Below are 107806 nucleotides of genomic sequence, written 5' to 3'. Positions count from 1 at the left end.
CAGACCCATGATCTCTCAGCCCATGAAGACACACCTGAGTGGCTGCGTCTGCAAACCAAGTGGCAACCCACCGTGACGTCACCCATTGGTTTGCTTTTTTTTTTTTCAATAAAACTTTATTGACAGAACATATTCAATACAAAGGCAGATATTATTAATGTATCTTCAAACAAACATTTGAACAACAGCCAGGGGGGTTGGCTAATAAATGAATACAGAGAATAAAGAGCACAAATTATATGTCTTTACAGCTTTCTTGTTATCACAGATACTTTGCATGTATTGTTCTGTTTCCCTTTGGACAGCCACAAAGCATGGCTGAGAGTGACTGAATTCATCTTTGTGTATGTGATATTTCCCTAATATTATTATCAAGTTTATGACATACAGTTCTTTCTGTTTCTTACTTTTGATATCATGGACACCAAAAAGTATACTGTTCCAGTCTAAAGGAAAGTCAATCTTCAGTGTGATGTAATGCATTACTTCTTTCCAGAAGGTGGCAGGAGAGTGACAGCTCCAAAACAGGTATATCACAGTTTCAGGCTCAGTCACACAGAACAGTTCACACATAAATCTTCCTTAAATTTCAACAAATAATGTTTGGCAGGGTAATATCTATGAATTAGTTTGTAAGACACTTCTCTCACTTTATTTGTAATTAAGTATTTGTAAGGGAGGTTCCATATATGTGCCCAGTTCAGATCATTAACAATATCAGACCAGTACTGAACAGCAGATGGGGTAGAAGTGACATCAGTTTGAAACAGAGATCTGATGAGATAATTTCTTTTGGAAGCCAGAAACTTTTTTGGCGCATGCGCCAGGCGAGCAACTGGTATTGAACTGAATGGCGCCATTTTTAGATCTGTCACCCAGGTCTTATAATACACCCAGGTCTTATAATACACCCAGGTCTTATAATACATCCATGGTCTCATAATACACCCAGGTCTTCTAATACACCCATGGTCTTATAATACATCCAGGTCTTATAATACACCCATGGTCTTATAATACACCCATGGTCTTATAATACACCCAGGTCTTATAATACACCCAGGTCTTATAATACACCCAGGTCTTCTAATACACCCATGGTCTTATAATACATCCAGGTCTTATAATACACCCATGGTCTTATAATACACCCAGGTCTTATAATACACCCAGGTCTTATAATACACCCATGGTCTTATAATACACCCATGGTCTTATAATACACCCAGGTCTTATAATACACCCATGGTCTTATAATACATCCAGGTCTTATAATACACCCATGGTCTTATAATACATCCATGGTCTTATAATACATCCATGGTCTTATAATACACCCAGGTCTTCTAATACATCCAGGTCTTCTAATACATCCATGGTCTTATAATACATCCATGGTCTTATAATACACCCATGGTCTTATAATACACCCAGGTTTTCTAATACATCCATGGTCTTATAATACATCCATGGTCTTATAATACACCCATGGTCTTATAATACACCCAGGTTTTCTAATACATCCATGGTCTTATAATACACCCAGGTCTTATAATACACCCAGGTCTTATAATACATCCAGGTCTTATAATACACCCAGGTCTTATAATACACCCATGGTCTTATAATACACCCATGGTCTTATAATACACCCATGGTCTTATAATACACCCAGGTCTTATAATACATCCAGGTCTTATAATACACACATGGTCTTATAATACATCCATGGTCTTATAATACACACATGGTCTTATAATACATCCATGGTCTTATAATACACACATGGTCTTATAATACATCCATGGTCTTATAATACACACATGGTCTTATAATACATCCATGGTCTTATAATACACCCAGGTTTTATAATACACCCAGGTCTTATAATACATCCAGGTCTTATAATACACCCATGATCTTATAATACACCCAGGTCTTATAATACATCCAGGTCTTATAATACACCCAGGTCTTATAATACATCCATGGTCTTATAATACACCCATGGTCTTATAATACATCCATGGTCTTATAATACATCCATGGTCTTATAATACACCCAGGTGTTCTAATACATCCATGGTCTTATAATACACCCAGGTTTTCTAATACATCCATGGTCTTATAATACACCCAGGTCTTATAATACATCCATGGTCTTATAATACACCCATGGTCTTATAATACATCCATGGTCTTATAATACATCCATGGTCTTATAATACACCCAGGTCTTATAATACATCCAGGTCTTATAATACACCCATGATCTTATAATACACCCAGGTCTTATAATACATCCAGGTCTTATAATACACCCAGGTCTTATAATACATCCAGGTCTTATAATACATCCATGGTCTTATAATACACCCATGGTCTTATAATACATCCATGGTCTTATAATACATCCATGGTCTTATAATACACCCAGGTGTTCTAATACATCCATGGTCTTATAATACACCCAGGTGTTCTAATACACCCAGGTCTTATAATACACCCAGGTCTTATAATACATCCATGGTCTTATAATACACCCATGGTCTTATAATACATCCATGGTCTTATAATACATCCATGGTCTTATAATACACCCAGGTCTTATAATACATCCAGGTCTTATAATACACCCAGGTTTTCTAATACATCCATGGTCTTATAATACACCCAGGTCTTCTAATACATCCAGGTCTTATAATACACCCATGGTCTTATAATACACCCATGGGCCATTTTTATATACAGTCTCTACTTCCCGCCTAGTTGTGACGTGTTCTGCTAGAAGTTTGGGAAACCCCGCCCATGTTCGCTCTGTCCTTTCCGTCTGAAAACTCTATTATAGACTGATACAAAAATAAACTCCAGGCTTATCATATGAAAAGACTTCAAACTGATTATTCCAAGTTTACCACCAGTTTCTAATCGGCTGTAGAGCTTTTGTTTCTGTTTAACCAGGGCCGGCTTTAGGCGTGGGCCTCTACTCAGGCCCATAGTTACTCATAAATGGTCACAATTTTATAAATGTCCTTGGTATGTTTTTTAAGGACTTTTAATATTATGCTGTTTATGTTTAATATGTATCTCTGTGTGGGGTGGGGGTGAGGGTGGGGGGTTATTGTATTTTTTTAAACACTTATAAAGTGATGTAACTAATGGTTACTGGACATGTTTCAATAAATGGGTCTTTTAAAAGTTTCTTTTCTTCTCTTGATGTCTTTTTTCTCTGTGAAAGCATGTGTACATATTTTTATTTGTTGGCTTTCTAGGAGAAATGTTTGAGTATTTTAGGTATATTGAAAATATTTAGCTCAGCAGAGGATGTATTTCCTGAGGCAATTGAAGAAGTTCAACCTGCCAAGGACTATGATGGTGAACTTCTACACCTCCATCATTGAGTCCATCCTCACCTCCTCCATCACCATCTGGTTTGCTGCTGCCACGGAGAGGGACAATAACAGACTGCAGCGTATCATCCACTCTGCTGAGAAGGTGATTGGCTGCAATCTTCCGTCCCTCCAGGACCTGTACGCCTCAAGGACTCTGAGGCGTGCAGGGAAGATTGTAGCTGACTCCTCCCACCCTGGACACAAACTCTTTGAGACACTCCCCTCTGGCAGGAGGCTGCGGTCCTTCAGGACCAAAACCTCTCGCCACAAAAATAGCTTCTTCCCATCTGCTATTAGCCTCATCAACAAGGCTAGAGAGCCCCACTGTTGCTGATCAATTGCACCAATCACCAGAAAAAATTCCTTGTATGTGAAAACATACAACAAATACTTGGCAATAAAACTGATTCTGATTCTGATTCTGATTCTGATGTTTTTTTTTTTTTCAAATAAATTAATTGTTCTCATCCCTCTTCAGATATAAGTGTAATACACAACTATGTCCATAGATGATAGTGTTGGACAACACTGGGACTGTCATAAAACTGTCACAATTTTCTAAAGATATATGAATTCATTTATGTTTCTAAAAGAATTTATACGATGATTTTTCTCATGTAGTGAGACTCCTCTTCATTTATTTGAATTTCAAACAACTTCCGTTTTTAGAAAAAACAACACACTTATTTTGTGGCTTTAATTTTTCATATAATTCATTAATTGAATTTCAAACCAGAACAACTTCCCGTTTTTAGAAAGAAAACACACTTATTTTGTGGCTTTATGCTTTAAACTTTACGACAACCACTTGAATGCAACATGGGGTCGCATTTACCATTGTAAGTGATGTGAACTCTGAGTTTTCGAGTAGTACGTGAATGCGCCGTGAGATGTGATTGGCTGCTCGTCAGGACCAAACAGAGTCGAGTTCAGAGAAAGACTGTAGAAGAAGAGGCAGCGAAGTGTCGGCTCTGGGACAGAGACTGTCTTCCTCCGCCGGCCCGGCCCGCATGACACTCGTTCTGCTGACGGGAAGCAGTTTTTTAATTTGATTATTGAAAACGGACCAAGTCCATACAGCTACAACAGCTCGTCTCGGCGCTAAAGTGCATCTCCCCCGTTTTCTTCTTCTGCTGCTGGGGTGAGCTAGCTTAGCTTGTTAGCTTAGCGGGACACCCCCTCACCGTGTCCGTGTGTGCAGGACTTTACCTCCAGGAGCGACGGGATTCATCCGGAGCTGCACCACAACTGGCCCGGACTTCACTTAGCACACGCAGCCGCACGCTTTGGCGCAAACCGCGGCTTTTGCACGCGAAGTTTGACCCAAAAAAGCAACAAAAATCACTCCGCAAAACAAGGAAGTCTGAATGAACTTTGCTGTTAGCATCCTGCTAGCCCCTTAGCTGCATTGATTCATAGTGCTGCTCACAGGGGGAAGGGGGGTTGTGCCTCCTCGCCCGTGTTCCGATACTGATATCGGTTATCTGTGAGAGCATCTGGCCGTGTGATAGACGGACCCGGTCAGGTAGTGAAGTGAGCTCCGACACAAAACGTTTCAGAGATGATTCCCGACAAAGCCCCGAAGGAAGACGTCTTCCACGGGTCTGAGGACCTGAAGAAACAAGCTCACATCCCCAGCTTTGAGAAATACAAAGAGCTCTACGTGAAATCTGTGGAGAATCCAGATGGTAAGTCACAGTGCAAGTGTCGGTCAGTGGAGAACACCTGCCCCCAGCGGTGGAAACCAACATAGGTAGATTTGGTCAAGTGCAAACTTTAGGTATTTGAACTTTACTTGAGTATTTGCTCTTCATCCCACCTCATACCTCTGCTGCACTTCATTTACACAGATTTGCAGGCTGGTAACAAAACAAACGAAGAAGTTTGAAAATGCTGCTTTACATTAAAGTTTCAGTAATAATTTATAATGTTACTACACCCACAAGAAACTTCCCACTGTTATACAGTGTTAAATCTCATGCATTTGATTAAAAGAGACAGAAATGATGTACGTGTGTTTGCATGCAGAGCAGGAAGTGAGATCCCGATTACAAATGGTCTCTAGAGACATGCCAGGTGTGAACAGGGCCAGTGGAATTTAACTCTGTTATCTACAGACTCACTGTACTGAATGAGTTCATGGTAATAAGGAAGCAGTTCTGCAGTGGCCTTTGGTTGGGGCTGGGTACTGGGTACTGTATCTACTTTAGAGCTATTGTTAGTCAAAGAGGCGGCTCAGGCCGTGTAAAGTACCTCAGAAGCAATCAAACAGGTTTGTGCTGCAGGTGGATACAGGCCCAGTGGATCTGTGTGATTGGCTCAGTGCTGGAGTTTATTAATGACCTTTACATCCAGTAGAGTTGCATTATAGTGAAATAATAAAGTTGGGCTACTTTATGCTGAGCCAGAATTAACAAAAAAATTACTTGACAGCAATTTTGATAATTAATAAAATATAATCCTTTAAATATTTTCAAAGGCAGAGGGAATGTTTTTTTTCTTTGTTCAAAAGGTTCAGTGATTAAGAACAAAAGAAATCGTTAATGAAACACTGTGTGGAAACTGTTTGTCCTTTTGGTCTGTTTCACCAGCTTCATCTTGCAACATGAAAACTGGTTTGCAACATAAGTTAATTTCCTCTCCTGTTGATTTTGACACCAACCATGAGTCAAATCAGAGTCCATGCATGTGCTAAAAGACGACACTCACAAATTGATCTGCAGATTGTCTGTCGATCGATCATTGGTGAACGCAGCCATGTACCATTTATGTGTAAGCAGCTCTTGCAGGTCGTTTTTGTGAAATGACTCTGTGTGATATAACAACTGATTCGTCGCTTTCTGTCCTGCAGAGTTCTGGGGAGACATCGCCAAAGATTTCTTCTGGAAGACCAAACACACGGGTCAGCTCCTCGACTACAACTTTGACGTGACCAAAGGCAAAATCTTCATCAAGTGCATGGAGGGAGCTTCCACCAACATCAGCTACAACCTCCTGGACCGCAACGTCCACGAGAAGAAGCTTGGAGATAAAGTGGCCTTCTACTGGTTAGTGTGTGTGTGTGTGTGTTAGTGTGGTTTCATGCCTGATGATGATTTGATCGCACGTCTTCAGTTATGATCATGATTTTCACAGTTAAACTCAATAGAACATGAATCCTGATGAAGTTCTTTAGTGTTTCTGAGCAGTGACAGGTTCTTTTTCTTCTTTCTCATCCCTTTATTCAACTGGGTTGAAAACAGTGAGATTAAACTCGTTGCAGCACAGAAACAGTTAGAACAGTAAAAACAACACAAACAACATAAATAGGCCGATGAAGTTGTCACATGCTACAAGGAAGAGCACAGTGATCATCCAGAGAGTTTCTGTGTAAACATACAACAGTCTCAGTTTACATTCAGTGTAACTCAGCTAAACACAGTGTGAGGTTTAACATGGAATTCCAGCAGTTTTCTTCTGCAGGTGCGACACAGAGAAGCATCAGATCCTGACTTTCTGCAAACACAAACACAGTCAGTGCTAAAATGATCAGGTGATCGATAAAAGAATTGCAACAATTTTAACAAGTGATTTAATTGTTAACATCAGTTATGAGGACAAAACGAAATGATTTGCTGCCTTTTCTCTTGTTTTGTTTTTCTGTTAGTCACTTAAATGATTTAGATTAAATAAAAATAAACTTAAATTTATATGAGACAAAAGAAGCAGTTTGAAAGTGAGAAAATAAAAAAGGCCAACTCCTACAACAAGGTGACATCTTCAAAGACTTTTTAAAGGATTATAAAATTAATCAACGCCACAAAAAAAGTTTTTTGCAGCCTTAAACACAAGAAACTCTCCTGCTCCCAGTGATGGATGAATACATGTGATGGTCATGATCTTAATTAGCTCTGAAACCAACAGTTAGTTTCTATGATTAATGAAAAATGTCCAAGAGAACAAAAGCCCAAAGATGTTGAATTTACTATAATTTATGACAAAGCAAAACGGCACAAATCCTCACATTTGAGAAGCTGCAACCATCAAATTTTTGGAGTTTTATTTTGAAAAATGCCTGAATTGATAAATCGATGATCAAATTAGATGTGATCAGTTTTATAATTTGATTTAATCGCTCTAATCTTAATATTGTGCGCCTGTTGTGTGTGACGGAGTGTGTTGGGTTTGTACCTGCATTCCAAGAGTGTGTGTGTGTGTGTGTGTGTGTACTTGTACTTGTACTTGTACTTGTACTTGTACTTGTACTTGTACTTGTAAGGACCAAAAAAAGTATTTTACTAACAGAGTGAGGACATTTTGGGAAAGTGAGGACATTTTGGCCGGTCCTCACTTTTTGGGACACCTTCAAATCACATGTTGAGGGTTAAGACTTGGTTTCAGAGTTATGGTTAGAATTAGGTTTAGGTTAAGGTTAGGGTCAGGGTTAGGGTTAGGCTCTCAGTTGTGATGGTTAAGGTTAGGGTAAGGGGCTAGGGAATGCATTATGTCAGTGAGAGTCCTCACAAAGATAGAAGTACAAGTATGTGTGTGTGTGTGTGTGTGTGTGTGCGTGCGTGCGTGTGTGTGTGTGTGCGTGTGCGTGTGGGCTCTTGGTAGGGGGTAGGGGTCACTCTGTGAACACAATAACAGGATTGAATGGAATGATCGTATGAATGGAGCTGCAGTCATCTTCTCTCCTTTGTCTCTCTCTTTCTCACACACTTCCTCTCTTCGTCTTTTCTTTTGTCTCCATCTCCCACCATCTTCTGTCTCTAATATCTCTTATTTATTGATTTATTGCAGCTGGTTTTGTCTGTGCTGTGTGTTAAATGTGTATGTGGAAGATTAATGACTCTTTTTACAGCAAACCAAATTTACCTATGGGAACAAATTCAGTAACATAACCTAGTTTCTTCTTCAGTCTCTGCTCATTTTCCATTTCCATTTCATATAAATATCAATGCAAGCAGCTTGTTATTAAGAGGATGGATCGGTGCTCTGTAGTTTGTCCAAACATCTGCAGCATCACCTTCTTTCTGTTTTTCTTTACAGACACATTTCTGCTCATATGTCATTTCCCTCTCTTTTTATTTCCTCTTCTATTGGCTCGGACGTTCTCTAATGAAAACACCACACTCGTTCCTGTTTGTCCTGAAAGCCTCTCTTCTCTTCTCCTGAGTTGTTTCTCTGAAGCCTCTCTGTCTCTTTGGCTCTCTTCTATCTCTTTGTGTCAGTCGCCTCCGGTCACTGACGTGTCCTCATCTGTCCTGAGTGGTGAAGCCACAGAGACGAACGCAGTCTGACGACACTGGGCTTTTAAACCAGGGTCATTCAGGGAGAGGACAAGGGAAGTGGGAACGAGTGATTGAGCCTAACTGTGGTATCAGAGAGTGGGTCCGTCGCTATGATTATGGAAACAGATGAGATGACTCTGATAAGTTTAGTCCAGAGTTAGAAGGGATCATTCAAATGGTAATTATTTTCATTATTGATTAATTTGCAGATTAAATTCTCTGTTAATCGATTGTTTAGTTTATAAAATGTAAGAAAAAGTTCCCAGAGCTCGCGGTGACGCCTCAACAGAATTTTTTTTAATCCAATCAACTGTGTGAAACCTCCAATGGGTTCGTTGATAAGAAGAAGCAGAAAATCTGTTCATGAGTCCACAAATCATTTTAGGCCGAAGTAACAATAATATTAATAATAATGCTGGCGACAGGTAGAAGAACACGGCTCAGAATCAGGGAGACACATTAGAGCTGCAACAAAAGGTCCATTTATTAATTAGTTGAAAGACAGAAAATTAGTTGGCATCTATTTTGATGATCAGTTACTTCTTAAAAGGGATTTTTCACGCAAAAACGTCAAATATTTGCTCGTTTGAGTCTCTCACATTTATTATGCCATGCTATTATTGATTTATAAATTGGTAAAAGGAAACAAGGAAACATAAAAGACATAAAAACATTTGGTTCTTTTTGATTGTTAAAAATTTTGAAAAGTAATTTTTATTGAGATTTTTGGAATTAAGGATTATTGTCATTATTAGAATCTGAGTATTTTCTCAGTTTAACGGATTTGTCTTTTGGTTTTTTAAGATGTAAGAAAGAGTCCAAGGTGATGTCTTTAAATTTGTTTTTGTTTTGTTAAAAAGTCCAAAACTCAGAGTTTCTCAGTTATTTATCAAAGACGACAAAGAAAATCAGCAAATATTCACATCTGAGAAACGTGAATCAGTAAATGTTTGGGAATTTTTGCTTGAAATGACTTGAAATATTTATGAATAATCAAAATCGCTGTATATTAAAGCTCCACCCAGTCTAAAGGTAGATGTCCATGTGTTTGTGATTATAAAGCAGGTCTAGGTTCTATATTAACACTGTGAAAGTATCAAAGCCTCAGTCCACAGAGAAATGCACACAGCCTGAATTCATTCTTAAAACCACAGACACATCTTCTCATGGAGATCAGCACTTCAAATAAAACCCTGGAGAAGTGTGAAATATGGACCTTTAATTCTCTGTTGACCAACTAATTGGTCTGTTGTTTTAGGAAGTGACGTTTTAAGAATAAATAACCTTTATTTCACTTCATATTATAATTTTCTTCATGTTGTGCTGTCACTGAACAGTGATCCTCCATCTGGAGGTTTCTTACCATTTGAAGACACAAAGATCAGAGAATAAATCTGCAGATAAATCACAAATACAAATTCTGTTATCTAATTTCCTCGCCCACATGTAGTAAGAAACAAAGTGTTTTCGTATGAGTAGATTACTCTGAGGAGGGATATCTCTGACTTTTAGCAGTACAAAGTCTCTCTTTCAGATGGAGGGAAAAGAAGTTCTCTCATAGCTGCTCTTTTATTTATTCTCTTCTTTTTGTTCCTCGTTTGCTCGTCCTTTCTTATTTTCATGATGTCCTCAGACTCTGTCTTGTGTTAAGAAAGTGTTGCTGTGACTGAGAGTTCTCCTCACTGGTCCCTGACATTTAAACCCACCGTGTTGAAAATGGGTTTTAGTTTTGTGTATTTATAGGTGTGCGTGCCGTTATCACTGTGGGCTGGGCACAGAAACAAACCCTGTGACCTTTGTTGAAGCAGTTTGTTTCCAACATGTGTTAAAGTCAGTAATAGAACAGTAAATAAAGCATTTAGTCTAATTTAATTATGAAAAGTGCTGTGTTGAAAGGGTTAGGGTTAGGGTTAACACAGAAGTGCACAGAAGTGGAGCTGCAGCTAACAATTGTTTTCATTATCAATTAATCTAGGAAATTATTTTCTGTCAATCAATCAATCATTTGGTCTATAAAATAGTTAAAGCTCCATATTTTACTCTTCTTCAGTGTTTTATCTGAAGTGTTGATCTCCATCAGAAGATATATTTGTGGTTTTAAGAACCAAAAACCATCTCAGTGTAGTTTTACATCTCCTCTCTCAGGCTTCTCTCTGGAGCTCTAGTAACAACAGGTCAGTCGGCCAATCAGAGGAGAGGATCTGAGCCTCTTTTTTGATTGGCTGACTGTTTTCTAAGTGATTAAATAAAAAATTAAAAAATGGCAGATTTCAGGTAAACATTCAGAGAAACCAAATCCTACAAGGTTGGATGGTGGGTCCAGGTGGGCGGGGCTTGGGGCGTGGCTGAGGGCGGTGACTGCTTTGTTGTGACATCACAAAGTTCCAGAAGTCCTGACGGCTGGTTTTAAGGCTCAGTTTCTGAATACAGGCTGTGTGCATTTCTCTGTGGACTGAGGCTTTGATACTTTCACAGTATTAATATAGAACCTAGACCTGCTTTATAATCACAAACACATGGTTATCTACCTTTATACAATATAGAACCTTTAATGAAACAGTGTAAAAGTGCCTTTCACAGATATGGCAGATATTAAAAGATTTTCAGTTCACTGTCATATACAAAGAAAGAAGCAAAAACTCACATTTTAGAAGCTGAAACCAGAAAATATTTAACATTTTTGCTTGAAAAACAACTGAAACGATTAATTGATTTATAAAAATACTGCCCAGTTAATTTCTGCTCTTTAACTTATCAATTAATTGTTTCGGATTTATCAGAAGCATGAAACCAAATCTGTGTACAAACAATAAATAGTTTGAGATTTGTGGCGGCAAAGCTGCTGAAAATATCATAAAATCTCATTGATTAAATGTATTAAAATGTTTTAATCTAGTCATCAGGGGTCTTGTGGTTTTGTTTGATCCACAGAAGAAATTCTTTTTATCTGAATGAAGTGTATCTCCTGATTGTTGTGCTTCAGTCTGTTAAGCCAGAGTTCAGCTGTTTTGGCAAATTTTGGGACAAATTTTGTTTAAAAATTGGTCCTAAATTTGAACTTTTAGTGTGTAAGTTTGTAGTATTGAATGACTGTGAGTTAAAAGTGACTGTTTGTTCTTATCTGAGCTGGTTTGTTTGCAGACTGTGGGCGTGACCTGATAGAAGAGGTCACTGTTTTCATCCAGTTTATTTTCAGGTGATGTTTAATGTCGCTCTGCACCACAATGAAAACTAATGACAGGAAGGAGGAAAGAGAGATTTAATGATCAGATCTCCTCCGGAAACACGGAGTCACAGGTCTGTGTGAGCTCAGTGTCGTCTTCCTAACTGAGACACTGAACATGTTGGGCTCAGTCCAACAGCTGTGAGTTGTGAAGTAGCATAACATGAAAATCCATTCCTGCTATTTTGAGGCCACGTGTGGGCGTACAGTGCTTCAATTTCCAACAAGACTAAAATATATAATCTATAGCCACCATGTGAAGCTGTAATGATCATTACGCACCAGATAAAGTCTTTTATTTGTTGATGGATTAAAACCAGAGAGACAGTTTTTAATTCTTTGATCTTTACCACCTATAACACCAGGAGAAAAGTCATTTTATAATTAAATCAAAAGATTTATTCTCTCTACAGTCTCTGCTCGTTTGGCTCCAGGCCACAGGGTCCTCAGTCCACGTCCGGCCGGGGACCTTAGTTATTCGTCACTGCCCTGGGTCTAATAAAGGAAAACAATACCCAGAGAGGATTAATTACTCAGAGACAAATCGTACAAGAAAAAAGCCAGAGTGAGATGTGGGCTGAAGAGCTGCAGGTGACAGTAAACAGAGACCTTTATGTTGTCATGTTGTCCAGTGGAAAAACATTTCCACCAATGGCAGCATGGCTTCAGTTTGTGCTTTCTTGCAGCTCAATTGGAAGAGAGGCATAAAGCTGCACAGCTGTTCTACAAAAACACAAAATGACTCCAAAGAGACAAAAAATGATTAAAATAAGATGCAAAAGTGCCAAAAAGAGATTCAACATGACCTGAAATGGACACAAAATGAGTAAAAATAGATGCAAAACAATCAAAAAGAGATACAAAATTAGTAATAATCGATGGAAAAGTACCACAAAGAAACAAACCTGCATGATTTGACATAAAATTACCACAAAGAGACACAAAACAACAACAGATATAAAATAGAAAAAACAACCTAAAAGAGAAACAAAATGACTAAAAAAAGATTTAAAATGACAACATTCAGAATATAAAGACGCACAAAATGACAACATTCAGTATGGGGGGCAGGGGACGAAGGCTGGAGGTCCGGGGCCTTTTACATGTCTGTGCCCAGGGGCCCATCGTCTTACAGTCTGTCCGTGGTTAACCTGCTCTGTCCACTCTGGCTTCAGACCAGCCCTCACAGCTGGCGGCTCGTCCGTGGCGCCAACACGTTACTGTCACTCTGAGTTGTGCGACAGTCGAAGTGTTTCCACTCAGGACTGAAGCCAGACTGGAAAAGTGCAGAGCTGACGGTGAACACACAAACACAGCAGCTCAGATGTCACCCTGGAAATAATTATGAAGGTCAGAGCTTTATCGTAGTGTTAGTTATTCTGTGAACACAGCTCCCATCAGCCATCAGTGCTGGACGGGGCACACAGAGCTTCCAGCTACGTTGGCTTCCCCACGACCAACAACACAAAAAAAAAAAAAAAAAATCTCCCCTCTGTTACTGAAAGAGATATTTTGCAATCTTCATTTCTGTTGTAGTTTTTTGTTTTGGGCTTGAAGCCGTGTGTGTGTGTGTGTGTGTGTGTGTGTGTGTGTGTGTGTGTGTGTGTGTGCGCGTGTGCGTGCGTGCGTGCGTGCGTGTGCGTGCGTGTGCGTGTGTTCCTGTAATGCCATTTTTGCATTGCAGTTACCAGCTGCAGGGCCAACTTTCTTCCCATTTGGGGATTTTTCCCTTTTTACTGACCTATCTCCAACTTGTTGCTGGTATCTGCCTCAAAAATCCACCGAAGTAAAAACAGTTTGACAGATTCATCAATAGTGAGACTGACAGTCAGTTTATGTTCTGATGGTTTGCAGAACAGAACTGTGACTCAGCTTCGGAGCCTCCCTCCTGCCTCTCTCCTCCTGTCAGTTGTGTTTTCAGTGTGATGATGAGAGACGAGCAGGACGACACTCGCTAAAGACCACGGCTGAATTTAATAATGTGGAGAGGCAGAGCTGTCACAGCTCATCCACTGTTCTCAAGACAGTGTTATTAATGTAAAGCTCTTACTCCTACAGATTAAGCCTGTGTGTGTGTGTGTGTGTGTGTGTGTGTGTGTGTGTGTGTGTGTGCATGTGTGACCTTGAATGATGCTTTTGCAAGCACAGTTCCTTAAACGCTTGGTCTATTGTGAAAAAGGGGAAAGTTGAGACGAGTCGAGTTTCACAACTGAGCTGAAGTTGTGCTCATCAGAGGAGGCTGCAGCAGATTTTTAGGAATGTTGTGTTGTAACGTAAGAGACTGAACCTGCTTCGTCGTCCTGGGCTCCTTTTTAACCTCTGTTGATTTGCAGTGTGTGTGCGTTTTGTCTGTGCAGGATTAGTAGTAATTTAATTAGATGCATAAAATAATGAAAATCATGGTCGACACGATGAATCTGTCAGATACACAGAGGTTGGTGCTGCGTGGCCTCATGGATCTGAAGTTCTGCTCCGTTGATTCCCACGATGGTAGCGTCGTTCCTCTTTATTCACGTCCCAGTAACTTGTTAAAGACGCTTTGTTGAAAATCAAGAAACTGGAAAATCAGCCTTTTCTCCATTTGGTTTAAAGTTTCTTCCAGCGTCACTTCCAGCGTTCCAGGTAATGTAGTGTAGCTCGATGCTTTTTGAATCTGTTGGATATTCATTAGATATGAATGAATATCAGCTGTGAACAGGCCAAATACAGAGGATGTTACGGTTCAGCTCCAGTCTCAGGATCAGGTGACTCAGTAGGACACGTGTTAAAGGCTCAGCTGATGCTTCAGTGGCGCTTGTTTCCTGTTTGATCTTGTTGTTAATCAAGGGTTAAGCCCAGTGTGTGAATCAGTGTTTACAGCTGGTTTGTTCATTTTTCATGTCTTGGTGTAATTTCAGGGAAGGTAATGAGCCCGGTGATGAGCTGACCGTGACCTACAGGGAGCTGCTGCAGAGGGTCTGTCAGTTTGCCAACGTCCTGAAGTCTCAGGGTGGGTGACGACCACCTGACACACACCTGATTAAATCCACATTATTGGTTTATTACTTACTGTCTGTCCACCACTGTTTTTGGCTCCACCCCTCCCCCCTCTGACCGGGCCTGTAGGCGTGAAGAAGGGAGACCGCGTGTCCATTTACATGCCCATGGTGGTCGAACTGGTGGTAGCCATGTTGGCCAGCGTCCGCATTGGAGCTGTTCACTCCATAGTGGTGAGTTAGGAGTGTGTGTGTGTGTGTGTGTGTCTGTCCTGGTCTCAGGTGTTAACACTGTATGTGCTGCTGTTTCCAGTTTGCAGGTTTCTCTGCTGAGTCTCTGTGTGAGAGGATCATGGACTCCCAGTGTTCACTGCTCGTCACAGCAGGTCAGAAAATAAATCCACACACGCACTTGGTGACATCAGCATGTGTTTTTTTTAATTTTTTTTTTTTTTTATTAGTGATTATTGTAATGGTGTAAAGTCTCTCTGAACGTTATTTTGTCTCCTCAGCTTATTACAGTCAAGGCAATTAGTTTAATGAGCAGCAGTGAGTGGATCTTTGACTTGTTTCGTCCTGGGGCCAAAAGTCTTAAGGATGGAGGCTGAGCACAGTTTATTTATTTCATTTATACTGAAACTGATTTGTGCGGTCAGATGGCGGAGTGGTTAGGGCGCGTACCACATGAGCGGATGCTCTCGGCAGGCAAGCGCCGGTTTGACTCCCGACCGGCCCGACTCCCGACCGGCCCGACTCTTTCCTACGTGTCATTCCCCCCCTCTCTCTGCCCCTTTCCTGTCACTCTCCACTGTCCTGTCAATAAAGGCAAAAAATGCCCAAAAAATATCTTTAAAAAAAAATAAATAATGAAACTGATTTAACTTTAAATAAATACACAGGCAGTTTATTCCTCCGTATCATGTAGGTTATGAAGATTTACCAGCCTTCTGTAAACGTTCTCCTGCAACAGAAGCAGCTTCACAAGTTATTGATCAGTTCTGTAGCTTATTAATCACAAAACTTTATTTTACTACTTTTTAAAAAAAATTTATTTCTTAAACCAGCACAACCTATGAACCCACACTGTCACACAGCAGGTTAAAATACCACCGGCCACAGATCAGTGGCTGTAGTGAGCACGGTCACGACGTCTCAGTGAGTCGAGCTGAAGGGTTGAAACGAGTAAGTGAAGGAGCTGCAGGCTGAGAGGAGGCGCTGAGCTGTGACCAGTAATCAAAGTCTTATTATCTGGATTAAAGTCTGGGGATATAAACCTGTTAATCCACTGTGTTAGTGGCCTCTGGTTGGAGCACACACACACACACACACACACATTTTTCTCATTCATAGAAGTCCTGTAAGCGGATCATAGAGTCTGTAGCTCGGGGTGTTTTTATCCAAACCGACAGTGAACTGTTGAGTTTTTTACCTTGTAAAGAAAATAATTAGAGCATCAACACTGAAACTGGTTCTTATTCAGTTTCACTACAGTAGATAAAGTTTGGTGAACTGTGGAGCTTCACATCCACAGACTTGTTAGCCATGAATAATACCTGTGTTTGAAATTTAACTGACACTCTCACCCAACTTGAAGTGAACTGAAGATGTAAGTTTCCATCATCTCTTTAAAGCAGCTACAATTTATTATTATTACACACTAACGCTGCATCAAATAACAAAGTGAAAGGAGTTGCTGTTAGTGATGAAACCACAGACTATAAATAAAGATGGTCGTAGCCTCTGTGACAGCACCCACAGGTTTCTGAAGAGCAGTTTTGAAGCTCAGAGTGAGCTGCTGCTCTGTTGTTATCTTGGCAGTGTCTGACTCCGCCCACCTCCCTGCTAATCCAGAAATGGTCAGAGTTGTGGTGTGTGTGGAGCTGAGACTTTGGTGAATGGTTTGTGGTAGATATATGCTCGCCCACCTGTCACTCAAAGAGGCCACGCCCTCAATTATGCAGAGCTTTAAGCCTTAATAAAATGTAAACAGGTGAGTTGTATAAATTCAGCCGTACAGGTGTCATGAAGGAGGAAATAATCTCTAGAGACCAGAACAGTTTCTGTACCAGGCTGTAAACATGTTTCTTTCTGCTGTAAAGCTGGACATTTGAACATGGGAGTCTATGGGGACATGGAGTCAATGTGAAAACTAGCTTCAGGTGTCAAATTCTGCTTGTATATCATCCTGCACAGTGAAGGTCAAACATCCAAGTCAGGGAACAATAAGCAGAACACATTTCAGACTGGAGGAGGATTTAAAAACATGAGTTAAAGTTTATTAAGCTGTCTCTGATGTCTCTGATAAACTAAAAGTCCTTATTCTCATTTCAGCAAAGAGCCAAGATGCTTCTGCACAAACGTCCTCCCAGTTTGTGAGAAGTTGAGATTGACCTCTCCTTTGGAGACTGATTATTGCCTTTTTTATTTTCTTAAATATCAGCTATAAAGAAGCGACCCCTCTCTCTCTCTCTCTCTCTCTCTCTCTCTCTCTCTCTCTCTCTCTCTCTCTCTCTCTCTCTCTCTCTCTCTCTCTCTCTCTCTCTCTCTCTCTCTCTCTCTCTCTCTCTCTCTCTCTCTCTCTCTCTCTCTCTCTCTCTCTCTCTCCTCTCTCTCCCTCTCTCATGGTTTCTATCGAGGAGATAAGCTGATCAACCTGAAGCTCTTAGCTGACGAAGCACTGCAGAAATGCAGAGACAAGTAAGCTGTCCACACACACACTTGTTCTACCATCAGTGACATATAAATCTGAGTATAAGACAAGTGAAACACTACAGAAACATTATTTTTTACAAACACTAAAACTAAGGTCACAGCACAAATATGTATCGACACCAAACATATAACAAAATGTTAAATATGATATAATCAGAGAAACACATGTTCAAAACCAGATAATAGAAATAAATCAAATCTTATTTCCCTTTTCCTGTGGTTTACGACCTTTTTCAACTCACGGCAGACGACATCATAAAATTTCCTGTCGTTGACTAATCACAGTGTTGGGCCTTAATATGAGAAAAAAAATATCAAAAGTGTTTTAATGTTTTTAATGATCATTTACTTTTAAAACATTTAAAAAACATTATTTATATATCTTTTTATAATTACAAAATTTAACCAAAGTTGTACTATTTTGCCAATGATCTGTGGCCCAACACACACACACACACACATACACAACCATGACTTCCTTGATGTTGATGAGAAGTGAACAGTGCAGCCTCTGTGAAATCTCCACACCTGCATCTGTACACGACTGACAGGTGAACAGGTAAGACAGGTAAACCTGGCGTGGGTCAGGACTGATGGATGGTCCAGTGACAGTGAGAGTCAGACCAACTTACATAAGTTATGTCTCAAACATTTTCCAGTGCAGCTCCACACTTCAGTGAAGTTTTATGAAACTGAAGAATCACTGGAGAGTATCTGAGGGGGAAACTATGATATGAAGCTTCCTGGGTCTGAGCTTGTGATCACGTCTCTGTCTGTGCAGGGGTTTCCCAGTCCAGAAGTGTATAATGCTGAAGCATTTGTCCTTGTCCAAAGATGCAGAGGAGACTTCTCTGGGCTCTCAGTCTCCTCCAGCCAAACGACCCTGTCCTGATCTGCAGGTAAACCCCAAACTACAAACCCCAGCTGGACCAGGTTAAAACTGTGGTTTCATCTGTCGTCCGTCATAGTTTATCCTGTTTAAGTTCAGTTCATTTAAGTTCACGTTCTCCTGAAGAAAACATCATTGCTTTGCTTGTCAGGTGAAACACGATGGGGTCAGTTTTACCAACGTGTGAACGACAGTTTAAAACTAAAGACAACAAAGTCAACAAATCCCATGAAAGCACCAAAACCAGCAGTGAATGTGTCCATCAACAGTAATGTCTGTGTGTGTGCTGTGTTGTTTTCATCCGCTGCTGAAAATAGTCCCCAACTACTGCACTGTTTCATCCTGTTTGTGCTTTTCTGAGCTTTTTGCTTTTTTAAAAAAAACAAAACTATATATTTGTGAGGTGTTTTTAAAGGCTGTCCACACTTCTGTGTTCTAGTTTTAAATCTCATCTCTTTTTAATGTGATTAGTCCTGTTGTCCACACGACTCCAGCGCCTGAAACTGAGACTTGTTTTAGTCTAAAACTCCAGGGTTGTGTCTGGACGAACAGAAACTGAGACCATTAAAAACAATGACGTAGACACCCACGCTCACTCCTGATTGGCTCTTATCAGCCTCGACCACCTGTGGTGAAAGCAACATGGACAATGAACTACAACTGTTAGTGACCTTGTTGTCTAGCAGCTAGCAGCTTTGTGGTTCCTCGTTTGTAGTATTTTGTGCAACTAATCAACCACAGTAGACAAATTGCTTCCTGTTTACCTCATCATGTGCACGCCCAGTGTTTGTGGACCGTCATGTATGTGTGTGTTAGTGTGGACGGAGATGGTTTCTAATATTAAACTAAAAACTAAAGTTTTTCAAATGAAAACATCTCAGTGTGGATGTAGCCTGAGATTTAGATCTTTGTTGGAACCAATGGGCTCAGAGACACAGACAGAGGGGAGGAGTCGCTGTAACATGCTGTTGGTTTGGGTCTGTTCATGGGATTTATTAACAAAATGTAGAATAAAATGTAGGTCGTTTTCAGGCTGATTCTTCCCTACTCTTCTGGAACTGTTTGTATGATTTGTTTTGAAATTCAGAAGCACTGTGGATCTTTTTCTGTGAAACTGGCCTCGTTCAAAAATCAATCAACCTTTTTTTTTTTTTTTTAACATAATCAATCCTGAAAAGCTCCTTAAACTTCTCTCTCAGCTTGATTTGACATTGTGGGCCCTGTTTGTTTTTGTTTTTTTTTTAACTTTGTGTTCTTCAGTTAAAATAACCCCTCTCCCTCCTTAACTTCTCCTTCCTCCTCCTCCTCCTGCTCCTCTCTTCCCTCCTGTCCAGCAGGAGAAACAGACAGGGAGAGTAAAGAAAACACGTCCTGTTCCACAGGTATTTTCATTCCCTCCTCCCTCCACTAAATCCCCCATAATGTCTCTGTTTTGCCTTTTTTGAGGGGAATTTCACCCACGAGCAGAATTTACATTTTACTGCTGTGAACACGGTAAAAAGAATGAACTTTAATCCAAACTGAAGTTAACGGCATTAATTCATTTTACTTTGCTTAACGCCTTGAAAGCTTTTATTGCTGATTTATTGTTTTTACTCAGCGACAGTAGTTTGTCGTTCCTGTGATTGATTACTAACGGTTCAGGCGACACTTGTGAACATGAAAACTGATTTTTTTTCTGATTTAGCAACATATGAATGTAAATTTAGTGAACATATTTTCCATTTCACTATCTGCTGACATTAAAATCTGCTGCTGCAAAACAAAACAGACTCAATTAAATTAAAAACATTTTAAATCATCCTTAATGACTAAAAATGACGTTTCAAATTGACTGATTTGTGAAATTTGTGCAACAATCTGCAGCAGAATCAAAATTCAGGCCTAAATTGAAGCGTTGCTCGGGTTCTCAGAGGTTTGCTGGAGTGTCTGAACTCATGGGAATAAAATGTAAATTCTGTGTAAGCGTGGAGTTGCATTAACACAGTTTTCTCTCTTGATATCTGCTTTGAACACCGTCCCTGTCGTGGTTGAACACTGTGCACGCTCTCGGCAGAGTTGAGCCTCTGTAGATTTTGTACACAGCTCGAAACCACCTACTGCCTCTGAAGTGTGTTGTGTGTTTCTCACTAATATAACAGCTGTTAACACTTCTCACCCTCACTGATGCACCACAGCTCAGAGAGAATCAGGGCTCTGCTGACGTGGTTTAGATAAACAGTTTTCTGAAGACCCCACTTCTCTGCAGGAAGAACTGCAGTTGGTGTTTTCTGTGTTAATTATATCCGTTGTTAAAAGTTTTATTATTATTTTAATTTTTATGTCAGTGTAAGTGATTATTTTTTTTAATTTGTGTGAAGCCCAACTCATCACCTTCATCAGTCTGGTCTCGTGTAAACCCGTCACTCTCACTGTGGACTGTTTGTATTTAATACAGTTTTATTTCTGGTCTTGACTGAGACATGTGGGTCTAACACTACGTTTGGCTGCTAAACACAACGAAGTGTCATCTTCCCTTAAACATTCTACAGGATAACACAACGTTTCACTGTGAAAATGTCCTCTCCATCGCCGTCCTCAAACTATTAGCTGACTGAACATGTTGTGATAAATACGTTAACCTCCCCTCCACGAGAGAGGAGGAGCAAAATATATAATATGATATTACATTTTTAAGTTTCCTCTGTTTGTATTTGTTCTGTCTTTCTGTCATACTTAGTTTAAAAACCGTAGACAGACCCTGATTCTCTCTGATGACCCTGGTTGTACATGAATGAAGACTTTGTCTCAGGGAGCAGAGGTCGAGCCCCGTGTTTTCTCCTCTGGTCTCATCTGATCTGGTTTCAGCTGATTTAAAGATTTAAATTACCTGAAACTGAACGAAAATCACAGCAGCTTAAATGCTCAGTTATTTAAAAAAAAAAAGAATCCGAACATGCAGGAAAGCCGTTGGTCGGGACTGAAAACACGAGTCTCTGTCAGTATGACGTCATCTTTAAGGTCACCGGTCAGATCTGTCTGAATTTAACCACGAGAGCAGCCCTGAAGCAGACGCTTCTCTGTGTGAAAGCTGCTGAGTGGACATCAGACCTGGGTCTGTTCACTGCTTCTCTCACTGGTTGATTGATTGGTCCAGTTTGCCTTCATGAGCCAAAAACACTGTGATTGGAAAGATTTTGCAGAGTCATGATTTATTTTATGACTAAATCTTTATGTCTGTGGTTTTCCCTGTTTGTCTGCATCCAGAAGCTTCTCTTTGTGCTAATTTTAAATGGATAACATTGTCATTTTTTCCATCAGTCTAACCTCAATAACTCGTAATTTTAAAGTGAAAACATTTTTGCCAATTTATTTAAAATAAAAACCTGAAATCTCTCATTTGTAAAAGCGTACTTTAACTCGGTACTTTAGAGAAGCTTAGTTACAGCTTTGAGGGTTTTTTTTGGTAAAATCTCTTTAAACTTTCACACCTGGATTTGGTCAGTCAGGCTGCGTCTGATTGGTTGGGAAGTTTCCGTATTGGCTGTGTTCACCAGTCGTCCTGTCCCTGCTCCTGAGAAGCCCCTCCCTCACGGTGACCTCACAAAACACGTTTTTTTGGTTTTGTGAATATCTTCAGTATCTTACTCTCAAAGAGAATCTCTTCACATGTGGCACAAATGTCCACTGGAGGGTGGTGGTGAAAGGTCAAAGGTCAATGTGACCACACTAAACACTTTTAAGCTGTTTATATATATTTATATGAATCTGGATGAACAGGGACGTAACCTGACACTAGTCTGAGTGGTGGAGGGACACAACCCTGAGGCTGTAACTCATGATGTCACATTGTCATCATTGATTATTGAATATTGATTGATGGGCAAACATGTCAAAGTTATCAGTCTACAACACAGTTAAGTGAGGAAGCAGTGAATCGTTTCTGCAGCCACTTTATCTTCATCTGTAAATCTCTCTCTCGTTTTTCCCTTTGTCTTCTTCTAACCAGTTTTATTCTACAAAGATAAATCTCTCTCTCTCTCTCTCTCTCTCTCTCTCTCTCTCTCTCTCTCTCTCTCTCTCTCTCTCTCTCTCTCTATTTTGTGCTGTTTCCGTCTGACTGTAGATCAGATGGTTAGTGACCCAGCTCTGATGAACACACACAGAATAAGTTACAACAGAACTCAGGGTTGTAACTTTTCCTCCAGCTCTTTGTTGCTTTATTCACTGTGACTCTACAGCAGCTTCACCTGCTTCTCTCCGCTCCGTCCGCTCTCTCTCCTGATTCGTTAACGAGCATGTTGTTCGTTAAACTAACTTTCTTTCACCTTTTGTGTTTTAGATTGTAGAGACATTCGTTAGTGAGCATTGATTCTTTCTCAGGGATTTTATTGATGGCTTTGCATGTTCACTCGTCCTCTCTGTTTGTGTCTGTGTACATCTGTCTGTCTGTTCATGTCCATGTTTGTGTCTCTTTTGTGTGTGTGTGTTTTAAATTTCACACCAGGTCCCGTGGAACCCTGAGGTGGATTTGTGTTGGCACAGTCTGCTGCGAGAAGCTTCAGACGAGTGTGAACCAGAGTGGTGCGACTCTGAGGATCCGCTCTTCATCCTCTACACGAGCGGCTCAACCGGCAAACCGAAGGTAGAACACACACACACACACACACACACACACACGTTTGGTTTATCTGAAGTGTTGATCTCCATCAGAAGATATATTTGTAGTTTTAAGAACCAAAAACCATCTCAGTGTAGTTTTACATCTCCTCTCTCAGGCTTCTCTCTGGAGCTCCAGTAACAACATTTCATGAGCCAATCAGAAGAGAGGATCTGAGCCTCTCTTCTGATTGGCTGACTGTTTTCTGAGTGATCAAATAAAAATATATCAAATTTCAGGTAAACACTTAGAGTTGCAGAAGTCCTGGCGGCTGGTTTTAAGGCTCAGTGTCTGAATACAGGCTGTGTGCATTTCTCTGTGGACTGAGGCTTTGATACTTTCACAGTATTAATATAGAACCTAGACCTGCTTTATAATCACAAACACATGGACATCCACCTTTAGACTAGCTTTAAATGGAAGCGTTAGCTCACTTATTTGAAGTAAAGTCAGTCTCTCTCCTCTCCTCTCCTCTCCTCTCTCCTCTCCACTGCAGGGAGTCCTTCACACCGTCAGCGGCTACATGCTCTACACCGCCACCACCTTCAAGCTGGTGTTTGACCACCAGCCCAACGACATCTACTGGTGCACAGCAGACATCGGCTGGATCACCGGACACTCCTACATCACCTACGGCCCTCTGGCTAACGGGGCCACCAGCGTTCTGGTGAGTGCCGGCTTTTGGATTCGTGAACTTCCTGTTTTTTACAACATGGCAAAGTGACAATTTCTCCAGTGTGTTTTACCTTTATCTTTGTTTATCTTGTAAATTGAAGTTGGTGGGTGTTGTGTTGATCTCTGTCTCATGGGGAAAATATTGCTATCTGTTGATCCTGTTTTAACTGTACTCTGTTTGTGTGTGTGTGTGTGTGTGTGTGTGTGTGTGTGTGTGTGTCAGTTTGAGGGCTTGCCTACCTACCCAGACGTGAGCCGCATGTGGGAGATTGTGGACAAATATCATGTGACCAAGTTCTACACGGCTCCGACCGCCATCAGACTGCTGATGAAGTACGGCAGCGAGCCGGTGAAGAAGTGAGTCCGTCTCTTGTACACGACCTCGTGTGTTTGTGTTTCCACGTAAACAGATTATAGATTTGTGTTCAAGATAAAAACCCTTACGTTACGTTTTGCAGAGAATATGTTTGTAATAATTTGTTGTTTTTTTTGCCTTTTTAATGATATTTATCTGTTGCACTTAGATTTGCTTCCAATGTAAGGTGCGTTATAAATAAAATTTATTATTATTATTATTATTATTGTTGTTGTTGTTCTATGTTTTCAGTGTCAGTTAAAGATGAGAAATTATATAAAACCACATCGGACACTCACAACTGAGACTTTTACCTTGATTTCTTTTATTCACTCCTCCAACAGTAAAAAACTTTTTACAGCTCAAACAAATGTGAAAACACATCTGTCTCTGTCTTCAGGTACAAGCGAGAGTCTCTGAAGGTTTTGGGGACGGTGGGGGAGCCCATCAACCCTGAGGCCTGGCAGTGGTACTACACCGAGGTGGGAGAGAGGAGGTGTCCCATAGTCGACACCTTCTGGCAGACGGAGACGGTGAGTTCGAGTCGGAGAAGCTTTCTGTGGTTGTAACACTGAGGAATAAACTCCCTTTAATCTAGATTTATTCAAACAGGAAGAAAACATTTATCTTTTCAACTTGTTTTGGTATGAAAATGAGGAATGTTTATCCTCCAGTGGCTGTTTTAACTACGTCCCTCAGAGGCAGTGTTCAGACTGAGCTGGGCCTCCCCCTGCTGGACAGACAGTGTACTCACACCATGTGTCTTTCAGGGTGGACACGTGTTGACGCCTCTTCCTGCAGCCACGCCCATGAAACCTGGATCTGCTGTGAGTAAATAACAAAACTTTATTTAGAGCTTTTCAAAGTGTTTGACAGACATTTAATCTCAACAAGGTACAAACTTAAAAATATTGCATTAAAGAAAGTGTGAACATTTACGCAAACTTGGAGCCAATAGTGATGTAAAAATGAAGATAAAGACACAACAAGTGATAAACACAACTTAAAAAAATAATAGCAGGGTTTAAATTCACTCAGTTTAAGCCTGACTTATTATTTCTTTTCATCAGTGAAACCTTATCTGTACAGCACCTTTCAAACAGGTTAGTACAGGTCAAAGTTCATCTCAGACGACTGAGGAGCTGAAGAAAAAAACATGACAAATAAAAATTCTGACAATGAAATAAAGTGATGTAGATTTTAAAAGAGTGAAGTAGATGACGACAATAATAAAATACAGTTTGATAAAAGCTGAACTCATAATGGATGATATAATGATAATAATAATAATAATAATAATTATTATTATTATTATTATTATTATTATTATTATTATTATTATCATTATTATTACTTTATTACCATTACAACAAAGAGGTCACGGTGCAACAGGACAGACACAAAAACATTCAACACAACACAAGAACGCTTTAAATACACAAAGTACCATAGATGTAAATGATGAGCTACAAAAGTGCAGGAAGTTCACCTCCATGACACCATGCTCTTCCTCTTCTGTCCTGCAGACGTTCCCGTTCTTCGGGGTGGTGCCGGCCGTCCTGAACGAGTCCGGGGAGGAGCTGGAGGGGCCAAGCGAAGGATACCTGGTCAGGATTATCGTTACTGTTGAGTTGTAACTCGAACGTGTATCTTCAGAGTCATGTCTCAGTCTCTGACCTGGTCCTGGGTCTCTGCCTTCAAACAGGTGTTCAAACAGCCGTGGCCCGGTGTGATGAGAACCGTGTACGGAAACCACCAGAGGTTCGAAACCACCTACTTCAAGAAGTTCCCTGGATACTACGTGACAGGAGACGGTGAGAGAGGAACAGAGAACAGCAGATACTCCACGCTGATGACGTTAGAGGTTTATTCACATCCTGTTGTTTTTATCTTGTTTTATCCTCCAGGTTGCCGCAGAGACAAGGACGGCTACTACTGGGTCACAGGGAGGATAGACGACATGCTGAATGTCTCAGGTTAGACGTCTGACGGGTCAGCTGTGACGGGACCACGATGACTGTCTGCGGTCGAGCAGAATTAAATGAATCTGTATAATGAGAGGAAACTTCCTCCACTAGGACACTCGGGCATCTGTTAAACTCTTTCTCTCTCTCTCTCGTCCCTCCAGGTCACTTGTTGAGTACAGCGGAGGTGGAGTCGGCTCTGGTGGAGCACGAGGCTGTTGCGGAGGCTGCTGTGGTTGGCAGACCACATCCTGTCAAAGGAGAGAGCCTCTACTGCTTCGTAACTCTCACCGATGGCGTGACGTACAACCGCACGCTGGAGGCCGAGCTCAAAAAACAAGGTGGGTAAACGTCACCTGAGACCTGAAATCTTGTTGGAGAGGAGTTTTCAGAAACGGCGTTTAGATCAAGTCTCCACTCAGACCCCAGCACCACTCTGGGTTACATAAGTATTAAAATACGCAGAGAAATGTGCTTCACACAGTTTCTGCTGACGTGTTTGTAGCTGTGTCTCAGATTCATTATGTGTGTCATGAAAGCTAGTTTCACTGTGGGGTCGTCAGAGTCTGATGTGGTTTGTTGTTTGGTGTTTGCAGTAAGGGAGAAGATCGGGGCCATCGCTACACCGGACTACATCCAGAACGCTCCGGGACTCCCCAAAACCAGATCTGGTAAATCTGCAGTAAATATTTGTTGATTCAGTTCAGGCAGCCGAAAGCTGCAGCTCGTCACACAATAAGAAAAAGAGCCAAACCTGCCTGAGACACAGCAGCGTCGTCGAGTATTTAAAGTCACAATTAATCCTAGTTCCATTCTTGTTTGAAGGGTCAGTTCATCCTAATTACAACAAAATGCTTCTTCCACTCAGCAGAGTTTTGGTTTTGAAGTGGGATGTTTTTAAAGTCGCTGTTCACGACCTGCTCAGCAGCAAACAGCAGACAGACTCAGCAGCTGCTGAACACAGCAAAGCTTTCAGCAGCTGAAGAGACAGGTGTTTCCTTCAGGAGCTGGTGGGGACCAAACATTGAGCTAAAAGAGCGGGAAAACTGGACACCAACACCACCACACATGGCACATCATGTTGCTGTGTAACAGCTGGATACCTCTGTGAATAAACAGCTGATAAGTTCAACATGCAAGGCTCTAATTTAAAGCGTGTCCGCATCACTTCTGCTTTTTTATCGGCAGGAAAATAAGAGAAGTGTGAATAAACTTCGGTTCATTAAACAACGTGGGTGCGGGGCGGGAAAATGAAAACTGTGTTGGTCTGAAACTAGAAAGTCACTTGTGTTCTGCTTTGCACTCAGTGTAAGATGTGATGAGACGTTTACTGTCGTGTTCACATCTTGTTTCTGCTGCACCCAAGTGGCCAAAAAGTCAGTTATTGCAAGTTCAAGTTAATAATTTGAACATTTGTACTTTTTATATTATCTGTTGATCCTGGTCTTAGTCTGTAGTGGTTATTCCAACTTTAGTTTTCCAGAGAAAACAAAGTATCGCTGCCCTTGAGGAAAAAAAATCTGAAAACTTTATGACGTTGCATTAAAGTCCCAGAGAAAACAGGAAGGTAAGTGGCTCCTTGAAGCTCTTAAAGTGAGCTTTTTTTTGTCACCCCAGCACGTTCCTCACCTCCTCCGCCCTCCACTGTCTCTCTGCAGGTAAGATCATGAGACGGGTGCTTCGCAAAATCGCCTGTAACGAACGGGACCTGGGCGACATCTCCACGCTGGCCGACTCCTCGGTTGTCGAGCAGCTCTTCCAGAACAGATGCTGCACCGCCGTGTGATGGCCTCCGGGATCCTCGCAGGGAGGCTCCGACTGCAGCCGCGCTCCAGCGGCCACAAACCCAACCAGGGAGGAAGAAGAAGAGGAAGAAAAAGAGGAGAAATTCCACAAACTCGGTCTTGTCCAGCAAACAACCTCTGGCTCCCGATGAGGACGTGCGGTGTGCTGCACATCCTGTATTTAAACTGACGCCACTGCAGCAGGCAGCGACTCACCGGTCTGTCTGGTCTGTGGCAGATGTTTCTCACCTCTGCAGCAGCCACCACATCATCTCTGGGTCGGTGTAGACGTCAGCCTGCAGACTTCAGGGGTTTCCAGAAGTCGGCGGAGGTGGTGCGTCTGAGAGCGGGAAGCCAGAGGTTGTTTTTGGGTAAGACCGTCCTGCAGTGGAAGAGGTGGGACTGGGTAACACTTCATCTGGTTTTTATCCTCGTGTTTTAGCCAATAATTCACAGCAGAATCTAACATGTCAGTGAAAGTAGCAACACAGAATCTGCAGAGTCCCATAGTTTCCCTGAGGTTAAAGGACGAGTTCCTACACTGGAGTAAGGCTCATGTGAAGTGCTACCTGTAGTTACTACAACTCCTCCCCTGCTCGATGCCATAGTACTGTTATGTACACTGATGATTAGCTACCATTGAGAACGCTCAACATTTCTACTAGTTTTAATTTCTATTGTAATTTTTTTAAAGGGTTTGTAGATTTGTGTTTTTTTTTTGTTTTGTTTTGTTTTTGTTTTTATTTCGATGAGGATTTATTGCGTATTTCTCTTTGTGTGTCTGCATGCTCGTATGCTCTGTTTTTTTTTTTTTTGTTGTTTTTTTTCTCCTTCCTGTCAGTCTGGAGCTGAGCGTTTGGTATCTGAGCCACATGAGGCCAAACACACTGTCACCAGCTGCAGGTCTGATGGTGAAAAAGGAAAATGATGCGATGTGTGTTTCTAAGCCAGAATGAACTGTGGGAGGGAAGTGGATCAAGTCTGGATCATGATGTGCGCGCCACCCTGAAAATAATAAATGTGAAATTCTTTAAATCAAAGATGAGGCTCAGTGAAGAGTAAGACATCATTGCTTCTCTCCATCTTGGATCATCTAAAAGGATAAAACTGATGTTATCACCATTTTTTATTGACAAAGAAACAGAACCAACACTCTGTTACTTTGTCTCTCAACACTTCCTGTCTCAGCTCTCAGCTCCGAGCTCATTGGTTCCTACTGAGGACGTGGTGACTTTGTCAGGGACTCTTTTCACTGATTTCCACACGTTAACGTCAGTTTATCAGACAGTTGTACAACATGAAGAGCTGAAATGATTCTGCCAAAAAAAATCCCCCACGATTTTAGTAACTGGTGAATTGTTTCAGCCGTTTTTCACTTTTTTGGCCTGTTGGTCAAACAAAACAAAACAACAACAATTTTTCCATGTTTCATTGACGAAATTATTAAAGTAATGTATAAAAATAAGCCATAGATTAATTGATAATGACAATAATAATTAGTTGCAGCTCTGTCATCTGTGGATGTGGCAGAGCTTCATCCTTATTCAAGTGTCTTGGTTTGAGCTTTATAACCGAAAACCTGTACTTTACTGTATTTTGTACTTTATTGTACTTGTACAGTAACTACTGTACTTTTTGGGATACTAGTACTTTCCTAGAGTATCAGACTTTTGAACCCCACTGTAGTTAATCAGTATATAAAATATGATTATAGGTTAAAGTACAAAAACAGTTCAAATCAGTTGGACCAACTACATCATCAAACATCATCATATATTAAAAGATTCATTATAATGATTCAGTAAAATAATAATATCACAGTCCACCTTTCACTTCAGTAAATGATTAAAATTATTTTTGCAAACTGTTTGGAAGTTTGGAAGGTGATTGATTTACCAGACAAGCAGCGTCTAATCAAAGACGTGATTGGTTGCATCATGGGAAGTGCAGGATCCAGCACTTTTGACCCATTTTAAAAGCAAACTCTCAGGATGTCTTGGCCTCTGCTTCGTCCATTTTGACTTCTGATCATTTTCAATCTCTCACAAGTGCCACAACTGTACACAGGAGGAAAACACAAATTTATCGGCGTCCTCCTTTAATCCACATTAGATAGATTATAGATTATGACCAGATTTATCCTGAAACAGAGAAACTGTCTTGTCTGACTTCAAGATTCTGCCTCTGCTGAGAGAAATCCAGTCAGTCGCCTGAACCTGAGCTCGGAGCTGATTCTGAGTTTTAGTTTCCTCTGTAAACACCTGTGATTGTGCTTTGAGCGAAGCAGGACCTCGTTTAGATTCATCATTATTTTATCTTTTTTAAAAATGTTTTTGCTGTTTGTGTCTCAATGTGCCAACCAACAGTGGAGCTGGATGTATAAAGCTAATAATTGTACCTAATGTTTAAAAAAATAAAAATAAAAAAGTGCAGCTGCTTATTTGACTCAGAGGCGTTTTTGTGTGTATAATGCGGGCGAGGGAAAGAGAATTTGTGCTGTTTTGTTTAGTTTTGTTTCCTCTGTTCATGCTCAGGTTTGTGTTGTTTTCATTTCCTTGTTGTATCAAAGTGTATGCAATGACAGTAAATGGACAAGACTACTGCCTCTCATCCTCTGTGTCTGGCTGTTCTTTGAAAAAAACAGTTGAATTACTGAGTATATGATGTGTTTTTGGATTTATATAATTTATCCTGAAAGGTCGAAATCGCATCTCTGAACTTTTTCAAAACCCAAGAGCAAAAATGAAAAGCGAAGGAATTGATTATTGTACATAGTAATCAGCTCTTATCAAAACAGAAGCTCCTTCACAGGAAGAAGAAAGAGGAAAGGGGAATAAAGTGACAGACACAAGCCAACGAACCATGAGATAAAATGTACAAACCACACAGTTTCCCCTGGAGCCACCGTGTGTTTGAAATTAGACAAAAGAGAATATATAATATGAAATAATAAGTAATTTAACTGTAATATGAGATTTATTTTGTAGAGGATCTGAGGATGAATTTATGTAGTTGAATTAATATATAACATGAAAAGATTAAAAAGTAAAGAACTAGCACATCAGTTAATGGCTTAAGTGTTTTTAGAGAACACAGTGATGTCACAGTGAAGTTGACCTTTGACCATTTGGATATAAAATGTCATCACTTCATCATTTTTTCTTGTTAGACCTTTGACCTTTGAGTCCAAGTGGACATGAGTTCAGGCAGTTAACATCATAAAGTTTTGCTCTCCAGAGTAAAGTTTAACACAGTGACACATAAAACAGTGAGTTCTTAAACATCAGAGCTCTTTATTTCAATCTCAGAGCAAACCAAGTTTCACCATCCTGACTTCTGTCTGAATAAAATCCTTGCTCCTCTTTCCAGCTCCAGATTCTCCTCCGTCCTGCTCAGGAACCCGCTGACCTTCAGACTTCCACAGCATGGCAGCTAGTCACTGAGCTCCGGGCATCAGCCTCAAATCCAGTTTTCATTAATACGACACACAAACGAACAAATTACATCTCGCTTCGACGATGAATGGGGACAAAGTCAAGAAAGGAGGGTATGAACTACGCAGTAACTTTGAAAGAGAATCCGAGACGGAGGCTGAAGCTAGCGAAGCTCCAAAACAAGATGGCGGCCGCAGAGATGGAAACGTGTGGATTGGAATCAGAAGTAAACCGGAAAATACCAGATGTGACAGGTCAAACTGAAGGAGGAGGAAAACATGCTCGACATGGAAAGATGGGACCTCGGAGTCAAAGATGCTGTGACCCCGCTGCTCACTAACCAGCGGCCGCTACAGGGAAAAGGGACCGATCTGGAGGGGCGCTCCAGGCGCAACAACATCTGGATCTGTGGCATCTCCGAGGACGCCGGGGGCACGTCGGCAGTGACCTTTATTGAAAACTTCATCAAGACGGAGCTGGGGAATGAACCCGGCCGAGGACTGGGGATGGAGCGCGCACACCGCGCCATGGCGCCGAGGGCCCCGCCACGCTCTGTGGTGGTCTGCGTCCTCCAGCTCTCTGTCTAAGGAAAGAAAAGACCCTTCACGCCGCCTGGAAAAAAGAGCTCCGTGTCCAAAACAAACAGGTGTATTTTGACCATGATTATGCAACCGAGGTGCAGAACTAAAGGAGGGAATATAAACCCATCAAGAAAATACTACGAGATAATGGCGTACGTTTCCAGACCCACTAACAAGGATGCTGCTTTTTTGAAACGGACCCTGTAATGTACACCAGGACACACGGTGGGCGAGGTCCCCGGCCAAGGGCAAAGACATCTCGGAGACGCTGGCTCGGCTTCTACCCTGGAAGACAACGGAGGCCTGACCCGGTGGAGAAAAGCACCGGTTCCAGGAGCAGATCCGGGAGAGGTTGAAGGAGTACCGCAGGACGGAACCAGGAGCCACAGCAAGGGATGAGTGAGACATTTAGCCTAATCATAATTTCCCCATTATCTCATTATAATGATGTCTAATTAAAACATAGGCTGATGCCCATGGGCAAAAGACAGAGCCACCAAACTTTTTCTTTTTTTTTCCACTACTGAGGGCCCCACCTTGTGGCCAGCCCCCTCACTGTCTAAAGCAACATGACAGCTTTTCTGTTGGAAGTTCAGTTCACTGTTCTATACTGTTTATTACCACTTGTCCGGGGCGATACAAGAATGTCACAAATGTAAGACTGACGCATTATCAACACTATAATATACTGTCTCTGAATGTAAATGGGCTGAATAACCCGGTCAAAAGAAGCAAAATGATAGCTAAAATAAAAAGGGAAAAGATAAATGTGGCATTTTGGCAGGAGACGCACCTTTCAGGAGCTGAACATGAAAAACTTAAAAAGATGGGGTTTAGAAACACCTTCTTTTCATCATATAAGAAAGGAAAAAGAAGGGGAGTAGCTATATTGATTTCAAATGCTGTCAAATTCGAATTAATATCTCAAATTAGATATTTGGCTTATTGAGCGGATCACAGTGAACGATCTAAACAACAGGATCTGCAGCACTTATCAGTCAGATACAACAATACAACAGCTACACTAACTGTGTCTCTGCCCAGACATCAGCCTCTTACTGTGAGCGGCTCCGGTCCTCCGGAGTCAGGACAGAGAGTCTCTGGGTCTCCACAGCTCGGTCCTCGGCTGGAGCTCGGCGGGTCGTGTCTCTCTCCTGGCGGTGACAGTGATGAGTTCCTCGGCGGCAGCGGGAAGATCACAGATGAGAGACGGTGAACTTTGTCTTTAACAAAGTCGGCTCGTCCTCACAGGACGTGAAATCAGCTGATTGCACAGAGATCCATGTTGGATCCTAAAGAAGAGAAACAGCATCTGTGCTCGGCCCGCGGGTTGGAGACTGTGACCTGGGCCTGAAGAAGTTCTGGAAAAGGTCAGATGTTGGCAGGTTGCTCCCTTTCAGCAGGAGAGAGCTGGAGGAGCTCTCTACTGTACCTGGTGCCCAGGAATAAGCGCAGGAGGAGGGTTATCACCTGAGTGACGTCACCGGGGACCCCTGCTGGGAATGCCTGGCCTCAGCCAATGCCGGTGCGGAGTTTTCTTTCAAACTCCAATTTACACATAGGTGTGAATTGTGGGGGTGGTTTTGGCTCCATAGCCTGGAGGGAAATGTAGTCCTCTCCTTTGTTCTTACCACAAGGCCTGGCTCGAGACTCAGGCTTCTGGAGGGCATGCAGGCCCCTCCTTTGTTCTTCTCAGAACCCATGGCTTGAGATCCCGACACCAGGTTATACTTTTTATTCTGCAAGACACACAGCCCACTCAAGGATTGACTATTTTTTCATGTATAACAAAGATCTACATAGGCTGAAATATTGCAGAATAGGTCAGAGGGATCTTTCAGACCACTCAGGGATTTTTCTAACTTTACATTTAGATGGTAGACAGCGAAAAACTTTATGGCGACTTAACACCGGTTTGCTAAATGACCATACCTTTAGAAATTCAATAGAGAAGGACTTAGCATTATACATGCAGGACAATAATAATGGTGAAGTAAACCCCAGTATATTATGGGACTCGGCTAAAGCGGTTCTTAGGGGGAAGATTATAGCCAGGACAGCTGCACTTAAAAAGGTGAAAACCCAAAAATTAATTGGTTTACAGGAAAAACTGAGAGACCTGGAACAAATACACAACAAATAAAGAACCCTCGATTATACAACAAATTAGACATACTAAACAGGAAATAGATAAAATACTAGGTGAGGAGGTGGAGAAAAATATAAGATTCATGAAACAAAGATATTACGAGGCTGGCCCTAGGGCTGCAAAATTGTTGGCTTGGAAGCTCAAAAAACAACAGGCAGAAAACACCATCCACAAGATTAGAGACCCTACCACAAATAAAATTACTAACAGTTTGGACAGCATACGAAAAGCATTTGAAAGATATTATAAATCTTTATACTCTCAATCAAAACAGGTTGATAACCACGCAGCTGCTGAATTTTTGAGCTCCTTAGACCTTCCCATTCTAGGTAAAGAAGCTAATGATAAACTCATCTCACCAATAACAAAGGAGGAAATAAGTAAAGCTATCTCAAGTTTGAACACTAACAAATCACCTGGCACGGATGGCTTTCCTCCAGAATGGTATAAGTCAATGAAAGATCACCTGCTCCCTTATTTGGAGTCCAGTTTTAATTACATTCTATAAACTGTATGCCACCATTTTAGCAAAAATAATGGAACCTGTAATGCCCTTGTGAATAGACGAGGACCAAACGGGATTCATAAAGATTAGGCAGACACAGGACAACATAAGAAGAGCCTTACATACCATCGAACAGATTAACAAAGACCAAATTAGTGCCATCATTCTCAGTTTAGACGCAGAAAAAGCTTTTGATTCTGTTGAGTGGGAATTTCTGTATTTAGTTATGAAGAGGTTTAATTTTAGTAAGGATTTTATACACTGTATCCAGGCACTTTATGCCTCCCCCACTGCGAGAATTAAAGTTAATGGCAGTCTGTCTGATTCTATAACTTTACAACATGGTTACAGGCAGGGCTGCCCTCTCAGCCCCAACTTATTTAATTTGTTCATCGAACCCTCAGCCCAAGCAATACGTCAGCGGACAGAATTAGAAGGTATATTCATGGGAGGAGAGGAATATAAAATAATTCTGTACGCAGACAATGTATTGATCACAATAAAAAATCCTAATTCAGGCCTGCCTCTATTAATGAAAATTCTAAAAACATATGGGGAATATTCAGGATATCCCCTAAATATACATAAAACACAGGTTATGATATTTAATTACACACCTACAGAAGAACTCAACGCAATGTATAGTTTTAATTCAATTCAATTCAGTTCAAGTCAATTCTATTTGTATAGCGCCAAATCAGAATATACATTATCTCAAAGCACTTTACAGGGTCAGGTCAAGACCTTACTTTGTTACAGAGAAAAACCCAACAGTTCCCACAACGAGCAGCGCTTGGCAACAGGGGGGAGGAAAAACTCCCTTTAACAGGAAGAAACCTCCAACAGAACCGGGCTCAGGGTGGGGGGCTGTCTGCCTCGACCAGTTGGGTTTAGGAGGAGATAAAAAGGGGGGGGTGGTGGGGAGGAGAGAGGAGAGAAGAGAGAGAGAGACCAGGAACAGCTGTGTAGGTAATGGTGTTATCAATAATAATGACAGGTAACAGTGGTTAATAGTAATGATGAGTAGTGGTGGATCTGGGTCCTGCCGCTCCAGAGGCAGAGATACCTGCAGAATGAGAACAGAGAGAGGGAGAGAGAGGAGACGCACAAACTACAGGAGAGAAAAAAATACAAAGTTAATGGCATGAAGTCATCGAGAGAGAGAGGGGGAGAGAGACAGAGAGAGAGAGAGAGCCCAGTGCATCATGGGAATCCCCCAGCAGTCTAGCTCTATAGCAGCATAACTAAGGGATGGGTCAGGACATACCCGAGCCAGCCCTAACTATAAGCTTTACTAAACAAGACAGTTTTAAGCCTGATCTTAAAGGTAGAGAGGGTGTCTGCCTCCCGAACCCACACTGGGAGCTGGTTCCACAGGAGAGGGGCCTGATAGCTGAAGGCTCTGCCCCCCATTCTACTCTTACAAACTCTGGGAACCACAAGTTGACCTGCATTTAGAGAGCGAAGTGTCCTATTGGGAAAACAGGGAACTATAAGCTCTCCAAGGTACGATGGTGCCTGACCACGAATGGCTTTGTAGGTGAGGAGGAGGATTTTAAATTCTGTCCTGGATTTTACAGGGAGCCAATGCAGAGAAGCTAACACAGGAGAGATGTGATCTTGTTTCCTAGTTCCTGTCAGTACTCGTGCTGCAGCATTTTGGATCAGTTGGAGGCTTTTTACTGAATTTTTGGGACATCCTGACAATAAAGAGTTACAGTAGTCCAGTCTTGAGGTAACAAATGCATGAACTAGCTTTTCAGCATCCTTTAGACATAGAATGGGTCTGATTTTAGCAATATTGCGCAGGTGGAAGAAGGCTGTCCTAGAGACTTGCTTTATATGTGAAGTAAAGGACAAGTCCTGGTCAAAAATGACACCAAGGTTTCTGACTGTAGCACTGGAGGCCAAGGTGATGTCATCCAGAGTCAGTATATTATCACATAGTGTATCTCTGAGGTGTTTTGGGCCAATTACAATAACTTCAGTTTGTCTGAATTTAAGAGTAAGAAATTACTGCTCATCCAGGTTTTTATGTCCTTAAGACACACCTGAAGCTTGGCTACCTGGTTAGTCTCACCTGGCTTCATGGATAAGTACAGCTGGGTGTCATCTGCGTAACAATGGAAATTCATCTGGTGCCTCCTAATAATGTTTCCCAGAGGAAGCATATATAGACTGAAGAGTATTGGTCCTAGCACAGAACCTTGTGGAACTCCATGACTGACCTTAGTGATGATAGAGGAGTCATTATTAACATGAACAAACTGGAGTCTATCTGACAGATATGACTTAAACCAGCTTAGTGTGGTTCCTTTGATGCCGACCATATGTTCTAGTCTCTGTAATAAAATCTTATGATCGATGGTGTCAAATGCAGCACTAAGATCTCGTAGGACAAGTACAGAGACAAGTCCATTGTCTGAAGCTATGAGGAGATCATTGGTAACCTTAACCAGAGCTGTTTCTGTGCTATGATGGACTCTAAAACCTGACTGAAAATCTTCAAACAAACCATTCCTGTGCAGATAATCACATAACTGGTTTACAACGACCTTCTCAAGGATTTTGGAGATAAAGGGGAGGTTGGATATAGGTCTATAATTGGCTAAAACATCTGGATCAAGAGTAGGCTTTTTAAGTAGAGGTTTAATTACTGCAACTTTAAAAGCCTGCGGTACATAACCAGTTGATAAAGATAAGTTCATCAGACTTGATATAGAGGTGTCAAGTAAAGGAAAAACTTCTTTGAACAACCTTGTTGGAACGGGGTCTAGAAGACAAGTCGATGGTCTAGATGAAGAAACTGTTGAAGCGAGCTCAGAGAGATGTACAGGAGAGAAACAGTCCAAATATAAACCAGTTACAGTGGACTCTGAGGCTGCTGAACTGGACAGTACATCTGAGCCAGCTGTGGGGAGGAGATGGTGAATTTTTTCTCTAACAGAGACAATTTTATTTGTAAAGAAGCTCATAAAGTCATTACAGCTGAGGGCTAAAGGTATAGATGGATCAACAGAGCTGTGGCTGTCTGTCAGCCTGGCTACAGTGCTGAACAGAAACCTGGGATTGTTCTTGTTTTCTTCTATCAATGATGGATAATAGGATGTTCTGGCTTTACGGAGGCTTTTTTTATACGCCAACAGGCTGTCTTTCCAAGCCTTTAGAGATTCATCCAGGTTAGTAGAACGCCACCTTCTTTCTAGCTTCCTTGAATTTTGCTTTAAAGCTCGTGTTTCTGAGTTGTACCATGGAGCTAGCCTTCTCTGACTCACTACCTTCCTCCTCAGAGGGGCCACAGTGTCTAGAGTTGCACGCAGTGAGGCTACAGTCCTGTCAACAAGGTCATCAACCTGTGTGGATGTGAAGTTAAGAGAGCTGTTCCCTACTGCATTGATACATGGCAGTGGGCTAAGTACTGATGGGATCCTTTCTTTAAATTTGCTGATGGTATTGTCAGAGAGACACCTGCTGTAATGGATTTTTTCCCAGATGCTCTGTAGTCCATGACTGAAAACTCAAATGGTAACAGAAAATGGTCGGATAAGAGAGGGTTTCTGGGAGAAACTGTTAGATATTCAATGTCAAGCCAATTGAGTCTAATAATGAATTAAATGCAATACTCAGGCTGTCACATTCAACATCTACATGAATGTTAAAATCACCCACCATGATAACTTTATCTGTGCTGAGAACTAACCCAGATAAAACTCTGAGAACTCAGATAAGAACTCAGAGTAAGGGGCAGGTGGACGATATACAGTAACTAGTAGGACTGGTTTTTGTGTTTTCCAGTTTGGGTGAGACAAATTGGAACACACCTTGTATTAAATATTGTAAAACAACTACATGTATTAGAGCAAATGACTTACTCAGTCAGACTCCAAAAAGATCTAGGGGAAAAACGATGGCAGAAATGGCAAACCTATTTGGCTAATGAGTGAGACTGTATGCAGGTACTGGGTATGATACTTTGTCTTTTGGATTTGTTGATCACCCGCGGACCTTGAATATGGGTAATTGTTCAATGTTTTGTATTTGTCTTTTTGTTTTACCTTCCTGTACTAAAAGATGAAAATGATCTATAAATAAAGAGTTAAAAAAAAAAAAAAAGAACCAGTTGACCTTCATTAGTCAAGGTCAGGCGGATTCTGCCGGACGGGCCAGAGGCCCACACAGCCTGATCTTCTTTGGTGTACATCGCCAGGTTGTTATCCGGTTGCAGAAGGATTCGGAATGGGTTTTTGCCGTATGTGTTTGTTGCCTAGATGGGAGACCAGTTGTAGATGACAAAGTTTCCGTCATGCTGTGAGGGGAGAATACATTCTCTTGCTAGTTTTTTTTTCTTTTCATTTATGGATTTTAAAATAATACAAAAAGGCAAAAATCACACAAAAAATATTTATCCCTGTCACTTGGATATCATTAGTCACACCATCACAAAATCTCATCTCTTGTGTATTTACATTATACAGGAAGTTCTTTAATACTATCAAGAACTTGAAACTGGATCATGTAATAATTAACTGGCACAGACCAAGATAAGAATATTTGCTGGCTTTGTAGTTTCCGTCTTCACTGGTGAGGTACTCGCCCTGACGCAGCTCCTGGTCAGTGCTGATCGAGTTCCTGTTCATGATTCTGGTGACAAAAGGGTTAAAACTGGTTTAGTGAGTCAAGCCTCCACCAGATGATGCTCTTTTCAGAGGACTCCTCTGATGAGCTATTAACCCAGAGAGGGATATGAAAGTTAATCTGGATCCCCAGCTGTAATTCAAGGGGCACATGCTTATTGTACTGTTCCATATGTAGTGTATGTCTCTCAGTGCTTGTCTATGTGCGTACATGAATGTGTGTGTCTGTACATGCTTGTGTATACATATAGGTGTGTAAGTGTTTACAGCATGAACAAGGAGGAGATTTTCATTGTTTCTACGACATCACAGGAACTGGAGTAAAGGGAGAAAAACACTGTGGGAGAGGCAGGATGAAGGTTTCATTTATCAAAACATAATGTTAGAGACAGAAACAACAACTCACATGTCTGTTCTATCAATACCAGCTATTTTATAAAAAAAAACAACATCCATTGAATTTCCATATATGTACACATAAAACAAAAACACATATGTAATAATAATAATATATAAAAACAATTAGAAATTAGGAGCAATTTCATGTATTTACATATGTGTCCAGCCATACAAATATATATGTTTATGTATGTATGCTTATATTGCAGTCAGATGTTACATAAATATATATACATCCCAAAATATGTTGATATTATATACACTATGGCCCAAAAGTCTGAGACCACTTTCCCAAAATGGGAAGACAGACATGTATAAAATTAGAGAAATTAATAAGAAAAACATATGTAAATAGAATTTTTATATGTAGGCTATGTTGTTTTAATAAACTTGCATATATGAATTAAATAGCTTTATAATTGCAATATGTTATACCATATAAAAATTAATCATATAGATATTTTCAATATATGTACACACATATACATACAGATTTTACAATGAGTGTTTTGTATATGTTATAAACTTATATATCTTCATATGTCCAGAGTATGTGTATATTGGATAACAAAAGGTCTTTATCCCACTCTGTCATATATCACATTTCTATATAAAAAATAAAATCGGTATATTGTAAATTTTGAACAAAAGTTGTAAATTGTTAATTTCCAGGGTCAAATTAGTCTGACATTGTCCATGTTAATGTTACTATAAACATATTAGGTCCTTGATATCGATAAGGAATATTAAATTTTCTGTAATAATCAGTGATGTGTATTTGGATCAGCTCATTAACAAAGTTCCTTCAGTTTCTGCTCCTAATAATATTGAGAGATTTACAGTGAAATATATTTTAAGATGAGGTCAGTGAATACCTGGTCCCCACTGAGGCCCCACTGACATTTACTCACTACTGTGACTCACAGAAGGAAGGCGGAAGGTTGAACTGTAAGAGGTAACAGATTACTAGTTACAGATTACTAGTTACAGATTACTAGTGACAGATTACTACTGACAGATTACTAGTGACAGATTACTAGTGACAGATTACTACTGACAGATTACTAGTTACAGATTACTAGTGACAGATTACTACTGACAGATTACTAGTTACAGATTACTAGTGACAGATTACTAGTGACAGATTACTACTGACAGATTACTAGTTACAGATTACTACTGACAGATTACTAGTGACAGATTACTAGTGACAGATTACTACTGACAGATTACTAGTTACAGATTACTAGTGACAGATTACTAGTTACAGATTACTACTGACAGATTACTAGTGACAGATTACTACTGACAGATTACTAGTTACAGATTACTACTGACAGATTACTACTGACAGATTACTAGTTACAGATTACTAGTGACAGATTACTAGTTACAAATTACTACTGACAGATTACTACTGACAGATTACTAGTGACAGATTACTAGTGACAGATTACTACTGACAGATTACTAGTGACAGATTACTACTGACAGATTACTAGTTACAGATTACTACTGACAGATTACTAGTGACAGATTACTACTGACAGATTACTAGTGACAGATTACTAGTTACAGATTACTAGTGACAGATTACTACTGACAGATTACTACTGACAGATTACTACTGACAGATTACTAGTGACAGATTACTACTGACAGATTACTAGTTACAGATTACTAGTGACAGATTACTACTGACAGATTACTACTGACAGATTACTAGTGACAGATTACTACTGACAGATTACTAGTTACAGATTACTAGTGACAGATTACTAGTTACAGATTACTAGTGACAGATTACTACTGACAGATTACTAGTGACAGATTACTAGTGACAGATTACTAGTGACAGATTACTACTGACAGATTACTAGTGACAGATTACTACTGACAGATTACTAGTGACAGATTACTAGTGACAGATTACTACTGACAGATTACTAGTGACAGATTACTACTGACAGATTACTAGTTACAGATTACTAGTGACAGATTACTACTGACAGATTACTACTGACAGATTACTAGTGACAGATTACTACTGACAGATTACTAGTTACAGATTACTAGTGACAGATTACTACTGACAGATTACTACTGACAGATTACTACTGACAGATTACTAGTGACAGATTACTACTGACAGATTACTACTGACAGATTACTAGTTACAGATTACTACTGACAGATTACTACTGACAGATTACTAGTGACAGATTACTAGTTACAGATTACTACTGACAGATTACTAGTGACAGATTACTACTGACAGATTACTAGTTACTCTGTCAAAGACGAATAAGTTATGTAACTGTTTTAATTATTTCATCACAGTAATGTAACTCAAAGCGGCGGGAAGAAAGACGCACCTGTCTCCATCGATGACAGAAACTTCCGGGTGTGTCAGGTGCTGAACAGCCTGTCACATGATCATGGCGGAGACACCGGAAGCAATAAACACAACTTCTGCTGCTGCATCAGACACTTTACCCGCCGCGGCCGAAAACGACTTTAAAACTCCACGCGGGTGAGAAGCAGCCGCGCAGTTTTCCCGCTCTCTGCAGAGCCGTGGAGGAGGAGACCCGCCGTGACGTCAGCCTCACCTGGACCCGGGTCTCCTGCATGAACACACCTACGTTTGGGTTTCTGCTTATGGTCGAGTCTGAGCCTGTAATAATTAATGAGTCATTAAAACATTGATTATAACAGCTTCACTTTGTTTGTCTGCAGGATTGAGAATCTTCTAAAATGAACCAAAAGTTAAGTCAGAGGTTAAAATATTCTCCCAGACAGATGCAGCACATCTGTCTATAAATGAATGGATTCATTCATTTATTCATTCATTCATTCATGTACTGCATCAATACAACACAGCAGGAATGGGACTGGAGTTGTAGCAGGTCTTTGGTCTGAGAAACAGATCAACAGGCTGCAGTTGTTCAGACTTCATCTCTACTGTCCAGTGATGGAAGAAGGTTTCAGATCCTTCGCTTCAGTAAAAATATCACTGCAGCCAATAGGGTTACACGACAAAGGAGAAAGTTTACATCACCTGTTTGTAACAAATCTACCTGAAATTACTTGTGGATCAGGGAATATAAGAGCTGCTTTTAAACTTCTAAGAGAACACTACACCGGCTGTCGAGAGATGTCAGTGACCTGTATTTGTAGATTCAATCACAGCATCACGCATGAAAACCTATGGAAATCACTGACGACCTCCTCAGCACCAACACTCTCCTTCTGCCTTCTTTGGAAACTGTGGCTCAGCAGCGACTGTCTGAAGATCACATCTGCACATGGTGAGGCAGAGCAGGGACATTTGCACAGCTGCTGCTGAATTAAATTTACTGATGAAAAAACCAAAGAACTGTCAGATACAAGCTTTTTCTATTTCCTTGTTCCTTGTTCCTCACATTTGTGTTGCAGACTCAAACAAAGCACAAGGAAATGGGAAAAACGTATCTTATTTACTTTCATTATTACTTACTTAATTCAACATTAAACATACAACCCCGTCTCCAAAAAAATACAAGCTTTTTCTATTTCCTCCTTCCTTGTTCTTTATATTCTCAGGCCACTGCTCCAGCAAAACCCACCTGGAGACACTTCACCAGGTACAGCCTGAGTCACACTTTTCAAGAATCATGCAATAAACAGAGGTTCAGAGTCTGCCACACAAAACAGTTTGTTGAACAGTGAGTGACACACACACAGTGTGTGACGTCACGGTGGGCGGTCCCTTGAGCATCACCTGTGGTACTTAAGCACCGCTGAGAAACTGTGAACCTGCGGTTGCGGAGTTTTACCTGAAATCACGGTGAGTAAATCCACTCGAGCAGGAAGCTGTTGTTTCATGCAGTAACTGGTTAACGGGATTGAGCTGCGTAATTCAATGACAACATAAATGTAATCGTAATATTTTACAGCCTAATACTTATCAAAATGTTGGTGATTACAAAGGGGCTCCATCTGAATATATATTCTTTGCCTTAAAAATCTTCTACAGACGACAGCTGAACAACATGCGCAGGTGTGAGGTCTAACAGTCTTCAGCTTCATTCTGCTTCGTGTGTTTTCATGAAATATTAACCTGGAGGTTGATCATCAGGTTGGGAAATTTCTACACTGACAGACCAAATAAATGGTACTGAAAAGTAATCAGGTGTAATAAGTTACATTACTGTGATGAAATAATTAAAACAACAACAATAATTTATTGATTTTTTAACAGAGTAATTAGTAATCTGTAACCTATTACATTTCCATACATTGGTGTCAGGTTTCAGATGTGTCATTTGACACATCCTGAAGCTTGCCTTGTCAGAGTTTATTCCCATGTTAACACAGTCTCTCTGTGTGTTACAGCATTTATTAAAACATGTCATATTGCATCAGGATATTTAGGGTAATACTGTATGAAGAAGGTAACGCAGTGTTCGTCAGTGTAAAAGTGAGAAGGGAAGTGACTGTGAAGGGATCCAATTACACATCACTGGTTTTAAAGGGTCTATGTTTTAAAAATGAAATTTAGTATTCTTTATTGTAATAAAGGACCTAAAGTTTGTGATTACATATTAACGAGGACATTGTCAGACATTTAAAAAAAAAAAAAAAAGAATAATATAAACAATTCAAGTTAATAAGTTAAATGTGTTACTTTTGAATATGCAGCCCAGGTCATAACCTGCTGCACAGACGACCTATTGTATACAGGAGGACAGTGTTCATGTGGATGTGCACACCAGAGGAGTCCTCTGACAAAAGCAGGAACTGGTGGAGGCTTGACTCACTAAACCAGTTTTAACCCTTTTGGCACCAGAATCATGAACAGGAACTCGATCAGCACTGACCAGGAGCTGCGTCAGGGCGAGTACCTCACCAGTGAAGACGGAAACTACAAAGCCGTCTTCCAGGTGGGAAGCAAATATTCTTATGTAGGTCTATCAAACTATACAGTATACTTTAAATACCTGTCCCTCCTAATGAGTCAGAGGATTTGTTTTATTGTGATTTAATGTGTGATTTTTGCAGCATAACATTTCTTACTTGTATTATTTTTAAATCAATATATTTAAGAAAAAACATATTTCTATTTGAACTTCATAATTTCTTTTCCCCTCACAGCATGACGGAAACTTTGTCATCTACACCTGGTCTCCCATCTGGGCATCGGATACACACGGCAAAAACCCATTCCGAATCCTTCTGCAACAGGATAACAACCTGGTGATGTACACCAAAGAAGATCAGGCTGTGTGGGCCTCTGGCACCTACTCAAACCAATGCTCCAGCAGAATGCGCCTGACCTTGACTAATGAAGGTCAGCTGGTTCTTGACCAGAATGGAAGGAGAATTTGGAGCACTGGAAAAAAGTAGCAAGGATCATTTCAGACAGAAGTCACGATGATGAAACTTGGTTTGCTCTGAGATTGAAATAAAGAGCTCTGATGTTTAATTACTCACTGTTTTATGTGTGGAATTGTGTTTGCTTTACTCTCTAGAGAAAAACTGTATATTTATAATTAATTGCCCGAACTCATCACAAATATTGATCAATTAAAATAGCGCCCCAACGGTGGTAGGCATACTGGACCTCTGTTGTTATGGTTACAATAATAAACACATTGACTGTACCAACAGCATCATACCTTCATTGCCATGGTTACTATAATAACAGTCATGTTTCTGCACTATGATACTCATGATGCTCCATAAACTAATATTCAAGAATTCTTCAGAATAACAAAAAACTTGATAGCACAACATACAGAGAGGCAGGTAGGTTTGGTTTCAACACACGACCACGCTGGAGGCTCTGTGGTGATCAGGAGAGCAACCACACTCATGTCTTCTGCAGCTGCTCGAAGCTCGCACCTTTCTGGAGAACTGTAAATACAATTATTAATGACATAATGGGTCATAGTATTCGAAATAGCTGTGTGGTGATGTACTTGGGGAACATTGGAGAAACTGTTAAAAAAAGACAGGTATCTGTTAAAAAAGTTTACTCTTGGCGGCTAAAAAAAGCTCTAACTAGAAACTGGTACAAAACTGAACCTCCAGGGAAAGAGCACTGGTTTGAAATCATCCAGGATATTTATTCAATGGAAAAACTGGCATACCAATTAAAAAGTAAAAGACATATCTTCAACAAGAACTGGAGCAAATGGACTCTATAATTGAAAAGTGACGCCATCTAATGGACAATTTGAGAAAAACAACTGAAAAGTACCCTTTCGTCTGCAATGCCCCTGACGTTGTTCATGTTTATGTTTGTTTATGTCTGGAATTGCAGGAGTGATGCACTGCATGGATGTGCTTGTTGTCAACAAAAAGGAAAAGAAAATAGAACAAAGACAACATATCAAATGCTGAAACTGAGAACCTTTATTGTTTTGTGAAAAATATCTGCTCAATTTGAATTTGATGCCAGCAACAGATTTCAACAAAGTTGGGACAGGGTCATGTTTACCACTGTGTTGCATCACCTCTTTTAACAACAATGAAACTTTAGCCATATCTGTATGTGTTAGAACAAAGCTCTGTTATTGACTTCAGGGCCTTGAGGATGTTCCTCCCACCATGTTTTGAAAGCTGTTTACACTTAACTTGTGGTAAAGTCTCATTCACTTATGAATCTCCACCCTGTTGCACTGAAGTTCTTCAGAAATCTACACGCCTTAGTCAGGAAGTGTTTGGACATGTCCTGACAGTATGAAAGTGTCATGAGATGTTTTTTATTTTTATTTGTAATTTTCTATCACAGTTTGCTTTCTTACTACCGCCCAGGTAACTGCAAGTCAGTAACATTCCTGGATCATGTTTAGATCTGGTTTCTTCTTTGCATGGTAGAGTTTCAACCTGCATTTGTGGATGAAGCAACAAACTGTGTTTACAGACAATAGTTTTCAGTGTTCCCAAGCCCATGCAGTGATTTCCACTGTAGAATGGTGTCTGTTTTTAATGCAGCGCCACCTGAGGACCCGAAGCTCACGTCCATCCAATATTGGTTTTGGGCCTTGTCCTTTAGCTTCAAGGTTTCTCTGGATTCTCTGAATCTTTTAATGATATTATGAACCATAAATGCTGAAATTCACAAATTCTTTGCATTCTATGCTTTTTTTATTTCAAATAGATCAGATTATTACTCTTTCTACTGCTCTTCCAAAGCAGTCAATTGAAAGACTTCAGGTTATTAAGAACTTTGCTGCTAGACTCTTAAAACAGGGAAAAGAGAGCATATTACCCCAGTTTTAGCTTCACTCCACCGGCTCCCAGATTCTTTCAGAATAGATCTTAGCAGTCATGGCTTGGTTAAGCTTAGGGAAAGACGGTGATTTGGGTTGAAATAAGTGCTTCCTCAACATTAGATGATCTTTGTTGTCATGGTTACAAAAGTAACAACGTGGGTAACTGCTGACAGATTAACTATAGGCCCGTTTTTTACTGGAGGAAAAAGATTATCAACAAATCAAGTCTGTGGGTTAAGATAATACTTTATTGATTCTGGGAGAAGATTCACAAGCTGTCCAGCAGCATATACACTCATTAAAATCACCCCCACCTTCACCAGCAGCAAGATGGACATGAAATAGTAATGCATCAATTATTATGATCCAGTAATGGAAAACATGTTTGTAATGAATACTTCTACTTTTGGGACTTTAAGTATATTTTGATGCTGATACTTTTATTTTTGTGAGTGCATGACTTCCACTAGTAATAGAATATTTCAATTAGTTACACCTTTTCTTAATATTTTACTTAAAGTTTATATTATTAAAACTTATGATAATGACCAAAAGACAAAATTTAACTAAACCAATCATTGCATTTGATCTCGAAAAATACGTTTTTGTTTTTGCATATTTTCAGAAGGAAAAAAAAATGTCAGTAGAGCTCACACTGTTGTCACTGTAGCCTGACACAACATCAGGGATTCATGAGACATATTTAACAGTCAGCAGCAGAAGGGATCACAAGTCTTTAACACAAACAAAAGGTCTTCGAAAGGAGCACGGGACATTGTTCCAGCGTTTACCTGTAAGAACAGAGAGAGGAAGGAAGCACATAGCACAGATTGCTTTTTACAGTAAAAATATCTCTTGTGTAATTAAGTAGACAAACATTTCTCTTAAACACAGCTCCACATTCCCCTCCTGTCCCATCCACATATTGGGAAGTTACTCAAAGGTTGTGAGTCAAGAAAAACACACAACAATGGCCTGTGAAGGGAATGCCAAATTGTTTATAGAGGACTAACGACTAATAAGTTGTGATAACAATTAAAACTGACCAAGGTTAGAGATAATCTGATACTGGTGATGTCTATGTGTCCATGTTGTTAGGAATATGATGCATCCCTTTTTGAGAGTGTCAGTGATCTTTTTAAAGAAATGAGAACCTGATATCATTGTTTTACACTTTATAGTGATAAAATTTTCTAATCAGTAAAGTTTGGGATCCAGTGAGAGGGTGAATCCTGTAATTATAGTCACAGTGCCACAGACGTCACACCAAAAGGTACTGACTTTTGAACGTGAGCAGGTACAGCCCTCCAACTGTGATACTTCAGAAATTATATTTATGAAGTCTCTTTGGTGTGAAATAGAGTTGGTGAAGAGAACTGCAATGGACTAGTCTGTATCTAGGATTAACAGAAGCTCACAAACTGTCCTAACTCAATGAGTTAGCATTAGCACAACCACTAACACTGTGTCAGCCACTGTCAGTTACAAGCTAACAAACAACATGAACAAATGAAAGATGCTAACTACGCTAACGGTTCTGATCCGTCTGCTAGTCTCTGATTCTGGTCTCAACAGACTCCTCATCTGAGTCTGGGTCTGACTGAGGCTCCAACATGAGGCTGAGTCTTTCTGATGTTTCCTCCTCTAACATCTTCATCCTCTCTGCTCTGTCACCTGGACACCTGGAGCCAGCAGGTGGTGGGCGGGGCCAAGGCCTGATCCAGGTTTCTCAGTCAGGAAGTCAGAGTAGATGTGATTCCAGCCACAGTTTTCCATTCTTTTCACTTTGTATAAGGGCAAACCAAACAAAGTATTAATCATAGCAGAGCATTTTTTACAGAGGTTGAAACATCCAAACATCATTGTCTGGAGGGGAATTTGAAGTCTGATTACCATCTCTGCCCAGATTCATGTTAGTGTGAGAGAATTTGTCTGGTATGTGATTCCACTAGCTATGATTGCCATAACTTTCCATCTATGTATCTGCAAGGATTTAACAGTTTGAAGGACGTGCTCTCTTAAAGGTAGTAGATTTGCAAGTTGCCGAGCAGAGTACTCTGTACAGATATTCTGTATTAGTGTCTGTATATACACCGTATGAATACACATGTGTGTGATTTAGGGTAATGTTAATGAGAAGGGTTTTGAGTGGGTCAATGCACAGATGATAGCAATGTTACATTTCCCAAACTAGCTAGTTAGCCCCTGTGCTAAAATAACTTGCTGTGAAGTGCAGCTGAAAACTTCATTTTTGAAATAGACTGATAAATTTGACAAAACAAAACTCTCCCATATACAAATCACCATCATTAAATCAAGAAATTATATTTGTACCTAGCTTGTTCATCTCTACACAGTGTTCTGCTCCTCCATTGTTGTTGGGCTCGTGAAGACCCCAGGCTTGGTAGTCAAACTTTGAGCCATCAGTCCACATCCACGTTCTCTCCTGGAAGAGACAGCACAGCTTTACTTCTACAAGCACAGGCCACAGTTGCATCAGCTCCTTTGTGTTGCTAAAAGTCTCACCTTTATGCCGTCATAGCATCCGATCCAGGCAGATGAATATGAGCCAGACGTTTTGTGAATTAGTTCCCTAAGAAACATGTGTTCCTCTGCGCTGTGGACCGAGGCCACATTCCCACCAAGAGAGCTGCAGATACGTTGATGAGGGAGACACAGTGAGAAGCCAAGGTAAAGAAATGAGAGGGAAGGAGTGAGTGCATGTAAACAGAGAGAGTGAAAGTAGCAAACACACTGGTATCCTGTCCTATGATACGGACTATATAAACGGACTCAAGTGTTGCACCAACAGCGATGGATTAAGTTTTAGTCCCACATCAGAAGCACCATGTGATTATATTGTTCCAGTACCTCTGCATCACCCATACCTTTGACACGGTTTTGGAAGATGAAACAGCGAGAGCTGAACCGAGTCCAATCAGGAGGACAGCCAGGAACCGCAACGCAATTGTTATGTTAGATAGAAAATAAGATCTTGTTGAGGTAAAGGAAAGGCCACCCTCACATACTCACATTAACACAAACTACAGGTGTGTTCATCAGACAGGTCTTCAGGTATTAGATAGGCCCAGCGAAAGTGGAGAGACACTAAGCAGGAAATGAGGAAGAGGTCCTCAACTGGATTTGAAGTGGAGGTCTGTGAGCCAAATCTGTCCCTCCAGGAATATTTCTCTCCTGTAAGAAGCTGCACTTTTCACTTCCATCGTTTCTCTCAAGGTTTTATTTGGTTATTTGTCACACCCAGTTCCAGTAGATAGAAACATATCTACTCTGGAATAATCTTTCTTCATGTTCATACAAGATACAGTCGTGATGCACTTATGTGCACTGAGGATAATCCTGGGCTCTCTGACAGGTGTGGCTGTGGTCAAACGGTCTGTGTTTCAGTTTCCACCGTTCTGAGGTCAGTTATGATACGGCGCGAATTACACGCATGCGCAGACGTGTGCAGAAACAAAACTTCCGCATTAACACCAAGGTAAAGCTGTAGCAAGTAAACGAACCATTTGTCATCGATTTATCATCCGTGTGGAGGATCTGCTGTAAATGTGACCAGTTTGAGACAGAATATTGTTACAGAGCAGAGCAGCTCCTTTAAGGAATAACTCCGAACGGAGGCTGTGTGCGTGGCGGGAGAGAAAGAGAGAGAAACGGAGAGAGAGCGGTGATGCTGGCGGCCGGAGCAGAACGTTAGCTCGTTAGTTAGCAGTTAGCAGTTAGCAGTGAACGTAGCAGCTCTTTGAATGTTCACTTTAGGCTGTTTGTCAGTAAATAAAAGCTACGACTCCTCAAGACCGAAGTTCCTGCATCTCTGAGCTTCAGCTACAGTCCAGAAGATGAGCCAGGAAGGTTAACAACACTGAGGCGGGAAAATACTGGATTCTACATTGTCGTTGGACTGTGTCAGTGTCATTTAACAGTAAATATTAGATATGTTTCCTCCATACTGCACATTTGATATGTTTACTGTCAGTTTAGAAGAATAATCCTAAAACTTGTTCAGACAGGAAGGAGTAAGGTGAAGATGTCCGGGTAAAGAGCAGCAAGATGGAGGAGAGAGACTCTGAGCTCAGGAGAGACAGACAGCACAAAACCATGAGACAGGACGGGCCCTGAATTATGAGAGATTTGCTGCTACTGCTGTCATGAAAAGGTATGTTTCAGTCTGCTCCATATTTTTGACACTGGTGTAGTAAACAGCTGAATTGCACATATATTTTTTTATTTTTTTGGGAGGGGGAAGGGGGTTGCTTTGGTCTCTCTTTATATATATCTGTAAAAGTCACAGCATACCAATCGCACAGCCTCTAAAATTGCACTCTGACTGAACACCAGCAACACACACACACACACACATACACACACACACACACACTAGAATCAGACTGTGGCAGTTTTAACCAGGGGCAATTTAGCATTAAACAAGCTGTAATTATGCTCAAAGAAATAAAGAAAATAATTGTTGGCAGAGGTTCATCTCAGACACATGTAACACTGAGTGTGGAGTCTTTCATGTTTCAGAAAGCCCTGCCCTTTATGGCACACCTGTCAGCTGTTGGGTCTGACAGGCACCTTGTCTGGCCCAGTGTATTATAGTCTATATATGGTTATATGAGTGAACGTCATTAATCCACATAAGGGGATTAATGACGTTAACTCTCTGGTTGTCAACAGGTTGCAGCAGACAACCTAAGAAGACATACTGCTACTTCAATAGTAAAGTACATTAGTGTAGACATTTAAATAAAACAATGTAAAAACAACTGATAAATTATCTGAGCGAAACACACAAGGTAAAACTCTGCATGAACTTCTGCCATCAAGCTTAACTGTAAATGTAACATCCAAAGAAATTCAAGTATAAATAGGAACACCTAACCTGGCGCATTGACTTCATTTGAGACCGATCTCTGAGGACATAAAGAGCACATAGTTTAAATTGGCTCCCACAGTCACACTGATTTATCTCTGCTATAAAACACATGCAATGGTACAGTAATAGTGATGGGACTAATATTATGTCTTTGTTACTGGTGATAATTTCTGCAGGAGGAGGAACAGTGTACAGCAGTTAAAGTTTCCCTCTAAATGTATTTGATTTGTATGTATGATGATTTGACCATAAGCGGTCCATATACTAGATTTTGAGGAAATATCAGAGAATTTTACCTACTACAATTAACAGCGTACTCATCAGAGAGAGGAGGAAAACAGAGTGAAAACGTGATGCCATCTGTGGAAATACATACAACAAAACAAACTGAATGTGTCGTCTTTTCCAGAACATAGTGACCTGATGTACTGTAAGCCTGAATGACCTAAGAGAACTAACTATTGATATACTGTATATGAGAAATTCAGTTGATAGGTAGAAAACCTATAAACGTTACCTTAGCTGTAGTGATGTCTGACACAGGATGAAGAACAAATAGGCAGGTTGTCAAGAAGCAGAAGATCTGTCCTTATAAACCCTGTCAGGTTTCTTTGATCCTGAGATTTGAACCTCACCAGACATGGGGATTTCCCTCCTGTGATAAAATATGTTTTCTCAGATAAAATATTTTTTGTCTCTCTTTCAGAAAAACAGAACATTTCCTGTGTGTCTCTGTGGATCAGCTACCATCAGGTACACTTACACCGTTATACTTTACATTACATTATGTTTTCAGGTTGTCTGTCTGTCCATCTCATTCCGGTGAACAAGATATCTTATTAACAGTTTAAGGGAACTTCTTCAGATTAGCCACAAACACTTCACTTGGACGAAAGGATGACCTGATTTAGATTTTGTTGGCCAAAGGTCAATGTCACAGTGACCTCACAAAACACCGTTTTGGCCTTGTGAACATGATATCTCTTTACCAACTCAGGGGAATTCATTCAAATTTGGTACAAACATTCACTTGCACTCAAGTGAGCGTTTGTAAACAAGTGTACTAGTAGATTACTACTAGTGTAATCTTTAGCTGTAGTTTGCTAATAGTGGTGCCTGGGGATTGAAAATGTCTTACTTTGGTTTATCTTTCTGCAAAGTTGCAATCTCTTGTGGTGCTTGGATCATAAAAATGGTCATGTCTCAACACTTTGGAAAATGTAATAAATCCCCAGAAAAAATCTTTTTTTAACGGTGGAAATCCTACATGGGGCAAACAGGTAAAGATTATATTTTAAAAAAAATCAGGCCCACCGGACAAACAAGCTCTGCAGGTGCTAATCAAATGAAGATACAAAGAAGCGTCTCACAAAAACTGTTTTGGCACCCAAACTTGGGAGGAACCACATATTTGACATTGTTGATGGCGCTGTCCTCATTTTAAGCATACCACAAAGCTCATCTGGAACAGTGGAAAAAAAAACAACCCAACACTTTTTCCTCTGTTGAGTCATCCTATAGTGGCATGGCATTGTCAGTCAGCCACTTTGGTTCAGACTGAAACATCCCAACAACTATTGTATAAATTGCTGTGATATTTTGTCGAGGTCGTGTCCAGACGATGAAGCCCATTGAGTTAACTGATCCCCTGACTTCTCCTCTTGCACCACCATCTGGTTTTAAGTGAAATTTCTCAACACCTATCACATACTGTAGTAATAATAAGAAATGTTTAAATATCACTGTGGTCTTTCCAATAGACGACTCAACACAATAATCCTGTTGTTAGACAAAGACACATTGCTGCGTTTTTGGCCTCTTCAAGGGTCAATGACAAATAAAGCTTTAAAAAAGTTTTTTTTAAAAGTCTTTTCAAAATGGATATAATGCACATTTTTGAAATTTCAAACACGTCTTATTTGTAAAGCAACATTTCAAAGTTTTTAAATTCATTTTTTGACTTCATCACCTGAAAAATTACATATGGCGCAACCAAATGATTTTAAAACCTTAGGATTGGAACACATAACTACACACAAAAGTTCAGGTTACTGCTTGCTACCCTCTGTGGTGTTGAGGATCCTCTGTGTCGCTAGATCTAAACTGACAATATTCTCTGTATCAGTGTCAGGGGGGTTCGATTGAAGCTGTTCAGCTATGGGGGATTTATCCATTGACTCTGGTGTGAAATTCAAAATTTCCTCCACAGGTCTTTTCCTTCCCCTGTACTTTCTTTGGTCTTGCTTCCACTGTTGCCTCACTTTATTCTGCTCTATTGTGGACAGCTGGCTGATGGGTGGTGTTATAATTTTCCCCTCTCTATTCAACCTATAACTAACTGTAATCACCTCACACATTCTATTCACAATGCATACACATGTTTTTTAAGAGCAAGCCAAGATAAAAGACCTGTGCATGGGAGGTGGTGCTGGTGCCAATCACAATTAACCTAATCTACTGATTTGCATACATCCAGTAAATGATAAATTCCAGCTACAGTTGGGTGGGAGCCAGGTGTACATCTTGACCCGGCAGTATAAATACAGGTATTCCCATTTAATCTACATTCAGTCTAGCTGATAACCTGCTACAGAAACCATGCTCCTCTTCAGACTCAGCAGCACACTGGGTGAGTACACGACCGTCTGTGTTTATATAAGTTCTTCTTTGAATCTTTGAATCTTTGATTGGATAAGATTTCTGCTTTCTTGTTGAAGAGGCTGAGTTATAAATAATAATATTATTATTATATTATTATTATCTTGCTCTCAGGAGGGGTGGGGCTGCCTTTTTCATAACTGTCATCATGACAAAGAAGGTTTCAGCTTGTTTGACATTTTTCCCATTAATTCACTGAACACTGCTGAAGTGGATTTACCCAGAAATTACAAGATAAATGAAATTAACTATGTCTGACAGTTAAATGTTTCTCTTTCAGTGCTGGCAGCAACATGTCTTCTCGCGGGTTTAGGTAAATGATGTTTTTAATTGCTGTATGACAGTGCTTGCACACCTTTTTTCATCATGTGTCTTTATGCTAAGCTTATACTTCCATTTTGATAGATAATTATTACATTATTTGCATCATTTGGTCAAACGTGTAGATAATTCAGCCTCCATGTGAGACGCTTCGGTTTGTGATTGTGTGTTTTTGAAACTTATTTTGGGGACTAACAAACAATTTATAAAACAAACTTTTCATTCCAGGCTTCACCTGCCCCCAGCACTATAAGCCCACTGTGACCCCCCTGTCCACAGAGAGGGTGATCACCTGTGATTCCCTCAACAATGTCCAACGCCTCAGCTGTGGTACGTGGCATTTAAGAAATAAGGCTGTGCATGCAAATGGAGTTCATTAATACACACCCACACACCCAGAGGTGCATCTTGTGAACTGGCAACTGTGTGAGGCCCCAGGCTGTTCGGGGCCCCTCAATGTGCATCTAAATCGAGCAGTTTAATGGTAAAAACATGTTGTATGTAGGCTGTTTCTTAGACTATGTAACTGAAGCATCATGAATAGAGCACTGGAATGAATTTACTATTGTTAACTTTGTCTGTTCTGACAAAAGCAAATCATTCTGTAAGTTTTCCTCTTTTTTTTTTTTTTTTGCTCTCTGACTGTATTAAAATTTTTCCTCTCTGTCCTTGTTTAATTTCTCCCTCTGTGGTGTGTAGAAGACGGAGTGATCAGTGTGGTGACAGCTCTGTATGGACGTGCAGACAGGGAGACCTGCAGCGAGGGCAGACCTCCAAACCAGCTGACCAATACAGCGTGTTCTCAGGAGGGCACTCTGGGTGTCCTCAAGACAAGGTACACCCCCACTACTTCACTGAAATTACAAAAAAAACACTTGACAGTTGATGCAGTTAGTCCCCCCTCTTACTCAGGTGTGCACTATGTCACAAGTAGTAAGGCTGATAACTGAGCCAGTTATTATATCAGATGCAGGTGTGGGGAAGGACATTGTGGACTTGTAAACGTATATTGAAATGATCGCCATGAAATTTGAAAATTGTGGCCTCCTCAGTATGAATTGTAAAAACTTGGTGATCTTCTAAGTTTTCTTCCAGTGCCTGTTTGTCCAAATTAAAGTCTTGACCTTGCCCTGTAAAGTGCCTTGAGATAATGTATATTATGATTTGGCGCTATACAAATAAAATTGAATTGAATTGAATTGAAAATTGCAGTCTTCAGGCTGGCACATGCAGTACCTGCAAAGCTAATGACGTTCCCATCAGCTTTGTATTTAATTCTAATTATAAAAATGTAGCATTTTGATACACCAAGATGGTAAACATGGAAAACATTAAACCTGCTCACTATCAGCAGTGAGCATTGCAATTATCTGAGCATGTTGAAGTTAGTATTCAGCCAACATTAGTACAAACTCATAGTACTGCTAGCATGTAAATAGCATGTAAATAATGCTGAGGTGCATTTGTTTCATAGAATTAAATATTAGATTCAGCACCCCTCCCCCCAACAATACATTTCATACACTCCCTTAGACTGACTGAGGGTGAGTCTCTGTGATACAGATTTGTGAGGGAAGTTTGTGACTGAATAAATCTGGAAATGAGCTGTGTGTTGTCTCTCTGCAGGTGTGATGGCAAGAAAGTGTGCGAGTTCAACACAAACGTTGTCCGTACCTCTGACCCCTGCCGAGGCATTTACAAATACCTGGACACCACCTACGCCTGCTTCCCAGCAAGTCAGTCTCGATTGTGTGTTTAATAAAAGTTACACAAACCGTTAAGTTTGATCAGGACAACATGTCTAATGTGACTCTTGTCACTTTGACAGTCCACAGTGTCACATGTGAGCACTCCTTGGCCACCCTGCAGTGTGGTAAGATCTGAATTATTTTTAATGTGATAAAATGTGTGGTTATGTTTTCTTAGCATTTCAACCCTCACCTGAACGTCTTACTGCTCCTCCTCTTCTTGTCAGATGAGGGGCAGGTCATTCAAGTGTACGGTGCTGATTACGGACGTCGGGACCAGACCACCTGCTCTTTCCAACGTCCTGCCGGTCAGGTCCGAAACGTCCAGTGCTCAAGGCCCACTAACAAAGTGGCTGAAAGGTGCGGTTGCCCACTCTTTCTGTAAAACAGGAGGGATGAATGCCATATGTTGATACATACAGTTCCCATTCTCCAGTGCACATTCAAGCCTGTATTCACTCACATCACTCTGCTTCCACAGCTGTAACGGGAAAAGCAGCTGCACTGTCAAAGCGAGCAATTCCCTGTTCGGAGACCCCTGTGTCGGCACTTACAAGTACCTGGAGGTGTCTTACAGGTGTCAGTGTAAGTAGCTCAAAGGTCCTTCTGGGCTGTTTCACTCCACTAAAGCTAGTTTGTGATCCCAAAGAGCAAAACATCCTGACACAGAGCACGCTGAGTGCCTGCCCCCCAAGAGCAGCTGTCCCAAAAGAGAGCTTGAAAAACGCACAGTGTGATACTTCTGCCTCTAGGGCTCTCTCAGTCACAACTAGGGTTGCACATCTCTCTGTGATAAATGATTCGATATGCATCTAGATACACGATTCGATTCAAAAACAATATCCTTTTATTACAGACCGATTCGATACGAATCGATATCATACAGTGTAAGAATGATACGATTTGATCCTATGGTTAATATTTGTTGTAGATATTTTATATAATAAAGAAGCCAAGTCTATGAAAGTGACAGTACAATAGTTTCTTTTTAAATATGTAAAAGACTGGCACTGCCAAAAAAAAAAAACAGAACAACAAAATCCCATGTCAATGTATTTATTTTTAGACATGGACCAAAAAAAAGTCTGGCTGAATCGTTGGATGGGAACTCCAGAGGTAAAAGTAGCACAGAATAGTAACAACAAACTTTGTTCGCGTTGTTTTAGAGACCTGGCACGTGTGTAATGCCGCCAACCGATTCAAAGTCTCGCCATATCCATGACTCTATAACCAATTCTTCTAGGAATTCATTGATAATTCGTATCGATTGAAGAGGCTGCTACCGATGCAGCCGTATCTCTCACTTGTTGAACCGAAGATCCGGTCGCATCGGTTTATCGTTCACAACCCTAGTCACAACCATAACAAAAGATGGTGCTGGGTGATATCATGAAATAGCATGGAAGGTCAAGAATGAACTTTGACTCACAGTGTGTAAAACACTGCTTTAGAAAACATTATCCTGCAGGAACAGAATATTTTTATGTTTTCAGTAACTAAAGTCAATATTTTATCTGTTCTTTTGCAGATCCCATGCATGAAATGGATCCCTGAACCCAAAATAACATCACAATTTTCCATGCTTGAAATGAAGTAAATTTGTTCATGGTACATTTAATTAATTTTCTCTACTGCAGTTTTCTTTTTTTCTTTTATTTGGAATCACGTGACAGCGATAGTACACATTGTCTCCATTGTTAATTCCTTTTTACAGAATGATCCATCTTTTTTTAGTATCTTTTTTAAAAAAATGTATAATGCAATTATAAAAATAAACAGAACAAGAAAACGGGGTGTGTCCCATTGTGATAAAAATAAATAAATAAATGGATAAAAGAATTAAATTAATTTAAACAAAAGAAGGGAATTTCAGGGAAATTATACATTTTCCATTCCTTCCAGATGTCTTTTTGATCTCTGCAGCCTCATGGAGATAGTGATTCTTTCCATTACAAATACTTCATAAGTGATATCGTACCAGTCCTTTTCTCTGTTTTATTTCATTTATTTGACTGTAACTTTTTCTGTTTTCATTGTGCTCTTCAAATAAACTTGCCTTGCATTGACCTCTTGTCTGGCCTTGTGTAATTTACATTAAAATATAACACAGTAAGGTTCAAAGCTGTAGCTGCCACTGTGCACAGCAGGGTCATGTCCAAGGTGGTATTTCTGTAATCTATAACATCTTTTGTATATAGTATTCTTGCTAAAACTTACATCTTTTTTTAGAATAAATATCTTAAAATTTACAAAGATTTATAAACAGATGATAGATCAATAGCATAGTTTGACTAAATGGATTGTAAAACTTTGTGTTAATTATTTTTGTAAAATTTTGTCACAATTGTGTGAAGTCTTGGAAAAAAAATGTTTCTCTCCTGTAAGAAGCTGAACTTTTTGCTTTAAAAGAATATAGTGAGTACAGCCTTTCTCAGCTTCTGTACTGTAGCACCACTGCGCATTTACATTACATTGATGAAGGTTTGTTGTGACACATTTTACCTCCATCAGAAGAATTACAGCTCCTGTGATTTGGATATTCCACTCAGTCATATTGTGATTTTGATAACATTGAGATTAGTTGTTCAGCCCTACATGTATAACTCTATTTACAAGAAATGACTTTTATATTAAAGTCACCATCAAGTAGCCAGTTAGCTACTTTAACTAGTTTTCTATATCTACCTCATTCTTTTAACCCAAGCTAGGATGAAGACCTTTAGTGAAGCATGTAAACTAGAATATTATGTGAAGGGATAATTCAGTGCCTTTGTTTGTTGGAGGTGAAGAAATAAGAATAAACTTAACTTAAACCTCTAATTCTGATACTGTGTATAGTCCTGGAAATGAACAAACTCAGAGTTCACATTACAAAGCTGAAGCAGACTTTGTTTTTGAAACTGCAGTAATTAACTCACACCTCTGGGAGGCACTGTTGAGGAGCCTCACTATCGAGACTGTGGAGGGAAGATGTCCTGGTTCTTAGAGATGTAACTGAACACTCCAGACAATCAGCTGCCTTTGTTCTCTGTTAAATTAACAGAAAATAACATCAGTTACATCGGGCTTGTGGCGTGGCTGAGAGCGGTGACTGCTTTGTTGTGACATCACAAAGTTCCAGAAGTCCTGACGGCTGGTTTTAAGGCTCAGTGTCTGAATACAGGCTGTGTGCATTTCTCTGTGGACTGAGGCTTTGATACTTTCACAGTATTAATATAGAACCTAGACCTGCTTTATAATCACAAACACATGGACGTCTACCTTTAGACTGGGTGGAACTTTAAAACAAGTTGGAAAAAATAACTTTAATTGAACACTTATGTGTGAACTCCACAGTGTTGATGACAAAGTCCTGTTTAATAAATAAAGCAGGAAGCATTACTTTATTCCTTCTTATCAAAAAATCAATAAACTTCCAGGAGGATAATCAATTCTAAGCTTTGGTGTTTCCTCATTCCAGATTTATGGGACTCACAATAGTGTTTCCTCAGTTCCTGTTATTGTTGTTTACATGAAAAGTACGACACAAAAAAGTCTGATTGATTGGAGGCCACTGTGCTTTTGAAACTTTCAATGCATCAGAAATGTTTTTGCAGCCTTCTGAGCTCTGCAGGCAGCTCCTTCCTCCTCATTGATATGTATTGTCAGCTGTGAGACCTGATATCCACAGGTGTGTCTCTGTCCAAATCATGTCCAATCAGCTGAATTGACCACAGGTGGACTCCTATCAAGGTGTCAAAACATCTCAGAGATGATATAGATAAGAGAAATGTGAGGAACCTGAGCAAAGTGTCTGTATACTAAACGTCAATGTTATGTTTAAATTTTTCCTATTTAACACATTTGCAAAAATATCTAAACTTTTGTTTTGGCTTTGTCATTATGAGAAATTGAGTGTGGACTAATAGGGGAAAATGAATTTCAAGGATTTTAGGATGAAGCTGCTACATGACAAAATGTGAAAAAAGTGAAGGGGTCTGCAGACTTTCTGAATTAACTGGACTGTTCATAAACTCCTTATGAAAATGTGTTCATTTTATGTTTCTAGGTTACACACACCTGATCTGAGGGAGAGGTGAGAAAAGTCTCCTTCCTCCTTTAGATAATATTGGATCAGTTAGTAATTTAGTATCTGTTATCACAGTCTGGACACACCCAGAAAACCATACATTCCAACTTTGATAGTGAGTTTACATTTTAACACAGCTGAACAGTAGCCATTGTTTGTCATTTACTGTACAACATGTGAAACACATTTTATGGTTCTCGACCCAGCATTATAAATACAGGTGTGTCCAATTCAACTACAGTCAGTCCGACTGTTCACCTGCCTCAGAAACCATGCTCCTCTTCAGACTCAGCAGCACACTGGGTGAGTACACGACCGTCTGGGAAAATAATTACTGGGTTTATAAAAGTTCTTCTTTGAATTTTGATTGGATAAGATTTCTGCTTTCTTGTTGAAGAGGTTGAGTCCCGTCATTATATCTGATTGGCGGTTCAGGACGCTGGATGGAGTAACTGTTATGAGATGAACCAAGTGTTTTTCACTGTCATCTGTCTGGTAGAAAGTCCAGTGTATGTCTACAGCCATGCCTGTATGTCCTGAGCTAATTAGCAGATGTGATAATTTTGTTGGTATTTGAACATAAACCAGTGTTGGACAAACTGTAAATACGACCTGATGATGTTACCAGAGGTTCAACAAAATCCATGAATGTTTGTACCAGCCTGTGAATATTCTCATTTGTCCAGGTCGTAGTATCTCAAAGGAGTTTTAAATCGAAAGCAACTGGACTTGGTTATTTGTCTAGGAAGACGTTTCACCTCTCATCCAAGAGGCTTCATCAGTTCTTTCTCGCACCTGGTCAGGCTGGGACTTGGACCAGCTGTCAAATGGTTGATTTATTTCAGTGAGGACCAACGTGACGGTTGATGATTAATTCCTCCAGTGACCACGGTTAAAGCTCCACAGATATATATTTTCAAAGTTATTTGAATTTTGTACATCCAGCTGGAGCAAAAGGAACAAGACATTAAACATGTTTAGTGAACTTGCAAATGTGGCATTTTAACGTGGTGCAATTTATCAGTTTTGTCTTTAAAGCTCCACACAGTCTAAAGGTAGATGTCCATGTGTTTGTGATTATAAAGCAGGTCTAGGTTCTATATTAATACTGTGAAAGTATCAAAGCCTCAGTCCACAGAGAAATGCACACAGCCTGTATTCAGAAACTGAGCCTTAAAACCAGCCGTCAGGACTTCTGGAACTTTGTGATGTCACAACAAAGCAGTCACCGCCCTCAGCCACGCCCCAAGGTCCGCCCACCTGGACCCTCCATCCAACTGTGCAGGATTTGGTTTCTCTGAGTGTTTACCTGAAATCTGCTATATTTTTATTGATCAGTCAGTCAACAGTCAGCCAATCAGAAGAGAGTCTCAGATCCTCTCTTCTGATTGGCTGACTGACCTGTTGTTACCAGAGCTCCAGAGAGAAGCCTGAGAGAGGAGATGTAAAACTACACTGAGATGGTTTTTGGTTCTTAAAAATATATCCTCTGATTGTTGTCAACACTTCAAAAAGTGTAAAAAAGCATTTTTATTTAACAACCTCTGTGTTTGTTTTCTAAAGGTTTAACATGACATTTAGGTTCTGTTCGTTCAGATGTTTCAGCTCGTTCAGAAGTTTGACTGATTTTTGACAGTGATGTTTCTTTTTCAGTGCTGGCAGTGACCTGTTTGCTCATGACAGCAGGTAAATATAAAATGAATCTAGTATTGTTATCTTCTGTAATCTACACACTTTCTTTTTACATACATGTCCTGAAGACATTTGAACTCACACTTTCACATGTTTTTAGATGTTTCCACAGAAAGAATTATCACCTGTGAAAACGGCAACCAACGTCTAAGCTGTGGTATGATTGAGGTCTAAAGCTTTGTCCACAACAACACATTTAGTCTGGACAACAAGAACAAAACAATAACAATTCAGTTCAACTCAATTCAGTTTTATTTACATATTGCCAAATAGCACTTTACAGAGAGAGGTCAAGACCTTTCACACTTTGTTGTTACAGACACTGGAGTGATCAGCGTGGAAGCAGCTCTGTATGGACGAGCAGACAGAGAGACCTGCAGTGAAGGACGACCCCCTCAGCAGCTCAGCAACACACAGTGCTCTCTGCAGGGGACTGTGGACCGCCTGAGGAAAAGGTAAACAGCCAGGCTGGTAGCTTTTAAAAGCTCACCAGCTATATATATATATATATATATATATATATATATATATATATATATATATAGCCACGGGAAAAACTGTATTCAGTTTGTTTTTTCCTCTTCGTGTTTCCTGTAGGTGTGATGGCAAGAAAGTGTGTGAAATAAATGCAAACGTCATCCGCACTTCTGATCCCTGCAAAGGCATCTTTAAATATCTGGAGACCAACTACACCTGCTTTCCAGCAGGTCAGTAACACATCTGCATGTGTAGCATAGCATTATTAGCACCATTCACACAAGCTTCACAGAAGATCAGAACAGTTTTGAGACAGTAACGAGACAGGAGTCAATACAACTATGTCACCTTACTCCGGAAACTTTTCAGCCAGGAGAACTTCATGGACTCTGTATTTAATGAAATGATTGACAGTCCTCAAGACAACATGACAGCTGGGAATAATCAGAGAAAACAGACAGGAGCGATTAGCACAAGAAGCTTGTTTCCAGCTGGTTTGCATGTCAGCAGTTCAGCCTCCAGCACTATTGATGAATTTCCTGGTGTGACTGAGCCGTTAATCGTGTGCTGTCTAATCTGCTTTACGTTACAGATCACCTTGTTATATGCGAGCACTCTTCAGCAAAACTACACTGTGGTAAGACCTTTTTTTTGTTTGTGGTTTTTGTAGTTTTATTTATCTACATGGGCGTGTGTATGTACATATGGCATTCTGTTCTATTCTATTCTATTCTATTCTACTCTATTCTATTCTATTCTGTATTCTGTAGCATTTTCATTTTATTTCATCACTCCTCATCGACTTGTCCTCCTCTTCTGCTCAGATGAGGGGCAGGTTATATTTGTGTACGGTGCTGATTATGGACGCCGCGACCAGACCACCTGCTCCTTCCAGCGTCCTGCCTCTCAGATCCAAAAAGTCCAGTGCTCAAGTCCCACAACCAAAGTGGCTGAAAGGTGCAGCTGACCGCTCTTTGTTGATTTAAATTTCAGGTCCAAAATCAGTCAATACCGATGGACTCCTCATTAACTTTAGAACTGGAGTACAGTGATAACTACTCACATCGCATCACTCTGCATCCACAGCTGCACCGGAAAAAACAGCTGCACTATAAGAGCGAGCAACTCAGTGTTTGGAGACCCCTGTGTCGGCACTTACAAATACCTGGAGGTGGCTTACGTATGTCAGTGTAAGTAATTCAAAAGCCCTTAGGTGCTGAATGTAATGCTGCAAACACACAAATACTATAAAAACACCACAACAGAGCTGTGATGAAAAAATAAAAAAGAAACAGCGATTGAATATCACTTATTTCTGCAGCTGTGCTGTTTAACATGAATTTGTTGTCTGTTCTCTTGCAGATCCTTTGTGAACACATTGAGATCACAATAATATCAGAATATTGTCAGTAGCATCAAGAATAAATCAGCAAAATGTCTCATCAGTCTATGATCAAATTCAATGACTAGAGAAGTGTGGGATTTAATCGATTCATAAAATATTGTAGTATAAATGAAAAACACTATGTTTGATTGTTTTTTTTCTACTGCACTTGTATTGCCTTAATTAAATCTGGGTGTATTTTCCTTTTATTTCATTATGCTGGAATCAACTGAGTTCATTTCCCATTAAATTGTGTTTTAATATATTTCAATTGTTCAATTGTTGTATCTTGCCTCTTTATTCGTAAAGTGCTATACAAATAAACCTGCCTGGCCTTGTTTTACATAATCACACTAAAATATTGATATGTCACAGTTAGACATCCAATGATGTTTGTTTTGTAATGATGTAACTGTGGACTTTCAGTCATTCAGACTGTGGCATGAAAAAGCACATCTTCCGCACAGGGCATGAACACATGAATGAGTGTCAGTGGAGAGTAGGAGCCATATTGATGAGACATACTGAGAGAGACTACTCTTATTGTTCATTTCTCTTCTGTATGGAGGATAATTATGGGAGGTTTTGGACTTAAATACTGAAGAACGCTTAAAAACATGATGATTCTCAGGCCAGTTCTGAGCCACATAGAGAGTCTTTTTTCTGTGATTTTTAACCAGATGCATAGATGTTTATTCACAGAGTGAGACTGAGTTATAACTCAGAGAAGAAGCCTGATTTTTTTGAAGCAATTTGTGGTTCTCAGGTTAGAGCACCTGCCTGCACCTGCCCCCTTCACCTCACACAGTATTTTTAAATGTTATATTGTGGATAAAAGAGTTTTTGGAGATGTAATTTATTCATGTGCATCATATCAGCTCTTTGGCAGCCAGATCTCATTTTATTACAGTAAATGTGCTTCATATAAATGTGGAAGCTTAATTTTAATTACTCTGCTGCTCTGGTATCTGAGAACATATTAAATGCATTCTACAGTTTCTCTTTAATAGCTTTTATACTGTACTGTGCTTTAACATCCATCTGTAAATAGCAGGCACCTCCTGCTCTTCAGGCCTAACGGAGGTCGATGCTCTTAGAACAGGACAATTTATTACTAGCAGTTCAGTGGGAGACAACATTCACATTGTGGCAGATGTTTGATGTTTGCTGAACACCCCAACGTTACTCAACACTGAGCTGTTTGCTGTGCTGTCGTGATATTTGCTTATTGATTACCTTTCACCCCTATTTACTGTAGCCCTGAGGGATTGGATATAAAAAAACACACACAACTAAAACACATTAATTAATTGAATTAACACATTAATTCAATCAATTTGACAACATATGCGCCATCCACCCCCCGGTGGGTTGTGAAGGTATTGCAGTTGGGCCAGCAAATCATGTTTAAAAGCTTCATATGGATTCATTATGATGTAAGTCCCACGGCAGCTTTATGTGACTTGATGAGTCTCCTTTTGAATTATCTAGAAGTTACGTGAGCTTTTTCAAAGATATTGTTTTTCAGGTGTTGTAATTTATGTGTTTCTTCTTTAACTTCATGGTATTTTGATTATCAGTGACTGTGGTTTACTTTTCTCTGTATGTCTGTTCCAACTGATAAGGAAGAGGTGCAGACTTTTCACTGGTCATTTGTTTTGCATACAGAGAGACAGAATAAATACCAGGTGTCAGCTTCAACCACTGGCAGTTCAGCTCTTCATCGAACACCAGATCCTCTAGCACCATGCTCTGCTCCAGACTGAGGGCCACACTGTGTGAGTACACATCTGACTGGAAAATTATGGTGTGGGTTCATATAAATGTGGAAGCTTAAATTTAGATTTTATTTATTTTGTTATTTTGTTATTTTTTGCTTTTTTTTTTTTTTTTTTACAAAAAAACTATGCCGCTCTGATATCTGAGAACATTTTAAAATAAATGCGTCCTACAGTTTCTCTGTAATAGCTGTTATACTATACTGTGCTTTAACATCCATCTGTAAATAGAAGGCATCTCCTGCTCTTCAACATGTGTGATTCAGGAGAGAGTCGGAAGTCATCAGCATAACAGTGAACAGTGAAATATTGATTAGGAACAATTGTGTTATTTATGTATAATGTAAACTCCAAAGGACCAAGGATCGATCCCTGTGGCAACCCATTTATGATGGTGAGATGGCTTGACTGAAAACCATCAACAACAACAGTCTTGAGTTCTCCCTGAGAGTTAAATTACTGAGGTGAATCACGTGCTCCTGAGTCTTATTTGGTTCACTCGCTGAGAAGTGGCCCACTGAACTGTTGCATTCGTAAACTGTTGATTCTACCTTAAGAGAACAAGGTACTTTACACAGACCTCCAGCTTGGGAAGCCTTAGAAAGTCACAGGCTATTATACATTTTGAATTATTCATCATTTGTATACCCTTGTATAACATCTAAAGTCTTTAAGTAATTCATAAAACTCAACATCCGTAGATTGGATTAATACTATTTATATTTCTGTCATCCTAACACGGAAGTTTTTCTCACTAACTCACACAGACACTGTTGAAGTGGATTTACACAGAAATATCAACATGAATGAAATGAACTTTGTCTGACACAGTTCAATGATGTTTCTGTTTCAGTGCTGGCAGCGACGTGTTTACTCACGGGTTCAGGTAAATGATGTTTGTTTGCTCTATGATAGTGCTTGCACTTCTTTTTTCATGATGCACCTTCATGTTAAGCTTACACTCCCATTCTGATACTTAATTATTGCAGCACTATTTGGACAATTGTATAAATAATTGAGCTAACAACAGTACACATTGTCCTACAATTATAACTGTAAATGCAAATGAACTGTTTATGTTTAAATAAAAAAAATCAGACTAGATAAATGACACAACCAGACTCTCAGTTTCAATTTTTGTAGAAGATGATTGAAAAAAGAGAAGAACTGAAATCACTCTTGCGTCATCTGTTTCATTCATGCACCATCACTGGCTCAGTCACCATCGTTTGGCTGTCAGCTGACTAGAAACATCCAACCTGACACTTCTCCCTATGAAGACCTGGTCCCAGCAGCATATTTTATTTGTATAGCCACAGTGAGAGAGACAGTGACATGCAGCGTGCCGACTCGAACCAGGGCTGCTGCAGTCGGGACTACGCCTTAGCATTTCATTCCAGGCTTTTCCAGTGCCCAGCTAGTTTCTGTATCCTCCGGGAGCGCCCTGGCTACGGAGAGAGTGATCACCTGTGATGACCTCAACAACGTCCAGCGCCTCAGCTGTGGTAAGTGGCATTTAAGAAATCAGGCTGGGCATGCAAACACAGTTCATGAGCACACACACACACACACACACACACACTGTAGTTTATTTTGACTCAGCCCTAAACACACTGTCCTGCTGCTCCAAATCCATCCACCACTGAAAATAGTCAGAAGCAACTGCACTGTTTTTTCTTCTTTTCTAAAAACAGTGTTGTAGGGAATTTTTTTGCTCTAAAAATAGTCAAAGTTTTTGGTTTGGGTCATTTTCATCAAACTTGTTGATAATATAGAACTATTCAATTTTATTTGTATAGCGCCAAATCATAATATACATTATCTCAAGGCACTTTACAGGGTCAGGTCAAGACCTTACTTTGTTTCAGAGAAAAACCCAACAGTTCCCACAAAGAGCAAGCGCTTGGTGACAGGGGGGAGGAAAAACTCCCTTTTAACAGGAAGAAACCTCCAACAGAACCGGGCTCAGGGTGGGGGGGGTCTGCCTCGACCGGTTGGGTTTAGGAGGAGATAAAAAGAGGGGGTGGGGGGAGGAGAGAGGAGAGAAGAGAGAGAGACCAGGAACAGCTGTGTCGGTAATGGTGTTATCAATAATAGTGACAGGTAACTAGAATTACTTCCTTGTGGTTGTCTGCCTCCGTGACTCAGACTAGTTTTAGATTACATCCCTGTTTATCCAGAGTCATAAAATATTAACCATTTGTGCAAAATTATGTCATAATTTCTGTGTGAAGTCTTGAGTAGTGGCTAAAAAGTGTTTTATGAAGTCACCACAACCTTGACCTTTGACCTTTGACCATCAAACTCTAATCACTTCATTCTTTAGTCCAAGTGAATGTTTGTGCCAAATTTGAAGAAGTTCTGTCAAGGTGTTACTGAGAGATTGTGTCCACAAAAACAGGACGTGCATACATACAGACAACCAGAAAATAATACGTCGCCTTCGTGGAGGCATAAAAACAAAGAACATCATCAGCCTCATCATGTTAATTTTCCACTGGTACGTTTTTGCTCTTTGACTGTATTAATATTTTTCCTCTCTGTCCTTGTTTAATTTGTCCCTCTGTGGGACAGCTCTGTATGGACGTGCAGACAGGGAGACCTGCAGCGAGGGCAGACCTCCAAACCAGCTGACCAATACAGCGTGTTCTCAGGAGGGCACTCTGGGTGTCCTCAAGACAAGGTACACCCCCACTACTTCACTGAAATTACAAAAAAAACACTTGACAGTTGATGCAGTTAGTCCCCCCTCTTACTCAGGTGTGCACTATGTCACAAGTAGTAAGGCTGATGCAGCACAAAACCTGAGACAGTTATTCCCAATCAGACGCAGGTGTGAGGACAGAGGCCACGCTTTGAGAGAGGCCGCCTCAGACTGACTGAGGGTGCAGGGACACTGTGTGATACAGATTTGTGAGGGAAGTTTGTGACTGAATAAATCTGGAAATGAGCTGTGTGTTGTCTCTCTGCAGGTGTGATGGCAAGAAAGTGTGCGAGTTCAACACAAACGTTGTCCGTACCTCTGACCCCTGCCGAGGCATTTACAAATACCTGGACACCACCTACGCCTGCTTCCCAGCAAGTCAGTCTCGATTGTGTGTTTAATAAAAGTTACACAAACCGTTAAGTTTGATCAGGACAACATGTCTAATGTGACTCTTGTCACTTTGACAGTCCACAGTGTCACATGTGAGCACTCCTTGGCCACCCTGCAGTGTGGTAAGATCTGAATTATTTTTAATGTGATAAAATGTGTGGTTATGTTTTCTTAGCATTTCAACCCTCACCTGAACGTCTTACTGCTCCTCCTCTTCTTGTCAGATGAGGGGCAGGTCATTCAAGTGTACGGTGCTGATTACGGACGTCGGGACCAGACCACCTGCTCTTTCCAACGTCCTGCCGGTCAGGTCCGAAACGTCCAGTGCTCAAGGCCCACTAACAAAGTGGCTGAAAGGTGCGGTTGCCCACTCTTTCTGTAAAACAGGAGGGATGAATGCCATATGTTGATACATACAGTTCCCATTCTCCAGTGCACATTCAAGCCTGTATTCACTCACATCACTCTGCTTCCACAGCTGTAATGGGAAAAGCAGCTGCACTGTCAAAGCGAGCAATTCCCTGTTCGGAGACCCCTGTGTCGGCACTTACAAGTACCTGGAGGTGTCTTACAGGTGTCAGTGTAAGTAGCTCAAAGGTCCTTCTGGGCTGTTTCACTCCACTAAAGCTAGTTTGTGATCCCAAAGAGCAAAACATCCTGACACAGAGCATGCTGAGTGCCTGCTTAGGGCCCCTGTGGCCACCAGAGGGCCCCCAAGAGCAGCTGTCCCAAAAGAGAGCTTGAATTGTTTTTTGAGACACATTAAGTCAACTATAATCATACAAAATGCCTCTGTCGGAGCAACACAGCTACAACTAATAAAACCGAAAACGAGTGGGTTACATTTACAGTGGGTGGGCAAAGGTTCAACTGTTATCAGTAGACAATACAGTACAGTACAATGAAGGAAAATTTAAGGTATTTCTTCATGAGATAACCTTGTTAGGACTCTTTGTTTATTAAAAAACATACCCGCACAAGCAACATTGTATGATGGGATGGTATATTCACTTTAAAAAAACCAACATGTGGTATGTCACTTGAGCTATCTCAGGAGCAGAGCTGCTCATGTTAAACTCTGGCACAGTAGCTTTCAAAACCTGCTCACCTGGTTGACAAACATTATCCTGCAGGAACAGAATATTTTTGTGTCGTCAGTAACTAAAGTCAATATTTTCTCTGTTCTTTCGCAGATCCCACAGTTCAACCGGGCCATTAAAGCCAAACTAACATCACATTATATATGCTTTGAATGATATAAATATAAATGAAACAGTTTTGGTTTACAGTGCATTTGATTAATTTTCTCCACTACATTTTTATTTTTGCATTTTATTTCATTTTATTCAGCTGTAACTCTTTGTTTTCATTATGCTCTTCAAATAAACTTGCCTTCATTACCTTTCATTACAGTCTGTCAGGGTAGTTTAAAGCTGTAGCTGCCACTGAGGACACCACGGTCACATCCTCAATGGTATTTCTGTAATATATAATCTAATACATCTTTTGTATTTAGTATTCTTACTAAAACTTTCATTATTATGTCCATGTACAAAACTGCAGTGATTAACTACTTGAAAGAAACTCCTCCTGTCCTCAGGTATGATTTTTCTTTAGACTATCTTAAAATTTACCACCAAAAAAGAAAAAAAAAATACACCCTCGCTCACACACACAGATATATATACACTGAAAAAGCTAAAATGAAACCTCTTCTCACAGATGTTTTATTGGGGTCACAGCAGCAGCACAACACAGGACCATACATACATTCACTACAAAATAAATTAAACAGAAAAATAACAGTTTCACATTAAGCATATTTCAGTGCACGTCAGTTGTTGACAGTTTGACTTGAGAAACACAAAGTTTATGTTAATGACAGAAAAACAATATTGTTCGAAAACGAAAACTTCAGACAACCATGAGCAGTATTTAGGAACGTCTGATTTTAATGCTGCATGTCAGTGCTTCTTTCATGTTGTGTTCTTCAAAATGTCCCTTTGACCTAAAGTTAATGGAATGCAGTGGATATGATTGATCGATCTTTCATTCAGAAAATTGATTCCCTTCATTCATTAACTACATTTCACCTTCTACTCACAGACAATTGTAAACACAAATATACATACATTACAGTAGTTTCACCAATAAATAGCATTTCATAATCCATTTCATTTTTCATAAGTTATTTTTGCTCCCATATGTACAGGTGTATCCCTTTCATGTAGGACATATTGATCCTTGGCAGCCTGAAAACTAGATGCTTCAGTCTCAGGATGCAGATTTGAAAGGTATTAACTGATGATGAATAAACTCTTATTCTGACAACACTAAATATTCTTTATAATGCCCAACTACAGATGAAAGGGGGGAGAAATGTAAAGGGTAGGAGTGAAAGCATTAAAGTGAGGAAAGATGGAGGATGAAGCCAGGGGACAGACGGCAGGTGAGTCACTCTGTCTGGGGCACGGAGATGGCCGGGCCCTTGGGGTCATCAAAGCGGTCCATGGTGCGGAGCTGCATGATCATGTGCAGGCCGTAGGTGAGCACCAGTACCATGAGGAGACTGGTCATCAGACCCATCCAGATGCCAGGAGAGAAGAAGCCTGCGCAGTCACTGGCATAAGAGAATTCACTGCCGGTCACATTGAAGCCCTGGATCTGTGGAGGGAAAGTTACAATGCTTTACTTTAATTCCCCCCCATGTAGCACTACATGAACATTTCATGAATGGTTTATAACAAATTATAATGTTAATTATAAATGACAATATAGATATACACATTTGCAATAAATATTAAAAAGTAATAGTCTAGTAATAGTTACATTTTAACTTTCCTTTCATGTTACACTTCTGACCCATTTTCAGTGTGACTTACTATGAAGTTTTTTGTACGACTTACTTTACTGTGACATTTTTTTGTATCACACTATACTATGACATTTTTTGAATTACTTACTATACTATGACATTTTTTCTATCACTTATTACACTATGACATTTTTTGTATGAGTTGCTATACTATGACATTTTTTCTACGACTTACTATACTATGACATTTTTTTTAGGACTTGCTATACTATAACTTTTTTATTCTATCACTTACTATACTATGATGTTTTTTGTATGACTTGCTATACTATGACATTTTTTCTACAACTAACAACACTATAACATTTTTTGTATCACTTACTATACTATAACATTTTTGTATGACTTGCTATATTATGACACTTTTTGAATGACTTACTATACTATGACATTTTTTCTACGACTTACTATACTATGACATTTTTTCTATTACTTAGTATACTATGACATTTTTCTATCACTTACTATATTATGACATTTTTTGTACGACTTGCTTTACTATGGCATTTTTTTCTATTACTATACTATGACATTTTTTGTGGCTTGCAATAGTATGAGTTTTTTTTCAATGACTTACTATACTGGCATTTTGTATGACTCACTATGATTATGACATTTTGTGTATTGTACTATAGCATATTTATGACTTTTATTAGACTATTATGAGATTTTTGACTGACTATGATATAACATTTTCTGAGTGACTCACGATACTATTACATTTCAATCAATCACAATCAACATGTCTTGGGAGCGCTCACACGGAAATTAAAGGGATATATTCTCCTCTAAGTCTCAGTAGCAAGTTTTCCAGTTACAGAGAGAAATATTGAGAGACACAGGAAAGTTACCGGGCAGCTAGATGAAGAATGACAGACACAGTTCAGAATGTAACATTATTAGAGAAAAGAAAATCACCATCTTACCTGGAAGTCTTCAAAAGAGACCCTCCACTGATTGGCTGGGTCTTTGGACGAGCGTGGAATGAGCAGCGGCCAACGGAAGCTGGTGACTGACTCACAGCGGTATGAGTACTCAGCGGGGGCATAAATGCTCCTGCTGCCGTTGAACGTGGCTTTGGTCCCATCGTACTCAAGTTCTACAGCGTCAAGTGTGAACCAGCGGCGTGCAGACACCTTGTAGTGGCGCTGGCTCAGAGCAAAGCTGGAGACACACACACAAATACACTGATTTTTGGAGGGTTCAGGAGAAGATAGTGCTGTGTTTCTAAATTAACACATATTCACTAGAATTATTTTTATTTCTCAATTACAAGAGCAAATAAGATGCACAAATATACACTGTGTGAGTATGTTGTGCAGACTTACATCAGTTTAAAGCTGCGGTGGCTGAGCACATTCTCATAATTAAGAACCAACCTGCAAAAAAACAAACATAAAACTTGAGAGAAAATTACAAGACAAAAATATGAGATTTCACTTAAAAACATTTTAGATTTTTATGACTTAATTAATTGTTTGGTCCATAAATCATCGGGAAAAAACTGAACTTTCATCACATTTCCCAAGAGGCTGAGGTGATCTTTTCAAATATTTAGTTTGATTCAGTTTATTGTGATACAAGACAAGGAAAAGCAGCGACTGCTCACACCTGAGAAGCTGGAAGCACCAAGTGAAGCAAGTAAATTGATTTAAATAAGTTATTAACCAAATAATCCTTGCAGCTTTAATCCTATTATGTTATATGTTGCTTTTACTATCTTGAGGTGTCTGTAGACTGTGTGATGATAACAACTGTTCAGTGCATGACACACTGTGGTCTAATCAAGTCTTGGTTGCAATCTGTGTCAGACAGAGTGAAATCAGTTGGGAGAAAAGAGAGATGGTTATATGGATACAGAACCAAGACATGCTTTATAATAAAAAAACAAAAAAAAACAAAACATGGACGTTTCACTTTATACAATATGGGACCTTTAAGCACCAGCTATTTTTATCTAATATAATTATAAACTGAACATCTGGATTTAAACTTCTGAGCAGAAAAAACAAGATATTTAAAGGCGTCACTTTGGACCCATGGAAACTGTGATAGACATCTTTCAACATTTGTGTCATTTTAGGCCAAAAAATTCATTAAGAAAATAATTGGTATTGTGTTGATAATGGAAATAATCATTAATTGCAGCTCTAACAGAAAGTTTTAAACAGTGAGTTTCTTCGCTTTTTAAGGAAATCACAGCCATGATCTTACTTTGCTTTGGTTTTGTCGCAGCTTGAGCCGTGGAGTTTTGGGCTGACACCCTCCCCGAAGGTAGAAGGGGTCAGGTCATGGTCCTCCCAGCGACTGCCCCGAAGGATGCTCACTGATAGGCCTTTTGCCCACAGGAGGATACAGGTGTCCTCCCCCTCCTGTGGAAAGAGAAAACAGAAGAAGAGAAGAGAACAGAATTAATTAACATTAATTAATCACTGGTTTTAGCCAAAAATAAAGCAGAATAGAATATCTACAGACTTATCTTTTATGGCTAGAGAAAACCAAGAAGGAATCAAATGCCATAAAAGATGTAACCGCGTCATTCCACCTTAAACTCCACTGGAGCGTAGATCCCAGCCCTCTCTTTAATCCTCCGCTGCCTCTCCCTTTCTCTCTCTCTCTCCCTGTATCCACCTCTGGCCTGCAGCAGAGAGCGTCCTCCACCCACACCTGCTTCCATAGAGAGAGACGCTGCCTCCTGTGCAGAGACAGAAAGACGAGGACAGACAACACTCGGACACATGAATTAAAACTGCTGCACAACAAACACATGATATCCACACATTAACAGAGCAGACACCTGACTCACCCTCGAGGGCCTCAGTGCTGTGTAAATAGCTGTGTATGGAACAGACTGGGTCTTCATGATGCTCAACACCTGACCGATCACCTCATCTGAAACACAACATGTTCATCTATTGGCACCAATAGCAAGCAAATTTTCCACTGCAAAAAAACTGAAGGATTTTCATATTAAAAAGAATACACAGCTGGGTGACACATGTCAAGGTGCACAGATGCTTTAGGAGTCACTGAATGGTTTGATCTCAGTGATCTCAACCCAGCTGAACACCTGTAAACACTAATGATGGAATATTATTTATTATTTATATTATTTTGAAGACTGACTCTTCCCTCCAGTAGAGTTCAGAGACTTGGAGAATAAATGCTGTTGAAGGAAACTGTGATGTTCATTTAATCAACACTAGATCAGATATGTATTCAATAAAGCATATAAGTCATGTTGACCTGCAGAGGAAGCAAATATGTGAAGGTTAACAACAAGGATACTAATGGATTCAGACCAATCAGACAATCAGACTTAGAAGGAGCACGGAGAAAGAGGGTTAAAGTAACATGTCAGAGAAAAGATCTTGTTCCGCTCAACATCCTGTATCTCTGAGCCCAGAATGAGTCTAAAACATTAAAGCAGTTTGTATAAACAGAAACACAGCTGATGCAGTGTAATTTTATCTGATGGTGGGTTGTGTGGCAGACTCACCGTTTCCACTGAGAATCTCTTTGGCAGACATCAGATCAGCCCTGCAAGAGAGTCAATGAGATACTGAGTGTTGGCACAAAATCTTAAAATAAAAATCCGAATTACACATCATTCATGACGGTGAAACAACCTCTGACTGCAAAGCCAGCTGTGTGAGAGATGAGTACCAAGACAGCAGATGACACATTACAATCCTATGTTTGAAGATTCACCCTCACAGACACTGATACAGTGTCTGTCTAGTGTTAATTTTGTTGGCAAAAATATTTTTAACCTAAGACTATGACTAAATAAATGGTAACATCTGAAAACAAAAATTATGTATAAAATTTTCAGCAAGGAATAAAAACTGAAAGACTGATGACTAGATAAATTAAGGAATTACTGTTTTATGGTAATCTTATTGAACAACCTGCACACATCTACAGAATCACAATTTCTCTTCTTCAGACCTTCACCTGTTGGCACTGATGAGCAGAATCTCCCATTTGAGTCTCATTATGTCTCTGAATATAATGTTGACATTAGAAGAGACGTGTGGACTCAGTTTGTCCACAGTTCCACTAAAAATTGGACAGGAAGCAGCAACATCACAGCTGGAACACGCGATGAAAACAGGCATGTTGACTTTTAAAAAAGGTGAGCTAATGTTCATGTAACCTGGATGTGGATGTGAACATTTGCCTTTTTATTTTCATGCACTGAACTGAGGAACACACTGCCTCTGGATATTTTTCCAGCATTTTCAAAAAGAATGAAAAGTGGAAAGTTGAGTTTAGTTTGTTGTCTTTTGTGTTAATAGGTTTTCAGTAGGAATAAACTCAAACACCGCCTACATTTCCCAATATTCGCAGGAGGAATTTTACAGTCATGTTAGCCAACGTTTTACCGGCTCATCTCACACTAAAAACACAGTGAAGAGTATTTTGGTGAAGTAGTGTGTAAATCCTGCTCCTGAATGATCAGCTGCTCTGTATCAAACAGTTGTATTAAAGCAAAGTGTGTGTTACGACACAGCCAGAATCTGGACATGACAACTGCATTCATGAGGACAGCTAGTCTGTTGAGTCACATGGACACTGTGTGTTTCCATTAACCTTCCAAAAGACAAGAACGACACCTACAACTGTTCACAACAAAGATGGCGGCAGCTGTAGCCTAAGATGCTTAGAAGAGATAAATAATAAAGTGCTCACTAACGAAAACTTTGTTGAATAAAACTAGACTAAATGAACATTATTATTATTTTTAGTATGAATCATACAAATTATGAAAATTAAAAGCTTGTATTAGTGTATAGAACATTAATTATGACCTAAACCGATTCATCTGTACAAAGCTTATCTTCTATACATACCATGTGTCACAGCAATGTATGCTGATGGTTGTTTCAATCATAACAGTCAAGTTGTGTATTTTTTGTGTTTCTGTACCTACCCGATGCCATACGGCAGCCTGAACACCAGCAGGGCAGGTGAGGATGCGTTGAGCCTCAGCTGGCTCAGTGTCTCAGGGTCCATGTACAGAGGGGAGGTTTCTAATTGGTCCTGGAGCTGACCAATCACTGCGTTGGAGGCAGGCCAGGACACAGCAGGTAACACCAGAGGGGAAGACGAGGACATCAGAGCCCCCTGTGACACAGGAGAGACAAAACATAACTGTAACATTCACCTGGAATAATACAGTAACACACCATGACTAATGACCTGAAACATGGCGACCGAGTTCTCACTTCCTCTAACAGAAACTTTGAACATACAGCATCAAACAGGATTTAAACGGGAACAGGCGATGAGAGTACGACTACAGGACTCAAAACATTACACTGATCTACACGGTCAGTTATCATCTTACCTCCAGGTTGGGAAAAGCACTGTCCTGCTTGTTTCCAAAAGCCCCTCCGTACATGGTGAAGTCCTCTATGCTCATCTGGAGAGAGAGAGAGAGGAAGTTACTTCATAAGTAAAACAATTAGATAAAAAAACAGACAAAGAATCTGGAAAAATCTATAATGTCTCATATTGACCTGGTCAGAAATTTTTAATTCTTAGAGGTTGGTAATAATTTTATTTTTAATGTAAAAAATGCTTTTTGCACTTCACACAAAAGAGTTGTGAGTTTTCAGTCATCAGAAGATAAATTTGTAGTGTTTTGTTCTTGTCCCTGACAATGATCTGATCAACATTTAGAACACTTGGCTGCACATTGTGTGAATATACAGGCTCCTACTGCACAACAGCAGCTGCCAACTGAACTGATTTTCTCTACATGGTTATTGTGGCCAAAGAATTCACAATATCTAAAGAAAAAACTACTACTACTACTGATAATAATTATAATGTTCAAATTCATTTCATTCATTATTTTGTTTATTGTGTGTTTTGTCTCTTTTTTGGTGAATGAATTAGACTCATACAAGTGTAGGGAGGTGGAGAGAGAGTCTGTGCCCATAACTGAGCAAAAAGACTAATTACACTACAATGTACAGTGAAAAGATGAACTAATGAACAAATTTACTAAGACAAATGTCAAATATTCATCAAGAAATCTGTAATCAGCAGATTCTGTAATGATGAAAAGATCTGTTAGTTGCATCACTTATATTGACATTTGGCAGCCTTGGGCCTTACAGACTAAATGTTTGTGGGTTAGTGAGTCAAAAACAAACTCTTTTGTTCTATCTTAACTGTAACAGGCCACCAAGACCATCAAAGAATTTATAGCCTCTATTTGAAGCATGTGTTCTTGTTATTTAACTGGCAGATTCAAAGAAAGCATTTAAAGGGAGAGTGAGTGTGCATGTACCTTGTCCTGAAGGAACAGCACAACATTTCGTGGGCCCACATTCAGAGCTTTCTCCAGGTAAGAGGCGAGCTGCTGCTGCCCAACAATGTGACCCACGGTAGGAAGGGACTGACTTGGTAGAGAGATCCTGGTGGAGATTCAACACAGAGGTGGAAAAAGTTTTCAGATCATTTACTGAAAGACAAAGACCGATACAACTGGAAAACATAACGCAACCGACGTTACATGCACAGGACATGCTTTTACTCTGGTACAAACATGTTATCAATCAAAAGTAAAATGACTCAAGTGTATTATTATCGTTATTGGTTAATTATTCCTGATGTGTAAATAAAAGAGGTATTTTACTGTTCCAGCTGGTCTAGGTGGAATGAATTTTAACTATTTTATTACTATTGGACAGTTTGATCTCTACCAATGCATCATATTAGGGCTGAACAATATGCCCAAAAAAAGAAAATCATATTACAATTATTTTGGCAAATACTCCGATTGCGATATGAGTCTCGATTTCAGTTGGAAAGGACATTTTTGAATTTTCACTGAAAAAATATAAAATTGATTCCAGTCATGTACCAAATAAGCAAGTTCCCTTTCATCTGAAGAAGATGATCTGCAGGCTGGGGCGTCTCTGTAGCACCACAGTGCTTCCTCCATGGTATAACACATTTTACCTTCATCAAAAAATTGCAGCTCCTGCGTTTTGTTTAATGCATTATTACATATTTGATAATATTTCAATCACTTGTTCAGCCCTGAATCACCCTCAGGTTTTGTCAGGCCCAGATTGTGTCTCTGATGTAACACTATTATATTCATATCACACATATTCTCAACCTGGTCACTTTATTTTATGTCAATCAGATAATAATTACTACACGAATTATTTAGGTTTTTTTTAGGAACCCCTGGGTGGTTCATTTGGCAGGTGGACAAATAAAATGAATGACAGACATTTATCAGGTTGATAAAGCACCACATCCGAACAGCGCCTGGTTCTGACTGTACGAGTAACCGTCCTGCTAACGTTAGCTCACACCTGACATTCATCAGGATTACAGGTACAAATTTAATGTTATGTTACTTTAGTTTATTATTAAAACCCTAAAATAAACGGTGTTTTTTTTAATTTATTTACGCTCTAACGGAACTGCTGAGGCCGGTTTACATCTTCACATCACCCGACGGCGCTAACCGTTAGCCGTTAGAATAAGGCCGTCGGAAGCCGTTAACCCGGGGAGCCGCCTCCGAGAGCAGGGAAACAGAATCAATGCTCGTCGCTCACCCTTCGCTGGTCCACAGGAGGAGCGGCACCTGCTCATCGCAGCTCCCCGCGTTTAATACGCTTAATAAACCGAGAAAAACGGCCCAGGCTGCAGAGCGGCTGGGCCGCGCTGTCCGTGCCGACGCCATCTTTAGTCTCTGACAGCAGGTGACGTCACGTCGAGCCCGCTGAGGTCATGTGACCGTGGATGTTACGATGCAGCGAGGATGGAGAAGACGCAGCTCCTCCTCCTCTTCCTCCTCTTCCTCCTGTCTCCTCTTCCTCCGCCTCCTCTTCCTCCACCTCCTCTGCCTCCTCTTCCTCCTCCTCCTCTTCCTCCACCTCCTCTGTCTCCTCTTCCTCCGCCTCTTCCTCTGCCTCCTCTTCCTCCTCCTCTTCCTCCACCTCCTCTTCCTCCTCCTCCTCTGCCTCCTCTTCCTCTGCCTCCTCTTCCTCCGCCTCCTCTTCCTCCGCCTCTTCCTCTGCCTCCTCTTCCTCTGCCTCCTCTTCCTCCGCCTCTTCCTCTGCCTCCTCTTCCTCCGCCTCTTCCTCTGCCTCCTCTTCCTCCTCTTCCACCTCCTCTTCCACCTCCTCTTCCTCCTCCTCTTCCTCTGCAGCTTTCACAGTCACACACAGGGGCGTCACTTACAAAGGGGGGGCTGGGGGGTGGGGGGGCCTTCAAAGGCTCCACCAGTCAAACGGTTCACTTTTAAAATTGAGAAAAGTCGAATACTTTATTGGCTTTCACTTACAGCAGGACAGAGTGGTAATCACAGTAAGGCAATACATTAAAAAAACACCTCTGATCACTTAGCCCCTCCCTTATTAAAGCCATTGATCTGTGATAAAACAAGTTATATACATCTGTGGTAGCATTCAGACGTTGAAAGGATAAACAGAAAACCATGTTTTTTTAATAGTTCAAAACTAACAAATGATTTGAAATGGAGAGATTTACAGAGAGCGGGGCACATGGTGGTGTTAGGGACAGTATGACTGAGCAGGTGACTGGTTTAAAGCTCCGAGGACGTAATAAAAGCAAAACATAAAATGGTACAGTTACCATTGTCATATCCTAAAAGTCATTAAATCTGCATGCGTCTTCCTGATGAGGCTGTAAAGGTATTGTCCTGACTTCCTCATTAACTTCTCCAGTAGATTATAAATCATAACTCTGTATCACTCCATGTGTATATGCACAGAGCATTCTAACATTTAGTATTTCAACAAACAGCTGCTTTGTGTGAAGTTCTCCTAAAAGTGGGGTAACAGGTTAATGTAACCCTAACCCCATACAGGAGCATCAGTATTGGACGATTCTGCAAAGCCCTGAATTATGTTCAATAACTGTTATTTATTTATTTATTGTTACATCCAGAGCCAATGTTTTTAAAAGTCTTGCTTTCTACATTATCTGCATATGCAGCTACTACTAATATAAGGTATTTATATTGTGTGGGTACCACTCCACACAGTAGTTTCATTGTAGTAGCGGAGTCTGTCATCCTTCGCTGGGCTTAAATTTCCTTCACATGCAGGAGGAATTCACTGGAAATGATGCATGCATGTAGTCTGGTGCTACTGTAACGTTATCTCACTGGCATCAGCCTCACTGTTCATTTTCTAACAGCTCTATCACAGCTTAAATTACGGCTAATGCTAACCCAGCATTTTCACATTAAAAGCGTTAACCTGGCAAAACAGTGGCTTTTATTGTGAAGCAGCCACAGGAAGGCAGCTAATATCAAAGGGAGTATTGGAACTGGATGGAACAGCCACTGTGATGAAGAGCGGCAGGCGACCGGCTGCACACCTCCACCTCCACAGCTAGCTAACCAACTCCTTTTACCGTGTCCTGATGCTGTGTGGAAAAATGCTTGTGCCCTGTGCAGCATGAAATCAGATCACAGTTGCTCATGGCGCATTATGCAGACAGACAGATTATTGGATTTCATTTAAACATCTGAGTTTGTTCGACTCTTCCGTAAATTGATGCACTGATTCGTCTTCTGTTGTATTTTAAACAAAGCAGCTGCTCAGTGATTGTTCCGGGACATCACACATGCTCCAGCCTCCTGCATAAAAATCTGATGTGGCACACACCCATGCAGCACCCTGACGTCCACCTTCTCTACCTGATGGATGCAATACTTCCTGCATTGGCACTGACAGTTGGCATAGCCCATAAATCATGGGGCGAGGAATCGTCCAAAATTGATGTAATTCCTTGGACCCTGAACTGGGCTGGTGGTACCAGTAAAGTAACAGCTGAAAGACAGCGAGTTAAATTAGTAATGCAATACACTGATAACAGTGACACTTCATGGCCAATCTACTGTAGAAATTCTAAACTAGAAGCTACAAACATTCAACATCTTTCCGTCTTCAGGACCAGTACAGTGACTGGTTGCATATAGATCACACAGCATTGATTGGTATAAATTCAAGTAATTCAATCATCCATGTTTCTACTTTCTTAACTGTTCATCCTGTTTTATGTGGCAGTTGACTGGAGCCTCCCGGCAACTTAATTTGCTAAATTAAATAAAAATATGATGCTTGCTGTTAAATGATGGCTGAATTACAAAAAGAGAAAAAATTTACAGAAATCCCTGTTTTTAGCTTAACATGGCTTAAAAACCCAAAATGCTCTTCAGTTTGTCACGGCTTAGTGGATCTGAGGTGTGGAGCTGTGGATGCTCCAGCAGAGTAAAGAGTAAAGGATGGGAGTGGATACCAAAAAACGAGGTAACAACAGTCCTGTATCAAAGGCGTTACCCTCAGTTTTAGGGTAAAGGATCATCAGTCTGGTTGGCTGTGAGGAGTGTGGGACTCAGGATTTGGTGTGTATCTGCCCGTGGAGCACCTCTGCCTGGGCTCTCAGGTTCCAAAACTCTGCCTGGATGAAATCAGTCAATGTCTTTCTCATTTCCACCTGAAAGGAAGATTTATAGAAAGAATGCATTGCAAAAATACATTAATATTCTGCTCATGTGGCACTTCACCCGATCACAAACCAGTGATGACAACTGCAGATCCAACCTCTAACCAATAAAGTGGATCGGTTGATCAACAGAAAATTTATTGGAAACTCTTTTGAGAGCTGATTTATTTAAAAATGACATATGATGTATGTATGTGTTTGACTTTTGGACTGCTGGGCAGACATGTTTGTTCGACTTTTCCAAGATAAAACAATTAATTGGGAAAATCATCAGTAGAATAATCATTAATGAAAACAATTGTTAGTTACACAACTGATGTCAACAAAGCAATATTTTAGTCTTTCAGTTCATTTGTTTTTCACATTACAAAAAAATGTGCATCCACAAATAATTGTACAACTAGGGTACAGCTAATAATAACTTTTATTTATTTATCAGTTATATCAATGATTAATTTAATGATCTACAGAATGCCTGTATAGTTATGTTTTTACTGTACTTAAAATAAATAAATTGTGCATTGTGTGCATGTGAAATCTGCTCTGTCCTCACCTGGCTCTTGTTTTCAGCTCGAAGGGATTCAACAAGGTCTTTCACACTGAACGGTTTCCCCACCAGGACTGTGATTTTCTGAAAGTGAACCACCAGTTACACTGACGGTTTCTCACAGGTAACAAACAGCCATGATAAATAAGATGTTTATTGCTGGGGTTAGATGTAAGTGCTCCTACCTTGCCAGTCCGAGGAATGTAGGGTGTCACATTTGGCAGAACATCATTCAAACCTGAGACAAGATCAGTAATCACTGTTACCTCAGCATCTACATCCCGCCGTGACGGACTGCTCTCTCTACTGATTTTTCATTTGGCATATGCTTGTATTATGATCTGTTTTTAAAGACTTTAAGATCGGTGATAAGCTTTATTTTTCTTGATGTCAGCAAATTCCCATTAAAACTGCATCAATACTTTTTATTTCTCTGTCTGTGGCTCTTAGCTCCAAGTGCACTGGTTCCTACTGAAGACATAAATCTTTAAAAACAGCTCTCAAATATTTAGCTTAATGTTTTTGTCAAATAAGACAAAATATTAACATGAATAAACCTTATGTTGACCTTATATGACTGGGTGTGCACAGGGTGTGATTTGTGAAAAAATCATATTAATCATGAATTGAGGGTAAAATTTCTTTCCCGGTCCAGTCGTGTCTTGTCCTTTCCTCATGCAGACACATGGGGGATTCAGTCATACACAACAAAACAAAAGGTTAAATGCTAATTTAACATGCCAGAATTAAATCTCCCCTTCAGTACCATGGATAGCGCCTGGTGGCCCAGTCAGTATTAACACAAAATGCAAAAACTTTAACAGAGCAAACGGGAGCAGATTAAAACAAGGCTTTGTACTAAAATACAGCTGTGACCAATTCCACATATGAAAGAGAGGAAATTAGAAATAAAGACCTGCCTCTAGTAAAGGCGTGTCACCTTCTGCAGTTGAGGTAAATAAAGTTCCCATATCTACTGTAACATCTCAAATAGATGCTGAACAATGCCCCAGAAACCCTGCCTGAAGGAATGAAAATAAACCAAAAGTAAAGAAAACCTACTCCATCTAAAAATACTGACGCATGTAGTATGTTTAGTTTTCTATACATTTTAAGTTGCAAATTGAAGTTTGGTGGACTCGTTCTTCAAAAACCAAGAAGTGAAACAGCAGAACATGTGGGGCAGTGTGCTGTCATATGTGGTGTGTACTGTTACTCACCCACATGCCAGAGTGGCAGGATAATCGGATTAAGGGAGCACTCTGCTATCAGCCGACCCACACCTACAAACACAAACCACATTTGACCTCATTGAGCTTCTGAAACAGAATAACTACAACACTGACATCTGATATGCAGGCACACACAAGTCAATACAGCTCAAAGTGATAGTTGGATTATCATTTTAAGTGCAAAGGCTCAACATACAGGATTATATCAGTATTTTTTCCACCACATTCATCTCTCAATGACCTACTGTATTCTTACTGCATGTTGTCATTCTAGAGGCACAAACAGTCGGGAACATGCCCTGTGCTCACCCCATTTTAGCCGTATGAATTCTTCAGTCATGTTGATTTTGCCTGTTAAACAAGGAACAAGACGGAAGTGCTTATTTCCACTATAATAAAAACTAAATCAAAAGTCCACAGAGGCTACAGAAAAAGCTGCGAGCAGGAAAGTTAACATACCCTCTGGAAAAATGTGCACCCATTCTCCTCTGTTCAGTTTCTCCAGAATAAAATCCATACCTTTCTGGTAAACACCATCACCTAAAGAAAACACAAGCTTTCATTCAACAGACAGTAATACAAAGTTGGGAGGGGGGTGGGGTGGGGGTGGGGGGGGGGTAATGTGAACAGCTGTGTGACAGTCACCTCTGCAGACGGGAACACACTTTCCACGGCTGAAGAATCTGGAGTGCAGCTCTTTTGTGAAGCAGATGTCAGATGCTGCCGGAGTCCTGTCCAGTCAACGACAGGTAATTACCCATTACCAAAAAAAAACCCCATTTTCTACCATTTCTGAGTGATAGTGTTGTACAAATAATAAAACTCACCACCGCATCTTGTTGAAGTTCCACAAATGTCTGAGCTTCAGAACCCCTGGCGAAAAACAGACGCAATTATTTCTGATGATGACGCCGACTGAAAGGGTCGCGTGATTTCAGACTGTGTGTCTGTCCTTACCCCAGATGTGTGGGTCATCCATACAGGACTGGTGATTGCACAGAGTGATGAGGGGCGTGTCAGAGGGTCTCTGGTCAATCAGGTCCAACAAAACCTCATGGTTGTGGACCGTCAAGCAGTTCATGTACTCTGAAGATGGAGAGAGTGGGGGGGGGGGAGTGGAAAAAAGAGAAGCAGTGAGCTGAGAAAAAGGCTGAAAACCTGAGTTAGGAAGTGAGAATATTCTTGTAGATATTGGGCGTATTGGTAAAGTGTTGGAGTATGTCTGTATGTGTACAATGTATTTTACAACTTACTGGTCCAGAAGTAGGAATAGGAGCCCACCATGCCCATGATGAGTGAGCTGGAGATCCTCCATGCCAACGCAGGGCACTGTGGGAACGGCCATCTGACCTCCAGAGGCATCACAGCTCTCCACAGACACTACATCCACACACATTAACCTGACACAACCCAAACACAACGACAAGCAGCCAGAGGGACAAATTAACACCGGTTGAAAATGTTTTTGTTTGCATAAGCAGGTTAATTTCTTACGTGGCTCTTGAGCTTACTAAAGAATATAAAAATAACCCGGATGACACCAAAGCCCTAGATGTCTTCAGGGTTATTTCTGTCACTCAGTGTCTGACTAGCTGAGCTGCAGTTTAGAACAAGTCCAGCTAAACCAGAACTCACAGTGGTTTTAAATTACAGCTTGGTGCTTAACTGGACCTGACTGCCCTGCAGTGTTTTCTCACTGCCTCTGGTTTTCCATACCTTGGTGCTTAACAGGGCCACAACCACGAACGTTGTCCTGGACGTGTAAAAGGCCCGCCACCCCCCTACACAAAGGCAAAGCCTATTTTCTTGACGTATCTCAGTCTGTAAAATGAAAGAAAATTATTAAAAATGGCCATTTCTAAAGCCCATAGTGCAAAATGTCTTGTTTTGTTGGACTAACAAACCAAAATCACAAAGATTACCATTTCACTCATAGAAAATCAGCAAACATTCACATCTGAGAGGTGAAATTTTAGTAATATTTGCCTTTAAAAAAGTGTAATACTCTTCACTATGTCACTATATGCAGCATGTAGTCACAGTATCACCTAAATACCTTATTTTAATCAGTTCATCTCACACAGTCTTTGCTAAACCCAAACACTGAAGCGGTTATTACCTTTTCACCTGAGTCTGAGGTTGAAATATTCAGGGTTATGTACAACAGCTATCTGACGTTAGCCTGCTAGCCAGAGTTTCCTGAGCTCGGAGACACATATAACGTTCAGCCTGTTGACAGATGAAGTGATAAAGTGGGTTATAACCGAGCACAGCAGCCTTGCACAGACAGATGAAGTGATAAAGTGGGTTATAACCGAGCACAGCAGCCTTGCACAGACAGATGAAGTGATAAACGAGGTTATAACCGAGCGAGCAGCGGCACCGACACCGTCACTGAGCACGTCTGTTCCCTGCGGTCGAGTCAAACCAGCCAACTAACGGTACTTTAACCTACTTTAACCTACTTTAACATAAACACAACATATTGTGTAGTTATATGACGCCTTATAGATTATATTTAAACAAGTTAATAACCTGGGAACTGAAGAAAACGTCATAAGATGAAACATTTACCTCAGCTTCACCTTTCTCCCGCCGCCTGATGGGTCACCGACACCGGAACTGCACTGCAAGCCTCGCACTGAACTGTGGGTATTGTAGTCTTCAGGAATTCTGTCTTTTTACTTCATTACTGTCGAACATTTTGAATGTGTCGAGCTCCCCTTTGCTTTTCGATTTACTCTCACGAGTTATCGCTTCAGAAATAACGATAACGGAAGTTCTGTTTGTCCTCGACCCGCTCCGTGCCGGGAAATGTGGACCTATGGGTAATGGAGGCTGTGAATTAGGCCAAAGGTGAAGCGCCTTTGTTTGCCTTGATGGAGAATGAACCTGGAATAAATTTATCTTAACTGGTGATGAACTGTGCACAGGATACATGTATCACACAGGATTTGTTGGAGATGCTGGATATGAAATAATCCTCTGATGAATTACAGAGAAATTATTTGCCGTGTGTTCCTTCATCGTATTCACACAAATATATAAACACAGTGCAATTGATCCAGATATGACACAGCATAAGGTTTATATAGATTTCTCTGTGTTGACGGCAACAAGGATACACAAGGATTCAATCTTATTTGGGAAACAGAGAACATTTCACAAACAGTAACAAATATGAATTGACCACAAATCAAACTCTGGACACCTACATATAGGCCTATGTTAAGAGCAAGAGGGCAGTTAAAACTCTGAGCTTGTGATATCAGAGAGGAATAGCCCCCTGTACTTCCATGGCATGAATGATTATTCTTTTACTCAAATAATTTGTGTTGGCCTTTCCTGCTTCTTCACTGCTGCACATACTTAACTACTGGAAAATGCATATATAGATATAGTGCAGCCCCCATGTAAATGTTTGATCAATAAAGATCTTTATGACCTTGCTGCCTGGATCAAGGGTTAGATTTGAACGAAATCAGTGTGGCATGGGCCCACTGGGGGGCGAAACTGAGCTGCGATGTTCTCTTGAGTCCTTCAAAACCCTCACATACTGTATCTCCCAGAATCCAACTGGTATTCCTTCACTGAAATACCCTTCAGCAGGTTTGTTGTGTGTTTCTGACTATTTAATTAAACAACAGCAGCATGTTAGCATAATTTTACCTCCACAAGAGGTTTGTTAACAGCGGACACTATTTATACTGCAAATTTAAAACAATTTATTCCAAGACTTTATTCACAAAGCTTATAAAACTCCCCCTGTGCCTGTACACAGACCAATCAAACCCACTCACCTCCGGATAAATTCACACTAACTTTTGGCAGAGCTTGCAGATTAAAAATATATTTAGATCCATATTAAATGGGATTAAATTTATAAACTGACATTTTACAAACATCATAAATAGTTTGTAAAAAAGTGAGAAAATATTTTTCCCAAAAAATATTAATAAATACATTATATCTCAAAATCATACATTCATAAATGTGCATACACATTATACCACTGCTCACAAAAAGTGAGAATAAAATCATGGTTGCAATTAAAATAATTAATTTGTAAAATTAAATGTAAAAATACATTTAAGAATACAAAGATTTCTTACATTTCACCACCCTGAAATGTACCAACAAACAGACACAACTCAGAAGAGGTCTTTGTCTCGGTGAGGGGCTGGTCCACACTGGTGGCCAGTAACAGACAAACTGGCTTATCTCACCAACTGGGTGCGAGCATGTTTAATCCCTTTAGTGCCACCTCAAACCCCAAAAAACAGGCCTGAGAGAGAGGGGAAGAAGAAAGGAATGAGCTTTTTCAGTAAAAGGCAGATGGTGGTTTTGTCCTTTAGTTATCAGGAGGTAGAAATATAAGAGTAGAATAAGAGTATAATATGAGGTCAGTATTACCGCGTTGGCAGGAAAGGCTCTTAGAAAGACGGCGTTAAATCCCTTATAAAGGGCTTTAGGTCCTTCTTCTCGAAGCAGTGTTCTGAGGACGTCAACCAGACCTCTGTACTTCCCATCTGCAGCTACACACACACACACACACACACACACACACATACACACACACACATACACACACACACATACACACACACACACACACACACACACACACACATACACACACACACATACACACACAAAGAAGAGAGTTATACACAGGAGAATAAACTTTTTTTCTCATTATGTGTTTATGATGTAATTTAAGGTGTTATTGTCAGTGTTTGGACACTAGTTTGATCCCAGTCGTGCACCTACAGTGGAGACAGACCACCGTATGGGCAGAGTGGGAAATGACCCCCTGCTTCTAACAATCTTCTCATTTAACTCTTGGAAAGAAAGCGAACGAGGATATTCCTCAAACTGTTGAACCTTTAAATAATGAATGCTGTGCAAGGAATGGTTAATGTCGTTCATCAAAACATTATCATAGGTTCTCCATGACTGAGACTCTAACCTGTCTGGAAGTTGGATTTGAGGACATCTGGAGGAAGAGCGATCGTCCAGTTTAATATCCCTGCTACACCACCAGCCAGGAGGATGTTGGGAGTGCTGAGCTGAGATACACTAAACACAAAAAAGACCCACAGACACACACATAAAATCAATTTGTACTTTATAACCGTCTTCACTGTAACCATGGTTACTCACCTTTGACCCTCTGGTGTCAGGAAGTTTTTAAGGTATTCATATGTCAGGAAGTACAGACCATTAGAAGGTACATCTAACAGACAGAGACAGGAAGAGAAGGACAAACATGTGAGGCTGTAAATCCATGCTGCCCTTTGGATTCAACAATCACAGCTTTTTTCTTACTTCCTCTGTTAGAAGTTACACACACACACACACACACACACACACACACACACACACACACAAACACACAAACACACAAACACACAAAAGCCACAGATCAGTGTACCTCTGATGAGAGTAAGCACAGTCCCTTTGTAGACGCTGCGGATCCCCTGCTCCTTGTAAAGCCTGACCGCACAGTCCAGTGGACCTGCATACCTTGATTCACCACTGCTAGCCTGCACCTGGAAAACACACCTTTAGTTTAGCTGAAACCTGCAATAACTGCTTTTTTTTGGCCACTTCGGGGCAACAGGAACAAGAAATGCTGACTTATCATCAGCTTTTAGGTTGAGAGGTTGAACCTACTGGTGAATCTAAGTCCAGCGTTCCCTCTCTTTTATCTCTACTTTTGGTCTCCACCAAAGAAGCACTGCTCTTTGAATCAAATAGTAAATAAAAACCTGATGCAGGAAAAAAAAATATGAATCTGCAAGAATCACTTCCGCAGGCTCGTGTACATGTGTAGAAGACTCAGAAGAATCAGGAACCTTACCTGCAGTAAACATTTGATCCTCTCACCTGGAGCCACAATCACTGTCGTGAAGACCCCAGCCAGACAGCCAGACAGGAAGATTTGAGTGTGCCTGCACAGAATAGAATAGAATAGAATAGAATAGAATAGAATACCAAAATACAAACCAGTCCTCCAACCTGAGCAACCACACAGCTCGTTTTTTTTTCAACCCTCTGATACGACCTGTAGGAGTCTCCTGGAATAGAGCTCTACAGTGGCAGGCGTGCCGAACCTTGGTTGTCCCGGTTACAATAATAAACACGTGGACTGTTCCAACAGTGGTGTATCTACTGTCACTGCCATTGTTGCCATGGTTACTATAATAACGGCTTGGTTAGGTTTTGGAAAAGATGGTGATCTGGGTTAAAATAAGTATTTTCTCAACATTAGACGATCTTTTTTCGAATGGTCATGGATAATAGAAACAACATAAACTGCTACTTTCACACATTCCCTGTGTCATATTCCTGTATTTGGAGTATAACATGACACTTGTCACTCTATATATTAGTACTGCAGTGCTGAACTCTTAACTATAAAGAGTTCAGAGAGAATGTGGTTTTGAGAAACACCAGGCCTAGAGCTAGAGATAGAAGCGACCAGGGGTCTCCAGCACGTGTGACATTGCTACATACTGTACATATATATATAGAGAGAGAGGCAGACGGGGTCAAAATGAAAGGAGCTAACAACAACAGGCTTGGTGGGAAGTGGCAGAGTAATATGAGGAAGGGGGTGTAGAGGGGGTGTGTTGAAAATAAGCGAATGATAGCAGTGGGGAGGGCAACAGAGAAACAGTTATATATAGAGCTCATATACCAGGTACTACAAGCACACTGTAAAGAAACTCTCCAGCAAACCACTGTGTGTGTGTGTGTGTGTGTGTGTGTGGTTTACTAACGTCAGGGGTTTGTCAGGATCTGTCTGCTGGAGCTGTTTCCCCAGACCAAAGCCAAAGAAACTGATGGCCATCATAGGAGCCACGCCCGCCAGGGGAGCCCCCATACCTTTATAAAGGCCCAAGATACCCTGTAAACACACACACACACACACACACAGAAGAAACAGTTTTCTTTACAAGTTACAATTATCTTTTAATAAGTGTATTTTCTTCCACTTGTTTTGTTTTGGTTTTCATTTTGCACATAAAAAACACCTGAGTGAAAAGCAGAAGTTGAAATAACAGTCAGAATATTGTAAAAAAAAGTGTTGGTATGTCAATAAAAACAAAATGTGACAAAGTGAAATGAAAACAGACTTTATGAATCGATAAAAAAGTTCATGAAACATGACTTCAGCATCACTCTTCACTTCCAGCAAAGAGACAAAAACATCACATCACTGGACTGTAACCTCCCTCACATACATGATACCACCAGAAATGTCATGTTTCCATCATTTGAGCTTTGACTGGATCTTTTAATGACCTCATCTGTTTGTTTCCTCTTCTTCTGCAGTGGTTTAATGGCACTGACTGAAGAACTAGCTCCATCAGCTGTTTATTCTGATGAACCAGTTCTTAATATTCACAAAACAATAGAGGATGAAATGAAAATGAGCTTTTTGTCTTCTGCAACTGTGTGTGTGTGTGTGTGTGTGTTGACCTCTTTGGACACAGTCTTGCGGAAGCAGTCATACGTTCCCGTGTAGAGCACATACTGAGTGCAGGAGGCTTTGGGCTGCGTCTGAAGCCTCACCTGAAGAACAGAGTTTAATTAGAAAGCTAAGCCACACACACACACACACACACACACACACACACACACACACACACACACACACTCCTGGCCATGTTTTTTGGAAGGGAGGATTGTTAAGAACGCGCTACAAGATAAGGGAAACACCCATCAATGTCTGATCACTGATAAACAAACAGGGTGGTCACAAATTTGCGTGTCTGACCTACTGTGAGAACAAGACACAGCTTACTCACACTGTGGCATTTTGTTAAATTGGTCCTAGTCCTACATAAAATGCACAATCAGTAGCTCAACAAAGGGTCACTGTGTAATGCATAACCTGACACATTCATGGATTGCTGTATGAAGCAGCATCAGGCAGGAGACACACTGTGGAAGAACTGTCGACACACGAAGAGATGCTTAAGGCTCCAATAAAGAGTAATAAACTAACTAACTTTTGCTAATTAACACAAAGTGCAGCTGAGGCTGAATGTCATTAGTGCTGAGCTTATCTAGGCTAGGCTTCATCCTTTCAGGACTATGAATGTCTTTACAAAATTTCATGGTAATCAACACACAGACCACCGTGCCTGTATCGAAGGAACCCTTACTCTTACATGCGCCCTGCCAGTGCTGGAGATCCAGACAACAGCCAGTGTACACGGACTGATGTGGAAAGTTTAGCTATGAATAGAAAGCTGTCACAATGACCCCCCCCCCCCCAAAAAAGTTTTCTTCTCACCTCTCTTTCCTCCACCTCCATTAATTTCAAAGCTTTGCTGTTGGTTTGGTAAGAATTTGATCTGCACTGTCTTCAGCAGGGCAGATGAACCTGCAGCCTCTGACTGGATGACAGCGTCTTTACCAAACAACAGCTTAAATGTTTCATTAATCAATCAGCCAGTGTATCAAGTGTACTGGTTCCAGGTTCTCACATGTTGCTTTTCTCTGTTAACTGAAACTGGAAACTGAAAACTGAAAACGTCATTTTGAGATCTGGGAAAAGTAACAGATATAGCTCAGATTTTGTAGCCAAAACTATTTATTGATTAATCAAGAAAATGATTGGCAGATTACTGTAATGTAATTCACATCAGTCAAAACCTGTAGAAATGGATTGTAGGGTCCTTCCTTCATCAAATAACACACCTGATGAGGCGAACACCTGGGCAAAAATGTACATTTTCCTTTTCCTGTGAACCTTCTTGTGTCTGGGTGTAATGTTTTGTTTGTATCAGGCTAGTGTGTGTCTTCTGATTGTTCAGACCTGTAAGTTGTCATTTGTGATATTAAACTGAATATTTTTCAGGTTCTGGGCAGTCCACATACAAGCAAATCACCTTAGTCTCTGGGAAACTGTAACTAGCCTATACTGTTTTTATCTACTATTCTCTGGCATGTTATAGACAAAAAGTAATAAAAAGTTACTTACTGCCCTTAAAGACCTCATTCCTCTGTTCCTTGTGACAGCCACACGGCCTTGGAGACATCTTAAGCTGATTTATCAATAATCCCCTCAACACCTACATCTGATCACTGACTTTTCCAGTGTGAACCAAACTAAATCTAGAATAAAATCTACTAGAAATGCTATTAAAGGAAGAGAATTAGCATTATGGAAACATTTCAGTGATCCCTTCCAGATATAATTCAACTTCTTTTGAGGACAGATCGCCTTGCAGCCTTTCTAAAACACATTTGTGCAGCGGTCACTCACCTTGATGGTGTCCAGCGGGTGTCCGGCCAGCAGCAGACAGGCCCCGCCGACTCCCCCAGCCATGAAGTTCTTGAGCGGAGAAACTCTGATTTCTTCCCCCATCCTCTCCCCGCATGGCCAGAGCAGGCAAACCGGGCCACAGAGCTCTCCACACCGCTCCACACGCACCGCCCTGTCCCGTCTGTGTGTGTGGGGGCGGTGAGACACCGCCTGTCTGTCTGCCTCTGTGACTGTCTGCTGCCACGTACAGGACGGACCTGGACTTTGTCTTCCGGGAGCCGAGAGCTACTTTCTCCGTAAACAGTTAAGCCATTAACATTCATTCAGACTGGACTCAGGATATTATGACCCGAAGTTACGCTTTATGTTTGGCGACATCTAGCGGCCTCAGTCAGCGCGACAGGAGCGAAGGCCCATGTGAGGAGATGGATGGATGAATTGATAGATGGATGGATGGATGGATGGATGGATGGATGGATGGATGGATGGATGGATGGATGAACTGATGGATGGATGGATGGATGGATGGATGAATTGATAGATGGATGGATGGATGAATTGATAGATGGATGGATGGATGGATGGATGGATGGATGGATGAACTGATGGATGGATGGATGGATGGATGAATTGATAGATGGATGGATGGATGAATTGATAGATGGATGGATGGATGGATGAACTGATGGATGGATGGATGGATGAATTGATAGATGGATGGATGGATGAACTGATGGATGGATGGATGGATGGATGGATGGATGGATGGATGGATGGATGGATGAATTGATAGATGGATGGATGGATGAACTGATGGATGGATGGATGGATGGATGGATGGATGAACTGATGGATGGATGGATGGATGAACTGATGGATGGATGGATGGATGGATGAATTGATAGATGGATGGATGGATGAATTGATGAACTGATGGATGGATGGATGGATGGATGAATTGATGAACTGATGGATGGATGGATGGATGGATGAATTGATGAACTGATGGATGGATGGATGGATGGATGAATTGATGAACTGATGGATGGATGGATGGATGGATAGATGGATGGATGGATGAATTGATGAACTGATGGATGGATGGATGGATGGATAGATGGATGAATTGATAGATAGATGGATGGATGGATGGATGGATGAATTGATGAACTAATGGATGGATGGATGGGTCAACAAAACAAAGGAATATTACATTGGATTACATGCGGAAGTAACAGTTTACTTTTTTCCTTTATCCATGGAAGTTTGAGTTAACCATGTTGTTCTATTGTTACCATGACAACAAAGATTGTCTGTTAAGGAAGTATTTATTTGAACCCAAATCACGATGTTTTCCTAAACTTGACCAAGTGCTTCTAATGTCTAAACCTAACCAAGCCATGACCGTTTATTACTGTAACCGTGACAACCACTGTAAGGGTTCAAGCCTCATCAGAGGCTTGAAAAAACGACCTGTACAGTCGTTCTGTTCAGGTTGGAGGACTTGTTGAAAAAGACCAATTACCAAAAATAAAGGAGCATTCCTACATGTTCATTTTCAAAACCACTATGGAAAAAAACTCCAATTAATATCCTGAGGCATGGGAAATGGCACTGACCCCCTGTCGAGGTGTACAGGAACACCACAGCTGCCTCTGCAGGTAAAAGCTTATTGGACAAGTCAAAACTATAATTGTAATATAATTATAAATACATGCAACAGTAAATACAACCATAAACAATAAATAATGCTCTTATAGGAAATAAATCATTAGGTGAAACAGGTAGAGGAGGTGTATTAAAAGTCATTTTCCAGTCTTCAACTGTCCAGGGTTGGACGTGCTCATTCTGAGACGCTTTTCTGTTCATTGCAGTTGTAAAGAGTGGTTATCTCAGTTACTGTAGTCTTTCTGTCAACCAGTCTGACCATTCTCCTCTGACCCCAAATGTCAAAATTGGCCTACTTTTCTACTTTTCTACTTTTACAATGACTAGCAAGTTCCATGCTCTTATTGGGCTTTTTACTCTGTCAAAACTGCAATCACTGATGTTAGTATAATCCAGTAGCTAATTTATGTGCAAATACCACTGCCTATTACTGTGATAGCAGCGCGAAATAGAACACATACAGTGACAGTGAAAACAGCAATGTAACGGTTAATCATGGTCGACAGTCACCCGAAAGATCAATGTAGTCTGTGTGAATGTGGATGTAATTCAGTCTTCAAACACTAGTCTGAAGCTGGCTGTTATACAGGCATTGTGAAGTAGCTTCATCAGGAATTATCTGTTAACCAACTTTTTATTTATTTATTACAGAACAGTAGATGCATGCATGAACAGTAAATCCGTATGACAATGTACATTGTATCTCACTTTATTTCGCATAGTTTTCAACCAACTGAAAGGATTGATGTTAATTAGCCAGCTACAGTACTCTCCTAAATCTCGATGTCTAAATGAACAATTGCTAAATAACTAAAAATGTGTAGCCTGTTTCGCGTTCCTTCTTTCTAATATCAAAAAGGTTGATAAATCTACAGCTAAATTTTACAATTTTCTTTCTGTCATTTTAAAGTGTGGTGGTAGAAACTGACAGTAAGAGTGAACAGAGACATACAGAGTCGAAGAAAGTCACCTCAGTGTTTCTGCTGTTTGTTCTTCCTTGTCTTCTGTATGTAGTGGAGCAGCAGAAAAGCAACCAGCAGTAACACACCAGCTAAGGGCACACATACAACCACAGGCATGAAGTAGGAAGGGACATAGGAAGAAGTAGGGTGAGGGACATGTGAGAAATCTGGGGAGAGAGAGAGAGAGAGAGAGAGAGAGAGAGAGAGACAATAAATGTACATTAAGGAATCCAACCCATTGAAATGATAGGAACCAAAAAAAAAAAAAAAAAGGAAATGTGTTTTACATGATTTGAAACACATGAAATGTTTAGCATTATGTATAAAACCTGGTAAGGTTTTCAAAATGTAAAATCCTTCACACTGTTTTTTAAATTTAAATGTATTTATTGTTTTTGAAGCCGGCAGAGGGACACTGATTGGCAGGTGAACAAACAGTGGACTGCAAATTGTCCTGTACCTGTTAACTGGTTGGTGCTGACAGAAAAAACTGCAGTTGTGAAGCGTCCTGAACTTGAGCTTTTTATCTTGGCCTGAATGTTTGACACTACTTCTCCGTGATGTGTACCTGCAGTTGTAGGCTGGTTGGTAGTTTCAGGGAAATCTGGTGAAGTTGTGGAGCTTCCTGAACTGGAGCTTAAACTCTGTGTTGTTGTTGGTGTGGAGGTTGATGGGACTGCAGTTGAAAAAGGTCGGAGAGTTGGGCTTATTTTTGAAGTGGTTGGAGCTTTTAACAATGAAAACACAAATAACAACCAGATATTGATTCAGTACGGATGTAAATCTAAATTCAACAACTCTATATAGGGGGGTCTTCTTCAAAAGCAAAGAGTAGTGGCCAACTAAAGCAGTAAAGTTTGGAAAAAGGGTGAAAGTTTTTTATTTTGGCCTGATTGTTTGAAACTACATCTCTGTGATGTGTACCTGCAGCTGTAGGCTGGTTGGTGGTTTCAGAGAAAACTGGTGAAGGCGTGAAGGTTGATGGGACTGCGGTTGAAAAAGGTCGGAGAGTTCGGCTTGGTTTTAAAGTGGATGGAGCTTTTGACAAAAACACAATGAAAGAATCAGACACTGAACAAATACGGATACAGAGGAGAAGATAATAAAGAGAAATATCAGGTCATGGTTTCTTTTCTGTTTCTGACAGATCATTAAAAATGACTTTTTTGCCAGTATATTTTTGTAATTGAGATTTAAATGACAATAAAAAAACTTTCACTTCTTTAAAAATAAATGTGCATTTAAAAGAAACTCACCATCAACAATGACTGAAAATGTATGGTATGAATCTGGAGACAAAGCTCTGCCATAACCACACCTGTACTGTCCTGAGTCTGACTTGACCACCTGTGTGATTGTAGCATACAGTCCAAATACAGATCCTTCTATATACTTGATGCCGTATCTGCCTCTCTGAGCGCTGTCCTCATCTGTTTCAATGAGAATGTCCTCTTGTTTTTTACAGTCACCCCTACAGAAGAATGTCCTGCTTCTATTGACAGAATCCCTGCATGGATAAGTGAGGTTATCTCCTTCAATGTTTGTACGGATAAAACCAGAGTTTTTATCCAACAGCCCTGTAGAGAAAATGAACAGTCGACAGTTATAATCTGTACGTCCTGTAAGATGCTGCACACATATCTACAGAGTCACACTGAGAGCTGCTCAGTTCAACCTCAGTCTTTTTCCGGTAATAACAATAATATTTAATTTGATTATATTTGATTTAATTAATTATTATGCCCCAAAAATCCCTAATATAGTAAACATACTAAATATAGCAGTTTTAATGACTATAAGTACAAACTCACCATCAGAAACTCTGACCTCAAAGTCTTGGAATGTGTCTGGAACCGTTGATTCACCCAAACCACACCTGTACCATCCTGAGTCAGACTGGGTCAGATGTTTGATGGTCACAGACAGAATTCCTCCTCCAGAGGATCTTTTCTTTTTATAGTTAATGCTGTATCTGCCGCTGTTCGCTCTGACCCCATCTGTTCTAATGAGAACATCTTCTTCTTTACATTCTTCCTTACAGAAGAACCTCCAGCTTCCAGACACAGTAAAGGTACAAGTAATTGTACCACTTCCTCCTTCAGGTCCTGTAAAAACAGGGGGGTTTGCACTAACAAGTCCAGAGTTTCCACCACACAGAGCTGTTGAAAAGATGAACAGTGAATACTGATGGTCAGAACTTAAACTAAAACAGACTGCAGGTTAATGAGGGCTAATCCATCACTTCACAGAGAAGCAGAGATGATACAGAGGCAGACACTTTTCACTGGCTCCACAGCAGCTCTTGTTGTTGTTGTACTTGTAGCTGCAGTAGTTGTCACAGTGTCTTTGGGTATCTGTGCCTTCTAACATCAACCACAAAAATAAGCAACAAATTATGGATAAATGATAAACGTAATGACAATGGGTTAGATTAGACAGATTAACAGAATACAACAGAGAACAACAGAACATCTGAATATGAATACAGCAACTGAAAAACAAGGACTAATGTTCAAAAGCAGTGTGTGGTGCAGCATTAAAGAGACAGTCAGGTAATCAGTCCTCACCTGATAAGAAGCAGAAGATCACAACATGGTGGATATTCATTGTGAATTAGATCCTGATTCAGCTGCAGGAGAACTGCCTCTGTCCCTCACTCCTTCCACTGTCTGTCTGGTCTGTCAGAAAGCTGAAGCTGCTCAATTTAATGATGAACTGACCTGTACTTTTCCATCACATTTTACTTTCACTTGGACTTGACCCGGACAAAACCCCAAATCTCCATCCAAGCTGTTTAACTTCCTCCGTTTGATATCTCATTGGGTATAATCAGCATTCCTGTGTTAACTGTTGCACCCATGACAGGAAATATATCAATTTAAGGAAGGAGGATGTTTGAAAACGGATACAAATATCAAAGCAGGACACAATACCGAAACTGAACAGTCTTCAACAAATGTAGATCCAGACAGAACTGTGTGGGCTGTCTATGCGAAACACTGGCCTCGACAGATACAATGCCATTTAAAAACATTTCCTCTGGCGTCCCCGCGGCAAAAGAATGAAGACGCCAGCCCTCAACCTTTGTTGTACCTCTCACTCCGTCATTTGCTATCACCTCTCCATTGTGTGAAATAAAATACAGAAAAATACATTTCCTCATGAAGTTGTTAAAGAATAGAATCAGAGTCTGCAGTAGTAAATTAATTGCATGTAAAGGTCATTTTTAGGAGACAGCTAAATCTGCAACTTTCTACACATTCGAACTCCATTGTAACAGTCACTGACATAGCTTTTTCACCCTTTTAGTCTCTCAAGGGAATTTTAAATCAAAAGCAACTGGACTTGGTTATTTGTCTAGGAAAACGACCAGGCTGGGACCAGTCAGATGTGAGCATGAACTGATGAAGCCTCTTGGATGAGAGGTGAAATGTTTTTGATATAAAGTGATATAAAAAGCCATGCAAGCAGATAATTGGACCCAAGGAGGTGGTGTATATTGGAGCAGCAATTAACAAGTTCCTGTTAATTTTATCTGAAAATTTCAACAGTATAATCCTGTTTTTTTGGTGAAATAGCTTAAAATGGTATTTCACAGTATTATTGCTTGGATAGAAAAAAACAGTACTTTTCAGTATTTTTTTGCAATGGATTTGGGGAAAACAAAGTGTGAGCTATGTTTGGCTGGACATTGGAGTTTTATTTTTCACCCATCTTCATCCTGCTAATGAATAGATAAGTGGCTTTTGCTTAGCTTGTTAGCAAAGGCAAAATGCATCCTAGTTTCAATCAAGTTGTATTTTGTATTTTGTAGAATGTCATCAATTGTCTACAGGATCTACTTTAGTAGACTTAATATAAATATCTCTCTCTATATAATTTTATAGCTAAATCCAAAATTAACAAAGACACAAAAGACTTTAATACACACACCCATGGTGGGACATCAGTGATTTTAGAACTAACTCTTCTAGTTCTCTCATTTGAATGCTGCTGTTAATGAGCTGTAATATTTTTCAGTTTTTATACTAAGCTTGCAGTACCATCTATCACCACACAGGTTGACTGATATTTGTTAGCTATTAATTCAATTAAATTTCAATTCAATTTTATTTTTATAGCGCCCAATCATAATATACATTATCTCGAGGCACTTTACAGGGTAAGGTCGAGACCTTACTTTGTTACAGAGAAAAACCCAACAGTTCCCACAAAGAGCAAGCGCTTGGCGACAGGGGGGAGGAAAAACTCCCTTTAACAGGAAGAAACCTCCAACAGAACCGGGCTCAGGGTGGGGGGGGGGGGTCTGCCTTGACCGGTTGGGTTTAGGAGGAGATAAAAAAGGGGGGGTGGGGGGAGGAGAGAGGAGAAAAGAGAGAGAGACCAGGAACAGCTGTGTAGGTAATGGTGTTATCAATAATGATGACAGATAACAGTGGTTAATAGTAATGATGAGTAGTGTTGGATCTGGATCCTGCTGCTCCAGAGGCAGAGATACCTGCAGAATGAGGACAGAGAGAGGGAGAGAGAGGAGACGCACAAACTACGGGACAGAAAAAAATACAAAGTTAATGGCATAGAGAGAGAGAGAGAGAGAGAGAGAGAGAGAGCGAGAGAGAGAGCACCCCAACAACAACAAATAATGGGGGGGACTGTTTCATTACAAAGTGCAACTCTGGCTCATTGACTTGACAGCTTAAAGCTGAACTACACTCATTTTTTAAATCTTATTTATTTGCACAATTAAAAGAATATGCAGGGAATAACAAAGATTAAAAAAAAGGAAAAGACTGAAAACTCAAATGGGATTCTTTATTTAAGCCTCCATCTAATTACTGTTAAAATTTAACAAAATGAGAAAACACAAGACTTGACAACAGAAGATAATATGACTATTTAAAAGTGATAGCAAACTAATAGAAGCAAAATATATAGAATTAAAACAGCCATAACTGCAATAATAGCAAAATAAGAACAAGAAAATATGAGTAAGTGAATGTGATGAGTGTGTGCACATCTGTGTGTGCTTGATTTATAAAGGAGATAATTGGTTCATACATCTGTTTTGTTTTTTGGTTTTTTTTTAAGATATTTTTTTGGGAGGGTGACAGAAAAGGGGAGAGAGAGAGGGGGAATGACATGCAGGAAAGAGTCGGGCCGGTTAGGAGTTGAACCGGCGCTCGCCTGCTAAGAGCTTCCATTCATGTGGTATGCGCCCTAACCACTCCACCATTGGGCCGCCCCCGTTCATACATCTGTGATGACGCCTGAACAACTGTAATAATAAATGTCACTATGAGTGAGATAAATAAAACATTCATAATTAAACAACAAAAAAATGGAAAAAAAAAAACGGTTACAAAACAGCAGTTAAGTGGGGTTTTAAGCATCTTTGGAATCATTTCATCAAGGAATGGGTCTTTGTCAAATGGGAAAAGCTAATCCATAATTTTTTACCCCTAAATCTTCTTTGTGTTCAGCTCAAAGTTTAGAAGAAGAATAACTAAGGACTCCTTCATTTGTATTTTAGAATAATCAAGTGAAATGCTGCTGAACATCCTCACAAACATGCTCAGTACTGTATCATCAAAGGGGAAGTGATGAAAAATATCATATTTACAAAAAATATCTGCCAAAAAAGAGAGAAAGAAAAAGAAGGCTTGCAATTTATTCTAAGCTGCATGATCCAAATCCAGATTCAATTATAATTTGTTTTCTGTTTAAAGACATGTAGCGCAGGTTTGATCCTGATCCCTGCTGGCTGCATCAAGGGTCTGGTAGTTGGAGTCTTCACATCTGGGGGCTGGAGCCCGGTTCTCATGGGTGAGAGATGACTGAAAATAAAACAGGAATGATAACAATGCAACGATTCAGATCACAACAAAATAAATAAGAATATCAATATTAGAAAGTCGCCTCCATGTTTATGTTGTCAGTGCTTTCTCTGATGTTCCTCCTTTTCTTCCATAGGTAGAGAACCGGTAGAAAAACAGCCAACAGCACAGACACCAAAGGCACAAATACAACCAGAGGCAAGAAATAATCTGGGCGAGGGACAGTGTTGGAGGCTGGGGAGTCTGAGAGTAAGAGAGAAGTAGCAAACACAAGGTTAACTATTGTACAATTTTTAAAATCTTTATTAGATATTGCTGTCATGTGTAATTTTACCACTTTCAGAGTGTGCATTTTTTAGGTTAAGCTGGCAGAGGGACCATGATTGACAGCTGGACGTACAGTGTCCTCTGAACTGTCCTGAACCTGAAAACTTTTGATGTGATAGAGGTCCACGGATCCTAAAGCAACTGGATCCTAACAAATCCACAGGTCCTGACAAACTTGATCCTTACTTTCTCAACTTAGCTGTAGGCTTAATAGCAGAACCTCCAACTTGATTCTGACAATGAGATTCCTAATATGTTCTCCCCTTGCTGAAAGGAGGGCATCTCTCAATTGTTAACAACTACAGACAGATCTCTGAATTATGTGCTTTTAGCTTTAGCCTTAAGTGGAATTTATAAATGGGTTCAGAGTTTTAAACAACTTATAAATGACCAAACTATTTACATAATGACTAATAACATCTTTACATTTTGTTACAAAAAAAAGTATTAATTGTTTATACACATCTACAAATCATTAATGAGAATTTAAAACTTACAAATATATTTAAAACTACTGAAGTCCAATGATTATTTTAATAATCATTGGACTTAATTAATACTGAATAATTTCTACTAATAATTTATAATTCTTAGTAGAAACAGTTGTTATACAAACAAAAAATACATTATGAATGAATGAGTAAAAATAAAAACATCAGTTTTAATGAAAGAAAATACAACAAAACCAAAACTCACCATCAACGAGGATTGAAAATGTATGGTATGAATCTGGAGACAAAGCTCTGCCATAACCACACCTGTACTGTCCTGAGTCTGACTTGACCACCTGTGTGATTGTAGCATACAGTCCAAATACAGATCCTTCTATATACTTGATGCCGTATCTGCCTCTCTGAGCGCTGTCCTCATCTGTTTCAATGAGAATGTCCTCTTGTTTTTTACAGTCACCCCTACAGAAGAACGTCCTGCTTCTATTGACAGAATCCCTGCATGGATAAGTGAGGTTATCTCCTTCAATGTTTGTACGGATAAAACCAGAGTTTTTATCCAACAGCCCTGTAGAGAAAATGAACAGTCGACAGTTATAATCTGTACGTCCTGTAAGATGCTGCACACATATCTACAGAGTCACACTGAGAGCTATATATTTGATTTCATTTACTCCTATGTTTCAAAAATCACTAAATATAGTGAATATGATAAATATATCAACTCACCATCAGAAACTCTGACCTCAAAGTCAGTGTATGAATCTGGAACCGATGATTTGCCCAAACCACACCTGTACCGTCCTGAGTCAGACTGGGTCAGATGTGTGATGGTCACAGACAGAATTCCTCTTCCAGAGGATCCATCTTTATATTCAGTGCTGTATCTGCCGCTGTTCGCTCTGACCCCATCTGTTCTAATGAGAACATCTTCTTCTTTACATTTGTTCTTACAGAAGAACCTCCAGCTTCCAGACAGAGTCAGGTAACAGTTAATTGTACCACTTCCTCCTTCAGGGCCTGTATAAACAGGGGGGTTTGCACTAACAAGTCCAGAGTTTCCACCACACAGAGCTGTTGAAAAGATGAACAGTGAATACTGATGGTCAGAACTTAGTGTATTGTAGACTTCCTGTAAAACAGACTGCAGGTTAATGAGGGCTAATCCATCACTTCACAGAGAAGCAGAGATGATACAGAGGCAGACACTTTTCACTGGCTCCACAGCAGCTCTTGGTATTTTTATTGTGTTACTACTTTCTTACCTCAACATCTAAACTAGCAACAACAGATAGTGATGGATTTTTTCAGTATATGTTGTTCTTGTTTTGTGTTTTTTCAGCAACATCTAGTAACAAAGTACATCAGAGCACAACAGGATATCTGAATATGAATAAACCAACATAAAGGCGTCTGTGATTAAGTATTTAGACACATGAACTGGCATTAAAGAGACAGTCAGGTAATCAGTCCTCACCTGATAAGAAGCAGAAGATCACAACATGGTGGATATTCATTGTGAATTAGATCCTGATTCAGCTGCAGGAGAACTGCCTCTGTCCCTCACTCCTTCCACTGTCTGATCAGTGAGAAAGATGAAGCTTAACATTGACTTCCTCTGTTTCTCTCTCTCTGTGTGTGATGGTGGTGGTGATGAAGCTCTCTGAGCTCTTCTACAGAAGCCTTTCCTCTGACAGAGTTAGTGACAGTCTGTAGAAACACAGCGAGGCTGTAAAGCTGGACTGGTGAGGAGGTCGGTTTCATGTTGGACTGATGACGTTTAACATCCCCGACGACCTCTGTCGTCTCATTTAGACTCTCGTTAGCAACCGGACTTTTAACAGACGGAGAAGCTTCTAGAATCAGGACTGAGGGATTTACTGACGGATTTTATGTCGTACAGTAAAAGGTGAAAATAAGCTTTGTTACCCACAGACCTTATTTCAGCCATCTAACCAAAAACAGAAAATACTTATTAATATCTGGGTTTTGGAAGTGTGTGAAGAAGAGCTGTGAATGGACAACCAATCACTGATCCTTATTGTTTTGGTTCTAAATGATTTAACTTTACTATCTAAGCTTCATTTTGCTTTATATTTGTGTGTATTTTTTATGTTATTGTGTTAGATTTCAATGCACGTTGAGCTGCTTGAAAAAATAGGTAATTATATAGATAGTTCTGAGATGTTGTTGCTTGTTCACTGGTTGGAACTGAACTCCATTTTGAGGCACTGCTGCAGAGTAAAGTTTGTCTGCCTTCGGGGGCCCTTTAAAAGCCAGGGGCCCTAAGTAGTGTCCTGCCTGTTCACAAGCTGCACCTCTGACTTGTCCCAAACCCAAAACTGTTCAGTTCACTGTCATATATGACAGAAAAAAAATCTAATCCTTAAATTTAAGAATCTGGAACCAGCAAATGTTTGTTCATTTGATTTTCCTTGAAAAAACACTTAAGATTCATGAATTACCAAAATAGTTTCTGTTAATGGTGTAATTGTTGCAGCTCTGCTTGATTTCAAAACTCACAAAAAGCATTTTTGGTGCTCATCGTTGTATTTTTACTGTAACAGAGTTTATGTTCTGTTGCTTCACCCTGATTATTGGCAGTTTGTTGCAGCTTCCTCCTGTAAGTAACAGATGTTATAAAAGATATCACATCCTGCTGCTAAATATGAACCTGTGAATCACAGCGTTTTAGAACTATCAGAAAACTGCATTCTAACAGATACTGTAAAAGCTCCAGTTTTACTGACTGTAGGTAAGTTGAAGGGATGGGACGAGACAGATCCACTTCACCAGTTTCCTGCGTCTGTAACTGCGTGTGATGACGTTGGTCCTCACAGTTTTGTGTCTCCTCTGTCTGAACAGACGGACAAGGTCATATGGCGATGTGAGTTGAGTCAATCTCCACTTTTTTAGCTGGGTTTTTTAAAAATGAGTTCACCTGCTAATTTTGGTGTAAAAAGGTTATTGTTAAGTATTTTCTGTGTGGTTAGGCGATGTGCATAGGTTAGATTATAATGGTCTGAAAGTGTTAATCTAAAATATGCCCCTGATAGTTTCTGGGCGTACAATGAGAGAGAAACAGTGCCATTTTATTTGTTTTCTATTAGTAGTAGTATTTCTATTATTAGCTTCTTGTTGCAAGTTGTTGTATTTTTACTGCTTTTCTGACTGTTAGCAGAGTTTGTTCTAACAGCCTGTCTTCACAATGCAATATCATTAATATACAGAAACGATCCTTCTGTCGTACCCTATATGCAAGATGTACAATTAATTCCCATATAATTACCAACTAACTCTCTTTATTCTGCTTCGTTTTACTCTGTAATTACACAATATTTTTGCAGTAATTTGCAATAATTAACATTTACTCCAACCTCTAATGACCTGTGAAAATGTTTTCCGTGAAAAATGAGAAGTGTGAGTTGCAGTATTACTGTATGTTTCCTGTTTCCTATGTTTTATCACCACCATCAGTGGTGGAAGGAGGACCACAACGACTATATTCAGACCCAAACACAGCAGCACACCTGTGTAGATGAACAGGTCTGTTGAACAAGTTTACACTCAACTGGTCAATGAGTAGGTCTCCATTTAGTTTGCCCAGTGCACATGCATGAGGACGCTCCAACATTCACACACGGACGACACAAATCTTATTCTTTCCAGTTCTTTCACTCTACTCAATAAACTCAACTGTGAAAAATATTTTTTGAGGCGGGAGATACATTCAACATGTTTGTCAGACCTCAGGGATACACACACACTGTGTTTTTGTGAGTAACACTGAGTATTTGTTAGCATTCAACCCAGCATTGTGCAGCACCAAGAGGGTTTTTCCAGTGCAGCAGTGTGTTTATCATTTTCCCTTCTCACTGATAAACACCATACTCTTCCTTAATGTCCTGTCTGTTTTGGCTGTCAAACAGTGCTCTGTCCTGCTCTGTCCTTTCTATTTGTGCACTCACCTCACCATTCAATTTTGCTGAACTGGTGACATTCATATTACAAAATGTCTTGTTTTTGTGGATGGTAAAAAAAAAGGAAAAAAATGGTTTGTAATGTATTTTATTACAAATGCAAAGTTTCTGCAATCACTTCCTCATTCAGAGCTTCCTGTGTAACAGTTTACTTTTTAAGAATTAAGATATCAGAGCAGAAATTATGACACCAGAATAAAATGGCAGGCAGTAAAAAAAAAAGTGTGAAATATATCAGCAGTTGCCAGCAAACAGTAAAACTCGAATTGCGTCTTCATCTCTTTACCCTAACCAAGATCGCAGGAAACCTGGGTGTCATGTCTGACGACCAGCTATCCTTCTCTGCCTCTCCGTTGCATCTGTCTCCCGGTTGCGCCGCTTTGCATTATACAACATAAGAGAAATCAGGCCTTACCTGACTCGGTACCCCACCCAAAACTTGGTCCAGGCCATGGTTGTCTCTCTTGCCCTTCTGGCAGACCTTCAGAAATCCAGATTCATCAGACCCAGCTACATTGTTCCAGTCTTCAACTGTCCGGTGTTGGTAAACCTCTGTCCACTGCAGCCTCAGATTTCTGTTCATGGCCGACAGGAGTGGAACCTGATGTAGTTTTCTGCTGTTGCAGCTCATCCACTTCATGGTTGGGCATGTTCACTCTGAGATGCTTTTCTGTTCTCCACAGTGAACTGAGTTACTGTAGCCTGTCAGCTCAAACCAGCCTAACCATTCTTTGACCTCTCTCATCACCAGTGTCTTTCCATCCACACAGCTGCTGCTGTAGAGACTGTTTTGTGTTTCAGACACACTCAAACCAGCCTGGTTGACACCAACAATCATGCCACAGTTCCACACTACTGTGATGTTTGACATGACCATGATCTGAACTCCTGACCTGTATTTGCAGGATTTTATGCATTGCACTGCTGCAACATAATTGGCTGATTGGATAATTGCATGAATAAGCAAGTGTACAGGTGTTTCTCATAAACTGTTCCATCTTAACCCCTGGTTTCATTGTTTTGTCTAACTTTTCATTTTTAGCCATTTAGCTACTTGCAGTGTTTATTAGTTTATTCTATATCTGTCAGATTTTTGGTTACATTATAAATGATTGAAACAAAACAAAACATCCCTGACTGGTTATTCCCCTCACCAAATGTTAACCTCAATATACAA

At 40.2% G+C, this 107806-nt stretch overlaps 8 protein-coding genes, 1 long non-coding RNA gene and 1 pseudogene across 16 annotated transcripts; 3 read left to right on the top strand and 7 right to left on the bottom strand.

Moving 5' to 3' along the window:
• Positions 1-4280: 4280 nt before the first annotated feature.
• On the top strand, positions 4281-30491 carry acss2 (acyl-CoA synthetase short chain family member 2). Of its 3 annotated transcripts, none has more exons than XM_071473140.1 (19): positions 4281-5080; positions 6244-6439; positions 14786-14877; positions 14994-15097; positions 15177-15249; positions 17485-17560; positions 18357-18474; positions 19802-19846; positions 22951-23088; positions 23600-23770; positions 24002-24135; positions 24534-24666; positions 24904-24960; positions 25660-25740; positions 25839-25947; positions 26041-26109; positions 26262-26438; positions 26694-26768; positions 27756-30491. In XM_071473140.1, exons 1-19 carry the CDS (start codon positions 4954-4956, stop codon positions 27881-27883), a joined length of 2103 nt encoding a protein of 700 aa, XP_071329241.1. In that variant the 5' UTR covers positions 4281-4953; the 3' UTR covers positions 27884-30491. The 3 variants fall into 3 exon arrangements, with proteins under 3 accessions (XP_071329241.1, XP_071329240.1, XP_071329242.1); XM_071473139.1 differs by having other exon boundaries at positions 4282-5080; positions 19799-19846; XM_071473141.1 differs by lacking the exon at positions 19802-19846 and having other exon boundaries at positions 4282-5080.
• Positions 30492-37422: 6931 nt separating this feature from the next.
• LOC139615310 (B-type lectin plumieribetin-like) lies at positions 37423-40725 on the bottom strand (annotated as a pseudogene).
• Positions 40726-43184: 2459 nt separating this feature from the next.
• On the top strand, positions 43185-45051 carry LOC139615308 (B-type lectin plumieribetin-like). Of its 2 annotated transcripts, none has more exons than XM_071473145.1 (3): positions 43185-43409; positions 44412-44505; positions 44717-45051. In XM_071473145.1, exons 2-3 carry the CDS (start codon positions 44416-44418, stop codon positions 44966-44968), a joined length of 342 nt encoding a protein of 113 aa, XP_071329246.1. In that variant the 5' UTR covers positions 43185-43409; positions 44412-44415; the 3' UTR covers positions 44969-45051. The 2 variants fall into 2 exon arrangements, with proteins under 2 accessions (XP_071329246.1, XP_071329247.1); XM_071473146.1 differs by lacking the exon at positions 43185-43409 and adding an exon at positions 43632-43736.
• A 2019-nt stretch (positions 45052-47070) lies between these two features.
• LOC139615307 (lectin-like) lies at positions 47071-50874 on the bottom strand. The gene is made up of 4 exons (XM_071473143.1): positions 49369-50874; positions 49177-49288; positions 48517-48626; positions 47071-47633 (listed from the first exon to the last, which is right to left on the bottom strand). The coding sequence occupies exons 1-4, from the start codon at positions 49444-49446 to the stop codon at positions 47553-47555; spliced, it is 381 nt and encodes a 126-aa protein (XP_071329244.1). The 5' UTR covers positions 49447-50874; the 3' UTR covers positions 47071-47552.
• Positions 50875-50882: 8 nt separating this feature from the next.
• Positions 50883-70367, top strand: LOC139615319 (uncharacterized). The gene is made up of 25 exons (XM_071473161.1): positions 50883-51016; positions 52443-52489; positions 54308-54365; positions 54675-54707; positions 54944-55045; positions 55415-55550; positions 56342-56451; positions 56544-56588; positions 56691-56823; positions 56945-57052; positions 60608-60647; positions 60739-60835; positions 62186-62218; positions 62325-62381; positions 62544-62679; positions 62822-62931; positions 63294-63338; positions 63526-63658; positions 63788-63891; positions 65774-65863; positions 66717-66749; positions 68836-68945; positions 69136-69317; positions 69439-69534; positions 70154-70367. The coding sequence occupies exons 3-25, from the start codon at positions 54335-54337 to the stop codon at positions 70188-70190; spliced, it is 2001 nt and encodes a 666-aa protein (XP_071329262.1). The 5' UTR covers positions 50883-51016; positions 52443-52489; positions 54308-54334; the 3' UTR covers positions 70191-70367.
• A 302-nt stretch (positions 70368-70669) lies between these two features.
• Positions 70670-79669, bottom strand: LOC139615306 (V-type proton ATPase subunit S1-like). Its single transcript, XM_071473142.1, has 11 exons — positions 79425-79669; positions 78140-78266; positions 77189-77263; positions 76772-76965; positions 75335-75375; positions 74642-74727; positions 74381-74530; positions 74050-74207; positions 73164-73214; positions 72762-72999; positions 70670-71624 (listed from the first exon to the last, which is right to left on the bottom strand). The coding sequence occupies exons 1-11, from the start codon at positions 79550-79552 to the stop codon at positions 71415-71417; spliced, it is 1458 nt and encodes a 485-aa protein (XP_071329243.1). The 5' UTR covers positions 79553-79669; the 3' UTR covers positions 70670-71414.
• A 441-nt stretch (positions 79670-80110) lies between these two features.
• LOC139615315 (tafazzin-like) lies at positions 80111-86841 on the bottom strand. The gene is made up of 13 exons (XM_071473155.1): positions 86701-86841; positions 86246-86355; positions 85843-85947; positions 85380-85526; positions 85084-85212; positions 84954-84999; positions 84772-84857; positions 84586-84666; positions 84436-84477; positions 84115-84177; positions 83080-83132; positions 82901-82978; positions 80111-82338 (listed from the first exon to the last, which is right to left on the bottom strand). Exons 4-13 carry the CDS (start codon positions 85486-85488, stop codon positions 82237-82239), a joined length of 789 nt encoding a protein of 262 aa, XP_071329256.1. The 5' UTR covers positions 85489-85526; positions 85843-85947; positions 86246-86355; positions 86701-86841; the 3' UTR covers positions 80111-82236.
• A 986-nt stretch (positions 86842-87827) lies between these two features.
• LOC139615316 (mitochondrial carnitine/acylcarnitine carrier protein-like) lies at positions 87828-93676 on the bottom strand. Its single transcript, XM_071473157.1, has 9 exons — positions 93410-93676; positions 91615-91707; positions 90912-91039; positions 89990-90080; positions 89561-89678; positions 89290-89362; positions 89096-89205; positions 88540-88661; positions 87828-88411 (listed from the first exon to the last, which is right to left on the bottom strand). The coding sequence occupies exons 1-9, from the start codon at positions 93509-93511 to the stop codon at positions 88349-88351; spliced, it is 900 nt and encodes a 299-aa protein (XP_071329258.1). The 5' UTR covers positions 93512-93676; the 3' UTR covers positions 87828-88348.
• A 2016-nt stretch (positions 93677-95692) lies between these two features.
• On the bottom strand, positions 95693-99780 carry LOC139615317 (polymeric immunoglobulin receptor-like). 3 transcript variants are annotated; one of them, XM_071473158.1, is made up of 6 exons: positions 98607-99780; positions 97851-98198; positions 97296-97616; positions 96964-97077; positions 96608-96766; positions 95693-96206 (listed from the first exon to the last, which is right to left on the bottom strand). In XM_071473158.1, exons 1-6 carry the CDS (start codon positions 98644-98646, stop codon positions 96049-96051), a joined length of 1140 nt encoding a protein of 379 aa, XP_071329259.1. In that variant the 5' UTR covers positions 98647-99780; the 3' UTR covers positions 95693-96048. The 3 variants fall into 3 exon arrangements, with proteins under 3 accessions (XP_071329259.1, XP_071329260.1, XP_071329261.1); XM_071473159.1 differs by having other exon boundaries at positions 96608-96715; XM_071473160.1 differs by lacking the exon at positions 96608-96766.
• A 2278-nt stretch (positions 99781-102058) lies between these two features.
• Positions 102059-107773, bottom strand: LOC139615318 (uncharacterized). 3 transcript variants are annotated; one of them, XR_011687336.1, is made up of 4 exons: positions 107045-107773; positions 104127-105506; positions 103379-103723; positions 102059-103217 (listed from the first exon to the last, which is right to left on the bottom strand). It is a non-coding gene; the product is annotated as an uncharacterized lncRNA (long non-coding RNA). The 3 variants fall into 3 exon arrangements; XR_011687337.1 differs by having other exon boundaries at positions 104127-104359; XR_011687335.1 differs by lacking the exon at positions 107045-107773 and having other exon boundaries at positions 104127-106260.
• Positions 107774-107806: the final 33 nt, after the last annotated feature.

The sequence above is a fragment of the Trachinotus anak genome, unplaced genomic scaffold (genome assembly GCF_046630095.1).
Source record: "Trachinotus anak isolate AG129_WGS33_773 ecotype Australia unplaced genomic scaffold, CSIRO_AGI_Tana_v1 ptg000046l, whole genome shotgun sequence".
NCBI classification, from domain to species: Eukaryota; Metazoa; Chordata; class Actinopteri; order Carangiformes; family Carangidae; genus Trachinotus; species Trachinotus anak.
This window is presented reverse-complemented; position numbering and strand designations above follow the sequence as displayed.

What these genes read in the sequence shown, in the direction of transcription:
- acss2 (XM_071473139.1), top strand. Translation starts at nt 4,954, where the DNA reads ATGATTCCCGACAAAGCCCCGAAGGAAGACGTCTTCCACGGGTCTGAG. An exon ending in GGCAGCGAGCCGGTGAAGAA is followed by an intron (nt 24,136 to 24,533) that starts GTGAGTCCGTCT and finishes CTCTGTCTTCAG; the next exon opens with GTACAAGCGAGAGTCTCTGA. An exon ending in ACTCCCCAAAACCAGATCTG is followed by an intron (nt 26,769 to 27,755) that starts GTAAATCTGCAG and finishes GTCTCTCTGCAG; the next exon opens with GTAAGATCATGAGACGGGTG.
- LOC139615308 (XM_071473145.1), top strand. Translation starts at nt 44,416, where the DNA reads ATGAACAGGAACTCGATCAGCACTGACCAGGAGCTGCGTCAGGGCGAG. An exon ending in ACTACAAAGCCGTCTTCCAG is followed by an intron (nt 44,506 to 44,716) that starts GTGGGAAGCAAA and finishes TTCCCCTCACAG; the next exon opens with CATGACGGAAACTTTGTCAT.
- LOC139615307 (XM_071473143.1), bottom strand. Translation starts at nt 49,446, where the DNA reads ATGTTTCTTAGGGAACTAATTCACAAAACGTCTGGCTCATATTCATCT. An exon ending in GATGCTATGACGGCATAAAG is followed by an intron (nt 49,289 to 49,368) that starts GTGAGACTTTTA and finishes TGTCTCTTCCAG; the next exon opens with GAGAGAACGTGGATGTGGAC. An exon ending in TGTAGAGATGAACAAGCTAG is followed by an intron (nt 48,627 to 49,176) that starts GTACAAATATAA and finishes CCTTATACAAAG; the next exon opens with TGAAAAGAATGGAAAACTGT.
- LOC139615319 (XM_071473161.1), top strand. Translation starts at nt 54,335, where the DNA reads ATGCTCCTCTTCAGACTCAGCAGCACACTGG. An exon ending in CAGACTCAGCAGCACACTGG is followed by an intron (nt 54,366 to 54,674) that starts GTGAGTACACGA and finishes TTTCTCTTTCAG; the next exon opens with TGCTGGCAGCAACATGTCTT. An exon ending in CATACATTCCAACTTTGATA is followed by an intron (nt 60,648 to 60,738) that starts GTGAGTTTACAT and finishes TTCTCGACCCAG; the next exon opens with CATTATAAATACAGGTGTGT.
- LOC139615306 (XM_071473142.1), bottom strand. Translation starts at nt 79,552, where the DNA reads ATGGCGTCGGCACGGACAGCGCGGCCCAGCCGCTCTGCAGCCTGGGCC. An exon ending in CTCCTGTGGACCAGCGAAGG is followed by an intron (nt 78,267 to 79,424) that starts GTGAGCGACGAG and finishes AATCTCCACCAG; the next exon opens with GATCTCTCTACCAAGTCAGT. An exon ending in AGGCTGCCGTATGGCATCGG is followed by an intron (nt 75,376 to 76,771) that starts GTAGGTACAGAA and finishes ACTCTCTTGCAG; the next exon opens with GGCTGATCTGATGTCTGCCA.
- LOC139615315 (XM_071473155.1), bottom strand. Translation starts at nt 85,488, where the DNA reads ATGCCTCTGGAGGTCAGATGGCCGTTCCCACAGTGCCCTGCGTTGGCA. An exon ending in GGATGACCCACACATCTGGG is followed by an intron (nt 85,000 to 85,083) that starts GTAAGGACAGAC and finishes GTTTTTCGCCAG; the next exon opens with GGGTTCTGAAGCTCAGACAT. An exon ending in GAGCTGAAAACAAGAGCCAG is followed by an intron (nt 82,339 to 82,900) that starts GTGAGGACAGAG and finishes TCTTCCTTTCAG; the next exon opens with GTGGAAATGAGAAAGACATT.
- LOC139615316 (XM_071473157.1), bottom strand. Translation starts at nt 93,511, where the DNA reads ATGGGGGAAGAAATCAGAGTTTCTCCGCTCAAGAACTTCATGGCTGGG. An exon ending in ACCCGCTGGACACCATCAAG is followed by an intron (nt 91,708 to 93,409) that starts GTGAGTGACCGC and finishes TCTGTTCTTCAG; the next exon opens with GTGAGGCTTCAGACGCAGCC. An exon ending in GAGCCTTTCCTGCCAACGCG is followed by an intron (nt 88,412 to 88,539) that starts GTAATACTGACC and finishes CCTCTCTCTCAG; the next exon opens with GCCTGTTTTTTGGGGTTTGA.
- LOC139615317 (XM_071473158.1), bottom strand. Translation starts at nt 98,646, where the DNA reads ATGAATATCCACCATGTTGTGATCTTCTGCTTCTTATCAG. An exon ending in ATTTTCAGTCATTGTTGATG is followed by an intron (nt 97,078 to 97,295) that starts GTGAGTTTCTTT and finishes TTTTGTCAAAAG; the next exon opens with CTCCATCCACTTTAAAACCA. An exon ending in CAACCAGCCTACAACTGCAG is followed by an intron (nt 96,207 to 96,607) that starts GTACACATCACG and finishes CTCTCTCCCCAG; the next exon opens with ATTTCTCACATGTCCCTCAC.